This window comes from Cololabis saira, chromosome 10, assembly GCF_033807715.1.
Source record: "Cololabis saira isolate AMF1-May2022 chromosome 10, fColSai1.1, whole genome shotgun sequence".
Taxonomy (NCBI): domain Eukaryota; kingdom Metazoa; phylum Chordata; class Actinopteri; order Beloniformes; family Belonidae; genus Cololabis; species Cololabis saira.
In genome coordinates this window covers 32,221,412-32,365,590 of record NC_084596.1, presented here as the reverse complement: position 1 = coordinate 32,365,590, position 144,179 = coordinate 32,221,412, and the positions used below count along the sequence as shown (strand labels likewise).

At 39.9% G+C, this 144,179-nt stretch overlaps 3 protein-coding genes across 4 annotated transcripts; all 3 read left to right on the top strand.

Moving 5' to 3' along the window:
* The first annotated feature begins 23,379 nt into the window (after positions 1-23,379).
* Positions 23,380-104,291, top strand: LOC133452004 (RNA-binding Raly-like protein). Of its 2 annotated transcripts, none has more exons than XM_061731189.1 (9): positions 23,380-23,468; positions 53,150-53,427; positions 86,243-86,318; positions 87,414-87,461; positions 91,416-91,606; positions 97,570-97,683; positions 97,884-98,038; positions 102,871-102,904; positions 103,544-104,291. In XM_061731189.1, the coding sequence occupies exons 2-9, from the start codon at positions 53,172-53,174 to the stop codon at positions 103,585-103,587; spliced, it is 918 nt and encodes a 305-aa protein (XP_061587173.1). In that variant the 5' UTR covers positions 23,380-23,468; positions 53,150-53,171; the 3' UTR covers positions 103,588-104,291. The 2 variants fall into 2 exon arrangements, with proteins under 2 accessions (XP_061587173.1, XP_061587174.1); XM_061731190.1 differs by having other exon boundaries at positions 102,867-102,904.
* Positions 104,292-109,132: 4,841 nt separating this feature from the next.
* On the top strand, positions 109,133-132,160 carry lrrcc1 (leucine rich repeat and coiled-coil centrosomal protein 1). The gene is made up of 19 exons (XM_061731188.1): positions 109,133-109,445; positions 110,688-110,893; positions 114,859-114,924; positions 115,051-115,218; positions 118,281-118,447; positions 121,155-121,361; positions 121,894-122,093; positions 123,421-123,595; positions 124,149-124,297; positions 125,203-125,407; positions 126,475-126,614; positions 126,990-127,191; positions 128,164-128,349; positions 128,597-128,771; positions 129,229-129,392; positions 129,654-129,862; positions 130,223-130,360; positions 130,892-131,027; positions 131,971-132,160. Exons 1-19 carry the CDS (start codon positions 109,402-109,404, stop codon positions 132,085-132,087), a joined length of 3,054 nt encoding a protein of 1,017 aa, XP_061587172.1. The 5' UTR covers positions 109,133-109,401; the 3' UTR covers positions 132,088-132,160.
* Positions 132,161-134,898: 2,738 nt separating this feature from the next.
* e2f5 (E2F transcription factor 5) lies at positions 134,899-143,635 on the top strand. The gene is made up of 8 exons (XM_061731186.1): positions 134,899-135,027; positions 136,927-137,036; positions 137,731-137,892; positions 138,446-138,554; positions 138,988-139,312; positions 141,168-141,305; positions 141,522-141,560; positions 143,104-143,635. Exons 1-8 carry the CDS (start codon positions 134,899-134,901, stop codon positions 143,178-143,180), a joined length of 1,089 nt encoding a protein of 362 aa, XP_061587170.1. The 3' UTR covers positions 143,181-143,635.
* The last annotated feature ends 544 nt before the right edge of the window (positions 143,636-144,179 follow it).

The following is a 144,179-nucleotide window of genomic DNA, read 5'->3' as shown; positions in this document are numbered from 1 at the left end:
GGAGAGATCAAACCCGCAGGTAAACCCGGAGGTGCCTGCCGTTTGTCAGCGTTGACTCACATCAAGAAGATTATGGATGGAAAGAGGAGAAGGAGTGAGGATAAGGGAAAGCCGAGGTTTAGCTTGGATGTTTGCGCAAAAAGACACTAGAGGCACAAACATGTGGAAGTTAAAAGAGTGGCTGACAGAGGTAAAAAAAAAAATATATTGATGGATGAAAGCTGACAGACACGGACGAATAAACCACAAGAGTTGCAGATGAAGAAGTCACTTTGGGATACTACAGTGGTTAAAAAAAAGGCAAAAGAAAAAAAGATTGCACCCTCGAGCTGGTGTTGTTATTCAGCTGGCATTTGTGCAGAACCTGTAAGCAGCAATTTTAGCTGACTGACTATAAATACAGCTTTAATGCTAAGTCCTGGCTTGGAGAGCACGAGGAGCACCGAGGCACGGTGGGAGTTGTCTCCGCTGCTTGAATCAGCACAGTTGAGGATTGTGCTGACTGTGCCTCAGTGAGGCCTCATCGTACTCCACGCAGCAGCTGGAGAATATCGTTACCTCCAGTCAAACCTGCAGCCTGTGAGTTCAGAACAGTTTTTACAGTCTTTAGGTCATTTTCGACCACTAATGTTTGAAAATTACACCAAGATGGCAAACTTTTGAATAAATATATTGAATAAATAAATTAAAAGTCAACCAGAAATGTTTCCAGCCTCTGGAGTGTTGTCGGTTTTGTAGGAGTCTTTGAGGGAAATATTCCCTCAGCAGCAAAGACATCAAACCAGTCTTTTAAAGTTTTAAACAAAGTAAAAAGAAATAATACATGACAACTGCAAAACACTTTAATGGAAACATAGAATGCTTCTTTCAAGTCTGTGGAATACTTTCTTTTTATCATCCTGTGGATACAAATGTTTGTTTGTGTTCAAAGGCAGTGATGCTGTCAATGTGTCCCTCTGATAAAAGCTTTATTTATAATGCAATTTTTTTCCTCAGTTCTATACAGAGAACGCATTTGATTATCCTTTTCTAAACTTCACAAACCCAAAATACTCAGAGGCCAGTGATTGTTGAATTTTCAAGTATATTGGGTAAACATATGTACCGCTCTCTCTTTGTCTCTTGCATGGGAGCATTTATTTCTTCCTTTGAAAGCTTGCTTTATACATTTTTTTATTTTTTTTTGTTCCTTTGCATTTTTTATGGCCCCATATTGTGCGTTTTCCTGGCATTAGGTTGTTCAAAAATAATCAGCATCACCACGTATCCATCATTTAGGCCATCTTGTTGCAATTTAGTTGAGCGACCAAAAAAAAAACTAAAAAAGTAAATAAACCAAGCACATAACAACCCATATATGTACATCCTTATGAAACTGCAACTTTACTAGAAACAGATCTCCCACTAAAGAAAGTGAAACAAGGCACTGTTTCTGACTTCTGAGGTAAATTGAATGCTGAATTTGGTCCCCACAAGGATTACTGGTCCCAACAAGGTCAGTGAGTACACTTGGATGAGCTATCCTGTTCATTGGCTCTTTGCTCTTTACCACGTTCTCCTCCCTCTGTCTCTGTCCTTTTTTCTGTCTGGCTACTAACAGTAAATGCCATTGCAGCCACAAGATCTTGGAAAAAAATAGTAAAATCAAGGTAACACAAACGCATTTGAGACACAACATTTGAATTTCCTTTGAATTGTTTGACCAACATCCCACATTTCACACAACCTCTGAACATAAACCTTTGTAGAGCAACAACAAGGCTTCAAGTGGAGGGGAAATAACTGCTTATTGTCTTTGTCTTATTGCTTGCATTATAAATTTAAATAAAATGAAACATAAGAGGGAGAAATACAATGTGTTTAAATGTAAGATTAAAGCCAAAAAAATAGCCCTGTTTTCTTTTGTTCCCATGTTTTTTGTTTCCTGCTTTATGACTTAATAATATATTTACTGAAGGTCGGCATTTTCTGCAGCAGAGTGGAAAAAATAATAAAGCAAATGACGGATGGCCTTCCCTTGTCTGTGAAAACCATTGGCACCTTTGTGAGGAAGGAATAACTAGCCAGACTAAACCATTTGGCTTTTCTTTGGCAGTAACCTTGGAGAAACATCGTGTTTTTAGTCTCCCCCATCCTCTTTCACTTTCAGCTGGATACTCGATGTACAAATATCCCTGAAAAACATGCCCATCATGTATCTTGCACCCAGAGGGTTCCGACTATGGAGAGTTCTGGGTAGATTTTTTGGGGTTGCGCCGTTTGCAAGCGTTTCCATTACCAGGAACAGCCTTCAGGAACCTTTACGGCCAACAAATGTTCATTACGGATAATCAGTGGAACAGAAGTCCTACAACAGAATATCACTGGGATGGGGCCGTTCCTCCCAGTCACACCCTTCCATGTCTCACTGTCATTGCCCACGTGAGCACTGAAGGCCCCAGTAGAACGAGGGAGTCCCTGCAGGGACACTCTCCAGCACTTGATCCAAGGACTCCAAAAAGGGTGGGTTGTCTGAGCTGCCGTTTGGTGCACCTGACCCCCCACACACACACTCCTGACGGTGGAGAGTGGCTATCCTTTTGTAACGGTTTAAACCCCAATGTATAAGCGCAGAGCCAGGGGCAAAAATAATCCCCACCTCTACATGGCGTTTCTATCATGTGCAGGAGTGGAACAGAGTCCAACCCTTCTCAAGGAGACAAGTTCTGCAGCCCGAGCTTTGCATCGAGGGGAGCCTGACTATTTCTAGCTGGACCTTCTGAACTTTGTTCACCAGCTCAGGCTACTTCCCCACCAGAGAAGTTATGTTCCACATCCTTATAGGCAGATTCTGTAGCTGAGGATCGAACCACCAGGGTCACGCCTTCAGCCACAATGTACCTGACCCCTATGGCCCCTTCCAAGGGGGGCCCACATTGCCTTTTTTTAAGCCTGGCTGGTCCCCACGGGTGCAAACCCCAGCCACCGGGCACTCGCTAGTGAGCGCCGCCTCCAATGTCCATTTTGGCACAAGTATGCCAAAGTGTGCCAAAATGGACACTTTGAAAAGTCCCCCTAAACATTCCTCATAAAAAACATCTGTAATGTCAGCCTTGATTGCCTGGACAGTGGTAAGATGCTGTAGTTTGTATTTCCAGAGAGTTTTATTTATTTTATTACTTTAACACCAAAGAAATATGAACTCTAAAAGTGTAATATTTTGTTAGGAAGAAATTAAATGCATTATTTTTCCTGTGTATACTTAATCTAATTGGTTTGTCATTTTCTTTCAGGGATTTGTGTCACTGGGAACAGGTTTAGTGCACAAGCTCATTGCCACCTGAAGGAAACACGTGAGTGATTTTAACCTTTCCTTCTTACGTACTGCAAGTTTTTTCCCTTTTCCCTAGGTTGTTAAAACATCACCTCAAAAATCCAATCAGAGCCACAAGAAAAGGGAAGATGAAATGAAAGGCCTTTACTTTTACGCTCCATCATTCTCTTCTCAAGAGAAACACATAATGTATCTCTGTGTAGCTGCTCCAACACTTTCTTGTCGTTCTTGCACCCTGTTTTCCCATTTCTTATTGCAGTTTGCTTATTATTTACAGTTAAAACAAAAAGATCAATGTTTTGTGGCTCTTTTGGGTGCACACCTCAAAACTGCAGAAGTTATGATTATGACTGAAGCAGGACTTTAAATCTTGGGGTTTGTGTGCTGTTAATGTGCTCTGTCTGTGAAACACAGATCTGACCAGTTGTCAGAGGCAGCTCACCTGCAACAGATGTTCGGCAGATGTCAAGGTTAACATATGCATGGAGGAATTCCCTTTCTGTTTACAGTAACAAGCTGTTGGGAAAAAGTCTTGCAGCTGTAGCGTATTGGATATCTGTGCATTACCATGTACAGTACATACAAAAACCCTGACTCTTGACTTTTCTTTGGCTTTTTATGTTGGATGAAAATAGGAATAAAAACAAAACAAGGGAATGGTGACAAACATGGAATCATTAATCAAGATGACACTTGAAGATCATTTCAAGCTTTGGCTTGAGATGGAGACCATGCTGCAGTTTAGAGCTGGAAAAATACCAGCTTTTATCTTTTCAGAAGCAACATGTGGGTTGCGAAGAAAAGGAAAATGAAGGAGGAAAGGTACATCAGAACATTCTGTGTTATAGCATGGAAACTATGTCGTGTTTGGCATAAACATTCATTGGGAGCACCATATGAGATTTATGTGAGTCCTGTCTTGAGATTTATAGCAGCACGCACACTTTGACAATAACAACTTCTCCACAGCAGTCCTTCCGTTAGTGTTAGGCCTGCCATTACCTCTGAGCTATTCCTACGCAAATGTACAAATCCTCAGAGCTCATTCGGAGGAGAGGGAGCATTTTTGTTTGTAATATCACCTCAGGTCCTTGTTGATTTCTTTTCCCCTTTCTTTTTAGTTATAACCAATTGTCTGCTTCTTTTGTTGTTTGATTCTTGTGTGTACTGGAGACAGCACTCTGAAAGCCAACAAGGCTGTGTCTTTGTCATGAAGAGGCAGGAGTGGGCATGAAATTACTCACCTGATGATTGCTGAACCCCGCTCACAATCAGGGTTTGTTCTGTTGCATCCTTCTGTTTTGATAATCAGCTCCTGCAACAATAAGAATTGAAACAGGAAACCATAGAAACATGCCTCTTGAGTGGAGTGTGCATGAAATAAATACGCCTTCGCTCTCACTTCTTGTCCTCAGCCAATGCCACACTGTCACCAGTTGTAGCCGATGATTAAATTATATGTTCTCATTGTCGAGCGCTGTACTGCCTGGCCTGTCGGGAGACCAGTTCAGTCACACTGCATCAGTCTCCTGCTGGTTTGGGTCGTTGTCAGGTCAGTCCAACTGAACCTATTGAGTAATTCAAAGGAGGCTCAGGAGGTCTGACACGTCACACACAATAAAGAAGCAGATGACGCTAAACTCCAGCCAGACGCAAATCATCACAAATCCTCATCAGCTGCTGATGCGTTATGTACCTAAATGACCTGATATGAGCTGAGATAAATCAAGTCTGGTGAGAGCAAGCACAGGAGATATCATAGATGAACATTACACCTATAGTTGTTTCATATTTGATGCAGTCTTTCTTGAAAGTATTTAAAGGAGATCATTTACAGGAGGACTTTGGTATTTTGGGAAGTTGTTAGTTCGTCTGTAGTCTTACGGCAGTAGTTTGATGGAACAGTGATACCAGTGGTGTTCAGTTATAACCTGGGGGGAAATTACTGATGTTTGCAGTAGAGAAAAAATACACAATCGTCTAAACACTGTATTTCCTGCAAAATACTTTTCTGCTCATTATTTGGTTCAATACACACAGCAACTTACTTTATTTAATCATATTGCTGTGCAGTGTATGCAATCCTAGCACACAACAAACACTGCTGTTCAGCAAAAATCAGGATATAATTTATTTTGTCAGGATCTTCTATTTTTTTAATAAATCTATATATAAAAAAAATCAAAGCAAGGACCAACATACCATTGTTGCCAGTTTATCGTGATAAAAAAACTCTCAATAATAGTGAGGTGGATTTTTGAGGTTGTGACTGAATTAAAACTACTTCACCAGCATAAAAAGTTTTGTAATGAGCTATTTTGCCTAAAGGAATGGGGAAGATTTCTGGATTGTGTCTGATTCTTGTTGCAAGAGGCTCAGTAGAGCAAACAACAGAGGGCTCAGGGTGCAACCCTGTCAAACATCGGGGTACAAACTGAAAGGGCGAGATTTATCTGAGATGGCAGGGGCCGATGCAGTTAGGTGCGTGTGAAGAATTTTGACTCAGGAACTAAAATCTTCACCCAAGTTAAATTCTGTGATGGTGTACAGCGTACACCTCTCTCCCTCTCTCTCTGCCTCGTCCTCCTGTTGTCTTCCTTGATTATTGTCACCTGTATCTCTTTGTCTGCACTGCTTGTTTCACCTGCTCTTTTGTCTGTTGGATGTCTGTCTGATATGTATAAGTTAGAAAAATTTATTTACTTTTTCCATTTAAATTTTAATGTTTTCCTCACTCGCATGAAACCTAGTTAAGTCACTCTTCACTGGCTATAAAGGGGAAGAAAAAATAATAATTTTAAGGAAACTTATTTCTACAGTGAGTTCACAAGTACAATTTGTTTGCTGATTGAATTATTCAATTAGCATGTTTTCATTTTTACTGGATCAAAAAAAGTGCACACTCTTTCTGCCAACACAGCCGAGCAGCCTTTCACTCAACCACAGTTGAGTGCTGCTCGAAAAACAGGAACAATTATTTCAAAATGGGCAGTTTTTGCTTCAATAATTACAAGGGACTCTTCTGTTTGTTGCAGGTGTTAAAACAAGCACCTATGCTGTTTTGTTGTGGAGAAAACGTGGATTGGTATTTTATTTACATCGACTTTCAAATAAAATACAAAAAGAAGTTGACAATGACAGAGCGGTCAGTGTCCAAAAACATGGACTGGATGATCAATAATACAGAGATCTCTTAGTGTAAAACCTTAATCGGATGGTGCAGTTCAGGCTTGAAATTTATGATGAAGTAAATAAGTAATCCATTGGGTGAGGTGGCAACAATCTAACAATCTACACATCTTTGACCTGGACATGGAACAGATGATAAAGCATAAGGTTTAAATCCTGAGAGCAGAAAAAAGAGCCACAAACACGTCCTCCTGGTTCCCGTGATTATTGTAAATCCTCTGGTTAGTCAATGCAGGCTTACAGTAAATAAATAATCCCTTTTGCAAAAACGCTAATTGCAACTTCCAAACAAAAACATTCTGAATCATGCAGACAAAATGAATTCAACCAGGCAGTTTCAGCTGTTTGAAATTGTGCAAACAAACTGCCTTTTTGTACCTTCATTATAATGACACACAACCTTGAAATACACATACATTTTTTTCAAATATGACCTCAAAATATTGCCTTACCAATCAAGCCTATGGAATCCACAATTTGCCAAACGTTTTTAATTCTGCACAAAATCTTGATAAAACAATCAATTGTTTTTTTTAGTGAAGATGAATATTACATATTTCAATTATTGATCTTAAGAGGTATTGTCAGAATGATTGTTGTGCCTTGGCACAGAGCCAGATTAGCTGTTTCTCTCTTTTTTGTGTTAGACTAAGTTAAGTGCTCAGTGACCATTGTATATACACTCAAACAGTCATTATTTAAAATGTAATGTAGCATTGCTGCAAAAATATATTTTATTCCTTTAAAGGCATCAAATGTAGCAATACCACTCCAGAACAAATGGGGGCAGCATAACACAAGCAAGTTCATTTGTCATTCTGTGGTTGAGACCATAGACTGTACAAATAATGGACGGTCCAAATGTTTACAGCAGAGTATCAGCTGTAAAAGTCTGGTTTTCATTCTGGATAACCAAGGACAGACACCTGTTTTTTTTTTTTTTTAAACCAGGCTGTAAATATGTTTATGTCACCTTTAAAGTTGAGGATTTTAACAATGGAGTCAACAGTGTTGACACACTTTTGCAGCTAGCATCTAGTGGTCAGTTGAGAAACTGCAACTCCACATAAAAAATAATATGCACAGCTTAAATCCAAGCAGGTAAAATGCATCATTAATCCGACTGCAGCCGGTCTACGATGTTACGTTCAAAGAGCATGGTTATTTTTGGAACAGCGGGGTCTTGTTGTCTATAGAAGCTGCAGATCTACAAGACATCACTTTGCAACACTTTGCAGTGCTTTGCAACGCTTTGTTCACTTGTCGATAAGTTGTTCGTTTTGCGCACGGCGGTGACATCATGCCAAAGCACAACCCGAATTGACTAAAAAAAGAGACAAAAGATGAAAGAAAGAAGGAGAGAGAAAAATGGATGTCATGTCATGACGCCTAGTACCAAAAAAAAATATTTAAAAAAATAAAATACCGTCACCTTGAAAAACCGCGGTATACTGTACTAACGTCATACTGTAAAATCCCAAAACCTTACATCCGTAATATAACCACATGCAAAACATTTTAAACAGTTGTTTCTTTGGTAATGGACTGAAGGAAAAGCATTGCGCACTGTTTGTGCCATGAATATACACTATATGGGTCAAGGAATGTATCAGCACAAGGTTTCAGGGCCTGACAGCTACATATAACACTTGATTGAGTTCAAGCTCATTATAATAAAGTAGTTATTACTCATATTGTGGCATACTACCCTTTGTATTGTGTTTTGTTGAAACTTTTCGGCACCTTCCCTTTCCTTCATGTCATTCATTCCTAACAGTAATGTCAGCCTATTCTTTGCACACATTGGGCCTTAATCACTGAAATAAAAGCAGAATAAAGCTGTGCTGAAAGTGATTGCACAGTGATATTTATGCGTTTCCAACATTAGGTGAAATGTTAGTAGTTCTGAATGCTTTGTAGGTGCAAATAAGCTCTACTCCTGCCTCCAACCTAGCATAGAGCTTGTTTAAATAAAGAGTGCAACAAAAATATTGCTTGTCCTTATCAAATTAACAGGCTATACATTTCATTTCTACCTACTGTTCCTAAACTATGTGAAAGCAATACAAATTTGGCTGCACCAAAGTGATAAAACATGTAAGATAGCAAGTTCAAGATTACCTTCATAGTTTGCTGATGACTCCTCTGGAGACATGCTGCTGTCTCCATAACTCCTCTCGTAAAAGGAAAATAAAATATTTGATCACAAAGTCGGAATTTCTCTCTCTTTTTAACGTTTGCCATGTCCACAGGTAAACATGCATCTTTCCATCTCTTGACATGGTCCCTGGGTGAGCTTTTATGGTAATTAGTGAGCAGTTGCCATTCATAAACTTGCACACATTCTTACAATCAAATCTGAGCTTTACCCAATATTTGCTAGTATGGAGGGTGATTCATGTCAAAATCTACTCATAGATTAATGAAGATTTCATGAATGAGGAAAGGATCTTTTATTTGTTTTGGTCTTTCACACTTAATAGATTAGTTGGGACTCATTTGTTACGTGTGAAATGTGGAGATAGTACAGAGGGATTAACACCGTTCAATGGAAATACTGGACCTGCTACCTTTATTGCAAATTCAGAGATTTTCTTTTCTTTTGTACAAAAGTGTAATAGAAACGCGCCATATTCCCTGTAGTGGCACTAAGTGGTATACCAACGTTCGCTGCACTGGTTGAAGTCCTTGGCACAGTATTTTTGGCAGTTCTATGAGCTGAACATGGCATCAAAACGTTACAGTACTTTTTAAATATATACTTACATTTATTGGGTCAATTTGTAAAGATTCTAAAGTGTAAATCTTACATATGCCAGCTTTAATTCTGCTGCTTTTGTTGTTGTAGTTTGAGAAAATGCTTCAAATGTGTAATAAAGAAAAAAATTATGCATGACAATTTAACAATTTAATGTTCCAAAGGAAATTCAATGAAGTCAGAGGTTTTCAGTAAGAGCTTAAGAGCATACACGGAATCGTTTTTGACAACTTTTTGGCATTTTAAATCCAAGCAGAAAGCTTAAAAATCACCCATTGAGTCTGAACCAGCAGAGGAGGGGAATGAGCGACAGCATCACAGTTCTGCATCAGCTGAATTAATCAGCAACCTCAGAATGCTCTTCAGAGCGCAGGATAGCATCGCTATAATAACTCAGAGTCAGAACACACTGTCCCTGCTTGAACTTTTAACACCTGAGATAGACAAGGAGCGATAGGATAAAAATAACAATGAGTACTCATTACTTTTTAGTGGAAGTATAGCCTGAAGTCTCACAAGGAGGATAAAGAAGTCCGGTCACAGTTGCAAATATAGATTTCCACTGAAATGAAAGTGAAGATAAAACAACATTTGTAGATCATGTCATGTTTTTAAGAGCAAATTCAACTCTTTGTGGTTTATTCTTACAAAATGGAATTTTTCATTGTGCAGTTAGACCTTTTATTTGTGTTGCTGGCAACTATTCCCAAGCGTGCCACAATACATCACACAGTTTGCATAGCAGGCAAGTCTGTGGCTCACATTTGCAATTTAAAGCAGCTTCCCCTACACTCCTGCTTTGGAGTAATAGACTCCTGTCACTGGTGAGTCCCTGAGGGGTGCACAGTGAATCCTCTCTCACATCCGTATCGACCGGTCCAAGAGTCCTACCTGATTTACATCGACAGGAGCATCGGGACCCAAATGAAAGTAAGCATGTTTTTCAAATTGGAAACACAAAGGACACGTCACTCTGCAAACAGCAGGCTGGGATGGGAAACATTGTCGCATGGACTGAAACCTGGTGGAAATGGCTGACAGGGCTAGTTTTGTTGGTCACTTTGGACAAAGTAAGGACTCAGGTTTCAAGTTTACATGTTGAAGAGACTTCGTTTTTTTTTTTTTTTTCACGTGTTTTTTCAGAATTTTTTTTCTTCCCATAATTATTATTATTATTATTATATTAAAAAAAGAAAAGGGAAAAGTGGCAGCACTCTCTACATACTTAAACATATAGAACCGAACCTATTTGTCGTAACAACTCGTATTTGGATGAAGACAATTCTTTACATATCCAACAGGCACATACTAGCATTTTTATTTTTGTTTTGTGCTATAAGAAGTAGTAAGTAATATTTTATTTAATATTACTATTTTGATTAATATTTTTTTCCTGTGCATTTTGTAACTTTTTTATGCTGAGTGGGTGTGGTCATGCAGGAAAATGCAACCTGCTAACAGTGCAAACAACTCTATGGAGGACGGAAGAATCAATAAAAGCATTCCCCAAATGAAACAAGACTAAAGGAAAGGATTCAGATTTCATTTATTTCACGATGTAAGTATGGTTAATTTAGTTTAAAGTCATGCAGCAATACCATTTCTGACCACATAGGGGCAGTATATCACAAGAAAGCTCAGTCTCAGTCCCTGACGTAAGACAAAAAAGGCATGTATTCCTACAGGCTGTAAAAAACAATGGACAAATCATTAAGTAATGTGACCCATTGGTTTCCGAAGAGCTGTTTTGAAGCATCATTTTCTTTGTATGGATCTTATCCATGTTGATCAGGAAACCAACACTAACCACAATCAAAGTTAGCTTTGGTTACCAGCTCCTTCAGTGGATACCTGCTGAAATATATCCAGAGCTGCCGGCAGACGTTTACAGCAGAACATACTGTTTAACGTGATCTTGACGGCGAGATTGAAAATCACTGTCATGTTTAGCTGATGCTAGTTTACTACAAATGGCCAGTTGGTTCACTAAGCACGGCACCATGATGAAAGGAAGAGGAAGTGATAATTGTCCTGGTGTTGTACAAAAAAATTTAACCCCTTATGGCGCTTTTGCATTAGTCTCACTTCTCCTCAGTTCTACCCGCTATGGCCCCATTTTGCGCTTTCGCACTAGGGCTGAGGCGGGCAGAGCCGCTCCAAGTCGATACTTTTTTCTGTAACCATTTCAGTGAGGTTGTTTGCGGGCTGAGCAGGGACTATTTCTGAGGTCACCACCCTCCTCGCCACCGATTGGTCGGGGGGCAGGGACGTCACCACCCTCCGCGCCTCTGATTGGTCGGGGGGCGGGGGGGGCAGACGTTTGAATCAGGAAGCGGGAGTCAGCGCGAGGCGACTCGCGGCTCGCAGCGATTTTATTATAAAGCGCAAAACGTCTGTTTGGTGATCCAACTCTGAGGTGCAGATGTTCATAAACCTGGTGGCTGTCGAGAAAAAATTAAAAAAGCGATGTAGACGGGCTGTTTTACTCTCAGCCGCTCGCGGCTCCAGCTGATTTCTCATCAGCGCCGACATGAACAAAGCGGTTGCGCAATCGAGTACGTCACAGCAGCTTCACCCCAACCTGCCCGCTTCTCCCCTGGCAATGCGAAAACACACGTGTGGAACCGTGCCGTACCGCACCGAGCCGAGCCGGGCTCAGCCGATACTAGTGCAAAAGTGGCTTTAGAGTTGTCACGAATCTGAAATCAAATGACTTAGACCAAAAAAAGGGTTTTTTAAACAAGGCGGTAAATATGTCAATTTCTGCTTTAAATTTTGTCATTTTAACATGGGAGTCAATGGAAATTGACTCGCTTTTGAAGCTAGCTTCTAGCGACCAGTCAACGAACTGCAATGAAACTTAGTTCCGCATGAACCTCATCTCGGAAGTTTGATGGTGGCGCTTGGTCACCCATTCATTTGACCAGTATGGCCAGTGGCTCTTCTACAGATCTATATGCCTCCATGTGGTCACAGTTGGTATTGATACACTGATTGACTTTAATAATGTTTTTACATAACAGTCTGTTTCCCATGCATGTGCTGGGGCAGTTTGCGGCCGAGTGCGACGCGGCAGGGATGAGAATCAGCCCCTCCAAGGCTGAGGCTATGGTTCTCCACCGGGAAAGGGTGGCGTGCCTTCTCCGGGTGGGTGGAGAAGTCCTGCCTCAGGTGGAGGAGTTCAAGTATCTCGGGGTCTTGTTCACGAGTGAGGGAACGATGGAGCGTGAGATTGACAGACGGATCGGTGCAGCGTCCGCAGTTATGGGGTCGATGTACCGGACCGTCGTGGTGAAGAAGGAGCTGAGTCGAAAGGCGAAGCTCTCGATTTACCGGCCAATCTACACACCTACCCTCACCTGTGGTCATGAACTTTGGGTAGTGACCGAAAGGACAAGATCGCGGATACAAGCGGCCGAGATGAGTTTCCTCCGCAGGGTGGCTGGACGCTCCCTTAGAGATAGGGTGAGGAGTTCGGTCGGAGTCGAGCCACTGCTCTTCCACATTGAGAGGAGTCAGCTGAGGTGGCTTGGGCATCTGTACCGGATCCTCCTGGACGCCTACCTAGGGAGGTGTTCCAGGCATGTCCCTCCGGGAGGAGACTCCGGGGAAGACCCAGGACACGCTGGAGAGACTATGTCTCTCGGCTGGCCTGGGAACGCCTCGGACTCCCCTCGGAAGAGCTGGAGGAAGTGTCTGGGGTGAAGGAAGTCTGGGCATCTCTGCTGAGGCTGCTGCCCCTGCGACCCAGGAACGGATAAAGCGGCGGAAAATGGATGGATGGATGGTCTGTTTCCTGTGACCCTCAAGGAGATTAAACAGGGTATAGAAAATGGATGGATGGATAACAGGGTGTTTTAAGCACATTTTAAGCTTCATTTTAATGATAGAGGGCATCTTTATGTGATATTACACTAGTAGTCACACATTTGGACCTACAAAGAGACAGGTCATTGAGTGCAGACATGTAAAAGGCTCTTTCCCTTTGACAGCGGTAATGAAAAAGAAAAACTTCAACCAGAAACAATTTAGAGAAAATTTATAACTGTTCTGTGTCTCTGGCAGATTTTTTGCATCATTTTGCATCTCTCAGTGGTAATTTTATTTCCTTCCTTTCTGGGCATTTTGTGTCTCATTATGGTCCATTTATGTCTGTTCGTGGTTGTTTGCACATTGTTCAGTATCCCTTGGAAGCCATTAAGTGTTATTTTGTTTCACATTTGGGCTTTTCAACATTTTTTGTTGTTTTGAGAGATGGTGAAATATCTCTTGGGTTCAGCTTTGTCTATGTATTCTGATTAGTAATTCATAATCTTACACATTTATAATGTTCATCTTAAAAATTAATGTACCAGATAGTGATTAAGCCTGTGAAGTTTTGCATCTCTTTGTTGTCTTTGTGTGTCTCTGTGGTTATTTCACATCATGTCTGCATCTCATTTAGACGGTTTTGAGTCTGGCTTTCTGTCTAGAATACGGATGATCGTGGTCGTGGGGGCGGATGGGGGTGAGGGGTCCTCTCCTCTGATTCCTTAGCTCATTTTTAGTTTTATTTCATTCTTATCTTCACACAGAATAATTATATTCTAATGTAAATCATTGAGGTTCCCAGGTGTTATCATAACAGAGGAAGGTGTCATGTTTCTGGAAGAGTTGTACACAGACACTGAGAGGAACGCTTTGTCTTTAGCAAAAATATAAAAAAATACATTTGACAGTTTGCAGATGAGGAAATGGCACTGATGTAATTATGTTGTTGATGTCAGCTTTGCGTGACATGTGCTCTGACAGAGCTGTCAGCTTAGGGAAATGTGAGTTTGAAGAATGTCAAGGGTTTCTGTTTTTACAGTGAAACATCTTCGGAAATGTCAGTGTGCAAAATATTAAAAGGTTACGCTTCATCAGTCACATATGCCGCAATAGATGCACAAGGAGCATGACGCTCACATGAATATTACTCAACACAAACACACACTTGCAGACCACATCAATAAATGACCTTTTGTCTAATCATTGCTTTTGAGCTACAAGCGACAAATGCAGTTTTCATGAATCTCACAGACACTAGACAACTAAATCATTTTCCTCGCCTGGTAATGTCTCGGAGAAATGGCAACGTATTCACAGCAAGGTCTTAAAAGTGTAGAACAAGATAAAACTGGCCAACTACAGGAAAAAAAGGGAGAGGACAAGTATTCAAAATGTTTTCTCAAAGCTGTAATTTTAACTCCATTAAAATATTTTTCTTCCAAAGGACCCTGAATCATTCCAGCAGCATCACTCCAGAACAAAGCTTATGTGGTCTACACTGCTGCACCACTCAGCCGCCCGCTTCCACTTTCCTTTCTGCATATCCTAAATTGTATTTAATAGCTTCAATCAGAGCGAGGAAAGTGAATTCCTGCTGCTAATGCACTGTTCATGTCTGAAGTGGGGACACTGTAGGCGAAGCATCAGTCCCTTTGCCATTAATGTTGCATTACATGTTCTGTCCCTTGCTATAATTACAGCTGTGCTTCACCATAGCTCAGGCTTGCATACCTTGACTCGATGCTGGGAACAAATCCAATTTATCAGGTGTAGAAAAAAAAAAAAAGACCATCTGCCATACACATTCCTGCAATCCTGTCTTCCCTCTGCACACATAACTCTGTGCTGGGAGAGTCGGCCAGAGTATCAGCTGCAGAAGACGGGCTGCATGCCAGATATTGTTGAAGCGTCCAAACTTAGTTAAGGATCGCAGCCAGAGAATTATCGTGCATGTTGTGGTGGAGGAGTTTAGGGGTGAGATGAATGCATACGGAGCTCCTCAGTCAGACTGCTGGAGTGACATCTGCTCTGAGATTTGTGCGTGCTGCTGAACAGGAAGGAGTGTTTTTTTTTTCTTTAGTGCATTTAAGGTTTTTGCTCTCAGAACACTCAGATATGGTGCTCTGGATCCAGCATTTGATACATTTCTATAACCAGCTGATGATGACATCATATAATGCTCAAATTAGCCTCATCAGTTATTATTGTCCAACTCATTATTGAAAGCAAAGCATTGGGTTAGAGAAGGGTCATGAAACCAAACCAGTGATTCACTGAATCTAAATTATCTAACATTCAAGAAAATACTGAATTTATACTCTTAATAATAAGCAAAAGGCTAAGTAAACAACAAAATATTAATATCAGACGATAACTTATTCATTTTTGTTTTTCTATTCCAAATAAGTTTATTAAAGCTGCTCTGAACATCAGTTTTATGCTAAAATAATTATCAATTGCAACCAAGGCTGTATTTGGAAATCCACTCATTCACTATTTAGTCCACTTTGAAGTCTGTCATCCCTTTTTTAGTGTTGGTTGAAATTTCATCCTCAATCTCAATTTAGTATAAACTTGTAACAAGGCATGCTGAAACTAGCATAGACTGCACACTGCATTGGTCAAAATAGACCATCATGCAATGCAGGCTGACACTACGGCTATGGAGCAGAGGGCTGTTAACATGCACTGTGATATGGTTGAGAATGGTTGAAGATGTTGCAGCCGTGAAGCCTCCAGTCTCCTCTTCTTCCTGAACCATGGGATTTAAGGAATTAAGGATATAATATGCATCATCATCATCATCATCATCATCATCATCATCATCATCATCATCATCATCATCATCATCATCATCATCATCATCATCATCATCATCATCATCATCATCATCATATTTAAAGCTTTAGTTGCCAATATTTTACATATTTACATGTAAGCTGTAACATTTAGGCCAGTGCGAGGTTATACTGTATTATGAAGTGAAATAAGGGTTTACCACGATCCGCCGATTCCAAACTCATGCTTTCCAGTGACACAAAGATGACCTTTAACTTGCCATGATCACCACTGTAACTTATCCTGAACTGTAAACCTGCACCACAGCGGTGTATATTCACTTTATCTTAAATTGTCTGAAAGCCCTTTAGTTATTCTGACCATATCCTGATGAAATCATCCTGGAATAGTATTTAAATACCATCAGCTAAAAACACTGTATGTTGATGTCTAACATTTTAACTAAATTTCAATAATTCTATCGCTGTTGAACATATGTGTACGTATTGATATAAATATGGGCATGGATAATAGATGGATATTTCCTGAATTTCCTGTACCTCCATGTACCTTTCATGTGTAATATTAGTTCATAGCACTAAATTGGTGTTTATTACACTCTTACAGATGCTATAAAATAATTGTACAGGTGAATTTTAATCAAATCTGTAAGGTATGGACAGGTTTATGTCACCAGGTTATATGTTGTAACCCCCCCATCTTTGTATTGTGTTACATTGGAGTACTGATACATTCAATATTTATTTTAAAGTCATGTTTATGTATTTGTTTCCCGCTGATTCAAGCAACCCAGTCTTAATTGCTACCACTGATGTAGTGGGAAATGCTCTTCCTGCCATGTTTGTCACAGTGTATCGCACAATTAGTCTTTGACAAGGCGACAGCAAGGCATGGTGCTGCTCTGCTTCCGACTGCCTCTGTTTATCGGCCCGAGAAGAGTCGCTGATCCAGACAGACCTCCTCTCTCTTAACACTCAATTTTTCGTCAAAAATGAACAGAAACCCCTGGAGCTGTCAACCTTAGAGAGTGGGATCAAATGAAACATGATGAAACGCCGGGCTGAAGCTTTGCTTGTAAAATATACACAATGCCTTTCTTGCCCTGGAGTTACATTAATGATCCATAAAATACTCAATCATTATTGTTTCTCACCTGTAGGCTGAACACATTAAGTGTGTTTTAAAGTCAGTTGGAGAACGGCCGGTGCTGACATTCTCATTGATCAATATATCTCATGAGGCCCAATAGAAGCTTAGCTGATTAGTCCTTTAAGTAGTTTTTAATGAGGGCATACAGAGAAGTTTGAGTTGTTAAAGTAATGACATGTTGAAATTTTCTTTAGTAGACCACAATGCCTGCAGGGATGAAGTTAAGGAACTAAATTGGCATAAATGACATAGTTAATTACCAATGAGGCTCAGAGAAGAATGCAACGAGCAATGCTGATGAACATCAATTTAACTAATAATGACTTGTTATTTGGGGAACGTGGTACCAGACAGCTTTGCCTTTACATGTAGATCCACCTGTTTTATTTTGATGGGGCCCAACCAGTTGACTGGTTCAACAACAGCCTATGGTGCTTAACCTTTAAGGGACCTGAACAACCTCCCCCCTTCGTAGCTCCTGCTCATTTACTCTACTTGAATCCCTTATGGGCCTGTGTATTTGGCCCACATCGACTTTCCATATATGACACATGACATTTTCCCAGATAGGGCCCACATGAAAATGCTGACTGTGATGGCCTTGAAATGAAGTATTTGTTATTATGCGTGTAGATTAATTTGTCCAGTTTTGACCATCACATGAATCACATTGTCCACCACACCAATATCTTTGCCAGCCGGGTCTTTGATTCTGTCACTGAACTGGCTGAGTCGTTTGTCAACATCACATGAAACAGCAATGTCTTAGTTCAGTGAGCATGATTAGCCCATCCGCCCCGTCTTTACCGAGGCTGTCATCAATCTGTGCCCCTGTTGGTCGGCTTTGATTGTTTATGTAAAATCAAAATGTAATCAAATGCAGTTTACGGGCCATCTCTCTGGTTAGGTCGTTCAGCTTTGACCTATTGCTCTTGAAGATGCAATGATGAACTAGCATGCTCTGTGCAGACTGCAAACAAATAAGAATCGCTCTTCGGATCTTATGTTTAAGTCAGGTTGTTATCACTGTTATTTACACGTTATCTGGTCTGATATGTCTCCCCATGAATATTCTGTTAGTAGCCACCTAGAATGCAGTTGACACGACTACTTCAGCAACATACAGTAAATTGTCTTTCTTTTGTCGCAGCTTTGCATGTACAAAGTAATCTCTTTAAAATGTAAGGAAAAAAAATCAATTATAAGTCTCTCCCAGAGAATCATTCTTAGAAATCATTTAGAAAAACCAATGTTTGATCAGAATGTCCAGACACATCAGCTGAAATCTGATCTGATGATTTGATCAAATTTCAAATCCAGGCAGCATTTGGTCTCGTTTGGATCAGATTTTTGCATGATTGCATGTGAGTTGGTAAAAGTGAATAGTAAAATGGCAAAGTCAGTTGGTACAGTCAATCCAGAGATATTCTAGATTTATGCACCAGATGATTTGCTGAACATATGGACTGGACACAGTTTATAGTTACATGAAACCATCTGGTTAATCAGTGATGGGGATGCTTTCAGCAAGGGGCAAGTAAATACTTGGCAGAAGAATGGCTGTTATGTCTATATCAAGCAAATGTCAGGCTATCAGATAAAAAAAAAAAAATTCATTGGAAAACCTTGGTAAAATCAAACAAACAAAATTGAGTAAAAAAAAACACATCAGAATTTTAAAAAAGAAAGAAAAGGAAAAAAAGGCTGTTCAATGAAGCCAGTCTTGGTCTGCAGGGATCTCCAGTCTGTAGAAAAAATGTTTTGTATGTTTTCCAATAAATCCACCACATCTTTCTTTGATGGTGAGGTACTTTTTATTTTTTAATTGAACTGATCATTCTTTAGTTTTTACACCAACATTTTTAGGAGTTGCAATACTTGACTGACATCACACCAAAACTCACTCACAAGTGCCAGTAAACAATGATGTCCTATTGTCCTTGCACAGAGATCACTGACAGTGTGAACAGAACTGGATTAACTGTGGTGACTTCACCCATAGGCTTTCTAAAAAAAGTTGTTTTGAAGCCTATTTATTCTGTTTTGATCGACAGCATATTGGGAGAAGCTGACAACTCAGATTTGGTCATAAATTGTTCCACCAAAACACTCTTATAACCAATACTTTATAAAATCTGTTCTTAATGGATTTTATGCTTTTGTATACCCGGCTATTTTAAATCAAGTTCGGAAGCAGTAAGAAAGAAAAAAACTCTAAAAACGTCAGAGGAAATTTTAAAATACACTGTATCTTTATTACTTTACCACAAGTATAAACTTATAATAACTATATTATAGCATGAAAACATCTTAAAAACTACATTCTGTCAAACTAATAACAAATAAAATCATAACTTTATATTTACTCAGGGTACTCCAGCTGCAGATGATGATGTTTCACAAGAACGTGAGAACATAAGTACCCACAAGAACACATACTGAGAAATTTCCAAGGACTGCCAGAGCTTCCAGCAAAGCTAAAAGTCAGGCCAGCCAGCAAACAACAAGCTTTCCTACTATTAGTGACCTTCAGCTTCCCAGGCCCTGCAGGCAAACCCAGTCCTAGAACCCTTCATGGAGATCTGTTAGTATGATTAACAGCACAACAAAATGTACTTTCTTTAAAATAAGTTTTCTCATCCTGTCAGGGTGCCATGATGCTGCACATGGATGAAATGAGCAGGGCTGGAGTCTGGCTGGAATGTGCCCACCTTAGTTCAGTGACTGCAAATTGGCTATTTTAGCTTGGTTGGCTTGGCTTTTTGCTAAAGATACTAATTAATACTTCCCATTCAGTCTTATCAAATCTGTCCAAAAATCCTCCTTTCAAGTGTCACTAGAGAGGCAACATCCAAACCGAGTGCTGGCAGAGCTGAAACTAAGAGGTCCGCTGGGACCAGCCATCACTTAGCCTGCCGTTCATAGCGTTGTCCAGCTGCAGCCGTCTGCAGGTTAGACAAGCATTCAGACGTAATGATCCCAGAGGAACACTGTTACTTCTTGTTTCAGCTGTGGCAGCACTCGTTTCGGATGCTGTTGGCTCGTGGTGTGGTTAGACAACTGGGAAGGATCCTGAAGTGTGTCCATATTCTAAACCTACTTACTGGTCCTATTTATGAACAATGCTGTAGCAGATTTAAGCAGATAATGAAGTATGAATGCCTCATTATACGTGTTTTCTTTGTGTTCTGTTTTTTTTTTTTTTTTGGTTGGACTAACCACAGGTGAGGGATTTGTATTCATCACATAGAAAAAAGACAATGCAGAAAAAAATCAATGATATTGATCCATTGCTTCCCAAAATGTCAAACTTCTCCAGTAAAGTGGGAGGAGATCCCAAACCTTTTGACATATAGGGCCTCAGAAGAAAATGAAAAAAAAAACAAGAAAGAAAAAGGATGTTTTTATGAACTAAAGGGCTTTAGAGGAAATACTTGAATAAATATTGAAAAAAACTCTGACATATAACAGATAACTTTGCCCAGTAGGCCCTTTTCTATAGTTATCCCATCAATCATCTTGCATCCTTCAGAATCCTAAATACTGAGAGCTACTGTTTACTATCTGCAACCCAGCAGAAGTATAACAATTATTTTGTCCTTATTTATGTCAACTCAAACTGTAGTTTTGATCTTTCTCTTTGTTTTTAATATCCCCTCCTCACACTTTTGTTTACCTTTGTTTTTGTCTAACTATGTTAGAAAGACAGTTCACCCTCTTTGAATTCAAAGGTTTTACTTATCAGAATATGATAAAAAAGAAAAAATACAGCTGATTCAAACCTTGAAATTGGGTAAATACAACTGTATAACGGTTTCATTATTCATTTAACAAAAAACAAAGCCAAAATCCAGAAGCAGTATGTAAAAAACTAAGTATACCCCATGATTCATTAGTTTGTACAAACTTTAGCAGCAATAACTTGAAGATGTCATACTCTGTTTGATGTTATCAGTCTCTCACATCACTGTGGAGAAATGTTGGCCCACTCTCCTAGAAAACTTTGCTTCAGCTCAGGTTTTGGGTTTTGGCAACACCCTGATTCTTTTTCATCCATTTTGTTACATTTTTGCTGGTGTGCTTCGTCAGTGCCCTGCTTCATGATGGGATCACATTTCAGGATGAGATGGCTCACAGATGTGAGGTGGGTTATCATCCAATGGTTCAAAAAAACAACCCAGTCCTCGGCACCTCCAAAACGATAAAAGTAGATTATCACTGACGAGAACTGAAGTCAGATTACATGCTGCTCTCCAAATACATGAAGAGAGACTGTGAGAATCTGAAGCTCTTGAGAGTCGTACTGTCAAAGCCGCGGACATGGACCGACAACACCTCACAGTTAGTTAAAAAATGTATCCCCCCCATTGTGGAACATTGCCATGACAGTTCAGTATGCCAACTGCACATCCGCAGAACACCACAGCCCCCGCCGTGCAGTGAAGGCAGCTCCATGTGCAGTTTGGATGTCAGTCCCTGGACTGGATCCCAATTACACATAGACTCAGAAAGAATTCCTGTAAAGACATCACACACCACTTGTTTGTTCCTGTAGAAGGTTCAGGAGTATATAATCCAAAATAAACAGACTTCAAAACATCTACGGGGCCCATTTAGGGAGCCTACTTGCTCTCTCTCACCTGGAGCAGCTTCCTGGAGGGGGTGAAAGGGCAGCAGAGGGCGTGACTCACCTGTTAAATCTGACAGGTGAGTCACGCCTCCTTTTAACATCAGCTGATACATGGAGGGTCACACACACCATCTTGTGACTCTGATGAAGGTGAAAGGAATCACCAAAACATGTAAGGTACCGGTAATTAAAAAACCTAAAAATTATTGTCCGACAAAAAGAATCGGCAAATTAAAAAGACTGGAAAAATGGTTTCTAACTTGCCCCACTCCCTCCAGAACTACAGCCAGAATTGTATTTTCAGTATTATATTAGACTGGAGCTGCATGCATTATTTTAATTACAAGGACACTTCCTTGAGGTTTATTGATGTTTGCATTTATTTAGTTGTGTGTCTTTACTCCAACTCTAAGTTTCATGGCACATTTTGTACAATGACAACAAAGACATTCTTTGATAATGGCACTGTGACCAAACATCTCCACTTTGTAGCCTCATCTACGCAAAATTAAAGTTTATTAGACCTCTTGTCATTTGTTCAGATAATAGTTTGCAAACCAAAGCTATTCTCCTGTTTGCTTTTCAGAGAGAAGAGGCTTTCTCCTGGCAACGCTTCCAAAAAGGTCATACTTGTTCAGCTTCCCCTTGTTGGAAGCTTGCCATCTGTCTTGAAGGTTTTCCACCTGTAAATAATCTTTCTTACTGTAGACTCTACATTACTTTGAAGCAACCTTGTGGCCTTTCACGGGCAGACAGAGAGCAACAGGCAGTTCTCTGTGATCATTGTGGATGTCTTTCCTCTTTGGCATTGTGTTTTCACTGGTCTCAATAAATAATAAAAAATAAATAAATAAATAAATAAAACTCTTGCCGGTCACATAGATTCTATCGTCAGTTATGCGTTTCATCCCAAATCATTTAGACCAAATGCATATCAGTAGGCGTTTCTTTAAGTATTTCTGAGCCTGTATACAACAGTATAATAAAATCCTGTAATGATGGCTTTTAGTTAGAATTTAAGTGGCCCCATCTGGCCACCCCTATGAAAAATCTTTGGAGGCGCCCCTGCACCTGAGTGCTCCAGACCAGCAAACTGCCAAACCATCAGCATTCATAGATGTGCTCACAATTGCGGATGATCTCTAATATCAAGTCCTCTCTTACTTCCAGATGGAAATAAAAGGACATGCTTAGTTTCTTTGGACACTGCTTCTGTGTTTTTACTTTTAGTTACATAAATGATAATGCAGTGTATAAGGTGCTGCTGATCTGATGTGGCATTTGGCAAATTATTGATTGATTTCACTGGCTAAAGTAATTTGATTGTTTAAAGCTGGATTACACAGATACATTTTCAAAAATTCAGGGGTTTTGTATCAACGATTCCAAATAAACCGAGAATGTATGTGTGTCACCTTGTGTTTTCTGGAGCTGCATGATTTTCTGCAACTGTAAAATTAGTAATCATAATCTAAAATGTCTAATTTGAGAGAAAAAAAATAAAACCTGATAATCCGTGATAACCTCAGACACTGAGAGCACTTCTTGGGTGGTTTTTGGACTGGAAAGCCCTCAAAAGATTTGGAAACAACACAAATAACACTACAGGAAAAGCCTTCCATCCATCCCGGCGCTGAACAGCACGGTGTTTGGTCGGAAAGAAGAGCTGGGATTGAGGATGATTTAAAAACTCCGGCCAGCCCTGATCACGTGACTCCGCCAGCGGCAGCGAGCAGGAGCGCACTAGGCAGCAGAGCCTCGGTGTTCAGCTGCTCACCAGCCGCCGTTTCTTTTTCACTGAAACCCTTTATACCCGCCCGGTGAGTACATGCTCCTCTCAACATTTCCTTAACAACATTTTTTTTTTTTACCATCTTTTTCCTTCTTGCTTTTCTTGGTGTTACGACGCGGGGAATATGTTTCCTCGTTTTCTGCATGCAGTGATTGAAATCTCCGATGCTGAGTGTTGCTGCTCCGGCGACATCCGCTGAGAAATAAACCCTACGTGCTTGCAGACGCTCTTGATTTTTTTTTTCTTCCCCTCAACACTTCTCAGTCTTACTCTTATCTTCTTAACGAGTTTACTTGGCATATTCCGAACCTTTTGCTTATTTTCTGTCTTTTTCCCCTCCTAACCCAGGCTTGTTTCGGTGTGATTTGGGGGCTTTTCCCCGATCTTGCGGTGTTTCTCTGGTGGTGGAGGGTGTATGTCTCTCAGGGGCTCAAAAAACATCTGTTTTGATCTTTGAGAATTTTGCTTTTCTAATAGGCAAGAAATTAAACTTTGCCATAGTTTTGTTTTGGTATTTTCACCATACTTTGTCTCTCTTATGACAAAATTGGAACTTTTTGCTTTTTGACTGATTGTCTCTGGACAAAGCTGGATGTCTTGTGACTCAGAAACATTCAAACTTGTTTATAATAAAATTGATGATACAAACTACTTTCTACAATCCTGAACCCCATGACATTTGGAATTGAAAATGGCAGAGACGCTCTCAAACCTGAAATCATTGTGTCAGTGGTGCTGGGGAGAGATGGCTGGGATTGGAGGAGGGGTGGGGGTTTAAAACCCATGCAATTTATGCACAAGTTCATTATGCAAATAAAGCAGCTAAATTTCATTAATACTGCAGCCATAATTTAACCACAAGCCTGCAGGGAACAAGTCCAAAAACACACAAAATCTTCTTCAATTAAGAAACAAACAAACAACAAAAGTTTTAAATGATTTCCCAGCTCCTCTGGGGAGGGTTGTGAATCAGTGTGTGTAATAAAAGTGGTGTGATCCCCAGCCCCAACACTTGTCTTGCTCTCAGGGAAGATGCTGAAGCCCCACATTAGAGAACTAGAGGTCAGCAGGTATGGCTTTTTTCTATAATTATTGGCCAATAATCAACCAACCAATTTATCAGTATATCTTCAATATCATCACTGCAGTTTCCTTCATAAAAGGGCCTGATGAATAAATATGGATGGCCCTTGAAGCTTTGATTAAACAACAATGACAGTGGTGATGAAGGGTCATTTTACAAACACAGGCTTAGTCTGATTAAAACAAATTCCACTTTGCTTTCCTCCTTGATGCGGCTCATTTCATCTGGTGTTAACTTAGTAATCACACTCGGGTAGGGACCTAAACAATCAGACCTAGGATTTTCTTCCCATACAGACTCCCCAACTCGTGAATAGTCAAGAAGCAGACTTTCACTGATATAAATAAAGTGGTTCTCGACTTGTAATTTATTTGTCAGGTGGTGGCAGCATGATGCTGTTCGGTGTGACCATTTCATCTGTGAAGAGAAAAAAGGGTCACGATGACACAAAACCATTATGGGCATTAATCAATCATAATCTAATCCTCTGTCTGATGTTGATCATTTCAGCCACGTTAATGATTAAAAACCACAAAAAACACTGTATATGTCCAATTCTTGAGCTGTCTGAAACTTTAACTAGTATCCACGATACACTTACTTACTGATTGTATTTCTATGTGTGCGTGTGTGTGTGTGTGTGTGTATATATATATATATATATATATATATATATATATATATATATATATATATATATATATATATATATATATATATATATATATATATATATATATATATATATGTGTGTGTGAAAGAGAGAATGATTAGCACATAGAACCATGGCACAGTTAAAGAGGTGCTGTATGAATGTGTACTTTTCAACCATCTCTCTAAAACCCCTCACTAAAGTTTTGTTTCTGTACTTGCCAAAGGAAACACCTAAAGACAAACCCTTTCAATCATCCTCCAGAGATATGTGCAAGGGCATTTGACAGCAGCTCCAGCCTTCAGACTTTGCAGGTCAGGGAACAGGTGGGGTAAGCCGAGCATGAAATATGCTGCTACGCAAACAATACTTATCTCTCACTGGGGATGAAGTGGGAGGCTGGTTCTGGAGTCGCCAGTCTATATACACATGCACAGAATTACTATGAGCTCAGAGTGGGTAAGGGGTGAAGTTTAGCCAGCCATTTGTGGACTGGTCAGTAATGTGTCTGTGTCCGGTGGAGGCCTGTCTTTACATTTCTGCACCAGTGGGTTGGAATGATCATTGACCCTTAGCAGATGTACGATCCCCCTTCCTCAAAGTCATGTCCATGTCTTTTACAACACAGGCGAAAAATACTTTAGAATATTTTCATCTTTCAGACTATAGGTCAAAGAACAGATTAGGGAAGCTGCTTCCTCCTGTCTCTTTTAATATTCCTTTATTTGAGAGACCACCAAAGAGAAAAAAAGATGAGGGACTCCTCATCTATAACAAGAAAGAAAGATGATGGTAGGCTCTTGCGGATGAGTGTGTCTTACACAGAGATATGATATCCAGATGTGACAACACTCAATGGGTCGTCTTTCTCTTGTACGTGTATGCACATATTCACACCTGCATTAGTTGTATAGAGCATTTTTCTTAGGACAAGACATGTGTGTTACGCTATTGGAAAGGAGCAGATTAAGCCGCCGCATATGCCTATGCATGCACCTGATGCTTAGTTTTGTTTTGAGACGTGTCATTTGCCTCGCAGCATCAGTATTCTTTTATTCTCCATTCAGAGATGGGGGTTGATTTCAGCACCACGGACAGCTGCCAGCACTTCATTACTCTGACAGCTGGAGCGAGCCAATTCCTGCCTCGAAGTCTGGAGTGTTTCTACTCACTAACCCCATGCCCTCTTCACCGCACACGTCTTACTCTGAGCTATTCCAAGCTCTGAAAACCCCATTCAAAAGCGAAGAATGAGGTTTGACTGTAGATAAGAAACTAAATGATAATCCTCTTCCACAAGGGGTTCATATAAGATTTAAAATACTGTAAAAATTAAGTTTAGCAAACTCAGTTTTTTGAGACCAAACCAGAAATAAATGTTATATTCTAAAGATATACCAATTCAAGGATCGTATAAACTTAACCACTAATTAATTATCACAATGGATAGCCATATAGAGCTTCGCAATGCAAATAGAACAGTCTTTTGTTGTGGCAGCAGTTGGAAGGTCGAGAAAGTAACGTTTTTTGTTTAACACAATTCTTTCTGTGCCTGAAATATTTGTACAAAACTGAAATGCTTTTTTTTTGCAGCCATAAATATATTTTTCTTTTACATGCAGTCAAATCTGAGTTTTGGAATTTTAAAGCACACACACAAAAAAAGAAAATTAGTGTATTCAAGAACCCTTGAATTGAGTTCAATTGTGTCATTTACTCTTTCAAGTGGTACCAAAGTGCTACGTCTGACTTGCTATTCCATCACCAACACAGAAGTCCAAAAACCTTAATGTCTTTGCGTGAGCTGGCTCCAAAAATACGTCCATTTTCATTCAGCAGCAGAAATAAACATACTTACGGTATTTTATACTTATGCTATAAAAAATGGTTTTGGACTCCATAACTATATTTCCCATCCATAGCCACTCTATGGGGGCAGAATTTCTTGTCATAAATCTAAGTTACTTAGCACTTTCAGTAAACCTGACAACTGAATTGTGAAGAAAAATCACAAAACAATGGAAGAACAGTAAAAAACAATAAAACACTGCAAAATCTAATAAGATAAAATAAGAATGAGTGACTGGATGGCCTGTCGCTCACTGGGTGCTAGCTGTGCCAGCATTCTGCTCTTCCAGACAAACTTGCACTCTGGTGGATCCTAATGCAGGTGTTGGTGAAGCTCCGGCTCAGTTGGGACTCCAGCAGTCCTCCATTCAGCTTCAGTACTGCTCATTTTAGATGTTGCTCCATTAGTAACATTGAGAATGAGGATGGATGCACAGATTTGATCAGAATTAATGTGAGGTGACATGACTTATCCTCATGGGTTAATGTGTGAAAAGCTGAGCTTTTTGTTCCTAGTGACAGTTGTTGTCCATATGAATATTGAGATCAAACCTATGTCCTTCATTGTGGGTGTGACTCTTAAGTACACACACAATGCAATGCTCAACACAAAAACAATACAGCTACTTAAAGTATCTGATATCTGATACTTAAAAATGCTGCAATATCTTATACTGTGATCTGCATCTGTCTGAAAGAATATTTTAAACTTGATGAAAAATTTGAAGGAATTGTTAAGACAAAAAAACGGTGACACAAATTCACATGAATCTATTTTTGGACATTGTGGATAAAGCTATTACAGCTCAACAATATACACACCAACATAAGACAGAAGCTCTGCTATCAGAGAGTATGAAACTATTATCTGCTGCTGCTCTTTTATTAGGTTTTCTCAGCTTGTATTCAAGTCTGCAAACTTTTCAAATGAAGCATTTATTATATGAATCTTGGATTGGATTGTATAGTTAATCTATAAATTATTGAATTTTACACTGTTTGAGAGAGCATTTCACCTTAGATATGAAAGAAGAGAGCAATACCTTTTAAATGTGAAAGATGGACGAAAGGACAAATTAACTTAACGATCAGCATATAGGACCACATTGTATCCTCCTGACTAGTAAAACAGAATCCTTCACCTCCAAAAAATATTCGGAAGTTTATTTAGATGCTTGACCTTTTTCACTATTAAGCAGAATCTTGCATTCATCAACGTTGCGCTCGTTGGGCTCGGGCATGGTGCAGGAGGATCGGTGTCACGGCTGCCACACTCCGTGACACCGACGCCTTGCTCAGTCCGGTGCTGCCCCCCACCACCTCCAGGAAGCTCCCCACTCTGTAAAAACGCAGTGCAGCCAGCAGTGTTGTGCATGAACGCGTTCACGCATTCATTGAACACGTTCATTTCTGTGAGAACGTTGAACTGAACACAACATATTTGCAAGTAAAGAACTTGAACGTGAACTTGTTCATTCTGCAGATCTTGAACTGGAATTTGAACTGTTCAGATTATATGAGTTTCAGCTTCACTGTTTAGGTCCAATTATTACGGAATAATCCATCTCATTTCACCAGCGGGGGGCATGCACATTTAAAATACTCGACGAGCCCGTTACAGTCTTTACGAATTAAGCCTAAATTATGGTTCCGTGTTAAATCGACGCCATAGCCTACGCCGTAGGGTCTGCGTTGGTGTAACGCGGAACCATAAATCAGTCTTGACAGGTGAAGAGAGACGTTGCAGACGCAGCTTCAGCGAGCCGTCAGTTGATGATCCGTTTATCATTATCTGCAGGAATTTTACACATCGTCTCCCAAAGAGTCCGACGGTAGAAATTTAACTTTTCTGTGCTAATTATGTCCACCTGCGCTGAGAAAACAAGTCTGAACATCTGCCTCGTCAACTTCAAATTTGAAACGTCATGTGGAGTTAAAGCATCCGTCCAGTGGGAGAAAATATCTGCAAGTCCTTAACAATCAAAAAAGTTGCCGGAAAGACCAAGAGGACCCAACAGCCCCAAATGACCCCAGTGCCACAGCTGCACCTTCAGGGATCTGATTTCCCAGCAACAGGGAGACACATTGATAATGGACAACATTGTTGGAGATTTACAGCCTCTGAGTAAAGTTGAAAAGCCACTAGGACAATACATGATTGTTTACAGCAGTGTCTCCAACCCTGGTCCTCAGGACCCCCTGTCCTGCATATTTTAGATGTTTTCTTGCATGATCACACCTGATTCTAATTAATGGTCATCAGCTTGTCATCCAGGTCTGCACAAGTCTGTTAATGACAGTCATTTTTATCAGGGTTCTGAGGGGAAATATCTAAAACATGCAGGACAGGGTCATGAGGACCAGGGCTGAAGACCACTTTGATGTGCCCTGAAGCATTTTTGAGTGTGGTACATTATCTCATATGTGCACGCAGATGTGGGATGTGTGCAGACAAATTATGATAAATGATAGTCATGATGATCGTTTTATTTGTGCATAAAGCATATAGAGAAACACAGTTGTTATTCCTTATTTTTCTTTTTTTTCCCTTTGCTGTCACCAATGAATGCTAAACAATATAAATCTAAAGTATAGAATAGATCAAAATTTGTGCGGTGTGCATTATTTTAATATATCATTGCTTGGTGTGATATTGATTTGCCTGACGCGCCTGGATCTGAGTCTTTGTTCACTAAGAAGGGTGTAAAGAGTGGGTCAGCGGCATCTTTCATTTCCTTCTTAATGAAAGGGCTTCTTCAGCTAAGAGCGACTCTGGGAAACGCGTTTTTCTTTCACAGGCTCCTTAAGAAGGGTTGAAAGAAGCCTTCTGCTGTTAAGGGCTTCTAGAAACAACAGATGATTTTAGATCTGATGACAAAATATTTAGTGTTGAACTGAGGCCGTACTCATGCCGCTGGCTTTAGTCTTAGAGGGTTTTTTTCTGGTGCTAATTAAGAGGCCTGGAACGTGAAGGGGGTAAAGTTTTCAGTTCTTTGTACAAAGTTCCAAAAGTGTGTCAATCTCCATTAAACCACATGTTAAAATGTGCGATTTTGCAGCTGATATAAACCTGTTTACAATCTGGTACAAAAAATGGTTTTGTTCTGCGAAGCCAGATTGTCTCAGCTTGAGACAAATGGCCGAGGTGGCTCTGGCAAAGCTAAGCTGGAGGTCTGGGAGTCATTATTTCCACATGACTGTTGTGTGCTGCTGACGCCCCCCCCCCCCCCCACCTCTGGTCATCCCGCTGCTGCTTCCACCTGCCTGCTGTGTGCTGTCGACGTCCCTGACTCCCCCAGTCTGGCCCTCGGCAGGAGGGTCCCCCCTTATGAGCCTGGTCCTGCTCAAGGTTTCTTCCCTCCTAAAGGGGAGTTTTTCCTTGCCACTGTTTGGCTTAAGGCTTTTCTCCCACTAAGGGAGTTTTTACCTGCCATTGTTTATATAATAATTGCTCGGGGGTTTATGTTTATGTTTATGTTTATGTTTATGTTCATGTTCTGGATCTCTGGAAAGCGTCTAGAGACAACATCTGTTGTATTAGACGCTATATAAATAAAATTGAATTGAATTGAATTGAATTATTTCGGCCCTGGAAGTGACTGAAATGAGTTGGTTCAAATGAATGCAAGGTTACAATACCGTAGTTAGTATCATAGGTGAGCATGAGCTAAGCCTCCCCTTATAAGTCTGAAAAACAGGTATCAGAAATCTATGTGTGATGTCATAGAGAATTCATCCAGTTCTTTTTCTTATAGTCTGTTATTCTAGCAAAACCATAGAACAGTTATTTAACAAATAGTGTACATTTAAATGAGAGATATACATTGTAGACCAGACATTCTCACTCTTTATATTATACTTTGTCTTCAATTTACAGCTGATACACCTCCAGCACAAAAATAAACACGACAAACTGCACGAACGGAGTGTTTATTGCGTGATTCTTGTGTTGGAAGGCATTTTGTGAAGTGTTATGAAATGTCTGTGAACAATTGTAGAAACTAAGGAAGCAGTGCCTGATCAAGAGAGAAAACTGTCTGCCTTCCTTCAAATTTTGTTCTTTTTTTTTCTGCCTCTTACCTAGCTTAATTCCCATTTGCATTAAAATGAGCTTAATTTATTTCTCATCACATTGAATTTATTTACTCTGCTGTGACTGTGCCTTCAAAATCTGTTTTATGTAACAAACTGAGAACATTGTTGGCTTGTAATATTTAGCAGCAGACCATGATGCATTCTTCTATTTAAATTGCAAATTGTTCCTCAAATTAAATTATAATCAGCTCTTACTCATGTTATTTTTAGTATGCACAGTGAGGAGACTGCCTTTCACACACATCCAGCTCGGCCTCATGCAAATCTTTTTTTGATTCATTTGATCAAAACTGCACATGGCTTGAAAGCTCCTCCACACAATTACCTGCTGTCAACTCTGACCTTTCAAGCCCTTTTTAAGTCATTACGTCATTATGACCTCCTGATGTCATAACGCAAATGTAATTTGTTATCAGTTAAATACTCACAACTCTAGTGACCCAATTACTTTGGCATCATGGAGAAGAAGCGGTATTTGGCAGTCACACGAGAGGAGAATTAAGGAAATGGAGAAATATGCCAGAGCCAAGAGATATGGGAAAGCACAGCATATGTTCACATACCCTCAAGCTGTGGACTCCGCTGCTGCAGTAGCAGGTGGAGTCTTTTTTTTATGCTCCTTTCAAACAAATACACATAGAGATGTGGGAGTAATCCTTCATTTCAAGTGTTTTCCACTGTGAGAGAGTGGGAAAGTCTTCAGTAGAATAAGAAATAGAAAAATACTCAGAGGGCAACAGCATGATGCAACAGTGACTTTCTGGAGCCAAGCTGCTGAAAATAGGATACTACTCCAAAATCAGTGAAGAAGCTTTTTTTTTCTTTCTTTTTTTTTTCAGAAATAGAAGTTAAGAGTTCAAAAACCAAAAAACTTGATCTTGAGGCCTCTGGACTGCTTTAGTCTCAAAGATGACTGGTGGTGCTGCTAACTGAAAATGCAAGATAAAAAGTCCTCCAGAGATAAGATTTCACGCCGTTTTGCAGAACAGGTCACATTATGTCTTATCTCCCTGCTGTTGTCGTGGCAGGTCGAGGTTATAGGTGACTCCGATCCGATTATGGTACAGCTTATTTTAGGTGTGGCATCGTCTGGCCTCAGTCTTCATGCATCAGAGAGCCCCCATAAATTTTCCCAGGAAGAGGTGTGGGGTGGAGGGGAGCGATAGTTAATGGAAATTGAAGTGTATTTTCCTTACAGTATCTATGTGTAGTCATATAGCTGAGGGCTCCATCACGGTCAAAACTCTGAGTTCAAATAGTCACTTCATTAAATGTATGAAAAATATGTAAATGACAAGAGGCTGATGGAATAGTAATATAAAAGGATATAGTCACAGGAATAATTTATAAGCTACCTCTACTCACCTGCTGCATCATGTATGCTTGCATTTTCCATCTTTGATATTCCGGTCCAAGGCCCACTTCCAAGCTCCTTGAAGATGATTGGCATTGCAGATGTCTTTCACATTCATTCCTTCCTTTACACTTTCTCTTACTTCACTTTCCTTACCGCCACATCTCATTCTCTCCACTTTTTGTTGCCGTTTCCCAATCTCTTTCTTCAGTTTCCTCTCAGACAAGTATTATGCAGAAGGTAATGGGGTGGGAGAAGTGACACGAAAAATATGAAAATGGTGCGAGATGGTCATCCTTCCTTGTTAAGCTCTGCAGACGTTTCTTGATACAGAGTAAACACACCTTTAAAGACAGCAAGGCAACTTGCTCATTTTATGTGTGCAGTGGCAGGCTATTGTCTTTCTACTCTGCAGTGATAACCAGTATTTACTGTACAAGTCCCACAGGAGCTGGGATCAAAATGGCCCAGCAAGGACCTCTATTCATTAAATCCCTAATTGCTAATTGAGCTCTTTGAATGAATTAGCAATAGCTTCTGCTGTTGGATATTTATGAGTAATTTATGCCTGCAAGGATGCAAGATAAAAAATATTACAAGAGTAAGTGAGTGTTATTAAAAAAGAAAAGGTGACAACATTGCTATCTTAAAATAACTCAAAAATATTAAAAAAAAGTCTTTTTTCAATGCCTGAATTTCACTACGTGTCTTAGTTCATTATGTCATGTGATTATATTTCATCTACCGCTGATGAAACCTCTCTCTGCACTCAGCATTCCAGTTGAATCATTTCATATTACATTTTGGTTCTTGAGGCTATTGTATATTGATGATCATATTAATGATGATGTTTATCTCCTTGTATGTGAGTGACAGACAATCAAAACATTCATCTCAGACTGTGTCATTATTTGTGCTCAACCAGAGTGTAAGTGAGGGAACTGTTGCATCTCCAGCAGTGATTTGATAAATCCTCACACATTATGCTTTAGGTATTCTTGCATAAGAGCAGGAAGACAAAAAAAAAAGACTTATATGAAGCCTTTTTCATAAATGTAAATGATTTAATAGAGTGTTGGAAAAGAAAAAATGAAGTGTGACAGCACTAGCCCACTTGAGTCATTCGACATTAGAGGAAGGCTGCACACTTTGTACATAAATTAAAATTATATTGTTTCTCCTCTCAACAAAAGTCAACAAAATGTACAGAGAGAAGAAGAATATATTGTACTAACTCAAACCTAACTTCTGACTCTTTTTATGATCCATTTTTAAAGTTTAAAGGGGACCTATTATGGCATGTAATGTATATTTTAAACAGGCCTTGAATGTCTTAAAAACAATCAAAAGCTTGTTTTTTCTACATAAATTAGAAATTCAGCCTCTGGGGCCCTGGGCCATGTCTCTGTGTTTACCGCATCAAACCTCCTTCTCTATGAAGGATTCTGAGAGGCGGGCGAGGCTATGGTAATGAGGTACTGCGCTGATTGGCTGCCTGAATGACGTGTAGGAGGGGAGGGAACAAAGCCTCGCTCCGGGCAGAAGAGCAGTGTCTGCGTACACTATTAAACCGTGTCCCATGCGAGCGAGCCTCACCGACAAAATCAATTCCATTGCTTTATTTTTTTTGTATTGGACTGTCCTAACTGGCCGCGAGTTTAACGGTTTCAGTGTGGACAGAGAGTGTCCGATGTCACGCAGCTAGACGCGATAGTCGGACGCTCGCATGCATTTATGACACGTGTAAACGACTCCCTGGGATCTTAAGCCTGAATTACGGTTCTGCGTTAAATCGACGCGTACCCTACGCCGTAGGCTCTGTTGGTGAAAGGCGGAACCATAAATCAGCCTTTAGTCACCTGAAGGGGGGAACGTGTCACCTCGTCTTCACACTAATTCACACAGGAAGCTTTAATTGAATTCTAAACAGGTACACCACAGTTATTTACTCCGATTCCTCATCATTTAATTTCTTATGTTACAAGACAAATGAATCATGTTAACTGTAAAGAAATCACAACACTGAATTTTCACAAATGGCAACTTTATTGTTAAAAAAAATAAAATAACATTTGTACACATTATATACACCATACACTGTTTATACAAACCAAGTTGTATATAAATAACATTTATGCACTATTGCTGGCTCAAGGAAGGACCGTGCGTCTTCTGAAGGTGTCGTTGAACATCTTCAGGTGCATTGCTTGGAAGATCTGAAACCATTGACAGAAAAAAATGTATTACTAATAGAGCTCCCGTTAGGTAACACCGGAGGTCCGGTGAGTGGCTCCGGTGTTACCCATAGACAAATATAAATATCATAAAAAATTAACGTAACTTACCGCTGACTCGTGTGCAGTTGCCGGGTCCGTACTGTTGGTACTGATCCTTTTATGAGGGTAAGTGTCGATGCAAAACCTAATTTTTACTGTCTCTCGTTGTTGAAACAGCCACACGATACACACGCTTCGAGCAATGGCGGACGCTCCGGCCGGCGGAGTTAGTTGTGGTTTGTGGTTGTGGTTTCAGGCAGCGAGGCCGAACTATGGAAATCGCTGATTCTGAACTCGTAAAAGTCACATGACACTGGATGGCTCAGCCAGGCGGGCTGTACAGATACTGCAGAATTTGGTTGCTTTCCTCCTTCTCTGAGTTGGCAGCCTGAGGGGAGACCACTTTATATATGTTAAAGCAAGAAAAAACGTGTTTTTCATAATAGGTCCCCTTTAAACATTCAAGAAAAGTGTGAAAATTTTTTCTCACCTGACTTCAGTGTTCAAGATCAACTCTGTCTGTGTTCTTGTTAAATCTGCTTACTGAATATACTGTGTGTGTTTTGTGACTCCCACATGACACAAGCTCACTATGTGACACAAAGTAATAGTGTGTTGTTAAAGATCTAGAGTTAGCCTAGTATTAGCACAAGTAATAGAAACAAACAAAAAAAAGAAAAACAGTACTAAACCTATATCTATTTAGTAACACCAGACACATTTCTGTGTCTGCAGATTCAAGTAGATGCAGAAATAATTGGCGAGTTTCAGAGTTGCTTGTTGCTGAATTGAAAGTACAATAAATATTACATTTCTGTTTGTTGTTAGATTTGAACAAAGTATTTTTGTCCATATTAAAATCTTTTTCAAGTTCATTTGAAGGAATATTTGCTCATATCTTATGAAGCATCATGTAGTTAAGTGTTCTTCTGTCCCAATATCGGCAAAAACCAGCCAAAGTAACTTTGTAACAAAGTCAAAGCAACATCTGCACTTCGTCACAGATCATCAACGATGAAGCTCCTAGTGCTACAGTGGACATTCTGGCGGACGCGACTGACTCAAGCCTGTAAATCCAGAAGAAAGAAAAGACCAAACTAAAGTAAATCTTTAGTATTGATAAATTATTGACAAAGTGACTTAACCACCCCACCAAGAATGGGGAACCAAAGTGCAAAAGAAAGACATCAGTCTGCATGGCCCTGTAGGAGGCTCAATGTTCAAATGAATTTGCAGTGTGAGGTACATGTCTACTCTTGTTTTGAAACAAACAAACAAACTTTACTAAACCATACCTGTGTCGTCTTTTAGCAAACATCCAGGAGGTGGTGGTAGAAAGACGTTTTTTGTTAGCTTGATCTCAATTGCAGTTTGCTAACTTTGAGGTGCAGGTGTGGACAAAGGTGCAACGGGTTTGTGGGGGTCGTGTGACTTGTCTTACGACATTCATCACCGATTTACTGTAAACTCAAGCCTTAAAGGGGACCTATTATGAAAAACACGTTTTTTTCTTGTTTTAACATATATAAAGTGGTCTCCCCTCACCCTGCCAGCACAGGGGAGACAAAATCCCATGAATTTCTGCAAGGTCTCTGACCCCCGCCGGACAGAGTCCCCCAGTGTCACTTGTTTTTTTTTTGAGCCGATTAGAATCTGCGCCTAGGGTGACGTCACCCTAGGCGCAGAGGTTCGGCCTCCACTGCTGAAACCACGCCCACAACCAGCTCTCTCCGCTGCTGGAGCGGTGCTTCCTTCAGCCAGTCGGACGCGGCGCCGCGGCGGAGCAGATCCGGGTTAAATCATCCAGGTTCCCGGGTGGTTTGGGAGCTGGGTCCTCGGGGGTCCGTCCCAGGTCGGACCAGCTTCACCCTCCGAGATTTTCAGCCAAATCTGTCGGTTTGATCACCGGTAACGGGCGATGCGCATAGGATGCGCCCCGGAGCCGATCTGTGCGCCGGCCGCCCGCCGTGGGGTTGCGGTGCCAGCGCGCAGCATCCGCCAGGTAGATCCGGCTGAAATCCCGCTGGTCGGTCCCCGGGAGTCCCTGCTACCAGTCCAGGCGGGTTCCTGCGGTCCCGGCCGGTCGGAACCGGTCAGATTCCCCGGTTAAAGCCGCGGTGATGCGCGCTGCTCCAGCCTACTTCCTAAGCGGGGTTTCCGACTAAATTGTCCAGGTTCCCAGCCGCTTTGGGAGCAGGGATTTCTGGGGTACGTCCCAGGCTGGATCAGCTTCACCCTCCGAGATTTTCAGTGAAATCTGTCGGTTTGATCACCGGTAACGGGCGATGCGCCCCGCTGCCCCACGCCGGGCGCCCGACGTGGGGTTGCGAGGCCAGCGTTCAGCATCCACCGGGCAGATCCGGCTGAAATAGTGCATAAATGTTATTTATATACAACTCATATTTTATTTTTTTAACAATAAAGTTGCCATTTGTGAAAATTCAGTGTTGTGATTTATTTACAGGCTCGGGCTGCTCTGGCGGAGCGAGGTTTATTCTCCTCCCCTGCTACACGTCATTCAGGGAGCCAATCAGCACAGAGCCTCATTATCATACCCCCCCCTTCCCTTAGAATGGAGCACAGAAAAAGGAGTTAGAAAAGGTAAAACTAATGACATTGCCCACAGGCTGGATTTCTGATTTATGTAGAAAAAACAAGCTTTAGATTGTTTTTAAGACATTCAAGGCCTGTTTAAAATATACATTAAATGCCATAATATGTCCCCTTTAAGCTAAGCTAGCTACAATATAAATATTAAAAAAAGCCAACAGATTTTGAATGTCCAACCTGAAGATCTTGAATTCACAGCCATTAGGTATGGGTTTTCAGGTTTGAGCAACCATTTGTCCAGATTTTTAAAATTTTTTAAGCCTATAATGTACCGTTTTTGATTTTGAAATCTTCAGATTCTTTGCAGTTTTACTTTGAGAAATCTTACAATAAGTACAAAAAGTACAAAAAGTACAAAAAGGTACAATAAGTAATATCTGATACTCCTTTTCGGCTGACATGAAACTGTTGCAGGTGCAGAGCTGGTTCTAATTTGGAGCCTTTTTAAGAGCTGGTTTATTTTTCCACTTGCACACAACCACAACAAAGCCACGTCATTACATCGTGACTCATGCAACGTTGAACTTTACTGTTCCCTGAATGTCTGTAGAACACCACAGTTCACAAAGGACACAGATAAAAGTGCTTTCCTTAAAAGCCAGGGTCTTTATATTACCCGTCGGCCTTGTTATAGATGGTGATGTGAACATTGCTGTTCCAACCAGCACTTTCAAATGCAGACTGGTATCTTTGAACGCTACTAAAAGCAGGATTTGTACCTGTTGTTTTGAGTGGGATGCATTAACAGAAACAGGTTATATTAAAATATCAAAACTGTTCAAGAAACACTGCTATTAAATTCAATTAAAAACAGAAAAGCAACTGTGAATTTAACTTTGCGGCTAACTGAACGTCATTTGAACGCGACAACAAACATGATTTATACCTCGCTTCAGATGGCGTCAACAACACTGTTCTCCCAAATGATGACTGGTATTTATGAATGCCGTTACAAATATGATTTATTCCTAATGTTTGATTGGGATCCATAAAATCAAGCAACTGATACTGAAACACCTAACAACACTTCTTGAATATAGTTGAAAACAGTAGTTGTCGATTCCTGTTTTCTTCTGTTGCTGCCGTCACATACTACAAGGAGATGGCCTCCTCCAAAAAAACCACATGTAGATGCATGAATTTGGCGTCCATTCTTTGCTAATTCTATCCGCCTGATGTCACCGATTCTTGCATCTCGCCCAGCAAGGTTCTGGGGCCAGTTGGTTCTGGATCAGCGCTTTCTTCGGTGTCATAAAAGCAAAAAACTGGTTCCAAGTTTAGCTCTTAACTAACGCAGGCACCACTTTGATGGAGAACGATCAATAGATGATGAGGAGATTCACATAGAATTGCTTAACCCGCCTTTAAAGTAAAGCATCACTGTAATTCTTAAATTATTGAGTTACATATCAGTTTTACAGAGCTATCCAGCCCTCGCTTTGAAAACTGTCGTCCACATTTTAAAGTTGTCACATTTTCTTCTACTAACGACTGTTGAAGTTTTTTGTTTTTGCCTGTAGACTGTCAATGCAGTAAAGATGAAATGTACCATTTGTGAGTGCCGTCTGAACGCTTTTCTTTACATCCTGTATGTATTTTGTCATAGTACATGAGCAGTTCTCGTCTTTCTGTCATCAGACAGGATTGTGTGGCAGTGAGGAGAGATAAGAGGGAGAGAAGGTGCCAAAGATGATTATTTTTTACCGGCTCCTTGCTTTTTTATCATCTGAGAATACTCTGCAGCCTCTGACACTGGCTGTGAAAGAGCTAAAGAAGATCCATGAAATACTTAACGTGCAACCTTTGCAACACTGGAAGATGCTATAGAAGCGTCCCAGAAAAGGCATTGCTGTCAAGCGCTCATTTCTCCTTTTTAAGGGAGTCTTAAGAGATGAAACAAAGTGTGCACGAGGAAAAAACATGCTGAGCTGGGACGCACTCAAAGCTTCACCGATGCATGAAGATGTTATTTAGCATTAATTTCTGGAGCATTAAGCCTGCCAACATGAATCCACCCTCAACTCTCCCCTTCTGTTTTGCCTTTCAGGTTTCTTTGAATTTAGCGTGTTTTTTGACTTGGGAGGTTTCCACTTCGCGATTTTGCCGGCAGTTATGCCATGCTTTCTCTTAAAAGGCTTTGAGGGTCTTACAGATTCATGAATATTGTAGGAGAATCATTTTGAAGTCTCTTTTTTCCCATGTTGAATGACCTAGAGACATGATATAACTCTTTTTCATGTGATCATTTTTATTTAAATCATGTAATTGAGGGTAATTGACAAGAGAGTGAATTATTTCAGGAATGATGCGCTTAGGTATTGCCTGTGGCGATAAGAGGATTTAAAAACTATGAATGCTTTTGCGTTGCATGCCTCAGAAGCCCGGTTCTTTTGTTGAACCACATGCAGCCTGTGGCTGTCCAGAGCTCCGCTGTAGCCACAGGTTTGACGGGTTTGTGGACAAGTTTGTAGGAAACTACAAACAATTTCTTCATGTAATGCCCCCCATTCTAAGCAAGTTTACATTTGACTTGAAATTTAGGAACTTCAACCAAACATCTGTGAGGCAACTTTCTGTTTTGTACTGTTTCCTGTTCATGTGCAAAATTTCATCAAAAATAAATGAAAACCAACTAATACTTGTATAAAATGTACATGGCTAGTAAGGAAAATTAAAAATTTGTGTAACGGTACACTCACACAGCAGCTTTGTGTAACGCTCAACTGGACAGTGCCTTCATCATAGCATAAGCAACTTATCAAATGTCCTTGTTTTCAACAGACAAATAAGATGCGTGCTTCTGAAACTGTCCCGCCCCCATGTATGATTTCATTTTTTAGCAGTAGGTGTGTTGACAAAATTTGATTGGGTGATGCTGTCATGATTTGGGGTTTTCTGTAGGGTTTCATTTCTTGTCTTATACTTGGTTGTTTAGTTTTAGTATTGTGTTTCTAACCTGTTTCCTGTTTTATTTTGAAAATCTCTGACATTTTGTGTTTAGTTGTTTGACTTCCCTTGACCCTGATTGTTTGCACCTGAGTCTCGCCATCCTGTCTGAGCGTATGTTGTCTGGTCTTTCGCTTCTTCTATGCTGCTCCATCTGTTTGTATTCCTGGTTTGTTCAGGCTTCCCGTCTGTTTGTCTTTCTACCCAGTTGGTCTTTGAGGTTTCTCTATTTTTTTAGTGAAGGCCTTTTGCCTTTTCTTTGGATTTCTGCATGTGCAGTGTTTTTCATCAAATAAAGGACTTTATTTAAGACTTCCCCTGCAATTGTGTCCTGCGTTTCTTGAGCCGTGACACAGTTTTTTTTAATACTCTATCCAAATGTTTTCAGTGAGATTTCTAGTCTTATATGGCAAGTTTCAAACTGTTGCTCCAGTCCCGATACCAGCAGTGGAAATATTTGGCAATTTGTGGACCATCTGTAATTTAAATGTTTCTGTAATTTTATAAAAATAATCACTCATTTTTTTTGTTGCTCTATAAAACGGCACAGGAAGTACTGCAATACGTACAGCCATGAAACTTCCTGTTTTGAGGTGGAGAAGCATAGGCACATGAGTTGTTGGATAGATTTAGCTGTTTAGCCATAGCATTACTTTGGCAATATGGTGTTATTTGAGGCTGGAAAATCTCACCAGGAATAAAACAACATGCTTATTATAAAAATCTGCAGTTTCCAGAGGTGGCGGGAAGTTGGTAGGAAATAATATTAATAATCGTATTACACATTTAAGGATCCATCACGTGAAAGAAAACAAAGTTATCAAATCAAACGGAAAGAGGGATGTGCCGCAGTAGTAAACTCTGGAGTTTGCTCTTTAGAAATAAGAGAAGTTCTCAGAAGAAAGCCAGAAACCCAGAGTGATGTTGGACTGTACAATTCACTGTCCCAGAAGGCTCGTCCCTCTCAATCATCAAATGTCGGATTTTACTGCATAATTGAAAATCTGGAGCTGCAGTACAGTTTCCAAGGTTGGAAATACATCTCTGAAACTGCTCTCTCCAAATGGTACGAGGCGAAACATATTTCAAGAAGTCCAGACAGACATTCAGACCCACCGTGACCCACACTGCGTCCAAATACAGATGCTTTTTACTTACAAATTTGTGGCTGCACTTAAAATTTAATCCTTATATTCCTTCATTTAAAAGATTCTTCATTTGAAGCTTCTTTTTTTTTTTTAAATTGAATTTAAAATGGCGGCACGGTGGCTTAGTGGTTAGCACTGTTGCCTCACAGCAAGAAGGTTTGACTCCCTGGCCGGCTTCCTCCCACAGTCCAAAAACATGTGTAGGTTAATTGGTGATTTTAAATGGCCCGTAGCTGTGAGTGTGAGTGTGCCATGTTGTTTGTATATATGTGGCCCTGCGATACACTGGCATACCCCTGCCTCTCGCCTGTAATGAGCTGGGGTAGGCTCCAGCAGACCCTGTGACCCTGCGGGTATAGAACATGGATGGATGGAATTTAAAATGAATAAATAAAAATAACACCGGTACCAGAGTACTATTAAGTATCAGCCAATACCCAAAGCTCAGGTATTGGAATCAGAAATAAAAATATATAAAAAAAAAAAAGGCATCATAACGTCTCTGAAGTTAGACTGTGAAGCATCCTGGCTATGATTGGGGACGGACATTGAAATTACCTGGTTAAGAAAAGGACATGCTGCTATTGTTGCTCTAGAGCGAACCCATCAACAAGACAGTTCCTCATATGAAAACCTCCCTTAGAAGAAGAAGCACAGCACCTCCACCATGTACGTGGCGTTTCTTCTTTTTGTTCTCACTTTATTTTCTTCTGTCCAAATTTAAAGGCTTTTGGGGACCTTTATTTAAGTGCTTTATATCTTTCTATCTGCCTTTATTTTTAAAATAATTACTGATGCTGATCGCAAGAAGCTGAAGGCAATGGCTGTCTTTATAAGCCATATTTACTGATAAATTGAAGATGACATTGATATATGAAGGAAGAAGTCCACCTATTTGTTTAAGGAAATATTTGTATCCACTATTTATAGTGACATCATCCTGTTCAGGGTCACCAGAGGGATACAGCCTGTCCAATCTGTTAAGGAGCAAGACGTGGACTACATCCATGACTAGTGTTCAGTCCATCATAGTTACACAGAGGTGTGCAAAACAAACAATCACACAGACTTGCACCTACACACTACTGTCAGTCTAGAACAGGGATCGGCAACCCGCGGCTCTAGAGCCGCATGCGGCTCTTTAGCGCCACCCTAGTGGCTCCTGGAGCTTTTTCAAAAATGTTTCACCTTTTTTTCCCCTTTTTTTCCCCTTTTTCTTCTTTTTTTCTTCCTTTTTTCTTCCTTTTTTCTCTTTCTTTCTCTTTCTTTTCTCTTTTTTTTCTCTTTTTTTTCCTTTTTTTCTTTCTTTTCTTGTTTTTTTTTGCTTTTTTCTTCCTTTTTTCCTTTTTTTCCCTTTTTTCTTCTTTTTTTCTTCCTTTTTTTCTCTTTCTTTGTCTTTATTTTCTCTTTTTTTCTCTTTTTTCTCTGTTTTTCCTTTTTTTTCTTTCTTTTCTTGTTTTTTTTTTCTTTTTTCTTCTTTCTTTCCTTTTTTTCCTCTTTTTTTCTTCCTTTTTCCTTTCCTTTTTAATCTCGACATTTCGGCTTTTTTCTCGACATTTCGACTTTTTTATCAACATTTGAACTTTTTTCTCGAGATTGTACTTCAACATTAATCTCAACATTTTGACTTTTTTCTCTAAATTTTGACTTTTTTCTCCACATTTTGACTTTTTTTTTTCGACATTTCTCCTTTCACCATTTGTCTTCATTCTAAGGCTGATACAAGACCTTTCATTTTTTGCGGCTCCAGACATATTCGTTTTTTGTGTTTTTGGTCCAATATGGATCTTTCAACATTTTGGGTTGCCGACCCCTGGTCTAGAAGCACCAGCCAAGCTAACATGTATGGAGCCCCTCTGGTGACATTTGAACAAAAATAAAATAATGCGTGGCCACGAGTTATTAATGCGTGGTCACGCATTATTTTTTTTTTTCAAATGTCACATGTTATTACTACACTCGCCATGACAATACTCTTGCTCTTTAATATAGATAGACTATAATTACCGTTATTAATGATGAACAACCATCCCACCAAGGAAGTTGCATCCATGAAGTCCAGACAGTAGGTTATAATGGCATCCACGAGTAAAATAATGCGTGGGCACGAGATACATAATGCGTGGCCACGCATTAATAACTCGTGGCCACACATTGATTATCTCGTGGCCACGAGTTATTAATGCGTGACCACGCATTATTTTATTTTTTTCAAATATCACCAGAGGGGCTCCGTAAACATGTATGTTTTTGGACAGTGAAAGGACCCAGAGTACCCAGGGAAAACATGCACCAAACACACACTAACGCCAAAGCCAAGATTTATACAGAGAAACCATCACACATTTCACTACAATATTCTTGTTGCATAGAATTGGTTGATTTGCATTTATTCTGAAGGTTTTAGTATAATCTTGCTGACAGACAGACAAACAAACAAAGGCTGCGTTCACATAACGTATGTCTGCCGCGCCTCTCCTCTTGGCAGAGGAATAAATACAATTTCTGGAAAGCTTCACCTCTCAAATCACGTATAACCACACGCTGAAAAGTCTGTTAATGTGGCAGCTCAGAGCCTCTAAGAACCCAAGAAGCAGATCAAATAATTTATTCTAAGGTGAACTCATTGTGAGAGAACGGATGTCTGAACCTACGTTTATAAGTCAAAATGTGAAGTATACGGTATTCTAACGTCCATCATTCAGTCATTTCAATGAGATATTTCTGTCTAGGCCTTAGCAGTGGTATTTTAATAAACAATAAGAAAAATGTAGTTAAATGAATGACTGTCTCTTATCAGCTGCTGCTTTTACAGATGATTGATCTTGTGATCAATTGGGATTGATTCACTGCAAGAAAGAGAGGATCCATGATTGACCCATCTCCTTCTTTCTTTTCTCCAGAAAACCTTTCTAACTTTGTCTTTAAAGGCACTAAGGAAATTTGAGTGTCAGGATGTGTTGTAGCAGATGTAAGAGGCAACAATGGAAACAAAATGTTTACACGGTTTTGAATATTCTTTCAGAGCAAAGAAAAGCCTTCAATGACCATGTTGGATCTAATTTTTGATCTTGTGGAAATTTAGGGAAAAAGTAATTAGTGCTGGCCGGTATGACCAAAAATTTATATCACGGTATTTTTCAAAATTATATCGGTTTCACGGTATATCACAGTACTTTTTTTTTCATGCACAACTGGGTATTAACCACATTTTCTAATGATTTGGAAAGGAATTGCTGCAGTAAATTGGCTTAGAATGGCTTATTTTACTGTCATGAGGAGGAAATATTGTAGAAAAACATTAATGTCCACACTAGTATAAATACAGGTTTGCATGGCCTCACAAAATGATGCCGTTTACAATGAGGTAGCGGCACTTATGATTCTAATGAAGTGAGAGAATCAGTCAGACAACACTTAAAGACTTTAAGTGTTGTCTGACTGATCTTTTACAAAATTACAAGGTAGAAAATATTTATTAAACATAAAAAAACTGAAGATTTTTTTAATTTCCCAGCATTATGTTGTTTTGGTTCCACCTCCTGGTGAATGTTAGGTAAAATTCTTATGTGGTTACTTTTTGGTTGGCCAACGATTTATGTTTGTTGTGCGCAACCGGTACGGGAGCGGCCAGTTTATTTCCTTATATTACAACGCCGTTATTAATTGTTCGTTTTTTTTCCCACTTATTCCACCGAACACCGAAAGTGTTTTTTTGCCATTTTCGGCCGAACAATTTCGGTTACCGAACCGAATCGGTGCATCACTACTGCTAAACAGTCCCCTCACAAACAGTGTCCAGCGGCGCTACGTTCCCAACGTTGTGTACGCTACTGTACATACTCACCGGTATTACGGTATATGAAAAATTCATATCATAAGAAAAATAAACACCGGTATTCGGTATGAAGCGGTATACCGCCCTGCACTAAAAGTAAGGTCCAGTTAGATACAGGCGTAGTGAGCAGAGTCGGGTGACTTCCAACCAGAAGGTCGCTGGATCGATTCCCAGCCCTGTCATGTGTCAGTGGAGCACGTGCAGAACTTGAAGATTATTTCCAGTCCGGTTTGAAAGTCTACGTGCGTTAGCCCGGCTACAAGAAGCTCAGTCTAGGTTGATTTTAGTTGAACTGAGACGCTCAACTACAATTTCAGTTGGACTGATGCAGTATTTGTGATGCTTTCTTGTTTTTTTTTATTTTTTTAATGTCATGTTCATACACTCAGTGCTTCTTTTTGCATTTTAGCCAAACTCTGCATGAGTCAGAACTGGGGAACTGACATTATTTAATCTAGTTAATGTGCTGTCTGGCTTGCTTAATGAGCCATCTACCTAATGGCCTCGCCTGTGTACATTTGCCTTACAGAGGCTCTTCAGCGCACCTCATTCCCAGGTTAGGTCAGGTGTTGGGGCTCTTCAGGCAGTTCAAAGATACAGACGCAGTGAATAGCCATCTGGCTCCACTGGATTGACTCATATAGGCTTTTTGACTGATCGCGTCACACTCTGTTTTGCCACTAATTAAGGCAATTAACTCCTGGAAAATTCAATAACGGCATTTCCACATTATGGGACTCTTAGTGGCATTAATTTATCTTTTCTTTTTTTTTGTCTTGAAAAGGGAGATTTTTTTTAAAGAGCAGCATGGGGGATTTGGGATGGATTATGTGTGGGTGAGCAAAAAATGGAGTGAAAAGAGCTATAGGATGGTGAAAATTGTGAAGCAAATAGATCTGGGGAAGAGACCATTGGCATGTGTGTGTATTTGTGTGTTTAAGAGAGAACGATAGAGGCTCTTTGAGGTAACTGTCATCCTTCACACTTGTTCCTCCATCTGAGACAGAAACAATGTGGAGACGTATTTTTAGAAAAATGCTATTCAGCTTATTTGTATCCACACTTATGCATCAGGCTACTGCGCAAAAGAGGTGAGAACAATAAATATTTACACAAAACATAATCACTTAAGCTCAAAAATCACAAATGTTAATGCCATCCATCATAAATCAGAATCTGGTTTTGATTTCTGATGATGTTGTTAACCTTAAGCAGCATTAACTTCCAACAAACAATCTCTGGGATATCTTCAGCCTTCTTCCAAGGAGACCATTTTTGTGTCAATCAGCAAGTGGTGCGATCAGACAGTCACATACCGTGAATTTGGAAATCATCTTGTCTGCCATCTACACTGATCTCATGAGCTCGTCAGACAACACGACCTCTCCAACGAGACCAACCTACACAGTTGTAAGTTTTCTCCATTTAAATGGTATAAAAAAAAATCAGAGTATCACTGGTGTCTTCAATATGTTATCAGTTAGTTTAAACAAAGCAATAATACAATGGTTTATGAACAACAAATGTGCCCACACTAGTGTAGATTATCCTTGTCAAATAAACAATAAACCCTTTAATTTCATGAGTTTATTTGTTTACTCTATCACAGTCTAAAGGGAGACTGGTATACACAAGACATTGGCTTTTAATCTATGAAGTTTTGTTTCAAGGAGCTGTAGGTGTACCAGCAAATATGTCTCTACACCTAAAATTTAAAGTAAGCAATTCCAGCTGAGCTTAGTTTAACAAAAAGCCGACCACAATTTAAGAGTTGAGAGGCTGAAGCCAGTGTGTTTAGTGCAAAATGATTAGATTAGATTTATTAGATTGTCCTTTATTTCTCACTCAGTGGGGAAATTCACTTTGTGCAGCAGCAGTACACACAACACACACACATGCAGGGAAAGGGTTTAAAAAAAGAAAAACATATATTATTACAAAATATAAACAGTATATACATTGGAATGAAAAATAAAAAGTAGGGCAGTACGGGAAAGAAAGAAAAACAGTGCAAAAAAATTATTATTGTCCGTTACTACAGCGATCAGGCCTGGTTATGGAGTCTGATGGCAGCGGGGAGGAAGGACCTGCGATGCCTCTCAGTGACGCATCGCGGGTGACGAAGCCGGTCGCTGATGGAGCTCTCCAGGGATCTGACAGTCTCATGAAGGGGGTGGGAAGCATTATCCATGATGGTGGCTTGGCCACCATCCTCCTCTCCCCCACCACCTCCACAGGATGGAGACTGCAGCCCAGGACAGGGGCTAATGCGGCTAATGGAATTATGACAAGTTTATCCAAATGAGATGAATCAGACTTATAATTTCAGCTTTGTTCTCTGTTTCATCTCTTCTGTTGTTCCTTCATCTTCGAATGACGCTGGTGATGCTTCCTAGGTGCTTCTCTGGAGGCTAAGGCATGATGGGAAAAGACTGAGTGCTGAGTACGTATAGTAAAGAAACCTCATGAGTGGTTGCTGATGTCTAGAAACAAGATTGTTCTGGGTATCGATTGAGAGGATTTTCCAACCCTTTCGCTTTTCTGTCCCATAACACAGTCTTGCTCAGTCGGGGCCGCTTTGTGATTTTTACAACATGCTTCATACACCAACAATCTCTGACCTTCACTGAGACAGCTGAACGTTCTCTGCTGCCGTTGTCACTTTCAATGCCCGCATCACCATAGTAACTCATCAAATAGAGGATTTTGGTACAAAATAGCAATGTGAGATTTATTTTTTTCAACATTTGTATCTTAACTCAGTCCATGATAATAAATTCAGCTGAAATTCGAAAGAAGCAGGACAGAGTCTGTTAAAACACGACTCAAATGGCTCCCAAGCCAGTGTTATGTGTGTGCCGCGAGTGAAAATGTGTCGACTTGTCAGCTCCATGACTGTGGGCTAATCTGTTTGAAGAATCGTGTAGACACCAATTAAAGCCCCTCCATGAAAGGAGGGATTCATCTCTGATCAGCCAGGTGTTCCACCCTGAAGGTACGCACTTTGCTGTGTGAAACTGCCTGTAGCTTATATTGTTGGTTTAATTTAATCATTGTTGAAATGCTGTAGGGGGGCAGGATGGCCTCTCTTGAAGTCAAATCAAGAATAAATGAACAAAATGGGCAATTAAGGAAATTTTCTACAAATATGAGTCAGTCTCAGTTAGGTTCAACAGACGCAGAACATCTCAGAGGCTTCAGGTACTGGCTTCTGTGGATCCTCTCAAATATTCTTCCTGTCCGTTAATTTTCTCTGTGAAAGTAATAAAAATGTCCTTGGTAGAGGTGTCTGTGTGCGCGTGCGTGTGCGTGTGCGTGTGCGTGCGTGCGTGCGTGCGTGCGTGCGTGCGTGCGTGCGTGCGTGCGTGCGTGTGTTTTAAAGGCCCTCTACTTTGCCATACTACTTCTGACTGTGTTGCGTCCTAATGAGAGGAGACGGTCCGGCACGTCTTGCAAATCCATTTTGCCTCACTAGGGGTCAGGGCTGGCCTGAATACCACTTTATGCGATTTGGAGCTTTGGTATATTAAAACCAATATTAGAAGCTTTGTTTTCACACGTGTGACCAAGAAAGGGTTGTTTACATTTAACAAATAAAGTCAACATGCTCCTTTCCAAATGAGAATTATTCACACGTGCAGCATTGAATTTATGAAGTCCAGATGGATGTGACTAAACGAGTACAGCACACATATACAAGTGAAACAATTTGTATGTTTTTCTGGCATAAATCAGTTTATAATTGACCAACTTGTGTGTTTAACAGCTGAACTGAAGCATTACTCACAGGTGATGTTCACAGTGAGTGTGGCAGCTAGCTGTAACATTCAAATAAATATACCGTATGAAAATTAAAAAAAAAGGAACCAGACATCACAGACAATTTTAGTTTAAGATTTAGTTACAGGTTTTGCAGGTAGGAACGTAAATATTATGGAGTCAAAGGGGTAGAATTGTACTTTGAATTGTTGCAAGATAGAGCAAAGCTGCAGTATTTGGAAACACTCAAGTGAACTGCAAACACCACCACTGGCACTGCACGTGGAAGAAAGTCAAGCAGAAGGATTAAATGGTGAGAAAACAATGTGCCATCAGTGTGCTGTGCTATTTTCAAATGTGAGAACACTTCACATAAACTGCGAGATTTTACATTCACACATCTGAATTCGCATGTCAGAGGTCCTCTCACATCCTGCTGACAGTGATCTGACGCAGACATGAAGGCAGTCACAGGAAGAACTGTTCAAGCAGAGAAACGATTCTCCTGAAACAGTTACTTGATAAACTGATGATTTCACAACTGTCATTTTCAGTTTATTTAACAAAGAGCTGCCTGTTGAGTGTTTGTCAGCCCTCTTATTTTCCGACCAGTCAACTAAGAAAGAAAACTGAATTTGTCTGGATTGTTTTTTCAGCCGATAAGCAACAAGTAATTATTGGTAACTCACCGTTGGTTCACTAAATGAATAAATTGAAAAATCAGTTCTCACATACAGTACATGAAGCGTCCATCAATCTCTCGTAGATGTGCTACTTTTGGTAAATATGTTGGATTCATTGTTAAAGCACAAGCTCAGATTTTGTGGGATTTAAGCTTTTTTTCAGCATCAATCTCCATCCATTATGTAGATTTTGTGCTTTTCTATTTTGTGCACCTGCACAATTAACATCGTCCGACTTTTTTTTTTTTTCACTGGTGAGTGGGCAAACGCTGAACATTTTTATTTCTGCATTTCATTTTGGTTTTAAAGGGAACATTAGGAAAGAAAAAAAAAGTTGGGACCTTGTATTTAATTTTTTCTCTTCTGATTTTTGACTACTAAATCTCAAACTCAAACAGACCATAATATATTTCCATTCCTTGAGATCCTCTCAGTCTGAAAAGATGTCATTGAAGACACCATATTTGCAGTTTACTCTGACATCACAACTCGGAGTAGAATTACCCAGCATTTTACAGTGTCTGTTTCTGCCTGACTGTTCATCTGTATTTTCTCTACTTTGGATATATTCTGTGTAAAATCATAACTCAGACTTCAAAAGAAACAAAAAAGAGGGGGATAGAGTGGAGTGTGTGACTCATCCTGTAGAGGTGTGCTTGAAGAGGGATCTGTTGTATTTTAACCAAAGTAAGTCAAAAAGATTTCAAAATTAAAGATCTCCTGAAGATTTCACCCAGGGAGCATCCACTAGCCCAGGGGTTGGCAACCCAAAATGTTGAAAGAGCCATATTGGACCAAAAACACAAAAAACAAATGTCTGGAGCCGCAAAAAATGAAAGGTTTTGTATAAGCATTAGAATGAAGGCAAATGGCGAAAGGCAAAATGTTGAGAAAAAGTTGAAATGTTGAGAAAAAAGTCAAAATGTTGAGAAAAAAGTCGAAATGTCGAGAAAAAAGTCGAAATGTCGAGATTATTGTTGAAGTAAAATCTCGAGAAAAAAGTCAAAATGTTGAGAAAAAAGTCGAAATGTCGAGAAAAAAAAGTCAAAATGTTGAGAAAAAAGTCAAAATGTCGAGATTAAAAAGGAAAGGAAAAAGGAAGAAAAAAAGAGAGTCGAAATGTCGAGATTAATGTTGAAGTACAATTTCGAGAAAAAAGTCGAAATGTCGAGAAAAAAGTCGAAATGTTGAGATTAAAAAGGAAAGGAAAAAGGAAGAAAAAAAGAGAAAAAAAGGAAAAAAGAAAAGAAAAGAGAAAAAGAGAAGCAAAAAAGGAAAAAAAAGGTCAAACATTTTTGAAAAAGCTCCAGGGAGCACTAGGGCGGCGCTAAAGAGCTGCATGCGGCTCTAGAGCCGCGGGTTGCCGACCCCTGTACTAGCCAGATGCCTGAACTGGCCCTCCTCCATGTGAATGAGCAACCATCCTACTTTGAGTCCCTCTCAGATGACGCAGCCTCTGAGGCCACCACTGAGGCTCTCCAGCCACGCTGAGGAGGAAATGCACTTCAGCTGCTTGTCTTCTTCAGCTAATATTTTTGGTCACTGTCCACAGTTTCAGCTGGTTCATGGCTTCAGTAGCTATGCACCCCTTATGGGGCTTCCTGGAAGTGGTGAACCCACCTGCAGGAACGACTATGGGCCCGATTTACTAAGATCCTAAATAAAGAGTACTAAATTGCGTGTGCACTGAAAAAGTTTGCACGTGCTGTTGTTGTGTGTTTTGCGGGTGATCAACTAAGATTGCGTGCGCAATTGATAACAGGTGCAAACCGCAGTATTTAAATGAGGTGTTGCGCGTCTTACGGTTTGCGAGCGCAAAATGAAATTTGACGAGTTGGAGTTAGAGATATTAGTGGAAGAGGCAAATTGTTGTGCCGTATTCAGCACCCCTGCCGTGAAAAGCACCCCCTCGTATATTCAATGATAAGTAGACCAAGAAAAAAAACAACACACTGACACTTCAATATATTTATATATACACACTCACACAAACACATACTTAGGAGTTTATATTATATATATTTACAAATATTATGGAAGACAACACAGTAAGCAGGCTATTAATTAATGACATCAATAACCATTTACCCGATTTTTGTTATCTGTGACTGTGATTGTGGGAAAGTATGACTATTGTGGAATCCATGAGCGCATTTAAACATGAATCATTAACACAAAACTGGACGCTAAACAGAACGTGACACGGAATGAGAATATCATTTTTGTCAGACGAGGGGGTGCTTTTCACGGCAGGGGTGCTGAATACGGCACAAGACCGGGGTATGACTGCAGAACAAGTATAGGCGCACAATAAGAAACACTTTTTTCTCCATGAAAACACGTGATTTATTTATTATCACAAATAAAAAAATGAATGTGCCTCCTGTGGCAACCTTTTGCTGAATAATACTCGATTTAACATTCAAATAAAATATTTCTCCTTTTGCATGTGGAGAATCCCCACCCCAGTCCTCAAATCAGGCACCAACAAGCATCCCTGCGTAATGCTGAGCAGATTAGCACCTTCCTTTCGAACGTATTAAATACAGACGCAATCACAATCCCCGCAAAAACTTTCAGGCTTGGTAAATCTCATTGCGCGTGGTAAATGGACATATTTGCATTTTCCCCTCCCAGTATTTAGCGATGTCGGGTACGCCCCATATTGATTATTCATCAGGGCAAAAGTACTAAATGAATAGCGTGTGCTATTTTGCTCATTTGAGAGACGCAGTCCTCTTTGCACGCTGTTAGTAGATCAGCTTGCACATTGGTTTGCAGGTGATGTCAAGTTTGCACACGTTTTTATGCATGCAAACCTTTAGTAAATCAGGCCCTATATGTTTTATTCTGGCCTGTCCCTCTGTACCACTTTGCCTTGAGGCTCCCAAGAGAAGTCACCATTGACAACATACAGTAGCTCCAAGCATCATTTGGCACATAAACCCCACCATCATGATTAGGTGGTGATTCAAGAAGTAGCTCCTTTTTTTCAATGTGAATAACAAAGACATTTTTTTTTTTGCATTTTATATAATCAAATAGATCAATATATAGTATTTATGTATGTTATCTATATAAGTATAAAAAATTTATATTTATTCACAGTTTTGTGGGCAAAATTCTCACTTGGCCATTGATACCATAGACTTTGATTAGTAATTAAAATCCAGCTTCATCCCCAAATGTTTCTACGTAACTTCTGCTTTTTGTTTTGCTGCTTATCTCATATATGGAGTATGAACTTGTATTTTACCTTAAACCTATTATTCCTTTGATCATTCAGAAGGGTTTTACAGCATATAATACACACGCAACCCTTTGCAGTGTTTATAAAATCCCACTGCTCGGCGTGCTTGCTTTCGGCGTGTGACCTTTGCAGTCTCTCTCAACAGTGTTCATCTGTTTTCTCCCAGCAGGCAGTGCTGCAGGTCTAGAATGACTGGGAAAACCCAGACCAGCAACGTGACCAACAAGAATGACGCGCGTTCCCTCAATTCCCGCGTCTTCATCGGCAACCTCAACACAGCTGTGGTGACCAAGGCCGACATTGAGGCCATCTTTGCGAAGTATGGCAAGATAGTGGGCTGTTCGGTTCACAAGGGCTACGCCTTCGTTCAGTACGTCAGCGAGAGGAACGCCCGGGCCGCAGTGGCCAGCGAGAACACCAGAGTCATCGCTGGACAATCATTAGGTAAGACAATACATGTGCATTGGCAACAGCTTATGTTACAGTGAGGCTAAGTGCTGCCGAACTGAGGATGCTTTATTTACAGTTCACACCCCCAAACCTGCTCTTTACGAGGGGAAGTTTCCCCACACTGTCAGAGCACCTGGTCCACCGGGAGTGTAATTACACAGCTGGACGTGAAAGCCGTTCCGCATTGTTGTTGGACATGAGTTTTATTGTCATATTGAATCCCAAAAGTACAGTAAACGACATAAAATAGGTGCATTTACTCGAGTCCTGTAGAGCGATAATGAGACGAAGGGCCCGGGGCACACTTACACTAAAAGGCCCTTAAATCCTCCCACAAATTAACAAGGTGCACAGACAGAAAAAAAAGTTGCACACCACTTTGTTTTCCTTGGTCCTTCTTTGGCATTGCTTTCCTCTGCATTTTGAGTCACAGTATGCTGGGGTGTCTACTTTTTTTTTTTTAAACCAACATATATGATCTCAACAAGTGGAATAATCCTGAAAAGCAGCATTGCTTTGCAATTTCTGTCATCAAAGCGTACAACAGAGAAGATGTCTAATTAGAGTGAGACTTTACCTATTAGTCTCTTATCAGACATCTCTTGGTGCGATATTGAAAATAAATAAAAAGTGTGAATGGTAAAGCAATCCAGGAGTAAAGTTCTTCTTTGGCCCACATCAGAAAAGCAGTCTGTGATCACACTCCTGGTAGCAGTTCTTTGTCTTTCCTCTTTGTCGGCCTCTGTGGATCATATTTGTCTTTCCAGTTGATTTGTGTCTATTCATGACGCCATTGTATTTCATATGTACCTCCATAGTTGTCCATGTTTTTCCACTCATGATCATTTTTGTGACTTTTAGCTATGTTGTCTCTTTTTAGATAGTTTTTCCTCTTTCAGTTTATAGTTATTTAAAAAAAAATTAATGCCCCAATTTAAAACTGACCCTTAGATAGCAGACTCAAAGAAGACGGAGCAGATCAGTACCATCCTCTGGTGGATGAACATACAGTATGGCCCGGTTAGCGCTTTTGTAGATCCCCATTCACTGAATGAGCAGGGATGACTCAGTGGTGCACACTGGAATTCTTGGAGCTGTGCAACATCAGCAGGACAGTGTGGTCTATCAGCCAGATCATTGCAAAGAGTGGCTATCAATGCCAGTTCCAAAGTGAACCAATCATGAGCCGCCTCCTCAACACGGATGAAATCAAGCTGTATGCCAGGGGTGGGGCACGCATGTTCTAGATCAGTGGTTCTCAAATGGGGGTACGCGTACCCCTGGGGGTACGTGAAGGCACTACAGGGGGGACGTGAGATTTTAAAATATAAATATATTTAAAAAGTAGCATCCATGCAAAAATCCTTTAAAAATAAATATTTCATAAATAATTGAGGAAAATATAAGTCTAAATTCATAAAATGAATTTTATCTTCAGGAGTAGGCTATTCAACTTATTATCCTAAAACCGCAGAGTATCCCCCACACCAGGATGGTTCCACCTAACCTGTCAATCACCTGCATTCACCTGTCAATCACTTGGACCAACGATGGAGTCGTGGTTGAAGCATAGCAGCAATATTTTTATGTTTAATAAATCAGTTACTGATGGCACAGTGCTCTGTTTTAGGTCTTTTTTTTACAACCAAAAGTGCTTTGCGCTGGTTAGGGGGTACTTGGCTGAAAAAATATTTCACAGGGGGTACATCACTGAAAAAAGGTTGAGGACCACTGCTCTATACCAAGGAGATGGGTTTTCCCCACCGCTGTTCTGCATAGGCCGATCACTCAGCCAGATCATTGCAAAGAGTGGCTATCGATGCCAGTTCCAAAGTGAACCAATCATGAGCCGCCTCCTCAACACGGATGAAATCAAGCTGTATGCCAGGGGTGGGGCACACAAGTTCTAGATATTTCCCTTCTTCAACACACCAGATTTAAAGGAATGGTCATCAACAGACTTGAGTACACTTTGGTGATAAGCTGATGATGAGCAGTAATTTGAATCAGGTGTGTTGAAGCAGGGAAACATCTAAAACGTACAGGACACTGGTCCTCCAGCCCCAGGGTTCTCCACCTCTGCTGTATGCCAAGAACCTGCGTGACGCATCGACTCACTGATCAACCTTTGTAGGATTTACAGTTGTGACAGTCAGTCTGGATAAATGCACCCGAGGGGCATGAAAGAGGGCCAAAATGATCACAATTGATGGGGTCAAGCCACCAGAAGGAAATATATCAGGAGTTCAGAGCAGCTACAAATAGCTGGGGATCCTGCGAGTAAATTGCAACTACGGTATGAGGATTCTGCGAGGAAGTCCTCTATCAGCTCTCTCAGGGGAATACCGAGGTGTTCCCGAGCCCCCAGGAGGTGTAATCTCTCCAGTGTGTGCTGCATCTGCCCCAGGGCAGACATAGGTCCCTAAGGACCAACTCAACTGGCTCTTCTTAATGCGTACAACTCTACTCCTCCTATAATCACTATTGTTTGATATTTTAATTTACAGCTTGCTATTTATCACATACTTCTCCTCTGGAAATATACTCAAAACAAATGTAGTGTAGTTTGTCTGTAGCATTTTTACTCTTTACGCTAAATTAAATAAAAACAATTAAAAAAACGAAATAATGAAAAGCAACCAACGGCTGTCAGTTTTGCAGTAAAAACATGTTTTTACAAGGTATTATTAGCAATTCTGCAACCATCTTGGTTGTTTTGTTTTGTTAGTGGTTCTTCGATGCTCCTTCCCCCTTAAGATTGGTTTGATATTTTCTGTAATGGTGGAAATAGCTGTAACTGGCAGCGGTGCCTGACCCATGTCACAAGAGAGAATTCTTCTGAAGCAAATGGGTATGGCTGGCCAGGCTATTAGAAATACTCATCTCCTGTTTTTATTATTTACTGAAGACCTCAAGCTATTGTAGTCCATGCTGTTTGAACATTTTGTGATATATCTTTCTGGCTATCAAGTTTAATGCTTAAAAGTCATTGTACAGCGGCTGTGGAGCTGTAGACAAATAGGAATTACAGAACACATAAACTGAGAATATGACAAGAGAGTGTGTGGGGTGAAGTAGTGGGACTGCTGCATAAAAAGTAGCATTCAGAGCCCAATTTCAGGGGATCCTGGTAAATCTTACCTATATTACTTATTGATTGGCTCACAGCCTCTGCCTTGGAAAATAAAAGTCTTACCCAATCCACCCTCTCTCATTAAATATGAATAAGAGTGCTCCAGGGTCACGTCTGAAATTCTGCTGTATATTTTCCCATTTTCATGCATTTTTAGGCATGAAATTACATGTGGCATTGGCAAAACTGCAAAACGGAGTTGCATTCACAGTGACTATCTACAGTATAAATACTGGCATCAAGAATCATGAATATTTAAGCCGAAGAATATATCAGTCATCCTGAAGTGAAACCGTTATCACTAAACTGATCAGTCAAGGCGAGTTGGAAGATTTTACAGAAAATTTCAAGTTTTGTCCCCCCCCTGCTGTGCTGTGGACTTTAGTGCCACTGTCTAAATATAAATCATGTCTAAATATAAATCAAGACAGTGGATGAACAATGGAAAAGTTCACTTATCAATAAATGAATAGAAATAAGGATTATTGGCTTCATGCCGTTGCCACGAATTAGATGTGAAAATTTTTTGATTACATTTCAGGTGAATGTTGATGGCATTTTTTTAGAGTAATTTTAAGTTCATGAAAATGTGCTGTTTGTTGATAACCTTGGATGATCGTCAGACTTCACTGTCTTCAAAGATCTCATTCTTCATTAAGACGAGTGCAGTCTTCTGATTGATATCAGGAAAAGAAAGATAGACTGTTAAAACTATGTTTTTCTAATTAATGTTCAAGGTTGTGGTATGATCTACTTTGTTGAGCACACAGACTGGTAGCAGCCAGAATCTGCAAACATGTAGTTAAATATATTTGTGCTGTTCCTCTTAAGCTCACAAATAGAAATGTCGTGTTGGTGCCGTGTTTCTATTTCTTGATAAGAGGCTGTGGAGTTACCAGGCAGCTGTCTCCAGGGAGTCAATTTGCCTCACAGCTATGTGGAAAGAAAGCGGAAGCTGGCGGTGTTAACACCTTTCTTTGCGTTCGAAATAGTAGAATGACATACAACATGTTAATGAGTGAGCTCCAGAGGCAGCAGATTTAGTCTTCTTCAACCAAAGCATGGCTAACTCTTTTCCTCTGCGTCTAATCTTCATGCTAGATAACTGTCAGGTTAACCAAAAGTTAGAGATGACAACTTCTTTTGCTGATTCTGATTTATACATTTTTCTGGAAGGTTTGACCTGCAGACTCTGGTTTTATCTCAGTCTGTTTTTCTTTCTTTGAACTATAATCCATCGTATCAACAATGAAAGATCACAAAGGCTGCAAGCTGTGCGCTCTACTGGTTGAGTTTTTAGCCCGGGGTGATGCTTTCTTGGGTGTTGGATGGATCAAATACTTTGGTTGTTATTCCTCCAAGTGGTACGTTCTGCTAGATAAATGTATTTCGCAATATTCAAAATTTCTAAACTGATACATTTACCACCCCTTGCCTCAAAAATAAACAGATAACCAAAATAAATAAAAAATGTCGCCTGTGCATTTGACGCCTGTGCTGAAGCGGTCAGGTCTGATCAGTGTACTGCAGTGTAGCTGTCACTCAAAACAGTCACGCCCCTGATGTACGCCTGAATTCACCCGCTGTACAGCTCTTATGGATGTGAAATCAGTCCATATAGAACACTCTATTCTATGCTCGGCTATTAAATATATTCATTTCTGCTGAAAGATTGGACACTTTGCATTTAGATCCAGCACCTAGTGGTCGTTTAATGAAATGCAACTTTTCCATACTTCTACAATGTCTTTCAGATGTTGACTCTTCCTCTAGTCTTTTCTAAGCAAACATCAGACTGGTGTCAGTCAGCTCATCTATCTGCCTTTAAAGTTGCATTTTAGGGCTTAATTCTACCATACATACGTACATTAATGTTTCAGCTATACGGGGCTAGGGAGTGGCGAAACAGAGCCACTCGGTATCACTTCGGCTGTTTACTAGCAAGACTGAATTAGTGAGAAGAAGAAAACTTAGACATAAACACCTACGTATTTTATGCAGACGCATCAGATAAACATTAACACTGGTATCAGCACAAATTCAGTCTCTCCCCTGATCCGTATGCATGCTGATGAACCGCAAGGTTGTAAAAGTGGTTGTTGAAAACATCTCATTTGAGCTCAGATGCCCTCATACACCAGCTAAAGATAAAGTGGTGTATTGCAGCTTTTTGTAAACACATAGCATCTGCGAGCGCACATGCACATGCACATGCACATGCACATGCACATGCACATGCACATGCACATGCACATGCACACAGACACACACAATAAATCTTGTATAATAACAATGCGCCCTAAGTGTCAGAGGTGCGTTGCACATGCCTACAGTAAAGCCTCCCTCTGCTCTGGAAATAATCTCATGTGACTTTTTTTTTCTGCTGCCTCTGTGAAATTCAACCCTTAACGCCTTATCTTTTAAACATGAACCTGATATTTCATTGGGCTCTTGCGACGTGTGCAACCTGCCGCAAATATGATTTCTTGATAATTTCTCCAAAACTTAAATTACAGCCAGTGAGGGTAGACGGGAGGGGATGGTTGTGTGATGGTATGACACACCGCAGGGAGATCAGCATCAACCCTATGAGGTCCTGAACACGGGGAGCAGGTCGGCTGGCCGAGGTGCCACAACGCCCCACGCTCGAGTGGATTTAATAGCTGCGAGATATTGAACCTCTGGTGACTGCTTTACTCACTTTAATTTCTTCTGACATGACTGGATAGCTGAACAGATGACTTTAAGTAGTCCAAGCAAATAAAATTGACATTCAGTCATGGTTGTAGTGGCTGTAGTGGCTCAGGCGGTAGCTAACTCCTGATGGAGACGCATGCTGGTGATGAGGACCTCAGAGGAGGTCCTATTTCACCAACTCAGCATTCCTCTTTTTAATGCTTTGCCTCTGGAGATACAATCTTGAAATAGATGTATTGATATTTACACATTTATTGTTTATAATCAGATCTGGTTTTGATCATATCTGCTGTGGGGTGGTGAGTGTTTGAGGGGTCTCTGTCTGGTCTCTGGTAATATTTGAGCACCTCTCTGTGGTAAAAATAAATTACTACAGAACTTTATGAAACCAGACATTATTGGTTTATGTTATTTTCTTGCAATATAAGGCTTATAGGCCCCATATTACACTTTCCCCGACTTTAAAAGACAAAAAAATGAGTTTAAGGATCACATATTCGTCTCAATATATAATTCTATCTGTGTTGGATTTTAAAGGGTAAATGACTGACAAACAGTCAAAAAATGTGTTTCAGATTGCTCAAAATGCTAGTCTTTAGACCTCTTTTTCACAATGTTATCGCCATGATGACGTCAAAACAAATATGAGCTTACTTACTGGACTCCAAGGACAAAATAACCCCCGTATTTGGACACCAGGAATGCTCTGCCCTGCTCCTATGAATGTGTAACGCATCTAGAGAGAACCCACCTTCTGAAGACAGTTAAAGACATTTTATTGTATTTTGATTCAGAAAAAATAACAATGAATTGGCTAGCAAAAGGCAAAAATTATTTAGATATAGGTACAGCGTATGCACATTAGTTGGTGTGAAGTTGAGCTTTGCTGTTACCTACTGTATTTTTTTTGAGAAAAATGCCCTGAACTTCATTGTGGTTGTTTTAAAGTACTTTATAAATTAAGTTGGTGTAGTATGGTTTGGTATCATCATTGTTGTACTACACTACATTTTTAACATGTGAATATATTGTGAAGTTAGCAAAAGCAGGTGAAACAACGATGTAATCACTCAAACGCTCAAACGTGTTAATCCATGTACAGTATATTTGTAATTTTAAAGGGAAGTAGTAACTGTACACAAACACAAATGTCCAGAGCTGTTTGTTGCTATATGCAGACCCTAAAGATGCATATGGCCCCAAGCTACAGGTCAGCCTCAATATTTAGTTTTTGGGGAGAAATAAAATCACATGATCACTGCATGTAAGTACTTCAGTTCCTTCAAAGTTATGTCTCAGATCTGTAATATCTGTATTAAATTCATAAAGGGTTTTCTTGAAAATGTGCTTGTTTATGAAGTCAGAATTTCAGATATCCTTCTTTTCTTGAGCCTTTGCTGCCCACTGTTCATATTCTTTTTTTTCTTCAAATGAGTGAACTGTAATCGTTCAGTTGGCCTCAGAAAAATGGATGTTAGCTAGCATTTGTTAGCTATGTTTATTTTGCTTTCTCAACTCAAATTTTTATTTTCAGTTTACAATTTTAGCCTGTTTTTTTGTTAAAGTAGGACGAATGGATGCATCTCCATGGATCATCTTGCAGTGTTTGGACTCCCCCATTGCACTGGAGTTTTACTAAATAGAGGCCAGAAAAAATAATATTGTCCAGGGCCTCAAATAGCTACGTTTGGCCCCATCTGTCAAAAGCTGTTCAGTATGTGTTCCGTGTGAAAAGTGAGGGAAAAAACTTGAGTTTGGTGTCACCATTACTGTGGACTCATTTCTTCTACTTTCCTCAAGTGACTCACACTTTCACAACTAAAGTTGCCACTAAACTTCGCCTTTCTTTTATTAGCTGCTATCTCTGCAGACACAGACACAACTGAGCAGTTGGCTCGTTTAATTGTTGGACTTAAGTGCTAAATTGGCAGTTTCTGTGTTGGAAGTGGTGACTTGAGTAGAAAAAATGTGATTTTTATCCTTTGTGTACCTCAACATTGAGAGTATATCTAAGAAAGGCTTTTTGTTCTTTTCATAACCTAAATTATTTGTAGGGATGGTTTAATTTAGCAATTTCTGGATACTGCTGGAGACGCATCTCTGGCTTAGCACCTGTAAATTAAATGGGATCTTTAAATTATATACAATGTTTTATATATTCGTCGGTATGAAAAAAGTATGAATACAACAGAACAGAAACACATCTGTCAACGCCGGACCTTAACATCTGACCGTTCAGAACTGCAGAACTTTGAGACTGCTTTGCTTCAGCTTCATTTATTGGCATGGCAGTGAATCACATTTATCCTTCAAGGCAGCTTTAGGACTTCTTTGCTTGTGCACTCAAGCGTTGCCGTCTGCATGAACACTAGATGGCACTGAGAGAACACAGAGTCCAATACTGTCCCTCAGCTTGTACAGGAGTCATCTCCATCCTCAGGGACACCCTGCATGCATCGCCACACAGAATATCCACAATTTTTACTCTAATAAACCATTATATGCTTGAAAAGTGATCTTGGGTTTTCTCTAAAAGTTTTGAATAATTAATAAACATATTTTGCTGCCGGCATAGTGGTGGTTAAGACTCAAATTTATTTTTAAAATTAGCCTTGAATAAATTACTTGACAGATTTCCAAATGCACTGAGGTAATATTTTTGTTACTTTGTTGCAACTTTTTCACTTTTTCTATAAAAATGTCGCTGATGCATTTTATTATTTCTGCAAAGATGTCAAATTGAGACGATAGATGATGACATTTGCCTTTTGATTTTAGTGATTTGCTTCCAATCCATTGACTGTGTTACATTCAGCCTTAATTAGATTTCAGTTCGAGAGAAAAGAAGCTGGTTGATTATTAGAATATAAGGCTGAGTACAAGACAGCTGCAAACCCTGTGTCAACGTAATTGGATATAACACTTGCAAGGCTTTGTCTTCCACTGGGCCTAAACTCTGCAACAGCTGGGAATCAGAGGGCTGCTTCGCCCCTGTACGCTCCGCTTTTCTAATCTGTCCCTTCAGTCCACAACCCATCCAGTTTAAATGAAATGGAAAAAAAAGCTGGCGGAGTAACGGGAGACGGTGGCAAGAGAGAGATTAATTGCTTTTCCAGTGTTTGAAAGCCTACAGAGCAATTAGGGCCACAAAAAAAAAAAAAAAGGCTCTGAAGGCTTGAAGGTTAGAAATGGAACCCCCTCCCCCTTTTTTCAATTAATTTGGCCATTTTTTACTTTATTTGTTATCACACACAACAAGTATATATTTCATTACATGCAATGGTCAATGCAAATTATGTTATTTATATTTATTTATGCTGTTTGTGCATGTTTTTTTATTTAAATCAGACCATCAGTGTGGAAAAAAAAGAAATTGTACGTTGAATATGTGAAACATCTCTGAATAAATTAGATTTATTTTGAAATAAATAAACGTGATTAAAATATATTAATAAACAATAAATACGTGTACGCTAATCCCCAGCTGCATAGTTATGTAAACACGAGGATTAAAGGATTTTATGCAAGATAAAAAGCACAAATACAAGACAACTTCAAATTCCAAAATATACTATGTATGCAAATGTAGGTGTCCGTTTGTATTTCTTATCATAAATGAATGTCTCTGAGTTCCTATACTGAACAAAAGCTCTACTGTTACCAATGGGCTAATCTTTACAGACAGACCAAGCACCTACATTATAATAGATAGCATTTACAGGATAAACATTCTTTGTTTGTCAGACACTGGTTCAAATTTTTCTTTTTTACCTGTGCTATGAGATCTCCTTTTATGGGGCTTGTGAACAGTAAAAAATGAGGGAGGTGGCTCAAATTAAATCTTCGCAAAATCTTCAAACTTACCTGTGCTTATGTACGACTGCACCGAAAGTCTGGCTATCCCTTTATCTGGATACATTAAACGGTATAAACAATGAGCTGGCAGGGTCAACGACCAAGTTCCTAAAAAGCTACATTACCTTTACATAGGCATACATTAAAGTTGCAGTATCACAAGTTATGAGAATATATTGCATAGAGCTTTCAACCATCAGTACTTTATATTTGTTTGCATTGCAATGTTTTACAGAGTAACTTAGACCACATTTACAGTCATCATGGTGTATTTTATACAACCTTGAGGAGCTAAATTGTTTAATACAACTGAGAAATCTAATTGAAGTTCAGGTACAGACAGGGTAGGCAGTTTTAGGATACATCATATCTGTTGACATTTGAAACGAACATCAAGCTCTTAGACAGCAAGCTCTTATTAGCCCTGAAATAAGTATCATCCATTATCCATTACCATATGCACTTGTTTATTCTAATTCAATGTAGAATGACCAGTTAACCTGACGTGTTTTTTGGACCGTTGGAGTTAGCCGGGTACCCGGAGAAAACCAACGCAAGCATGGGAGAACATGCAAACTCCACACTGAAAGGCCCTTGCTGGGACTTTCTTGATGTGAGACAGGTTCTCACAGTAAGAGAGTTGCTGGATGTAAATCCCACTATAGACACCAAATACATTTTTTTAAACAGGCTGTAAATATGGTTATTTCTGCTGCAAAATTGGCCAAGCTATCGTGCTGCCAAGATGTTTTGCAAAGATATTTCACAAGATGATGATAACAAGATGAGTCTGAGGAGGAGAAGGATGTAAAAAAAACCAGATGAATTCTAAAACATAAGCTTAAAAAGCAGAAAATTCAGCCTTGAATATGCCGTGGAGGGATATGTACGAAACCAAAATATAGATATGGTTGGTAATAGGGTTCGGTTGGAGGCGGGGGGTTGCAGATCACAGTGCAGGCGAAACACGCCTTATCTTCCTGTTCTCACAGTCTTGGATGACAACATTCATATCCATACTTTTTATTCTCTGCATAGTAAAATTGAATTAATTTACTTTAAATTAGTTTAATTTGGAGAAGCATGATTTCAGTTTACTGTGCTAAAGAACGTTGGTTGTTTGACTGTATGTGGGCCCGTGTTGGACTGGTGCCCAAACAGAGCTGGAACAGGCTCCGCTAGGTCCCTGTGACCCAGTCAAGACATGTTGTTTCCAATGCAGAGATGGATTATGTGATTCATGTTTTTATTTAGACTACTGTAGTTCTCTTTTTTACCTGCCTGACCAAAACATCCCTAAATCGGCCGTTCAAAATACAGCACAGCTCCAGAAAGAGAGACCACATTACCCTGATTTTAAAAACTCTTCACAGGCTTCCAATCAGTCTTAGTATCATATTTTAAGATTTTTGTTTTAACTTTTAAAGCTGTCATCAGTAAAGCACTCCAGTACATCCATGGCTCTCACGCTCATACTCTACAGTCGGCCTTTGAAGTCAGAATCTTCTGACGCTGCCTCGTTCTCATCTTAAGATATGTGGTGATGAGACACTGGATGTTTTCAAAAAAAAACACTGAAAGCATTTTTATTCAGGGTTGCAAGTGATGTTTTATGTTTGTTTTTTTAAAGTTGCTGCTGTTTCTTATCCACCCAGTTTGCTTTTAACTGCTTTTCATTTTACTATTTTATTTTTATTGTATAGCACTTTGTAGCTGTTGTGTGTGAAAGGTGCTCTGTAAATGAAACTCCCTATATGAATAAGCAGGTATTGCAGCATAATGGCCATTGACATATTAACCCATAGAGCTAGCAGGCCGCTTCAGAATAGTTATTTTAAGCATTTAATGAGACTCAAAAGTGATAGTGTGGGTAGGATCCCTACAGACAAACATTTTTTTTTCAGAAAATGTGTAAAAAGAGCTGTTAAATTACTGGACAGACTATCTTTGACATCACCCAGATGTTTTCTGAAGAGCAAGCCTCAAAGATCCGACCCACATTTAGAAAGATGTAGGGTCTGAAAACAGTCCATACGGCCTCCCCATCCAAGGGGCAGAAGCAACGGCTGCTAATCAAACTACCCTTGCATGCAGTTGGTTCGTCCCTGACCAATCAGAGCAACGGACACTGACTCAGAGTGACAACAACAAGTCAACGGGAGTGTGTTGTGTAGAAGAGTAAATTAAACGTTTGCTGCAGCCTGTCAGCAAAACAGCAAAAGTGTCTTTTGGTCAAAGAAGTCTCAACTATCAACGGCAAAGCCAATTCAAACAAGCCTTAATCTTCAGATGCACTCATCTACAATTTTACATTCATATTACAACATCACCACTCTGTCTTCAGATGTACCTGCAAAGAGAATTGGAAGTTGCTTGTGGTACAACTAGACTTCTAGGCCACTGATAAGTGGATTTGAAGGGTCTTTTTCCTCATACTTTAAAGGAGACCTATTATGGCATTTAATGTATATTTTAAACAGGCCTTGAATGTCTTAAAAACAATTTAAAGCTTGTTTTTTCTACATAAATCATAAATCCAGCCTGTGGGCCCTGTCACTAGTTTTACCGCTTCTAACCCCTTTTTCTGTGCTCCATTCTGAGGGAAGGGGGGGTATGATAATGAGGCTCTGTGCTGATTGGCTCCCTGAATGACGTGTAGCAGGGGAGGAGAATAAACCTCGCTCCGCCAGAGCAGCCCGAGCCTGTAAATTATCACAACACTGAATTTTCACAAATGGAAACTTTATTGTTAAAAAAATAAAATATGAGTTGTATATAAATAACATTTATGCACTATTTAAGCCGGATCTGCCCGGCGGATGCTGAACGCTGGCCCCGGAGCCACGCCGGGCGCCCGGCGTGGCTCCGGGGCGCATCGCCCGTTACCGGGGATCAAACCGACAGATTTGGCTGAAAATCTCGGAGGGTGAAGCTGATCCAGCCTGGGACGTACCCCAGAAATCCCTGCTCCCAAAGCGGCTGGGAACCTGGACAATTTAGTCGGACGGACCGCGCTTTGGGAACCAGGAAGTAGGATGGAGCAGCGGGCATCACCGCGGCTTTAACCAGGGAATCTGACCGGTTCCGACCGGCCGGGACCGCAGGAACCCGCCTGGACTGGTAGCAGGGACTCCCGGGGACTGACCAGCGGAATTTCAGCCGGATCTGCCCGGCGGATTCTGTGCGACGGGTGCCGCAACCCCACGGCGCGCGCATAGATCGGCTCTGGGGCGCATCCGCGGCGCATCGCCCGTTATCGGGGATCAAACCAACAGATTTGGCTGAAAATCTCGGAGGGTGAAGCTGGTCCGACCTGGGACAGACCCCCGAGGACCCAGCTCCCAAACCACCCGGGAACCTGGATGATTTAACCCGGATCCGCTCCGCTGCGGCGCCGCGTCCGACTGGCTGAAGGAAGCACCGCTCCAGCCGGCGGAGAGAGCTGGTTGTGGGCGTGGTTTCAGCATCTTTATATATGTTAAAACAAGAAAAAACGTGTTTTTCATAATAGGTCCCCTTTAAGGCGCCACAATCGGCAGAACATACATGTCCTGTAAGCCGACCAGAACACACCCACCTTTTGTCAATCAAAGTTAGCCATAGCCACCAGTTTCTTCAGCTGAGGAGCTGTGGAGATACTGTTGAATGTTTGCAGTGAAATATCCTGTTTCAGATGTTGTTTAGGTGGCTAAGAAATCATCCCTGCATTTAGCTGACGCTGGGTTAGTAGAAACTGGCCATCGCTGCACTAAGCTTGATGGCAATGACAAATGTGGAAGTGATTATGACTAGACATTGACTGAACCAACTGCCAATATCATAAATAGTATAAACAAATGTATTGCTCTATATGAATTCACCTTATGTGGTAAAGTAAAAAAATAACAACAACAAAACACCCCACCCTCCCAACATGGGAATCAGTGGAGATTAACTCAGTGTTGTAGCCACTAGCCTGCAGTGGTCAGTTTTTATCACTTCCAGGGCGGCTTCAACCAAAGTAGGTTGTTGGAGCCTGACAGGTTTCTGCCATCTTGATGCAGATTAATCGACTGCTGGATGTCAGATATATTGCTGTCACTACCCGTTACATGAGGAGGAGAGTTTGTGTTCACTTCTTCCCCAACCATACAAAATGCATAGTAAATGAAACATATGTTAGGATTTTATGAAATTGTTGAAAGGTCTGAAGGGTTTTTCTATAAGATTCTACACTGGTGGTTTTTCTCTATTTGCAGGGTCACCCCCTGTTTTATGACTAGGCTGTTAAAATAGTTCAGATATTTACTCTTCGTTAGGTGAAGACAATGAAGAGAAACATATTTTTTAACACTAATGGGTCTCATCCGTTATCTGGGTTGACATTTCAAGTAGGAAGCAATAAACAGGGATATACGGCTGAAAGTCTGATATGTTTGGCAGATGGGGTTCACGTATAAAGAACACCTCCCTTTTTAGTATAAATACAACTGGATCGATGGCCACTGGGTGCATTTTCTCTCCTACCTTTGTGGTTTGAGAAAGGTGTAGCTCCGGCTGGAAAACATTGTGCATGATATAATAAAGCTAATAAAGCTTGTAATAACTTTGATTCTGTTCACTGGTTTTCTTATGGTGCACCAGACAAACAAACATGTTCTTTCTTTTCAATGGAAAAATACTTTAATTGACAAACCACATGTCAAATAAAGTCTACAAAAACGTAAAAGTACGTTTTTATTTATTTGTTGGAACAGGAATGGTGTCTTGTATTCTCACTTCCGTCATGGATTCTCTTATGGCGCTTTTCCACTAGTACCTACTCAGCCCGACTCGACTCGCATCGCCTCGGTTTTGAGCTTTTCCACTAGGGGTCTAGCCGTGCAGAGTAGATACTTTTTATGTAACTACTCTGCCGAGGTTCTAAGTGGTTGAGTCGGGCTGTATCTGACATCATCACAATACAGGCCACCGATTGGTCGGGGGGTTGGAGTCAGACGTCTGAGTCAGGATGTGACATCATCGAAAGAGTGACTCTGACGGCGGCTTCTTGTTCATTTTATTCGACAGGCAATGGCAGTGCAGAAGTCTGTTCCGTGATCCAACTCTGAGGTGCAGAAGTTCATAAACCTGGTGCTGAGGACAGAATTAAAAAGGGATTTAGACGGGCGATAAGGAACGACCAGATCTACCAGGACCGACTTTTCAGCAGCGCCGAGACAAACTAAAAAATAAAAAGCTTGAAGCTTCTCTCACTCCCATTTTTTAACTTGATCTCGAACACAAGCCACAGACCCAGCAGCACATATATCACCTCCTCCAGGTTCTACATATTTAGTGTTGTTGTCTTCTTCATTTAGATCACACAATCATATAATTAAAGGGGACCTATTATCAAAAACACGTTTTCTCTTGCTTTAACATATATAAAGTGGTTTCCCGGCCTTCAGCCTGTCAATTCAGAGAAGGAGGAAAGCAACCAAATTCTGCAGTGTCTGTACAGCCGCCCGGATGAGCCATCCAGTCTGATGTGGCTTCTATGAGCCGTTCAGATTCTGCTCCCGTCATTTACATCGGTTGGCCTCCGATGCATGAAACCACGCCCACAACTAACTCCGCCGGCCGGAGCTTCTGCCATTTATTCGTAGCGGTGTATCGCGTCATTCAGGCAGCCAATCAGCACAGAGCCTCGTTATCATAGCCCCGCCCACTCAGAATCCCTCATAGAGAATGAGATGATAAAGACATGGCTCAGAGGCTGAATTTCTCATTTATTTAGCAAAAACAACCAAAAGCTTGTTTTTAAGACATTCAAGGCCTGTTTAAAATAGGTATTAGATGCCATAATAGGTCCCCTTTAACAGCAGCTTCGCTCCAACCCTCCTACTCCAGGTGCTGAATTGTTATGGAAAAGAAAACAGGCCAAGTTGAGTCGAGCCGAGCTGAGATGATTAGAGCCGAGTAGGTGCTAGTGGAAAAGTGGCATTATTACTGAACAAAAACTATTGAGAAAAAAAGTAACCAATCCGGTGGTTTCACCTTTTTTTCATTTTTAACATCAGAATTTTCACATTGCATTTATTCATTCTATCTTCTTTTTAAAGAATGTTACGGTAAAAAAAAAAGAAAAGAGGAAAAAAAAACAATTTATTTATGAAGACTTTTATATCAAATGTTGTACTTCAAAAACTGGGGAAGTGAGTTTGTGAGCCGAGTCTCCCCCCCGAGCCCCGGGTAGATGGTACGGTCCTCCGGCTGGAGGTCCGGAGACTCCGCAGCCTGCGGAGGAAGAGCAGCTCACTCAGCTCACTCCGTCTGGTCGCTGCTTCCTGATCCTCAGCACCATGTACAAAGGCAGGCGTCGCAACCAAAGATGTGAGTAGGATTATAAGGCAGTTAATGCTGCGTAACTTACTCTTGACACATTTGCCTTGCATGTACTGTATGTCCATATGTTGTTTGAGTTTGGGACGAAATATATTTTTTATTATCTCCAAGAATCCTGTTAATTAAAAAAAAAAAAAAAAATTGGATACTTTGTTTTCTCTGTCTTTTAAGCCCATTTTACCTTAAATTGCACTGGAAACTCTTTCACTGGGTCTCAAATCTTTCTGGGTAAATGTGTGATTGCATCCTGCAAGATAATCATGAGTATAAAAGTGATGTTCGGCATGTTTAAAAAGATTAAATGTCTGTCTGTGGTTACAGACAGAAAAGCTATGCCTGAAGGCTTTAAGATTATTTTAATCTTTTTGGCCACTACAGTCAGACAGGTTAGTTTTGTGTATAACAAATGAGTATTTAGCAAGTAGGGCACATGTCTTTGAGAAGGGATTTCTTTTTGCAGGAGTAAAGAAGGTCACTGGACTTCTATTTAAACATTTAGGAGCAATTTAGAGGTTGAATGCACATGTCAGCTCCAGGTGCGTGTACCTGAGTTCATATAAGAGCTGAAGGACCGGTTTTTGCACGGATAATAAAGTCAGAGAGTAAATGACTAGAATCTGATATGTGAATGTCTCCTTTACACATCCTGATGCAAAATCTTTTCTTAATTCATCTTAATCTGCTCTTTAAATGTTTGTTTTTTTGTTTGTTTGTTTTTACCAAACACAAAATACCACCTTTACAATTGATATTACATAACTGTTGTTTGTTGTACTAAAGGATGCAAGTCCTTGACGGCATCATTTACTTTAGTTACATGTCTGGTTTTTCTGTTTCAAATGTAAAAGCTCCTGATGGTTTAAAAGAAATTTTCTCTTCAAAACAGTGAAAAGAAATCCATCACCTGCCAAAGTTATTATGTAATTGCCAGTTGTTGTTTTTTCCAGCGATAATTGGATTATAATTTCCATTTACCTGCATAAAACTACTCATTTCCATATTTCCTCCTCATCTTGCTTTGGATTGATGAAGCCAGCTTTTATATAAAGGACTTTAAAGCAGCACAATGTAATTTTCAGCTTTTGTTGAGTTTGGCGGCTCCTTTGGACAAAAGCGGTAGTGCTTTACCAGAAATAACCCTACATTTCCCATGAGCACCAGCGCGTACTTTCCCGGAAAACTCCTGTCCCCGTCGCGTGCATTTGTTTTGATAGTGAATGAAATAAGACGGGACGGACTTTCAAAACTACTTTTCTGTTTTCAGCGGTCGTTTGCAGGATGGATAGTGAAGAGGTAATGTTTCTATTTTTGGCTAAACAATACAATATGACGAAGTTGAAAATCACTAAGTTCAACTTGGTTTTATTAGTGAAGTCACCCCCGCCCCCTGTCCTGTTTCAGCGAGATAATGCACCTCAAATTACAAGCTCTGTTCTACTGCACCTTTTTCCTGTCACGTTTTTTAAAGGGACTTCGTCATAAATTAGTAATCCAACATACTTACTGACAAAATAAAAAAATACTTTATAACCTGTGAATAACTGAATGCCCATTCCTTATATTTTGCAGATCAGCCCTGCACAATTTTACAGCTCTCAGGAAAAATACTAGAAATGTTCTATACATTTTCTTTGCATTGCATTCTTTCCTCTAGTGCTGTAATTCTATTCAATTGTATTATTATTTTATAAAGCTTCCTCATTGCCAATTACACAATTTTATGATCACTATTATTCTATGTGTCTGTTGTTGATATTGTCAGTAAATTCAGAATTACCAAAACCCAAGACGAATGTGAAAACATTCTAATTTTGATTCTTATTGAACATAGAACTCACATTTAGAAATCACATTTACATTTGTATCATAACAATTCTGTCTCTCTTGTCGGACATCCCTTCTCGTCTTTCATCTCACGCCAGCGAGTGAACGCCGGGCCAATGTTTATTGATATGATACCAGCTTCTCCTGAGCTCTGCGCTCCACGCCCCGCCCAGCTTTCGTCTCGACTACGAATCGGGAAGGAGGGGGAAGTGACGTATGCCGTAAAGCAGTCAAAGCCGTAAAAAATTTGTCGTTTTTTAGTGTGGCAGGGTTCCTACCATGCTCCTCAAAGTTACATAGTGCCAGTGAAGGCGACACAGACCCCTCAGACCATGACAGAGGTGTCATTAAACCTGTTGGAAGTTGATGTACCATCACAATGACTCTGGAAATATGATATTAAGGTGGAAAAGTTACGTAGTGCTGCTTTAAAGGACCTTAACTTATGTTATTTGACTGTTGTTGTTTTTTTTGTTTTCCATTAATGAGACAGATTTAGTCCTATTATCTTATGTAATCAACCTTGTTGTAGACACAAAAACATTTTTGAGACAATTTCTAAAAGAGATGCCTAAAATCTGGAGTCATTTAATCAGATTCACAGCAGACGTTGATCTTCGTAGATGATGTTAGTATCCTCAGTGTAAAACTGCAAGATAAATAAAGTGATGACATGGGGCAATTAAATCATCCTTTTCATCTAAAAGCTTGACAGTTCGCTGTCATCCAAAATTTCACCATCAAAACAAATTCCAAAAATGATTTCACAACATTGTGTTTTGTCCAACAGAGAAAAACTCTTTCAGTTTACTGTCTCATAAATCCAAGAAATGCGACAAACATGTTTGTAAAGAATATGTCAGTTTTTCAGAAATGGCTTTAAACATGGTTTCTGGCCTTGCAATGGTTTAGTAATGTCTGCTTGTAAGACTCCACCACTTATTGCATTTTTTAAAAAGCTTTTGAGTTCAACTAAAGGTTGAGTGGGGGATATTTTGCTGAAAATTTTCCACCACGTTACCAGAAGTTCTTTTCGCACACTGAACGCAATTAAATTAAATTAAATTAAATGCTCTCTCAGGTCAAAACAAAGAAATATGAATCATATGGAAGTAACGGAGCTCTATGAGGTATGTGAGGTAATTGAACGTTTATTCTCTTTGTCTTCATTGGACAGGCGTTGCCCCTGCTTGTGCTTTAGAGGTGTGGCTTCTAGGGCTTTTCTTGCTCCGGAGCTTCTACAGAAGATTACGAGTATTTGAAGCGTGATCACATCTAAGCGGTGATCAGTTATGCACTCAGTTTGGGGAACAACAGGAGAGCTACCAATTTACAAAGTTACAAATGTGTGAGCGACCAACTAAAGGAAGGCACAGCAGAAACGTGTTGGATGAAAGATAACTTAAAAACAAAAGTCTTTTCTGGGGAATACATTTGATGGTGAAGGAGTTTATTTGTCAACTTGTCACTCAGTTGAAAGTGTGCAACACTTTCTCAGGTCTCGGTTTTGCTTTCATCCTTTTAAAAAGCTGAACTGAAGCCCTACTTAAGCTGATGTTTTAGGCCACCAGTGAGAGAGAGCACTGGAACTGGCTCTCTGTGGGGAGAAAAAAACCTTACAAAACCTTATTAAAGAATTATCTGGATATCTGAGTTTTCAGGTCCAGCTGTCAAAGCTTCAAAGACTGAAGGATGGGGGTTATACCTTTTAAGTCTTTGTTTTCTAAATTCCACTGACTCTTCTCACGTCTCACACCTAATCTTTACATTTTGTTTTAATAAACTGTAAATGGTCTTAAACAGTTACAGACTACAAGATAAAATCAAACAGAAGAATTTCTTAAATGTGTGTGATGTTTTGAAGCATTTTTTTTTTTGTTTGGTAAAATTCTTACTACTTGCTAGTCAGTTTGAACTTTTTTTGGGGGGTTAAAGTCCACATTTTGCTTACTACAGACTTAAATCTAAATATTTTTTCATTTCATGGTAGAAGCTAAATGATACGCATCCTTGCTTCTTCATAAAGAGTGGGACCAGTGATGCATGCTTCAGGAATGATGTGTTGTTTGGCTTCTGGGCTTGACATCCCAGCTGCACATCACAGAACATGAACGAGGCAGCCGCGATGCAGAGCAGATGTTTTTGTAGTTTCAAGCAGGTGGCAGCTACCAGTCTGCTGCTTGCACGGGTTAATGAACATGTGGCCTGGCGGACGTGATGGACCGGCTCCAAGTCAACACTTTTTCACAACATTCCCCACTAGAGATACATCACGATCAAAAATGCCAAAATGTCGAAGGAGGAAAGTCCATTAACAGATTAAGACACATGGAACACTACATTGTCATTACCTCAGGCTATGTATGCTCATTAATAGTGAATACACAAATTAACATATACCTATGTTGAGAGGTAATACATCAGGAGCAAAAATGTGCATTCTGTACTGCCAGTTCGTATCTTAAGATCTGAGAACAGTCCCCTGTCAAAAGCTGGATTCCCAATGCGGTTTATTAAGTCTATTCACCCTGGGAATTTAGCATTCAATCACCTTATTATTTCTGAATGCGCTGTAGCTCACCAGGACTAATGAAAATAATTGTATTAGCCGCTCAGGAGCTTCAAAGACGGGCTGCCAAAATTCTGCTCTGCCAAGTAACCATTTTTCTTAATAGGAAACAAAACAGTAAAGTGCAAGGAATTCATTAAGGGGGACCGGGCTGACTAATGAATCAATATGTTGCCACAACAACTACTGTTAAATACCCATGACAGTGATGTGAATTTACAAGAAGTTTTAACCGATAATATTTTATATGTTTATATGTGACTCTTTAAAAGCCAGATTCACAATAAACCAATTATATTCTTAATGCTACAAACTATATATATACAGTATATATATCAAATGAAATTGTCGCTATTTATTTACCATCTTTGAGATTTCTCTTTAAGGCAAAACTATTTACTGATCTGTTTTTAGCTTTTATAGGAAATTTGGTTGATAATGAAAATACCAGAAAATACTAAAAACTATCACAATCTTTCTGTCTACATTGTTCCAACTGTCCATCATCCAAAATGACATAATTAGATATTTATAAAATCTATGTCTAAGAAACAAAATTGAAAGCTACTGTAGGCAGGAAAGGTTTCCCTCCTCACTTATATGCCCTGTTGCATCTTCACGTTAGTGCTTCAGTAACCATAGTTTCAAGGTAGGCAGGGAATAATCAATTAGTTGTGGTGAGTGTCACTAGATATTACTAATTCCCTCACATCTGACCTTTAAAGCAGCACAAAGTGCATCATATAGCTCAGTGGGTCCCCCACAGAAAGTTAAGTCACTTTTACGACAGTGTTTAGATTTACTCCTGTTTGGTCCTCCGTAAGTCTCTTGTTGTTTTTCTGTCATTATTTTCCTGAGTCTGCTATTCGCTTCTGCCAAAACATCCCCTGTAGTTCTGTGAATTGGTTTAATTATAGTTGATGTGTAACATAGAGCCATAAACAAATGGGCAGGTGGCGCTAGACGACAGGGACGGGAGACTTTGGCAGTGTTGTCTGCTAATAGAGAAGGGAGACCGCACGAGCTAGAAAGTAAACAGATATTCTTTTAAATTAAGATGAAACCAATATTTTAACTTAAAAACACCCTCCTTTATTGCTGCTTTAAATTGGATAGTATTCATTTACAAATGAGAAATAAGAATGAAGGGAACAAAAGTGAACAAAATCCTCACCATGAAGTATTGCCAAAAAACAAACAAATGAGACGGCCTTTCTTGAAGACCCGGTGCCACATTCCCTCCAACAAAAAAGGAACTCACCCCAGTCCACTGTACTAAGAATAAAAGGAGAAACTGTAAATAAAAAGACGCAGTGTACCCCCGACCACTACATACATATCCACATAAAACAGAGACTGGGGATTGAGAGGAAGCTGCCGTCAGGGATGGTGAAAGATTTAACGCTGAGACCAGTTTATTGCAGATACCAAATACAAGACAGAGGCCAATCAGTGGGGAAAGTGGAAGGACAACATGAAAGAAAGAAATAAAAACACAAGGGGCTGCATGAAACAAGCATTTACTCTCCAATCTTTAGTACACCAAAATACTCCCAGCAGGGCTGTAACACTTTTGCTGTCCTAACTTGGCATTCTTAAAGTCTTAACTTTGTGTAAATAGATGAAGGACCAGTGTGTGAATATAACATTTACGTTTCAAGGTTACACTTGTGTAATGTAATTGCATTTTTCCTGTTAAGAGATATCGCAGTCGCCAGATCCGTCAAGGGACATGTAACTGCCTTGAAGAGTCATTTTTTTTCTTCTTGTTTTGCCTCTAAAAGAATACCAGTTTTATATTAATTCTTTAAAAGAGCTATTGCTCACGGAAAATGGGTCAAATTTTTCCTTAGTTAAGATAAACGACAGAATTGAACAGAATGCTTACACCGAATACTCCCATTGGAGTAAAGGCTCGGGAAGGGTGGAGGTTGGTGGGGCAAATCTCATGACATGGATGTAGGAGATGACTTTTCAATCAGAAATCATATACTGTGGTCTTGCCCTAACGTTATTAGGTCTAGACCTGAATACTTGGATATCTGGACGTCTGTGCATTAGCCGGACATTAGGTTTATAATGTGGACATCTGCTCAGTGCTGTCACTCACAGGCATCCTGAAAGTCACCTGCAGTAATGCTGCAATGCTGCAGTTAATTTTAGCTGTTGGAGGGTGATAGCATGCCAGAGACCTCAGCTGTAAGCCATACTTTAAATTGAGTGATCACAAGTTGGCAAATAAACTCCTTTCTTATCAGAAAATCCTTTTTTTTTACCGCAGGTATACAAATTATTTTCAATCTAGCACACTGCTGCTGTGCACTCCATCAGTCTACCTCACACACATTAACTCCTTCATGCTTACACTCCTTCCAGTTCTAGCTGTGTGTGCTACTCTCTTTGGTGGTGTGAGTGGGAGTGTTCAGAGACTTGCGTATGGGCCACAGTCTTACATTTAGGATGGGATATAATAAATACCCCAGCCGCAAAACACGAAGCTTGAAATACTCATCGCAATCTTTTGGAAAAAGTTGTGCAGCCTGTAAAAAGGGGTTTGGGACAGCCCTACACTTTATACTGCACCCCTCCATGGTCACTGTGCACTATGTAGGGGACTATGAAATAAACTCATCATTACTTGCATTATTTTTGTCAGCACTGTTCATTACGTAATTGCTGTTGCAGCAATAAAAAACGCCACGGATCACCATCAGCTAACGTAAGTTATAGAATACTATTTATGATGCATTGTGGGATACATTAAATGCATTATATAAGGTGTAACCAGAGCTGAAAACATATTTTGACAGCGCTAGAAAAACGGTGAACACACTGTGTAGTGCACTATGTAGGATGCACACTAACTTCGCAGCTAGCGGGGATCTTCAAAGACAAAAATGTTCTCAGCTTGAGTTGTCATTTGTACTTTAACCCAGAACTGCGATGTTTGGCCCCATGAAAACAGCAAACAGTCAACAAAATAACACATAAAAGCAATACCACTGTTTAAAAAAATTAAAAATGTTTAAGATTACATGCAGAGAGAGGAACGTTAAGAAAAAAATCATGAGAGGCTACAGTGTTGTTGTTGAAGACATCACGAATGAGTAACAGCAGTGAGCCCTGCCACATTAAGAAACCTCAACTTCAGAGCCCTGCAGTGCACTCACGTTTCATTTTGCTATATTTTATGCCGAATGTAATATTTTCATTAATGTTAATAGAGCTGGGCATTGGCACATGACTTGCATTTGTATCTGAATATTTTTTTAAAAGATGGAAAACTCAAATAAATAAGCCCCTTAAGGTCCCCGGTGCAGGCGAGGTCCTGTCATCAGACACACGCTAACAACTCAGGCATCCTAATACCCAATAAAACCCTCTGATCAATCCGCTAGCCCTCCTCCATCCCAGGTAAGTACAGTATATCTAATTTCTCTAATTTTAAGTTAGTGTGTGTTCATTTTGGAACGTGTGTGTTTCGGAAAAAGAAAGATGTGGTGTGTAGGGTGATAGGTCCCAACATAGCTGTCCCTGTGGCTGGAATGTTGTTTTTTGTTTTAATTAATTTTATTTGGGATGGAGGAGGGAGTCAGGTCAGGGGGTAAAAGAGCCCCCCTCTCCAGGGGCCTCATTTATAAAAGAGTGTGTAGGATTCATACTAAAAGTGTACGTGCGCTCAAAAGCCGAAAATGGCCTGCGCACAAAAAAATCCTGATTTATAAAACGGTGTGCACGCGCATCTGCACGCAATGTTCTCTTTATATCTCTTTAATCACAGTCCACCTGGAAGGTTTCGCACGTGAATTCGCATCATATCCCGCCCTCTACAAGCCCACCTTCTACCATGAATGGTCAATGCAAACTACTTGATGACTGTATTTGCATATGAATGAGCCTGCTGATCATGCAGCGCCTGCCTGCAATCTGTTTCTGCTGTGCGTCAGGATGAATTAGTCATGTGTCGAGCCACTGTGCCACTAAATTTCATGGAGACCGAGATGGAGATGTTGTGGATGAGGTGAAGGCCAGGAAAACCACATTATTCGGTGGTCACAGTAGTGGCATCACTAACATTGACAACGTCGTTGCTGCGCTGTAAACGCTGTGAGTGCCACGGACAGATCTGTGGCAGAAATAGAAAAGAAGTGGTGTGATTTGAAGGTGGATGCCAAGAGGAGAGTGGCCCGGCACTTATTTGTTATGTCCTCAGTCACTCTACAGTTGGAAGTGGTGGGTGACGAGGAGGTTTCCGGCACGGCTTGTCCTGCACCGCGGCTGCAGCACCAGCAACACCAGAGCCATCCAAGCGCATGGTGGACCTGGAAGTGGCCGTGTCCTGACTGACGCTGTGCTTCAAACACAGAGGGACACGATCAGCGCTATTATAAGTCGGATATGTGATGACATTAAAAGTATGACATGAATCTGGCTTCATTTCACCACCTCACCGCCTGCGTCGCCAGTTCCCCATATCTTCAAAATGTTTGTGCGCTAGGATCAAAGTTTGCGTAAAGATACGCACATTTTCCCATTAAGTTTTTTTTTTTAAATCCCAACTTTTGCGCATCTTTCAAGCCCTGTTTTGTGCACACACAAGCTTTATTTATTTTATTATTTTTTTTTTTTTTACCTTGTCTGCACACATATTATTGATTGATACCATGACGGTAGAAACCAAAAGTGTATATATGTGCATTATTACTATATGTAATATATACATATATATACGCACACATATGCGTACACATACATAAATATACACATACAAACCCAGTGGTTTTTTTTTTTTTTTTTTTTTTTTTTTTGGGGGGGGAGGGGGTGGGGGGGGTGGTGACGACATCCACTGCCAATCCAGGAAGCAGGAACACACGGAGACACACGTCAAGCACTGGAAATCTGCAACAAAAAAACCACAAACAAAGCACGAAACCGGCACGGAGCCATCCAAAACACGAACAGCAATCGACCTAAATCTTGAGATCTGATCGCAGTCTGAGCTAAGCTATCGCTACCGCTACCTAAACCCAAAAACTAGAGAGCCAGCATGCAGGTGAACAAGCCAGTGTGTATGTCTATGTGTGTGTGTGTGTATGTATATGATCATGCATGTGTGTGTGTGTGTGTGTGTGTGTGTGTGTGTGTGTGTGTGTGTGTGTGTGTGTGTATGCATGTGACTAAATGACTATATGTGTGTGTGTGTGTGTGTGTGTGTGTGTGTGTGTGTGTGTGTGTGTGTGTGTGTGTGTGTGTGTGTGTGTGTGTGTGTGTGTGTGTGTGTGTGTGTGTAATAAACCAAACAAAGCTCCACCTGAAGTGTATCTATAGTGGGGGAGGGGGGGGAGCAACCCCGCCACCCGTGAGACCAGAGGCCGACAAGGAAGAGCCCGGAACCCAGGCCACCGGCAACCCCACAGAGGGGAGAAGTAGGAGGGAGGCAACCCACCGCCTGCGAGGCCCCCCCCCCACCCGGCGGCGGCCGAGGGGGCCCGCGGGCGGGGCCCCCACGGCGCGGAAAGAAGCAGCCAGGGATCCCGCGGCGGCGGACCGCGACCCAGGCAATCCCCGGCCACCCGGTCCGGGCCGGACACGCGGCCAGGAGGCCCTCACCCTTCAGGCCAACGACCCCCACCCGGCAGGGGGCCAGCCTGCCCGGAGAGACAGAGCCGCCCCGGCCGCCGACGCGGGCAGGCGCACCCGTCCCCCACGAAAGTGGCCCTCCAAGACCAGAGGGGCGCCCCGCCGTAGAGGCAGCGGGGGGGACACACAAGCTTTATAAATGAGGCCCCAGGAGAGTTCGGGGCAATCATAGGAGCCTGTGTATAATTCTAATGTGTCTTGTTAAATTCATGTTCCCAGCTGTGTATTCATTCTGACTGATGAAAACATCAGCTCGTTCTGATTTTTAAACCAAGGTTGTCATACTCTCATGTTCATGCACTTACGTGGGTACACATGTAAAAATGCAGCACTCACTCTGACAGTGCTGACTTCTTTAAGCTCGTCTGTCTCTGTTTGAAGAAATAAACCCTCAGATGTAATAAAAAGGAGCCTGTGCCCTTGAGCCGAGATGGGAGATTATTCAAGTCCTGCCTGTGAGATTTACAGGGGGTGCAGACGGGGTGTAGATTGAATCTCTAGACTGCTGTCATGCAGGATGTCTCGCAGCTGCACATCTGTATTCATACTGGTACCTGGATGATCTCTTCATCAAGCATAGCTCACCTGCGCTCAATGTGTGTGACCACAAAGATGGAGTATACTCAATGGAAGAAGATTTATGTCATGTACCACACCTGCTAAAAGATTGTATTTTTACCCAATGAAGAAAACAAATGTCCTCCCCTTTCCAAATGCTCTATACCACAACTGTTGCTGTACCTCATACGTAGTTATTGTATCATACAGTCTGTTCTCTAGGAGCCTCAGATGAAGGAAGATGGTGTAAGACATGTGGTGAAAGACATGGTGAAAGACATGTCATTAATGTCTTACATATGATAGTAACTGCACTTGTGAGGAAAATTGCAAGAACTTCAATTCAACTCCAACTTAGCATAGTAGAAGCAGCAGAAAAGGTACAGACAACTGGCTGTTTTTTATGCTTTTTTTTGTTGTTTGTCCCCTCATGTTCATGATTGCTTTCTTTACTCTGCACATTTTGCAACTAAGAAAATGACACCACTGTATATCAGGAACGGCTCGTGCAGGAAAGTATGTCTTTCATACAAGGACATTAGCTGTGCTCCGAGATCACATCGTCCTGCGTTTGCAACAAAGACTGTGTGGCGTCGTCTGAATATGTGGTAAAAAACTTTCTGCTCTGTATGTCGATCTTAATGCATTCCACAATGCGTCATGAAAAGTGGAGTGCATCTGCCTGCAGCTGTGATCCATTAGAGAGGAATAATGCTAGCAGTGTCCAAAAGTTCATTTCATTTATGATGTAGAACTTCACCATAGTAGTAGTAGTGCTCCATTTTGTAATTATTCAGTGATTCAGTGAGTTTAGATTGCTAGTAAAGCAGTTTTTTATTCTTATGTTACAGGCTGCAGTGGTTGTATTTTTTTAAAATGTAGCAGTCAAAATGTGCAAAGACTGGTTGGATTCTTTTCTTTTTTTTTTTTTTGCATTTTAGTGGACCACAGTGAGATACTGTATGAAAGTGCGAAGTTGGAAAAAAACTTCCAAGTTCTATATCAGTTCTATATCATAGCACGTATACTTACATCATATAATTATGATGCAAAAATATATGCATTGTGATTATGATATACATTTATTGCGTGGTAGTGGAAATACCATTTTAATTATGAATGCTAATCTTTTCAGAAGTAAAAGTGTCAACATTGAAGATTTAGTTCATATCCAACACCATATTTCAAATTTAATTTGAAATATGGTATGAGTATGTTATTTGCTCAAGATGGAAAACATCTGACTATGTTGTGATGGATAAAAGATACAAGCATAAACATAACTGTTCATTTATTTTCATCAGACTACCTACTACTCTGGTTTCAAACTTAATTCTGCCTTTTTTTTATGTAGCAGACTTGACCAGATTTAGAAATTAAAAGTGTAATCTATGATGATTGATCTCGAATCAAATTGTAATCCCTAGAATGATCGATCGGACTCACTAGAAAGATATAGGATCTGAAAGCGATCCATAGGGCCTCCCAGTCCAGGGGGCGGCACCCATAAATGATTGCTTCTCAAACTGCCTTTGCACGCAGTTGGTTATCGCTATGAACAATCAGAGCAACGAAAGCGAGGCCGGGAGTGTCTTGTGTAGAGTAAATTAAACGTTTTTTTCTCGGTCCACCAGAATAAAACCAAAAACATCTACCTTGCAAAGGAATTATTTGAGGACCGTCTTTTGAAATTTTCAATTTTGAAATTGAAATTTGCTAGCAGTATGTCTAGATTTGTAGACTATGGAATGCAAAGAACTGGAATCAAAATCTAGTTAAAATTGACAGCACTAATAATCAATCTTAATGACAGGTGCAAACACATTATGCATGTTTGGTCATATTGGGTCATCCAATGTTGATTTACTGCGTTGGCTGAACAGTTGCTCATGTTGTTTTACTTACTTTCAGCTCATATAGGAACAGAAAATAACATGATAATTGGTCAATTATTATTAAATAAATGCGAAGATAATTAGAAAAAATAGAATTTTATTAAAGCCAGTGTTCCCAAGCCTGGATAAATGAGGATGATTGTTGCAGGAAGGCCTTTTGACGTAAAACCTACGTCAAATCAAATGCACAGAACAGGAAACTGATTTTCATACCAGGGCCCACCTGTTTCAAAACATCTAATTTTCCTTTCTCTGTCCAGCTGACACAGCTGACAACCTCCTACCTGTCTCTCAACAGGATGTCAGCACAAACCGCCCTGAAGGGGGGGAGGGGTTAGGCATATCAGGAGACTTCAAGAGATGAAGAAAGGCAATAGTGTAGGGCAAAAAGAAGGAACTTTAAATATTGGTGCTATGACAGGAAAAAGTAGAGCAGGAATATGTGATTTGAAGAATGAAGGTGGATATACTGTATGTATGTTTAGTAAACCAGGCAGAAAGGCAACAAGGTTAGAAGGACTGGAGGAGGACGGAAACAGCTTCACCATGCAGATGGGAGGAGAAATAATGTTGGGTGTGGTGATTCTGAAGGTGGTTGATGTGAAGAGTGACCCATGAGTAGGTTGTGAGTTGGAAAAGAGAGATTATGGAATGATTGAGAGAAGTTCTGAGGGAAAGAGAGCTGTGATTGGATGAGACTTAAATTGCGATTTTGGGGATGGGCACAGAGGAGAAGAGGAGGTGATGAGCAAGTATGGTCTTAAGGAAAGGAGCAAAGCTGAACAGATGGTGGTAGATTTTGGGCTTAAGCTGCGGAGATTGCATGTTTAAAGAAGAGGGAGGAGCCAGATGATATAAGAGTGCTGGACTATGTTCTTTCCAGAAGACGCACTCTGAAAGAGATTGGAGACTAGTTGTATACACGAGAAAAAAAACACCAAAAGGAGAAGTTGAAGAAGGACAACTGCTGTGTGAAATTGAGGGATGAGTTGTGACAGGCTGTAGGTGATAGAGAAGAACTGCCAGATGGCAAATGTGATAACGATGTCTCTCTGCTTTGCAGCAGTCCATGTAGTGACGATGTCATCTAGGTTGTGGTGTCCCAGTCGACCATCTGTCCACTAGCTGTGGGCTGCCTATGTTGGCTTTAATAAACATCTGTCAGCAGCAATAAAGTGAAGCAGGTGGGGTGCAAAACTGAAATAACTTGTTAAAAAAGAAACTGATTACTTGACTATGAAAATAATAGTTAGTTGCAGCTCTAATAATGGAGAGAGATAGGAAACTGCTTGGTGTGTCGACTGGACAGAGAAATTGTTAAGGCTGTGATTCAGCTGGAACTCGGTTAATTTTCTGGCTCCTTTATCTCAATTTGCTTTCCTTTTTTGGAGGTTGCTAACCTTTACTTCTTCTGCCATGGCCAGGGAATTGGCCAAACACACTGATTATTTGTTTTAAAGGCGCTTTGTTATGTTTTAGTGGATAGTAATTTTGAGGCGAGACATTGTAACTGGGCTCCATGCTTCTTTCTATTACAAACTATTTTTTGATGCGTTTCAGTATCCATTATGAGATATGAGAAAGAAATAACCAAAATGTAAACAAATACTGATTTATATTTAGCTGTTTTACATGCATTTCTGTGGGAAGTTTTTTTCAGCTTCTTTTAAAGCACCCTCAGACAGCTACACATTTAACATCATACCAAATAAGAATAGCTCCAGGAGCAGGGTTTTTTTTTTTTTTACTTTTACATTTTTAGACTTTCTTGCACTATTTTCTTGTACTTTGAGTTTGCCACGTTGTGCTTTTACTGCAGCTAGTCTTCTCATAATGGCTTCAGCATAAAGTTACTTTTTATATTCCCCATCAATGTGATGCTGCACACGGTTTATAGTATCAATCAAGTCCTAAGTGGCTATTGCTTAGCAACACAAGGCCAGTCTCCAGCGTCAACTTTTTATGGACACTCACAAACAAGCCTTTCCGAAAGCGCACACACACCCTCACTACCACTTTTGGATATGATTAGCATAATGACAGCAATTAATCAGAGGCTCAGGCTGTTTCTCTCTGAGATGTGGAGGGGTGGTGGTGTCGAGGGGTGACGGCGTTAATTTTAGAGTGCTTTTGAGTTGCCGCTCCCGCTTTAATGACCCTTGCAGAGGACCAGAGGAGAGTACGCTTTACGATGTGAACAATTTCTCATGGCTTCGTGTTACTTGACAATAAGGATACAGCTGTCCCTGTGCACCTGAGAGCCACACAGACTCATCCATCCCCACTCCATTAGTCCATTAAGGGCCGGAAGGAAAATGAAGACAGAGAGAAGATAAAAAAAAAGAAAAGGAGAAAGAACCTGGGCTGGAAGCACGGTGTGTTGGAAGATCCAGACATGGATGTAGCAGTGATGTGTGTGGGGATGAAAGATAGCCAGAGTAAATCAGAATCATGTATGATGTGATGCTCTTGAATTTATAATATTTCAGATGGGGACATCATGGAACTCTCTTACTTTAAAAAACCCATGGAAGCAACAACAAAGAATTGCAATAACAATACTCTATGCATAACATCTTGAGTTTCCACTCCTTTCAAGATATTTGCCATCATAAGATCCCCAAAGTTGGTGTTTTTTTCTGTGCAACTCAAAGGGGACTTGACTAGAGACGGATCTCTCCTACGCTGTCAGTGTTTGCATGATATCTTGTTTTTGTGTATGACCTTGAGCTTTATCCAAGGCTTGTTAAAGCAGAGACGAAATGCTGACAAGCTAAACGTCATGGTAAAAGTTTGACACCCCAGAGTTGTTGCAGGTAGAGGGAGCTGTCAGTCAAGATGGGAGCCGTGAGGTGTTTTCAGATGAGTTGCTCAAGCTTGGTTAATGAATTTCAAGTTGTTGTTTGCTGTCTTGTGGCATTTTTAATGAGTTTCCTGACATTAACCCTGTTTTTTTTTTTTTTTTTTTTTGCATAATATAAGGGTATGAGTTATCGCAATGCCATTAAAACACAAGGTTTTCCAACAATGGTCTGAAATAATCCTTAAAGATCATTGATTTTTTTTTTTTTTTTTTACCTCATTTCCCCTGTTTGTTCTAACAACACATCAACCTACTGGGGCTTTTGAAGTGCTATTACAATCTGGTTTTGATTAAATTATGGGTTCTGATTTCAACTTTTAATTTACTTCCTGCTATCCTGTTGTGGTCATTTATCCACTTTACATCTTTGCAAATCATAACTGATTGACTTTTGGATTGTTAGTTACATGAGTGAAAATTGTAAAATGGTTGAATCACTTTCTTGATATGTTATAAAACAATAGTTTTAGATCTTATTTAACCCTTGCAAGACGCTAAAGATAGGCAAGCCCTCTGAGGATATATACAACCGAGTGAAAATATTTCTATGAAGGTATTGCCTTCTTTGCCTTTTGCTGCCTTTTGCATTAACACAAATTTTATTTGCATAAAAAAATGATTACATCCTCTACATTGTTAAGCTTGTATCCAAGCAAATTATGGTACTATAGTTATAAATTAAGATAAATATGATATGAAATAGAAATACATCTGTCCTTTTCATTCAGATGCAACTAGTACAAATTGACAATTTAAACCCAAACCTGAAGGGTCTGGTTATGAGATATGAAACATTATGTTTATAAATATGTCAAGGTTTCATTCATCAGAAATAATACAAATCTAATTGTCTGTAATTAGGTATTAAAGTTATGGAAGAGACTTTTAGATAACCAAAAGAACAGGATAAACTACAATGCAGGTTTAAGTCTGGACTGTAACTGGACTTTTACAGGAGCTTGATGTTTTTCTCTCTCTTTTTTCTCCATTGTGTGATGAATATGCTGATATTCTTAGCATCTTTATCCTGTTGCATGAACATGTTTTGGCTTTAGCTCTGAAACAGTTATCCACACATTTGACTCTACAATACAGACGAGTTCATCATGCTCAAGTCTTCTGACAGCAAGACAACCCCTAACCATCAGCTCTCCACCACCGTGCTTGAAAGTTGCTTTACTATTATCATTATAGTAATTTTTCACTGTAGTATTATTGACTCTTAATCATTTTGAAATGGTCTAATAATCCTTCCCAGACTGATGGCCGGCTATAATATTTCTCTAAGATCGTTGCTGTTGTCTTTTGCTTTTAGCATTGTGTCAAAACACCTGCATGACTTAAAGTTTTACTGCATAGTTTTAAGTGAATAATTAACCTTTTGTCTTGAATCTCTGTTTTGTTTGCAGATATCAACATGGCAGGTGAACCAAAACCATACAGGCCTAAGATAGCCTCCAAGAGACCCCTCTCATCTCTCTACAGGTGTGTGATATGCGAGCCAGCTGCATATTCCCTTGTTGCATTAGCACCAATTACTAAGCTTTACCTACTGTATCTCAGGTTGGTGTAACTTGATAGAAAAAACGAGACTGAGACTGAGGACCGTCACTTTTTATCCAATATTCAAACATTTGTGTTAAAAATAGTATTCATAATTCATAATTGAGCCATTTAAATGTCTCCATAATCTCATGTTAAAAGCGCATTTGCTACTGTATAAATGATGTTGTTCATAGCTAAATGATGTTGTGGTACTTTTTTGTACCTTTTTGAAGATATTTAGAAACAACTGCTCTGAACTTTTTATGTCACTGGTGTGTTCTTTTGGAACAACGCTCAAACATGGAGCTAGGACAGTCTCATAATTCGCAAATGCACACACCGTTTCACAAATGCACAGGACAAAATTCACAAACGCACACACCGATTCGCAAATGCACAGGACTAAATTCACAAATGCACACACAGTTTCACAAATGCACAGGACAAGTTTCACAAATGCACAGAACAATTCACACGTGTGTAGGACAAGATACACAAATGTATTTTTGATGCACACACAAATATAACCTGATTTGCGTGTGACTTTTAAGACTCCGCTGACGTGACTTTTGTGAGGATTTATCACGTCAAGTGGAGAACTTTGTCACATGACAACCATGCTAATGCAACTTGTCATTTTGCTGTTGAGTTTTATCAACATTCTGAAATATCCCTCAAGTTTTGCAGTAGAAATGTATGGGGGGTGGGGCGAGGTGGGGATAATTCAAATATATTTGAACTTGTTACACAACTGCATGGTTGAAGAAAATAAAAAAAAGACAGCCTTACCAGGGATCTTTAGAGATTCTTAGCTTTTGAACCCTTTATCCCCCTGCATGCTTCAGTATCACTGAGCATCACTGAGCAGTGAAACTAAAGCAGCTAAAGCTTTAAAGCTAAAAAAAAACCTTTTAACACAAAGACATATATGACAGAGTCTTCTTCTCATCTAACTCATCTTTTAAGATACCACATATATACAGTATAGATTGAGATAACTCAGCTTTTAATATTCCACATTTTGCTTTTTTACAGTGGCTACGAGTTTGATTATGACTACTACAGAGACGATTTCTACAGCAGGTATGTAGAAGTCTTCATGCTTTTTTTTCCCTTTGCACATCTTTTGTCAACAAGTCCCCTTTTTTTTCTCATCATTTACCCTTAAGTGCACAATTTCAGTCCATCCATTTACAATCTTGGAAAAAGGCGATTTTCAGGATACAAAAATGTCCAAATCTCCCTTTCAGGATAAAGTAACTGCATTATGACTGGTGTAATGAATGTCCTATTGAGGGGGTGTTTTTCCTCTCCATTGAGCTTACTAATGATGCTTCTATCCGCTGAAAGTCAGATCGTCCCCCAGCTGGTCATTTGTGCAAGCGAGGCTGAGGATGTATCTGGTGCTGACATTTTCATTGGTTTGTTTACCGCCCCTACTCTACAATCTCAGAGAAAGTTGGGTCTTTCAGCTTTGAGATACAGTATTATTGCTAATTTGACATGTTTTGGACAACTGGGAACTGGATTTTTGGAACTGCTGTGTAAGTGGTCAGTGTACCAATTTCATTCAGATATATTTTGTCCCCACAACTAACCCCTTACATTCCATTTATAGTCCACTTTTTTACGTTTATACATCCGTCTGTTCTAAACTTTGTTTCTGTCACTGTCCTTCATACTTCTGTACTGTACGTCAATAGCGTCCATATGGTTGTTTAGCAGCACATCCACCAGGGGGCTGTCATGAGTCGATCACACAGCAAGTCTGCTGTTAATTTAAAGGAGCTGTATGTAAGAGCAATAATAAAACGAATCATAAAATGACCCCGATATGTCAACAGACATTTAAAAATCATGTTCATTTCAAATACTTATGTCACTGACAACAGCACTCAAGCCAGGATATTCCAGTTTAAAAAGAGGAGTTGCAGCCCTCAACTGATGTTTATGTTGTCATTTTTTGTTTTGGCCTGAAGCTCCACCCTCCACCTATCTCCCAATCACGAAATCAGTAATGTTTCGGCATCCGGGTTGCCAGCTCGGCTCTAATTATGGCAGCCATGGCAGCCTACGTTCCTGCTGCATTCTGCAGCCTACCTGGCAACCTCTGGTCGGGGGGAGGAGGGGGAGGGTACACGCCGCTCAACAATATTTTGAAAGTGACTGCAGTACCAGTTTTGGCCATTTCTTACAGACGGCTCCTTTAAGCAAAAAACGTTTCGATAAACAAATAATAAATATATAGATAGCCATATATAGAGATGAGTTGACTGTGGAGGTCATTGGAAAATATGGAAGTCATTCATGTTCAATGTTTAAATGCGCTCCGTTGGGGGAACGAAAAATGGGAACGACCACTGAATAAATGTCAAATTGTTTTCCTTAATTTTACCCAAATTGATGACAAAACGTCTCACTATTTGCGGATACCCGCTGCAACGACATTCTGGACTGCATATAACACCTGGGAAATGGTTCTTGTTCAGAACTGGTTCCCAGTGTTTCAATTCCTTGGAATCGTTTGCAAGATTTTCAAACGATTCCCTTTTTGATTCCAGTGGGCATCAATGACGTCATCATGCATATTTTCGTAGCGTACATTCAATAGCTTACGTTGCATAGCTTATATTGCATAGCAGTCAATAGTAAACATGGCCATCCTCCAGGATGGCAATGCCCAGGACTGTTAGGTAGGAGCACTGGGTGATAAAATGGGGAAAAAACCGGGATAAAAATATAAAAAAAAAAAAAAATAGTAAACATGGCACCCAAGCAATACAAATGCTCGAAAGCCTGGTTACCTTTTAGTAAAAAAATCGACAACAGGGCAACTTGCAATACTTTTGCGCACACAGCATGCAACCTAACCATTTTTCCAAATCAGAATCGATAATGGAATCAATAAAGAACCGAATTGTAATTGTAATTGTAAAAATCGTATCAATTCTGGTCCCAACCTGTGAGTGAGGCTGAGCGGCTTTATTATTTTTTTCTGTTTCGTTTTCCTCACGTTTGATTGACAATTAAAGGGGACCTATTATGGCATTTAATGGCATTTATATTTTAAACAGGCCTTGAATGTCTTAAAAACAATCAAAAGCTTGTTTTTTCTACACAAATTAGAAATTCAGCCTCTGGGCCATGTCTTTATTTTTACCGCTTCTAACCTCCTTCTCTATGTTGGATTCTGAGGTGAGGGGAGGCTATGGTAATGAGGCTCTGCGCTGATTGGCTGCCTGAATGACGTGTAGCAGGGGAGGGCACAAAGCCTCCCTCCGGGCAGAAGAGCAGCGGCTGCGTACACTATTAAACCGTGTCCCATGCGAGCGAGCTTCAGCGACAAAATCAATTCCATTGCTTTATTTTCTATTGGACTGTCCTAACTGGCGTGAGTTTAACGGTTTCCGTGTGGACAGAGAGCGTCCGATGTCACGCAGCTCGACGCAATAGTCGGACGCTCGAATGCAGTTATGACACGGTGTAAACGACTCCCTGGGATCTTAAGCCTGAATTACGGTTCTGCATTAAATCGACGCGTACCCTACGCCGTAGGCTCTGTTGGTGTAACGCGAAACCATAAATCAGTCTTTAGTTCCCTGAAGGGGGGAACGTGTCACCTCGTCTTCACACTAAGTCACACAGGAAGATTTAATTTAATTCTTAACAGGTACACCGCAGTTATTTACTCCGATTCCTCATCATTTAATTTCTTATGACAAGACAAATGAATCATGTTAACTGTAAAGAAATCACAACACTGAATTTTCACAAATGGCAACTTTATTGTTAAAAAAAATAAAATAACATTTGTACACATTATATACACCATACACTGTTTATACACACCAAGTTGTACATAAATAACATTTATGCACTTCAGTTCTTACTCGTACTCCGATTCCTCATCATTTCATTTCTTATGCTACAAGACAAATGAATTATGTTAACTGTAAGGAAATCACAACACTGAATGTTCACAAATGGCAACATTATTGTTAAAAAAACATTTATGCACTATTGCTGGCTCAAGGAAGGACCGTGCATTTCTTCTGAAGGTGTCGTTGAACAGCTTCAGGTGCATTGCTTGGAAGATCTGAAAGCATAAACAGAAATAAATGCTAAGTATTTAGCTAAGCTATGCATGGGCTAAGCTAATACTTAGCTCATGCAAAGATCATACTTGTAGACAAATAGACAAAAACGTCACTTACCGCTGACTCGTGTGCAGTTCCTTGGTCCATACTGTAGGTACTGATTCTTTTATGAGGGTAAGTGTCAATGCAAAACCTAATTTTTACTGTCCATCGTTGTTGAAACAGCCACACGATACATTTATACACTTCGAAACAATGGCAGACTTCTTGTCCCGGCGGAGTTAGTTGTGGGCGTGGTTTCAGGCAGCGGAGGCAGACCAAGGCGTGGTTTGCATTTTGCTTACGTAACGAAAATGCGCAAATCTGAACGGCTCATAAAAGTCACATGACACTGGACGGCTCATCTGGGCTGCTGTACAGACCCTGCAGAATTTGGTTGCTTTACTCCTTCTCTGTGTTGGCAGGCTCAGGGCAGACCACTTTATATATGTTAAAGCAAGAAAAAACGTGTTTTCCATAATAGGTCCCCTTTAAGTCACTGTGCTCAATACTGCCCCCATTACTTCTGGTGGTATTGCTCTGTTTCATCCGTAATATCAAACATCGAAAGACCGATGGAATCGACCCATTGTATGGACAGAAGGCTCCATCTGTCTCCGTATGAAACGGAGAGTATTAATGGACTTTAAGACTACTGGACAAAATTATTGATTCGTGAAATTTCTAAAGTGTATCCAGCTTCTTTGCCTGATGGCAGCTGAGACAGGCAAAAAAAAACAAACTGAAAATGTGTGTGTGGATGGAGATAAAGAATAAAAGCACTTTTTTTTTTTACCAGGTTTGCATGTTCACCCCTTTTTCAGGAAATGTGATTGTTAATGTAGTAATCTACCTTTGCAGCATTTCTGCAGCTCAACTTCATTTTTTCATGTGTCTTCAGACTCTTTGAGTATCATGGCCGCGTTGCACCCCCAACCCGAGCTGTTATCCCCATCAAACGTACACGGCTGGTCGCTCCATCCACTCGCAGAGCCAAATCCTGTTTTCCAGCCAGGGCCTGTTCGTCGTCTTCATCATCCTCTTCATCCTCCCGACCGTTCAACGCTGGCTCCTCCATCACTGGTCCTAAAAGTATGTTTACTTTTATAATAGCTTTGGTGATGTTCTTTTAGTTTTCATTACCGGTATATCAAAAATGTACCCACTCTGGTAAATGTTGTGATTTAGAAAAAAAATGCTTTTAAAAATCGAAAAAAAAGCTGTAAAATCATTTGTGTTTTAACTGCAATTGATAGTTGGTAATATGAGTTAACTTTTTGCAAGTAGACATTTTCTAAACAGTAATATCCTGGGAAGTCCAAACTTGCTCTACTTGATATTGAACGGCTCATGTGTCAGCACCTGGTGCACAACAACATACATGTCTATTAGTTTTACAAGGAGTGCTGGACAGTTACCTTTCTTAAACAGGGTATTTTCAGTATTTCTTTTGTCAATACATCATATCTTTACGTCCCAGTGTGGTCCCGTTTCTTAACGCAGCTGGTTGTCTGCGAACAACGCAAACAGAAAATATATTCCAGCATTAACAGTCCCGGGGAAGCTGCTCTGCCCTGTACCTGGAAGTAATCCTGTAGTTCTGTAGCTTCTGCACTGGTTTCTCAGGCGGCCGTTTCGGCATGTTTGTTTTGTTCTTGAGGGCAGTGGGGGCGGGAGGGGCAGAGAAGCGCGCAGTGTCCCCAGCTTTCAGTGATCCATCTTGGAGCATTTTCTAGAAAGAAAAGTTCATTTAGTTCAGGAGTTTTCAAAACAAGCGCTTTTTAACGCTGCCGCTACTTTTCGACGCCATGTTCATTGTTTGATAGTTTCACACCATGCAAATGTGTGAATTAAATGACGTGACTACTGGGATTAAAGCTCACCGGGCGAAAATATAATAATGAAAAAAATGATCTTTAGACATACGAATTGATTTTTAGGAATTAATATGAGAATCGATTTAGAATCGGAAAATCGGAAATTGTACAGCACAGTGGTAGCAAAAGTAGCAGCGTTGACATGTTTCTTACAAGTTAGCAAGCTAACTAAAGGTTAGCTTATTGGGGTCACATGTACTTCAGTAAAAGTTAACGATGTGTCTTTGTACCTGCAGATGCTTTTTTAAGTTGGACGTTGATCCCCTGGATGTTGACAGCACACTGCTGGAAGGCATAGTTTGCATTGTACTGTGATGTTGATAGACTTCTCTGATTTAGATACAAAATGATGCCGGAGTTTCCTGCCGGCGAAGGCGTCTCTCTCTTCGCAAGCGGTCGTAGTTATCTACAGCAGTGATTCTTAACCATAGGGCCGCGGCCCACACTTGGGCCGCGAGCGCCATCTAGTGGGCCGCAAAAAGAATTCAGTTTTGTACGTGTGGGCCGCGTGGGCCGCGGGACTGCATAGCAACTCCCGACCAAATGAGGAGAAGACACTCAGCTAGCTGTATGCGTAATAGTAAGAGAAATGGTGTGTATTTACAGAGTAAATCCTTCATTTTGCACAGAGTACGTTTATATCCGCCAGGATCAGGGATCGATTACTTGGGTCTGCGCCCACCAACGGGGAGCGAGCGCGGCGTGATCATTTATCCCGACGCGTCCCCATGGCCGGGGAGGTCGGCTGCCGCTCGGGCGGCTCCGGTGGGCTCCGTCGTTACTTCTGAAGGATGGATGCGTGGGCTGACGTGTGTGCTGGGCTGGACTGTTGTTCGGGCTTTTGAAAAAGCATCGGAAAATGACTAGGCTGCAGCGGCCAGAGCTGCGGGCTCTGGCCGTCGCAGCTGATCAGGCTCGGATGAAACCCGACACGCGCAGTCCTGACAACTTATTAATGTAAATAACTTAAAGTAAAATCAAACTAAGTTTTGTCCCCGCTCTATTTTTAAATATGCACACTTGTATGCTTGTGTGTGTGTGTTGTTGTAAGGCGGCGCTCCGTGTGTGTTGACGGCGCCTTTCCACACGGCGCGCTGTGTGTGTGTTTTACATACAGAAATGACACACAAAACTGAGGGTGCGCTTTTCCACACGGCGCCCAAATGGTCGTCAAAATACGGTAATTAGCTTGGCTCTATATACAGAGATGAGAAGCGTAACAGGTGGAAAGGGAAGTTCAACCCTGAATGGACAGATTCATCCTGGTTCAGTCTTCACACTGGGACAAAACCAGTGTCTCATACGTTCAGAGACCATGTCGTTCAAAGTGCGAAAGTGAAACGCCACTGAAACAAAACAGTTTTTCATCAAACATATCCACTCAAGTCTGAACTGAAGTCACAGAAAATAAACTGACCATCTTAAAACATCCTGCCCATGTTTGGGTCCAGATACAGCTGTGAAGCAGCTTTCTCCACAATGAACATAATTAAAACTAAATATTGTTCCAGGCTCAACAATGAACATAATTAAAACTAAATATCGTTCCAGGGTCATCAATGAGCACCTTTACATGCATATGAGAACCTGACACCATCCAGCCCAGATTTAAAGTCCTGACAGGAGAAATTAGAGCTCAGTTCTCTCACTGAACGACAGAAAGTGGGGACATACGATTATAAGAGGGGAAGAAAGAGAAACTGCAAAACTGTTCAATTGTTAATCAAATCAAATCAAATCAAATCAAACTTTATTTATAAAGCACCTTTCATACAAAAAAAAATGTAACACAAAGTGCTTTCCATAAAACATAAACATAAAATGTATTAATGACCCCCCCCCTCCCCCCTCCCCGCACACACACAGACACACACACAGACACACGGTGCAGACATGGCTAGGCACAGAGGATCCAGGTGAGGAAACGGTAACGGGGAGCCGTCCAGGCCAGGAGGTCTCATAGCCCGCAGCTACAAGGGGGGGGGGGGCACAGAGACCATCCCGGCCCGGATGGATAGAGGAGTCCACACCACAGCGGTGAAGCCGTGGTGCAGAGCTCTACAACCATCCAGGCCAGAACGACCCCCAGGACGACCCCCCTGCAGGCCAGAGTCACTCCCAGCATGGAGGCTCCCCATGAGGAAACACTGGAGATAAAAGCTACAAGAAAGCAGGATAAGATACACTAAAAGCGTTTAAAAAGTATAACATAACATAAAATCCTAAAAGTATGTCTAAAAAGCAAGACATTAAAAACTAAAGGAATAAGACAGTAAAATGTATAAAATAGACCATAAATAATGACTAAAATATTTAGATAGAACATTAAGATAAAACAATGAAAATAAAATATGATAAAAAAAAAAGGATAAACTAAATATAAAACAGAGCAGTAAGATCCAATAAAAATAAGGGTGAGCATAAGAAATGTAAAAGAGTTAAATGAGTCAGTTAAAAGCCTTATTAAAGAGATGGGTCTTGAGCCTCTTTTCAAAAACATGAACAGTCTCTGCGGCCCTGAGGTTCTCCAGGAGGTTGTTCCACAATCGGGGACCATAAAAACTGAATGCCGCCTCCCCGTGTGTCCTGGTTCTAACTTTTGGTATGGTTAAAAGGCCAGCACCGGAGGACCTCAGGGTCCGTGAGGGTTGATAGGGTAAAAGTAGTGCAGACAAATAAGAAGGCCCAAGACCATTAAGACACTTAAAAACCAGTAAAAGAACCTTAAAATCAACCCTGAAGCGCACGGGGAGCCAATGCAGCGATTTTAAAACAGGTGTAATGTGCTCCCGCCCTCTGGTCCTCGTCAGCACGCGTGCGGCTGAATTCTGTAATAATTGTAGATGTACATGTTCTTTTTGGGAAGACCAGAGAGCAGGGCGTTACAATAATCTAAACGACATGAGATAAAAACATGCATCAGCACCTCCGTACTAGCCTGAGAGAGAAACGGGCGGACTCTGGCTATGTTCTTAAGATGGTAAAAACCTATCTTTGTTATGTTTTTAATATGTGGAATAAAAGTGAGCTCAGAGTCAAAAATCACGCCCAGATTTTTAACTGATTTTGAGGGTTTAAAATTCTGTAACTTTGGTAAAAGTTTCTCTCTCTGGCCTTCAGGACCGATGAGTAAAATCTCTGTTTTGCCCTGGTTGAGCTGTAGGAAGTTTGCTGCCATCCATGACTTGATGTCTAAAATACAGTTAAAAAGGGCATCAATTGGCCCAGTGTCATCAGGAGACACGGCGATGTACAGTTGCGTATCGTCAGCGTAGCTGTGGAAGCTGATGCCGTGTCTCCTGATGACGTCCCCAAGAGGCAGCATGTACAGATTAAAAAGAGTTGGACCTAAAATTGACCCTTGGGGAACCCCACACCTTATTTTATAGATTCCTGAGGAACATGTATCCAAACTTACAAAGAAACTTCGATCAGTGAGGTAGGACGTGAACCATTTAAGAACAGTACCAGAGAGGCCGACCAGGTGCTTCAGTCTGTTTAATAAAATGTGATGGTCTACTGTATCGAAGGCGGCGGTTAGATCCAGCAGAACCAAGACTGTGAGTTTTTGGTTATCTAAATTGCACCTGATGTAATTTAAAATCTTTAAAAGTGCTGTCTCTGTACTGTGGTTCATCCTAAAACCGGACTGATGAGCCTCTAAAATGTGTGTTGAGTTTAAAAATTCATTCACTTGGTTAAAAACAAGTTTTTCTAAAATTTTACTTAAAAACGGTAAGTTGGATACAGGCCGGTAGTTATTTAAAACATTGGGGTCCAACCCACTCTTCTTCAGAAGGGGCTTCACCACCGCCGTTTTAAAGGCGGTGGGGAAGACACCCGTCTGAAGAGAACAGTTGACCAAGTACAAAAGCTGTTCCTCAAAGAATTCATAGAGTGTTTTAAAAAACGGTGTGGGAATGGGGTCTAAAAGGCAGGTTGTGGGCTTTACCTTGGAGAAAACTCTACAAAGTGTCCCCGCATCAACCAAGGCAAAACTCTCCAGTGTTTCCTCAGGTAAAAGCACTGATCCAGGTGTGTTAAGAGTTAAAATCGGTTGAGATAAAAGACTGGATCTAATGTCATCAATTTTACCCCTGAAGTGGTCTGCAAAATCCTCACAGTAACGGTCTGTTGCTGTTTTATGGGATCTGTCAGGGTTTCCATTTGTTAAAAAATCTATTGTGGAGAATAGGAATTTGGAATTGTTTTTGTTATTTAAAATTAAGTTTTTGAAATGTGAAGTTCTTGCTTTTTTAATAGTATTATTGTAGTTTTTAAGGAGTTGGCATAAAATTTCATAGTGTATAGTGTATGTTAAGATGTGTTTATATTCATTTATTATAAAAATGTGTTGAGACAATTAACAAAGAAAAGGGGAAATTCAAACTGCTGGTAGAGAAATAAAATAAAATAGCATTTGAAAAATAAAATAAAATCTATTTTATTTTTAAGAGAAAAAAATGTTCTGGACCTTCGCTTGAGTAAATTTTCTCTAAATGGACCTCTTAAAGTTTTAGTTGAATACCCCTGCTATACAGTGTTAATATTTAATGGGCCCCGGGCCACTCTGTACTGAAAAAATTGGGCCCCAAGGTCATGAACCTTAAGAACCCCTGATCTACAGTCTATGGTCATAACTATAAGCAGTGGTTGGTGGGATCCAAGACAACGCAGGGTCCTTTCACAAGTTAGTTTGTTGTGGTGTCGTGCCATAAAGTGCTGTAAAGTGTCACAATGCGTGTGCACGGTGCCTAGGTCAACTGCATTGTACTATTTCCCATTTGATTTTCAAATGTAATCGCACTCAGTTATCACATTTTTTTATCAAATATACCAGTACCGGGGTTACTTAATTTTTTCTATACTGTAATGGATTACAGTTACCCATTTTTTGTATCCGGATTACGCAACGCGTTACATTCAATCCCCAGCCCTGGTCATGTATCAGGTTTGATATGTTGGATCTCAATGCAGGGGAACATTAAACACTGCCATGGGATGATACCAAAACCAAAAATCCAAACATACAGAGTCAGAGAGACATGATGTTGGCGTTTTGCCCTTTGGCCCTTTTCTTTCTCAACATGCCTTTACACCATAGAGAATCCAAATGTGATGACGCAGATGTATCTTACTGTAATTATATGTTTTAACTCTGCTAATATGTATGAACAGTGAAGACAGATCAGCTGTTTACAATCAAGAAGGAGCTGTCGCAGATCAAGACAAAAATTGACTCACTGCTGGGGAGGTTGGAGAAGATTGAGAGGCAATATCGCTCTGATGCAGGTATGCTATAACAGAGGTGGAGCGGTGAATAAAATAAAAAGACACCATGTGTTTAAGTAGAAAGTGCAATGTTACAGAATGCAATAAAGGTTTATTGAGTTGCTTGCTTGAAGATTCATCTGTTGTTTAAAAATGTGCAACAAATGTCATGTTGTGATTTAAAGTGCAAGTCTCTCTCCATCTGCTTTGTCTTTTGCCAGAGATGCAAAGGAAGCAGGAAGAGACGTGTGAGTGTCTCCATGGCGACGCAAACGACCGTTCTGGGGAAGAGGAAGCGGGGACGGTCGAGGTGGAGGCGGGGGAAATGACGGATGGCGGCGAAGATGACTTTGAAGATGAAGGCACCGGTGACATGGTAAGCAAGGAATGGACATATCCGCAGTCTCAAGTAGAAGTGAGGGTTGGTCCTGTCTCTGAATTAAAGACAAAGTAACGTGTTGGCTCTCTTGCTACAAGCATCCATGTCCCTTAATGCAGCGGTGGACGCTCCTCTATGCACAAACGATTTGTGTCCGTTTGCATCGGCCAGACATTCTTTCTTCATTATTTATTTTAGATTTTATTATTTCTTTGTTTTTGCAATTATTATCTTGGTTTTCAGTTAGTTTGGCCAAACTGTAATCTCAATATGTTTTGGGGAAAAAAAATTATTTTAAAGACGTTATACGAAGTGCCAAGTGCTGGAAAATCTACAAACGTTTGTCGTGGAAATCCGAACGATGGTACAATGTTGACTAAATGTTGAAGATTAAGACTCTACTCTGCTGCATCATGCAGCCCTGATTTTGTACCAGTTCTAAAAATATTGAACATAAAAATCAATGAAAAATTGCCTAACAGTATGTATAGTGTGTATTTTGAATTTTTGGGACCAGTATAGTTTTTCTCTGAACCATTAAAAGGAGAAAGATAGCTGACGAGGTTGGATCAGTCTGCTCAACCTACCAGCCACTGGGGTGGATACATAATATAACTAATAAAGTAAATAATAACCAAAGGAAATTTTGACATGTCCCAACAACCAACCAACTTTATAAGAGACACAGTAGGTCACTATGGGGTCACCACGGTACACCAGAACTTCTTTTGCATTAATAAAAAAAAAAATAACTCAAAGAGCCTTCAACTTTTGTTTACATCTCTGTATAAAAATAATATGGTAATACCTAGCAAAAAGATCCAGGAGAAGACGTGGCAAGAAAGCAAAACCTGAAAAGTATTTTTTTTAATTTTTTTATGAAGAGCAGAATGTATCTGACAATAGTGAATATTTCATCTGTTGTCATATGACAAGACAACCCTGTTCTGTTCAATTCAATTCAATTCAATTCAATTCAATTCAATGTTATTTATATAGCGTCTAATACAACAAAAGTTGTCTCTAGACGCTTTCCAGAGACCCATACCCAGAACATGACCCCCGAGCAATTATTACATAAACAATGGCAGGTAAAAACTCCCCTAGTGGGAGAAAAACCTTAAGCCAAACAGTGGCAAGGAAAAACTCCCCTTTAGGAGGGAAGAAACCTTGAGCAGGACCAGGCTCATAAGGGGGGACCCTCCTGCCGAAGGCCAGACTGGTGGGTCAGGGACGGCAGCAGCACAGCAGGCAGGTGGAAGCAGCAACGGGATGACCAGGGGTGGGGACCGCAGGCCAATCATCAAGTCCCAGGTTGGGGTGCAGGGTCGGGGAAAGTTTGAGAAGGGGCAGGGCCAGGGAAAGGAGTCTTGACGGACAAACCTCTCCCCCGCCTCCCCGGGCCGTTACCCTTCCCCTCTCAATCCCACGCTGCAGGTTCCGGTGTCCGGCAAAGGATGCTGCAACATGGACAAAAGAGAGAAAAGGGAGGAGAAGGGGGGGCCAGCACAAGAAACTACAGGAACGACTCTGGCACACTAGAGTTTACACTACCTAGAGATTTACCAACACCAGCTAGCGGTTTACTAAACACTAACTATAGGCTTCACTAAACAGAAATGTTTTAAGTTTAGTTTTAAAGGTGGAGGTGGTGTCAGCCTCCTTAACCCAGATTGGAAGTTGGTTCCATAGTAATGGTGCCTGATAGCAGAACGCCCGCCCTCCAAATCTACATTTGGATACTCTAGGAACTACGAGTAAACCTGCACTCTGAGAACGGAGAGCTCTGACAGGAACATAAGGCACTATCAGGTCTTGCAAATAATGCGGAGCTAAGCCGTTTTGGGCTTTATACGCAAGTAATAAAATTTTAAATTGGATTCTGAATTTTACGGGTAAACAATGGAGCGACGCTAACACTCGAGAGACGTGGTCTCTCCTGCTGATTCCTGTCAGTGCTCGTGCTGCTGCATTCTGGATCAGCTGGAGCCTATTCAGCAAATTACTTGGACATCCTGCTAACAACACATTACAGTAATCCAGTCTAGAAGATACAAACGCATGAACTAGTTTTTCTGCATCACTCTGCGAGAGGATTTTCCTAATATTTGCAAGATTACGGAGATGGAAAAATGCTATTTTACAAACCTGATTAACATATGGTTTAAACAACAAATCCTGATCGAAAACAACACCAAGGTTTCTCACAGTTGCACTGGAAGCCATTGCAACACCAAGAATGATAACCTCTGTTTTATCTGAATTTAGAAGCAAGAAATTTCTGGACGTCCTTGATGTCCCTAAGACATGCCTGAAGTTTAACTAACGGTTCTGTTTCATCCGGCTTCATAGACAAGTAGAGCTGCGTATCATCAGCATAACAATGAAAGTGTATGCCGTGATTCTGGATTATACTTCCCAATGGCTGCATGTATAAACTGAACAAGATTGGCCCTAGCACTGAACCCTGCGGAACACCATAACAGACCCTTGACTGTTCTGAAGAAACCTCATGTACATGAACAAACTGGAACCTGTCAGATAGATATGATTTAAACCAACGTAGAGCTGTCCCTTTAATCCCAACAACATGCTCTAACCTGTGCAGTAAAATGCCATGATCTATAGTGTTCAGTCAGTTGGAAGTGCACTTTATTATTTGAAGAAAACAAGCAACTAAAATTGGAAGCAATTAAAGACCATGAGTCATCCAAGTGCTATGTCCATGTACACAAAATCATTTAATGAAAGTCAGCAGCAGTGGAACGGCTGCCATGGAGGAGTGGCATTCTGAAGACACAGATGGAAAAGATGGCCATTAACTCCTGGTGTGAAAAATATTGTGAAAGAAAATGCAGCAGCACCTCAAAGTGGATTCAGAGACTGACTGTCATTTGAGGTGTGGGAATGCTTTTGCCTGCTAGTCATTTGAGTTCCTGGTTTCTGCAACTTAATGATCCATCTATGACCATGGCCATATATTTTTGCAGGTATAATATCCACCTCTTTCTGTCCACCAAACCCACTTCCATCCTCCTATCCAGATTCCTCTGTGATTGTCTACAGAAAATCAGATACTGGTTCTCCCTATATTTCCTACAGTAAGCTGTATCAGTAACAAAACAGAAATTTTACTTTGTGGTACCAAATCCACCCTCGCAAAAATTAGTAGTTTCCCCCTCCCCATATAAAGAGTCTGGGTCTAGATTATTGCTTATTTCAACCCCATAATAATAATAATAATAATAATAATAATAATAATAATAATAATAATATCACCTGTTCAGCCTATTTCCATCTACACAACATCTCCCGACTCTGATGACCCCTTTCACCCTTTCAAAGTTCTGCTGTTCTGGTTCACAGCCTGATCATGTCCCATCTTGATTGCTGCAACTTCTCTCTGTTTGGTCTACCTGTGAAGTTGATCCATCAAGAAACTGGTCCAAAACTCTGCCGGGGTTTGACACTTCCCCCCAGTTTTTGAGTTTCAGTTCTGTCCCTCCTGTGTCCCATCTGCCCTGATTGTCTGCACCTGTGTCTCGTTATCCCCTGTGTATCTGGTCTTGTCATTCCCCTTCTTTTTCTCCTGCACTTGGGTCAACAACCACACCCTGACAGAAGGGGTCGGTCTGTTCTGTCAGGGTGTGGTTGTTGAGGGCCCAAGCGCAGGAGAGCAGGAGGCAGGAGTTCGTAACAAAAACAGGATTTATTTAGTAAAACAAAAATCAAAAGCGCTGCAGAGCAGGATCAAAGGCTGAACAAAAACAGGAATCCAAAAAACCAGAGGAGACATGGAGGGAACAAACAGTACGGACCGACCGGAAGAAGGGGAATGACAAAACCAGATATACACAGGGGATAATGAGACACAGGTGCAGACAATCAGGGCAGATGGGACACAGGAGGGACAGAACTGAAACTCAAAAACTGGGGGGAAGTGTCAAACCCTGACAGCCGCGCTCATCGGTACCATAATCCCCTCTGTTAATCGTATAACGCCTGTCTTGCAGCAACTCCACTTGCTTCCTATCAAAATCCACATCATGTCGAAGATCCTGTTCATTGCCTTCAAGGTCATCGACAACCTTCAGTAGCTCCTCCATCTCAACACACCCAGCTGCACTCTCAGGTCTTCCTAATCCATCCCATCACCCAACCACCTGCTCGTTTGAGCACCATTGGGTGCATAGCTTTCTGCCACTCAGACCCTGAAACACCTTCACACAGCACATGAAATCTCCCGTTCTTTGTCTGTTTTCAAATACCAGCCCCAAACTCATTTAATCAGACAGCCACACTCTTTTTATTTCTGTTGTCATGGTTTATGTTTTTAGTATTCTTTGTGTTGTGTTTTTGTTTCTTTTACTGCCGGTACGGAGACCTTGAGTATCTTCAAAGGTTATTAAAAAATAAAAAACAGCATTATTATTATTTTAATCTAACGAGTTTACGTTGTGTGTGGCTATGCATAAGAGAGAATGTGGTGAATGTGTTTACCTTTTAATTACATTTATATTGGTTGAAGTTTTTAATGTAATTGCAAAAGAAATATCATTTTATCTTAACGTGTAACATTATCTTAAACAACAGATTTTATTTTTAATGAATAAATGAATGTAAGAGAGAGTCTAGTTAATTAGCAGATAATCAGTCCATTCCTTGTCTGCATGTGTATAGCTTCAAAAGCAGCAGTAAATAAAAAATTTTTTTACTGTAAAATGATAACACACGTAGTTATTGCAGATATATGATAGAAGATTGGGTACAGATTGCAACCATACAAACCATAAATCTTATGTTCCATTTCTTTCTTTTATTGCAGATAGAGAACCACATATCAGACATTGACAACTGAACAAGGTCAGTATTGAACCTTTATGCAGTATGAACTTAGTCTAACACCCTTTTTTGTTTTGCAAAAACAGTTTGGAAAGCACTGGTGCAGAAACTATTTTAACGCCTGACAACCTCAGCAGCAGCAAAAGCAGTTCAAAATGGTTGGAGGCTTAATTTTTTTTCCACCGTTACAGAGACAGAGAATTTGAGAGACACAGCTCATTGTCCTCTGGTTTAATCCACCATCTTGTTCTTTTTAAATGAGCCGTCATTCTTTCCCTCTGGGAGCAAAAGAAAAAGGAGCCTTGCTGTAGTTATCTGTGATGGCTGTCAAAGATTTGCAAGTTCCACCAAATAGCATTAACCTTCTCCCCAGATGTTTTGTGGTTAAAGGTTGAATGATGGAATGTGCCTTTTGCCTGAAATATCCTCACAGCTGTCCTCAAGTTCAGATCTGAACAGATCTGAAGGTGGTAGACAAGCCAGTGGCACAGTGAAACATTGTTCAGATCAATATGAGGTGCTTTTGTTTGGTTCCACTTTATCTGTCTCTTTCCACCCTAAACAGGGATACCTAGAAACATGCTTTTCTAATTTTTGTTTGCTTTCAAAATCAGAATGAAAAAAAGTAATTGATTTCTCTGTTTTCTTTTTTTTTCCAAGTTGGGAGACAAAAAGAAGCAAAAACAAGAACAAGAACTTGCTAGAACCAGCAATACCTCACTGATCGAGGAGGTATATTTTACATTAAAGGCAACAGAAAGTGAGTGGCGACAGAGGGGGGCGTTTTCAGACGTGTTTATATCTCATTTCCCTCATAAAGACTTATCTGTGCTTCATCACAATGCTGGGTAAGAAAGTACAACAAGATCAGTTGCAAAGAGCAATCAATCCCCTCTAAGAAGGGTTGCTTTTCTGGAAAATATGGACTATACATGTACATTATTTTATGTGCTTAATCTATTCTGTTCTGTATTGTGAATAAAAATACAGGGATCTGACCAGATGAAACTGAGATGGTCTCTTTCGTTGTATATTTCTGTTCCTGTACATTGAAAACTGTGACATGCTGCGATACAGGCAGAGAGCTAAAGATGAATGTAAGAGGAACATATTTTATTTGGCGCCTGATGAAACTGCAATGGTTTATTTGTACACTTGAAGTAAATGTGCACTCTAGATTATTCATAATGTCTCCACACTGTATTGTATTTATATCATGTTTGTTATTTGTTGTATTGAATAAGAAGCATTTTTAGTTCATTATGTTCTCTTTATGGTAATCACAAGATGATTTGGGGTTTTTTTTTCCTGTCAGCATGACAGAGATTTGACTATTATGGATCATCTGTATTCATTATATCTGTTGTACAGTCACTGATGATACGTTTTTGACATAAACCCCCACTCTGAAAACTGTGTTGTGAGTCCTCTGTTTTTCATTTCGATATTTTACAGAAATGTATTCTTTAACTTAACTGGCCTCATTAGGTTGGTATTCAGTGTGGTCACAGCAAAACTGTGAAAGTGGTGTACTGTGGTTAGCACTTGGGTCTATCTACCGGTATGTGGAGATCGCATGTTGTATGAGAAGCTTTGTGAATACATTTGACATTACAACTGTTTCACATGACCAATAACCTCTTTAAATGCTAGATAAGTAATATGCCCAGTACTAAATGACATAAAAGAATACTAATCTCAATTCATCTTCATATTTTTCTTGCATATATGACCAGCTTCTGTAACTACGAATGCATACAATTGTTGTCACACTATGAATCAAAGAGTAGTGGAAACTCAGTGGTTACAGTCTCTGTGCACCAATATGGTTTTGTTCCAAGAAAGAAAACTACAGCTACATACAGTATGTACTGCTGATGAAGAAGTAGGGTCAAAATGATTTAGTGGAGTACTTGTGGATTTAGAGAGAGTTTACGTGTATGTGGAGGGATGACTTAGTTCGGAAGTCTGGACTGGCAGAAGGTGTGTTAGTGTAGTCCAGGTTAAGTATGAAACAGCATGACCGTGGTGAGGCGTGTAATAGGAGTAACGGTGGAAGTTGGACAAAATCAAGATGGCCCTGAGCCCTTTCTTGTCGCCATTGTGATGGATAAGTTGTCAGTTGAGGTCAGCCACGAGTCTCCATGGACTAAGATGTTTGCAAATGACATTATGATCTGAGGGTAAGGAGCAGGTGGAATTTAATCTGAAGAGGTGGAGATATGTGCTAGAGGAATAATGGTCAGTTGCGGCCAAATAGATGTGTGAAAATGATGGGAAGCAGTCAGGAGGGTAAGAGTGCTACTAGTAGATGTGAAGAAGGAATACTTGCCTCGACTGCTGAGCAGTTGGGAGGAAACTGTTGGATGTGTTGACTTTTATATTTGATAACATTGAGCTTGTGGGTGGGACTTGTCATATTAATCTTATGTCCATTCACTAAGGTAAACGCAATAATAATGTGTGTTATGTGCAGGCCATAAAGGCAACTGCCTCCAGGAATACAAACTGATTGGGACTGTGAACGAGCATGCAGCACTACTCACACTATCATCTGGGTCAGCTACAAGGGAAGCCATGCATGCACATTTGAAGCGACAAAACCTTTTGCCGTTTTCAAACCAGAGGATCCCTTGTAGCTGACTGAGATTTTCTCTTGTTCGATCCCTTTCTCTGCCACTCTTGTTTTTTCTTGAGTTTCTTAGTGGCCTCTGTCATGTTGTCCACTGTAGCCCTGTTAGTTCTATCATTTTTGCCAAACGAATGGATGGGGGTCTGCAAGAGTTCAGTAACGCTCCCTCAAAATAATTAAATATTCCTTGAGATGAATGTAAAACTGCAATTTTAACATAAAAAAAAAATAAAAATAAAAATAAAATATATATATATATATATATATATATATATATATATATATATATAGTAGCCTCAGAGTGGGGCCTGGGGCAGATGATGGATTTGCTTCACAGAGATAGGCAGTGGAAGATGCAGAGACCATGAAATTGGCTCAGAGCGAAGAGGTGAACATCTCCAGCCAGGTTAGTGATTGAGATGTGGGGCTAATTTACATTTCCACATCTGCATTAGTTCCATGCAAGACCTTTTAGAGCATGAAGTTTGTTATAAAGAGTAATCATCCATTCTTTTTCTATGTCTGCTTCATCCTGTCCAGTGTCACGGGTTGTTGGAGCTTGCCCCAGCTGTCAGTGATCGAGAGGTGAGCTCCAACATTGGCAGGTCGCTGGTCCAGCACAAGACGAACATGCAAGACCAGCAACCACTCGTGCTCACTTAGAAATATCTGAAGGGTGTCAGAGAATTCTGGTTCCACCAGTCAAACATCTCGTACCGGCAGGAAACTGCAGGAAAGAAGCTGCAACTCTACACAGAAAACAACAAAACAAAACAAAATGCCCAGGATTCAGTCGTGGACTCTTTCTGAGAGGCAGCACTTCTAACCACTATGTAGCATGACACTATGTAGCACTTTATATTCTAAAGCTAAAATCATTATTTGTTATATGATAGAAATAAATTCATCATTTGGTTCATGTTTCAATTCAGTTCCTGTTTAAAACTTATCAATTTGCGCTTTGAAGCTCTGATCGATACTCATTTAACAATGTTATCAAGCAGTGGGATGGTTTTGTTCTGGTGGGTACATTATCTTAGTTATATGAATACTATAAAATCATAATGAGTGGATTAGTACATAAATAATATTATAATAATAATAAAAGATGAAAAATAGTCTTTTTTTTTACACTAAAGCCAATTTATTACTTTGCCTGTGTTACGGGTCCCAAGGGTGAGGACCGTGGTAACAAATATGTGTACCTGTAAAAAGCAGGTGGAGTGCGGAGTGATTAAAGCATGATACGTCTCTGTTCTCCACCAGGTCATTTCTTTATTATATACAATAATAAAACACACAAAATAACTGTCACATTACGCATGGGCTTCATTTTACAACATTGCATTGTCACATTCCCTTTTACTCTTCAGTTATTTGTAACTTAAATTCCTCAGTACATTACTGGTCAAAATCCACTATACATAGTGTTAACAGCACTTCTAAAGGGGTCTAAATATCCCTTTAAATAACTCTGTGGTACACACAGGATTACCCAACGCATTTGTGTCAATATACAATATTCAAATAAAATACTACAGAAGTCACCTTAATCGGTACCTTAATGAGCGTTCGACTTGACCGTGCACTACACGTGCTCATCGTGTAATGGCGGCTGTTCGGGAATTTACCCGTTTCTTACACCATTTCGTACAAAAACCAATTAAACAGTTTAACCTTTCTTCCCTCGTTCTTATAACAAGAAAACAACAATATAAAACCCACACTCTCCGGTCTTAAACCGTATACTGACCTGTAAAAAGCAGGTGGAGTGCGGAGTGATTAAAGCACGATGCGTCTCTCTTCTCCGCCAGGTCATTTCTGAAGTGGCCGAGGCAGGTGCACCACTTTTACCGAACCCCGGAACCCCTGGAGCGATTATTAGACATAAAATAAAATACATGAAAATAAAATACACTTCTTAATGAAGGTGTCCCATTTGTACACATAAAATAAAAATCACATTATTGTGACCACTCCCTCACAGGGGTGTCACACCTGCACCCTCAAACCATTGTAAATAAACAACTGGGAGTTGCAATATTGAAAATAAACAGATATAATGATTCCAGTTGTGTAAATTCTGTAATGGAGATACATTTATGATAGCATTTCTGTACATAAGACCTGTTTCCTATTGGCTCTGGGAGTTTTTTTTCTTACTACTTTTTTGTAAAGCAATGCCCTTGAAAGCTGCAATTTCTGAGAGATGTGGGTCCTGGCAGCCACAGATGGCATTTCAAATCCCAGCACTTCATTAGCATCACCAGATCATCATTTTCATAGGTTAAGAAGGGCAATTTTCTTGGTTGCAGGTATAATTGGTTCTAACACGCCTGGCCAGAAGCCACTGAGTACAACAATCACTCTTGTAGCTTAGATGGACAATGTCCAGTGAGTGATCAATCACTGGCATGTGCAGCTGCTGGAAGAATTATGAGTATAATTGGGGTCAGGATCTTTATGATCCATTTGTGATTAGTTGCATTTGAGTGAAGATGCAAAGCTCCCACTATTTCACCGGCCTGTACGTTAAAGACAATGTTAACGGTGGAAGCTATGATTTATGCCTCAAGAAAAACAAACCTAAAATATCTCAAAAATCCATCACTATTTGATTTAGTGATCTATGAGAAATTCCAAAACTGAAAAGTGGGTCTTGTTTTTTGTTAACATTTTTTTTTATTAATTAAAAAGGGCAGACAGTCACAGGCACAGCTCTATACATTTTGTTGTAGCAGCATGTCCACTATACATTTGAAAAGAACAAACGCAAAAAACAGGAAAAAATGTATTACAACAGTTAGAACGAAACAAAAACATTTCATATGTACATATTTACGCTTGTCTGTCTCCTCCTTGACCCACATACACGCTCTCACGCAGACACACATTCACATCCAAACACACACCCTCGCATACACATCCCAATACTAGCAATTAATCAACAAAAAGAAAAAGAAAAACCCTCCCACCCCAGTGAGTGGGTCTTGTTGAATCAGCTTCACGTTCTTCTTTGTTGTAGGCCTGTACAGCAAGGGCTGATGTTTCAGTCTGACTCATTTATCCCTGTCAAGGGACTGGTATCCACATGTAACTCGTTTCCCTGACATTTTCTAAACAGGATAATTGGTTATTGTATATTCTGATGTGGTTTCATTGAAATAACTGTTAAATGTCTAAAAATATAAGTTATTGTTATTTTATGAAGAAAAGCCGCAATAATATCATATTTAGGACTTACTGCAGTAATAGTCTCAAAAACAATCAGATTTATTTTTTAAATAATTTGAGGAGAGGACTGGGAATCAAAAGGATACAACTTTCTAGTGCTTAAAAGTAAATGCAGCCGGATGTGCCACAATAAATTCCTTTGGGATTTCTTTATTTGGCTTAAGGGATTATACAATTTTTTTAGTTTTAGATTAGTTTTTTATCACACAGGAAAAGTAATGCCGTGCATTCTTTTATATTTATGATCACTTTTACGATGTGCATGTGTTGTGAGAACACGTGATCTTCAGTGGGCGGGGCAAGTGAAACGTCACCGGAAGTTGTCGATAATAACGTCATGTAAACAGGAAGAGTTTTGTCGGACGCGGCCAGTTTAACTTTTCTTAACAGCAAAATCCAAGTATCATCCCTTGCTCTCAACAAAATGGTTTAGAAGTTTGGAGACGAAGTCTTAGCCACTAAGTGGTTGTTTCAGTAGTCACAATTGCTCTTAGTGGACTGCTTGTAATGGTTTTGCCTCATTCGAGCAGGACTTGGGCTAAGCTGCTAGTGACTGAGCTGCAGACTTCTGGGATGTCGCTGGTTTCTGCAGATAAACTCATTTAACAGCGATGATTTGGTACGACAGTACAGTCAGCTAGAAATCATCGTAATGGGAGAGAAGGAACTCATCCTTGTTGACAAGAGCATTAAAAGGTACTGTCTGGTCAGTTTCTCCTACACTTTGACACTCCTGTTGATAAAAATATCATCTGAGGTCCACTCAGTCAGGCCACTTTTAAAATAAATGAATACAAATGATATCCATGATTACATTAATCAACATCTTTACTAGAAGATCTATCTATCTATCTATCTATCTATCTATCTATCTATCTATCTATCTATCTATCTATCTATCTATCTATCTATCTATCTATCTATCTATCTATCTATCTATCTATCTATCTATCTATCTATCTATCTATACATCCATACATCCATACATCTATACAACGGATTGTTGTATTTACATAAGTTATACAATATGTCAACTTAAATGTGAATGGAAAAGTTACAATATTTTCCTCCCTTCTCTGGTTGAACTTGAAGGAATTTCTAAAGTAACTTAAAAAAAGATTAGTAAAAAGTTAGAATAACAACATTAAAAAAATATTTTTATTTAAAAAAATGAATAGGATTGTTTTTCTGTGTGTATTATTTAATATACATATCATAAGTATGTATATATATATATCTCATAAGTATATTATCATATCATAAGTTATACAATGTGTCAACTTAAATTGGCATTTAAAAAGAAAAGTTACAATATTTTCCTCCCTTGTATTTCTAAAGTAACTTAAAAAAAGCTAAAATTAGAATAACAACATTAAAAACACATTTTTTTTAAATGTTATTTTATTCTTAATTCAATAAGTAATTAACAGCTAAAAAACGAATACATAAACTGTGTGTATTAGTTCATATAGGAGGCTTTAAAATTAAAGTGTTCAAGTGCTTAAATCTCCAAGCTAACTAACTGAGAGTCTTAAAAACCCATTATTATTTAGATTTCTTTATTCAACTCATAGGCCATCTTTTAGTAATTTACTCTTTTTGGGGTCTTAAAAAAACAAAACTGACTGAAGTTCAGCTGAATGTCATGAACATTAAGGCTTTTACAAATGTTTGAGGGGAGGTGGCGACTCTAAAAGGTTATGAGCATGTTATTCAGAGTGGAAGCAGCTGTTCAGTCAGATGCTAGACATTTAAACTACTGTAATTTTTAAACCAGATTATTCTTGATTGATAATTTCTTATTTTTAGTCAGTGACCATAGGCTGCTGTTCAGAGAAGAATATTTTGGGTGGATTCGGACAAGCTATTTTATGAGTATGCCATGAGGAAGAGTAAGTTATAACCTCTGCTGTTAATTTGACTCTTTTGTCTTTATAGTTTGCTAGATATTCCCTTGAGTCCCACTGTTACTTCCCTTAATCTGCGCTGCAATCGCATCACAAGGATCGAGGGGCTGACCTCAGCTTGGCACTTGCAACACTTGGATCTCTCCTCTAATCGCATTTTAAAGATCGAGGGTCTCAGTTCCCTCACTTCCTTAAGGACTTTGAATTTATCCTGCAACTTAATTACTAAACTTGAAGGTGAGTTGTTTATCGTCTACTTGGGCAAACTCAACCCAAACCCCCAAAAAGTTGAGACGAGAGTAAAATGTAATTAAAAACAGAAAACAAGAATGTACAAATCTTATAAATTCCTTTTTCATAAAAAATAGACCATAGTAAACACTTCAGATGTTGGAGAAGAGACATTTTACAATGTCACGAAAAATATCAGCTTATTCTGAATTTGATGACAGCAACACATTACAGAAATGGGACATGGGCAGCATAAGGATGGAAGAGTAAGTGGTCCTGAAAAGAAACACCTGGAAGAATATTTTGCAGTTAATTAAGTTGACGGTCAACCGTGTATAAAACGAGCATCTTACAGATGCAAAAATCTCTCATAATAGTGGGGCAGCATAGCTAAGCTATTGTGCATTTTGTGATACAAGCAACAAATTTGGCACAAATGTACATTGACATATGGCGAACATTTTCAGATATTGAGCCACTCGGAATTCTCTCTTCATGTCCGCCATATTGGAATTAAAAATGGCCGCCATTTAAAATCTGCATTTGCGCTTATCTGTGGATCTAAAATTGCTATTGACTCGATTCTGGTGCCAAAATGTATGTTTTGGGGGACAAGGAATCCAATGGTAACAATATGCATTGCATATTTTTTACCACTGAGCCGCCATCTTGGATTTCAATATGGCCGCCATTTGAAATCTTCATTTTTGTTTATCAGCGGGTCTAATGCTGCTATTGACTTGATTCTGGTGTCTAAATGTATGTTTTTGGGGGCAAGGAATCCAATGGTAACATTATGCATTGCGTATATTTTACCACTGAGCCGCCATGCTGGATTTCAAAATGGCCGCCTTTTAAAATCTACATTTGCGATAACCTTTGGGTTCAGTCTAAATGTATGATTTGGGGGGTTGGGGGCAAGGAACCCAATTGTAACAAGCTGCATGCATATCTTTATTAATTTTGCTGCCATATTGTTTTTCAAATTGGCCGCCACTTGAAATCTACATGTGTGATTATCTCTAAAAAGTCAAATGCATTTATTGACTCGATTCATATATGTTATGGGGGACAAAATTCTAATAATAACAGAATACATTGCATATTTTTACCTATGGACCGCCACGTTGGATTTCAAAATAGGTGCTTCTCAATCTTTCTATATCTGAGGATCTAATGATTTGATTCTGGTGGTGGGGTGGTGGTAATGGTACACTCTTAAAAATTCTGTGTAAGATGACCCGGAAAATAATCAGGTGGGGCCAAACTCCATTTCGGGTAAAAATTACACAGAATAAGGTATAATAAATATGACCATTTCTGGGTCAGATCTGACCTGTTCTGTGTAAAAATCTAACTCTATTCCGAGTCATTTTTTATCCAGAATGGAGTTTGGCCCCAACTGATCCTTTTCGGAGTCTGACACGGAACCTTTAAGAGTGTAGTGATACAGAACTGCTTGGCCGTCTCAGTGGTGGTGACATGGTTGCGTTGGACGCCCAGTATCACCTGCAGTGCTTGATAGGACTTTACAACCGCGCGAGATCTCACCAATCAACAGGACCACAGGACTCAGACCAAGAGAGATCAATGTCGGCAGTAATCTTCGCTGAACTCGTCCTCTACATTGAAGAAACAAGACAAGATGAGGAGACAGCACCAGTATTTAGATTGGCCGATCTTGTCCACCTATATCAGTCGAGAATGGAGCAGCTTGGAGTGCAGCTCGATACAAGAGTCCACTCCACACGACTAAAACAGAGACTGCTATCTCAGTTTCCTGACATGCGAGCACACACCAAGGGGAGAGACATATTGATGGCATTTGAAGAAGATCTGGGTGCTGCTCTTTACAAAGCTTGCGAACTGGACAGTGATAGTGATGCAGTCCATCTTGCACGTGCTGCACACATTGTTCGCCGTCATATATTCGGAGAAGCCAAGCCCTTTACAGGATTCCCTGAAGGGTGTCAAGAAGAATCTGTGCCACCGTTGCTGCTTGCACTAGTCAACATGATTCTCGAGGGACCCAGCATCAAGGACCAGACAAAAGACACTAACCCTGCAGCAATTACCGCAGCCCAGATACTGAAGTTCAACAGCGTCAAACACAAGCAAACTCGTGGCACGTCATCGTCCACCTGTGTCAGACACAGTGTTGCACAAGAGACCCCAATTCCAACATACATAGGGATGATGTTGCATGCACATACACGCAAGAAAGAATTAGTCGACAGACTTTCACACCTTGGCTTAAGCATCTTGTATGACAGAGTGCTCCAGCTCTCAGCACAGATGGGCAACCGTGTCTGCAAACAGTTTTATAGAGAACAAGTGGTCTGCCCTCTAAATTTGCGTGGCGAAGTGTTTACAACTGCCGCTGTAGACAACATAGACCATAACCCCAGTGCAACAACATCAAAAGACTCCTTCCATGGTACCGGTATTTCTTTAATACAACATCCTTCTTACACTGGTGAAGGAGTGAATCGGAGTATCGTCGTTGCCGGAGAATCTGGAGATGCACGGTCCAAGACTGTCGTCCCCTTGCCGCACTATTATACTGACGTACCCCCCGTCACTAGCAGCATCAAGGGGTCGCCTGTCACAGCTGCTAGAGTAGAGTCATTGGCCAGAGGAAACTTCCAACAGCAGACTCATGAAGAATACCAATGGCTAGACAATGTAAAAAAGGTCCTAGAAGATAAAACTGGTACAGTAGACAATGAAAACACATCTTGGGCTGCTATCACACATATAACTCAGGTGTCAGCCGTTTTGAAATTCAATATGTTGGCTGATTTATAAAGATACACAATGCAGATTGTAACCATCGGATTCCTTTCCTCCCAAAACATACATTTGGACACCAGAATCGAGTCAATAGCAGTATTACACCCAAAGATAATGGAAAATGTAAATTTCAATCAACGGCCATTTTGAAATCCAATATGGCGGCTCATTGGTACAAAATATGCGATGCAGATTGTTTCCATTAGATTTCTTGCCCCCAAAAACATACATTTAGACACAAGAATCGAGTCAATAGCAGCATTAGACCCAAAGATAATTGAAAATATAGATTTCAGATGGCGGCCATTTTGAATTCCAATATGGCGGACATGAAGGGAGAATTCCGAGTGGCTCAATATCTGAAAATGTTTGCCATATATCAATGTACATTTGTGCCAAATTTTATGCTTGTATCACAAAATGCACAATCCTTTTGAAATTTTTAGCTAAACCGCCCCACTATAAGTAAATATGGGCACAAATTCACCAACGTGCAGAATAATGTTCCTCAGCATTAATAAGCAAAGACTGAATACTTCATCTGCTCTCATAGTAAATGTAAACAAAGGATTCCAAGAATATGGTGAAATCTGTGTGCAAGGGGCAAAACTGAAAGTAATAATTGGATGCGCGGGATTTCCAGCTCCTCAGGCAGCTCTGCATTCAAAACAACAATGATTGTAGGTTGGCAGAAAGCTCAACTGGTAGCCCACGTATGGAGGTCACAGCCCTGTTGCAGATAGTCCATGTTGTAGTCCCGTCCTTTACGCCTTCGCATGCATGTCTTTCATGTCTTTTCGTGCCCACATTTCCCTCTCTAATTACTATCAATTAAAGCCTCTGGAGTCAAGAAAAAAATAAATAAATAAAGGCATGATTCTGTAATGGAAATCACTGCACAGCCTTAAGAACCCTTCCTGAAATCACAGAGGACACATTTCCTCACTTCTCGTCTTTTGTTAACAGAATATGATGTTTGAAAGATATGAATCATTGCATTTCGTTTTTATTTACAGTTTACACAGTGTCCCAGCTTTTTGGAATGGGGGTTGTAAATGTTTCATTTCTGCTCAACTTTTGCAAGTAACAGTTCTTTGTTAGTTTGTCTTGTGCTTATTATCACTGCCCTGCGAGCTGCGAAATCACTCAGGCGTTGCTGTCCTCCTCCTTTATATTAGGACTCAATGGCCTTGTGAACCTAACAAGATTAGATTTGTCCTACAACCAGATAAATAACCTCACTGGTGAGTCAAATACATTCTAACGAATAAATGTAGTAATTCATAAATACAGATTTATTATTCTGCACTGAATGTGGTCTTTCAACTTTGTAACATTTCTGCGCTGTTGATTCCTCGTCTCGTTATTAGGTCTGCTGTATCTCCACGGCACAGAGTACAAGCTGAAGCTCCTCAGTCTCCATGGCAACCAGCTAGACAGCATTGATCATCTCATACAGTGTCTGCTGGGATTACAAACTTTACGAGACGTCACTTTAAGTCAGGATGGCAGAGACAACCCTGTCTGTAGTTTGCCAGGTATGAGTGAAAACACAACCTTTGGTGTATATAGTTACAAAACCTGCGATATGTATACTGTATGTTAAGGAAATGAATGGTCAGCGGTAAAGCTGATAAACATGTTGATCTTCAAAACGATAAATGTATTCAGTGTGGTCATTAAATTCTGTCTGGCAGTAGTTTACCAAGGACAGCTGCTTTGGTGTCAGTTGTTCTAACCTTTCTCTTGCAGGATACCTGTCTAAGACAAATTTTTGTTTTTTGTATTTAACTGATGGTTAAAAGAGATATACCTACACAAAATGCAAGGAAAAACCACAAACAGGTGCAGATGTTTGGAGTGTCTCATGTCAACGTCAAGGATGCCAAACACCTCATTGGCAGCACAAACCAAATGTTACTGGTGCCATTGATGTGGATCGTCCAGGCCAGGCTTGAAGACCGAGTTTTGGACCAGTAGTTGACTGTGTCAGGTGCTGTTTTGGAGTCTCTCGTCATCGCTCAATTCTTTTTGACTGAGAAAAGTAATGCCCATCGTCGCAGGATTGAGACGCACATTTTGATGTATAACACACCTGGGTGCACGTTACGGTTCGGGCTGCATTAACGGCCGAAGAAATGGCATAAATTGCGGCAAAATACGATTAATTCAAAATGGCCGACTTCCTGTTGGGTTTCGGCCATGGCGCTAAGAGACTTTTCTTTAAGTTGCGACATGATACAGGTGTGTACCGATTTTTGTGCATGTACGTCAAACCGTATTGTGGGGCTTGAGGCACAAAGTTTTCTAGGGGGCGCTGTTGAGCCATTAGGCCACGCCCATTAATGCAAACCATTAAATATCAAATTTTTCACCAAGCCTGGCTTGCGTGCAAAATTTGGTGAATTTTGGGGCACGTTTAGGGGGACAAAAAGGCCCTCATTTCATTCGAAAAATAAAAACGAGAACGAGAACAATTCCTACAGATACAACAGGTTCTTCGCACTGTCAGTGCTCGGGCCCTAATTACAGTGTTGGAGAGTCATCCTTTATACACCTTTCCTGCGTATCTAAGCAGTTTCGGTCGAGCCACACTGGTGTCTGAAACCCCCAGTCTCAGAGCCTCGGTGCGATGGCCTGGAAGGAGCGATCTCTCCGCGTCTTAAAACGGGTACGAGGTACCATTAACAAGATGACCTCAGCCTCTGAGATGGAGGGTAGGGGCATAATAGGTCACTAATATAGGACGGGAGCCTGACCATGCAGAGCTGTAAATGTCAGCACCAAAGTTAAAAGGAAAAGGGGCCGGGAGCCAATGAAGAGTCTTTTAAGGTCGTCGTGACTTTTGGACCTGCTGCAGATGAGACAGTTCCTTTTTTTTACTGGAGTCCAAGTCTTTTGTGAATCTTTTTAAGAAAATGCCATCCAGTTTATCCCTACCGGTGCTACGCGGCACCTTTACCAGTGTCTAACTTGTGTTATCATATTCTTCCTGTTTCCAGCCGCTCCTGCAGCAGTCTCTATTCTCCCCCACTTTTCTTATCAAGTTTCTGTACCATGACCTTTACTCTACTTCTGCCTCCAGCGTATGTATGGCAGCAGCCTTTGTGTTAGTAAAAGCAAGATAGTTTATATTATAATACACATATGCCTTTTTAGGAGGAAAATTATACTACACCATCTTGCACCTCTGAGTACTGTTATCTAATCAGTGTATTACCAGCAAATATTGATGTAACAGGTGCATGAATGCTTGTGAATTGATGTGGGGAAAATAAAAGCTTATCTGTAGGTGGAACACACAAAACATGGTGCAGACTGAAAGTATGACATACACTTTAAGTGGTGCCTTCATTCAGCAGTGGAACTGGTTTCCTCTGAACTCTGTTCCAGATTCTTTCTTTTTTTCCCCCAATTTTTGTAGAAAAGGCTCAATTTTGTCATTTTGCCATTTTAAATACAGGCACAGTATTGAGGAATATACAGTCGGCTTCTATTTACAATTTCAATGAATAATATTACTCACTGAAGAAATGATGCTGTAATGGTATTGCATGTGGGAAGCAACAAACGGATGATTACAGGATGGGAAAGTACATTTTATACAAAGAAGTGAGTTGGAAAGGAACTGTAAATGAGAGGTTAGTATGTGAGGCTATTTGGATTTACTATAGAATCACAGTAACCCAGTCCCATGAGAGGTTCAGCTTGTGCAAAATGAGCACAGGAAATATAAAAATACAAACACCGGGACATTAATGAGTTCATGGATATTTATCTCTGTGGTGTGAAGTGTCATACAGTCTTAGTGAGGAAGCTTTTCCATGGCCTGATGGATAATCAATTAACATCAGCTGCATGTGACTAGAGGGAAATGTCCAGTGTTAGAGATTCAGCCTGTTATGATGCCCCCTGTGTTTCTGGTAAAAGGTCTCATGAACAAACATTTTTTATTTAATTTGTGCAATTACAAAAGAAAAAATCTAAATAATAAGTGACGACCAAAAATAAAATTCTCTGATAACGGATTGCATTTTCATCCCCCGTCCATGTGTTATATCTTCTATGAACTGCAGGGCATTTCTTCCTCTCTTTCCTTTTGGTGAATGCTAAAAAAGTGAATACCAATCTTCTCTGTACGTCACTGTATAATTAGAGCGAAGTGAAGGAGGTTGATAGCAGTATAGTAATTATAGAGATGACCACAGTTACTATATAGTATTTCGCAGTCATTACTTCATTACTCCATTCATCTTACTGTCCTTTATTTCTGTGTTTGGATTGAAAGCTGTATTCATAGAAAAAATCCTTATGGCTTTGCTCTGCACTATTATTTCTCTGTTCATAATGGACTCCCAGCAGCAGTCCTTTAAAAGGACAAGAAGTTGTACTTAACCTTCTCTGTCAACCCTTGCTGTTTGTAATTGCATAAATATTTGCAGAAGCTGTTCTGAGGACACGTTGCATAAGATGCATTAGTTTTGCATTTAGGCATAGCACACAGAGCTTTATCGTGGCGTAGACACCAGAACAGCTGGTTTTCCATGAGGACTGCTGTTCATTGTTTGTCTAATGTACTTGCTTCCCCATCTTACTGCAGGTTATTGGGAGATTGTTATGGAGTCGCTACCACAGATTTCAATCCTGGATGGCCTAGACCGGTTAAGGCATCCATCGTCTCCGGGTGTTAGCAGCTTCTGTGATATTCCCAGCCTCGAGGACTATGTGGACCAGCTGCTGTCCTCTGATACAAGTCACAGTGAAGTGGTAATTTTGTTGCCATTCTTTTATTCCCTTCAGCTTCCACACTTTTATTATATTTCAGAACATTTTTATTTTTCAGTTGGCATCCTTTTGATCAGGCAATAACAACTTGCAAACATCTCTTGAAAGAAATATGAAATATTATGACCTTTACTCAGAAGTTGGTGCAATTTTCAGTGGTTTTAAAGTTATACAAAAGGGATCTTCATAGCAGTTGATTTAAGGGGGTGATGTCAACTGGACCACCTCTCTCTTTACCTTCTGCTTCTGTGGGATTTGCCTCTTGAAATCAGTGTTACAGCTTTGCCCTACATGCTTCTAAAGTATATCAAATCCTGCATGATATGGAGCTAGATGAAGACAAAGATTAAGAAGCAAGATCTTTTTCCTCTCATCTGCCTCTGTGATGTGACAGTAAATCTCAAGGGCTCACTGAGTGACAGGCTTGTTTTATGTCTTTTGATGGGTGTTTGACAGTTACATCAAATATGCTTTCATTTACTATTTCTTTTATTTATATCAAAATATGCTCCTCCTTTAAGCAACCCCACGTATGTAGAAATACCACTTCTGATAACATGGATGCACATAAATCACAAAGCATAAGGTCACATGACCATTGATTTATGAAGAGCAGTTTGAAGCCCATTTTTCTTTGTGACTGTGGAAGCCGATGAGAACATACCCACCGATGTCAGTCAAAGTTAGTTTTGCTCCCAGCTCCTTCAGACGAATGCCACCAAAATATCTGCAGAGCTGCCGTCACACATTGAAAAAAACCCAAAAAACAAACTTACACCTCACAGTTGTCATTGGTGTGAAATCAACAGAGTGAGACTAAAACAGTTGTTTTGAACCTGGCTTTAAATCTGTTTATTTTGGCTCTAAAGTTTGTAATTTTAACATGGGAGTCAATGGAGATTGACTCACTTTTGGAGCCAGCCTCTAGCGGTCAGTCAGGGAACTGCAACAAACCTTGGTTCCGCATGAGCCTCAACCTGGAAGATAGACGTTTGGCATCCATCATTATTTGTTCATTGTTTAACACCAATGGAGTTTGATTCTTAATGGGAACCCTAAATTAATATGTTGTTACAAAAACGTTATTATCTGCATTTACCAGCAGATAATTTGGCCAGCGGCTGCTCTGACTGTCTCAGGTTTGAAGGCTGCCCTCTTCACACTAGATTTTAAAATAAATCTTTCAATAGGCAGTAAAAGTGTCCTCGTCTTCAGGGCCTTTTGTTGTCAAAAATGTGATGGATGGTCGACCAAGCAGTAAAGTATTTTGAACATGAAGTTCATTTTCAATGTTTTTCTTTGCACTTTGTCATCTATCAACACAATCCTTCTGATGAGCCTGGGGTTGTATTTCCTCCTGCAGCCATGTCCTGTGAGCTTGGTTGCTGTCCCATGGCCCTCGTACTTTTTATCAATATTTGCAGCTTTAGTCACAGAAACATGATGCTGGTAGGACTTGGTCTTGTAGCCTTTACTTTCTCCATGTTGATCTATAATTTTCTCTGTGAGATGTTCCTTTGCTTATTCTGATCATTGTTTAGTAATGCGCTCACCAGAGCTGGCCCTACTCTAGGCGAGATTATATATGGCACACCCCTCCATTGGCGATTTAGATATACTTACAAAAAAAATAAAAAAGCATTGTTTTTAAGACTTTCTTTAATTTATTAGATAACATGCCTCCCAATTTACATCCTTAACAAATAACGAATGCATACGAAAAATACCCTTACCACAAAATAAAAACACTGTAAATAAGTTAATAAATAGTAATAATAGTAACAAATTATAAATACAACAATCAACATAATGCATCACATTTAAATAACCACTCTAACTCACACATGTACATAAGCTTCATCTACAGTGTAGATCAAGCTTATGTACAGAGGAAAGATGGATAGTTATTGGATTGTGTAGAATCTACACAATCCAATAACTATCCATCCATCCTTCTTCACCATGACAGATTGTTGCAGGGTCTGCATCACTGCGGACGCTGCACCAATCCACCTATCAATCCGATCCATTCTTCCTTCTCTTTTGAACAAGACCCAGAGATACTTGAACTCCTCCACTTGGTGCAGTATCTGATTCCTGACCTGGTCAGGACACTCCACCCTTTTCCAACTGAAGGCCATGGTCTCGGATTTGGAGGTGCTGATTCTCATCCCAGCCGCTTCACATTTGGCTGCGAACCGCTCCAGCGAGAGTTGAAGGTCTCGGCCTGATAAAGCCAACAGAACCATGTCATCTGCAAGAAGCACAGACCCAATTCTGAGTATTAGCTGATGCCCACAGATCACACAATAATTTGCCAATTCCAGTCACCAGCTGTTCAGTTGGTGCATGTTTAATTTCTAGGGGTATCAATAAATCTGTCTAAGCTGTATGATAATATTCTAAAGACTAAAGGCATGCAGGAATACATTAAAAACCTCCTTCTACAGGAGTAAATAACTGTTTCAATGAACTATAAGGATACAGATTTGTTCACATCTGTATTTTAAATGAGTTTTGATGTATAACTCTGCTAGATACGACAGCAGAGCAGCACCTCTCGTATCCTAAGTACGGCCAACTACAGTTAAAGCAAAAACTGCTCGTGACTTTACTTGACTCCTCAGACTTTATGAAATGTCTTGAAAAGCTATTGCTTTTGAGAATGAAAATGGAGTTTTCATTTCAGGTTAAAGGTGCTCTCACCACGCCCCGTATCGACCAGGTCCTTACCCAACTCCGTCAACAGATTGCAGATGCTGTCACAGATCCAGCTACAAAACCAGCCGGTCCGAGCTCCCGGCCGGTTCCTTCCACTATTACTGACTCGGCATTCCCCATTAATGAGGAACGCATCAGGAAACTGGAGCACCAGGTGTCCCAGCTTATTCTGAAGGTAAATATTTAATACTGTCAAATGCCATGAGGTTAACTAATGACGTTTGGTGTTAATTTGTGCTGACTTATCACATCACATCTGCTGTAAATAGTGTGCAGCGGGTGACTGACTAATCATGTTAAGGCTGTATCTTAGCGTTATACCTGATGGATTACTCAACAGCGGTCAGTTTTGTGTGGTCAACAAAGCCCTGCACCTGATGGTACAGCCCTCACAGAGCTCTGATAACACCATTGATTCACTCTGAGGAACAACTGAGGTACAGGAACAACTGAGACAGCTGATGTCCAAGGAAGAGATGTGAACAATTTACAACAGCCTGCCGATAATTAATTTAAATAAATAAAACTGTGTTTAGCCTTCTTTTCGAAAAGATTTTCATTTTATTTGTAGGGGCTAAAACTGTTGCATAGCATTGTGAATCAGTCAAACAAGTCGGTTTGTTCAACTGTTGCTGATCCAGCAACAGTTGAACAGTGTTTCCGTTTGTTTTCTCATATGCTGTAAGTATTTTTCAATATTTACTCAGGTACCTGCAGCTGAGAAATCAAGTGTGTCTGCTCCTTCTGTCGTGAAGTCACATAAAGCAAAGAGGGACACAGACCTTACATCAGAAAGTGAGTGTGACAGCGGAAAGGAAAACAAAAGGCAGTCAAGGATTCCTCGACACTCCATCGTGCTAACATCAAGCACAAGCACCCAAGAGACCAGAAACACAAGATCAGAGAGGTGAGTCTGTAAAACCACGACGTCCCAGCTGCAGGTATCGTTTACGTCAAAAGCATTTCTTGTAGCTAACTGTAACCTCAATGAATCCATAAACTCTTCAGAAATTTGTTCACCTTACAAACACTGCACTTTTAAATCAAATGCAGCAAATGGTCCAACTGCTTAGTTCACCCTCAAGTTTGTTAAAGAATGAAAAAAAAACATTTTTCATCTCAGTTGAATTGGATGACACACTTTGAGCAATTCTTTTCTTTTGAAATTACATCTGTCACCTGACTCCCATCATTAACTACCAGACTCCTTCATTCTAGCCCATCATCTTATTCCATAAGCCACTGATGTCTTGTGCTTAGGATTTGGTGATTTAACTTAAGCAATTAAGTTTAAATCACATTTTAAAAAGCAAGAAGGGCTTGCTATTTACTTTAATGTTTTTAAGACTTGGTTAATCTGTAAATGTAAGTAAGTAGCATTTGTTTTTTTGAGCACCTTTCACACCAGTCACCCAATCCAATAAAAATGGATGAAAAAGCAATCGAAAAAAAGAGACATTCTAGGGTGCCATTCCATAGAAAACTTTGAACATTGAAACAAGAATCTTAAAATTTATCCTCAAACTGACTGGAAGCCAGGGAAGAGTTTTTGAAAATCAGAGTAATGTGGTCTGCAATACATTTTGAATAGGCCGCAGCTGATTCAGGGACCTTTTGTTCAGACCGGTAAGAAGAAAATTAAAGTAATTCAGGTGTGAATAGATAAAAGCATGAATAATAATTTCCATTTCTGTCTCAGAAACAATGTCTTAATTTTGCAATATTTCTTTGATGGAAAAGGGTGAATGAGTCAGCTGCTGAACATGAGCATGACAGAGAACTGAGGAGGAAACTAGATTTCTACAAATGCTCCAACAAACCCAAGCTTCTGTTTTATTATTGGGATGCAACTATCGGGAGAAAATATAAAAATCTTAATTTTACTTGAGTTTAATTGTAGACAGTGTGCGGCCAAATTAGGACTTGATGACAGTTTAACAACAATTTAACTCAGTGAGACTAAAGGGGTCTTTTGGATGGAAAGAGCAAAGTAGCTGAATATTGTCAGCATAAAGATGATAGGAAACGTTGATTGACTTTGTAATTGAATGACCAAGAGGTGCAATGTACAAAGTAAACAAAATGGGCCCAGGAACAGATCCCTGAGGTACACCAGGGGACAGAGGAACTTTAAAACTGTGAAAGTTTTCTGCTGTCAGATACTTGATGGAGGGCTGTTCAGTTCAGAATCAATTTCTGAGCAGGTTCAATTCCTCTTTTTGTTTTATTTGCAGCGACCGGGAGAGTCATAAAGTGAGAATGTCAAAATCCGCTGTGGGGCCCAGAAGGAAGATTGGCGGAACAGGAGGTGTGGAGGCAACAAGGCAGACGAAGAAGGGACCTTTGAGAGCAACTAAGACTGCAGAAGATGTGAAAGTCAAGTCTGCTCTGGAGGAAGAGACATACAGGGTACAAATAGATAGCTAAACTAGAGGATTCACTGAGTAGAGTTATTATGAAAAAGCTTGTGATCCCATACAAGAAGAAATATAATGACACGTTCCGCCTTCAGATGTAGCCATGGGAAAATGCAGAGCTTGAATTTGTACTTTAAAACTGATTCTCTTCGACACCGGCAGCTGCAAAAGTTACCTGCAGATGCTGTAATCAAGGTATTCAGGAACAAAAAAGAAACGACAATATTAATAATACATTCTTAAAATCTAAACAAAGAGCTGGGATTCTGTTGCTACATTTTTACAGACCATATTGTGAGGATTCTGCTTGTATTAAGGTTGTGTTTTGGGATAGGATAGTGGATCATACTTTTATTTACTCACTATAGGATTTACCTATTAACCGTGTGTCAGTCAATTTCCACTCCAGAAACTGTCCACCACAAGTTACAGGATTATACCGGTAGTCGATCTTTATCTCCTGTATTCCTCTTTTGTAGGTCGCTTTGGATAAAAGCATCTGCTAAATGTAATATATTCACAATTTTTTGGTCTGTGCTGCACAGACTATTGTGGAGGAACGTGATCAGGAGAGGGAGAGACGTTGGAAGGCAGAACAAGCTGCGCGGAGGCTGACAGAGGAGCTAAAGTGCGTACAGACAAGGGTCAGCGAGGAAAAAGACCTTCAGAGCATGGCCCTGCACACCACAGACAGGTACAGGAGTGAAACATGCTCACAAACCTCTCAATGTATCTGTCCAGGTTCTCTAAATCCAATTTATGCTGAAATGTAAAATGTAACTTGTCTCTGTGGATTTTAGTTGCCAACTTCCTAATGGATCCTCATCCATTTCTGCTCTGATAATCTTTTGTACTGACTCTCTTTAGACCGCAGCTTTCTGCCAGTTTCAGTCTCTTATAATTAGTATCCACACCACCATTTATATCTATAACTATCCATGTACTGTAGCTCCTAATGAAATGAAGCACACAATCTGGCTCCATTACCACACAATCTCAAGTAAGCATGTGATTTAAAAAAAAGACTAATTAGTATGAAGATCATTAACCGCATTAGATACATTTTAAATCCTCACGCTATAATTACTCACGATGAAATATTCCTATCTCTATTGCTGCACACAGGGCTGTGTTGTGTGTGCAGTGTCCTTGTTTGCATCACATTCCTGCACAGATAAATCTGAATTATGGTGTAATTAATGTCCTGGTGACACGCGTATGTCTGCAATATTACACGAATCAATCTCAGCTGTCATTTTTTAATGACAGCGAGCCCGGCTGATCCCTGTCAGCGTCTACGCTCATCAGGAGACGGATTACATGGAGGTGACTCATCAAGGCAGATTTCATACGAGGACTGTTTCTTAGTTGTACTCCGTGGAGCCGTTTAAAATGTCTCCTACATTACAGATTAAAAAAATGCAACTATGTTAGGCATTTTATTTCACATATTCAACACAAACCCAAGAGAGAACACACAAGGGCATCACAAAGTTAGTATTGGTTTTTCATTACTGTGTGTTGATACAGTCAAAGTAGAAATCCAGGGTATAAAATGCTGTGTTTTTTTTTTTTTTCGTAATTTCCCTCCTCATCCAGGCTGAAAGAGTTGTTGCTGAAAGAACGTTCAGGATGCTGTGAGCTGCGGGCTCGCGTGGAGGAGCTGGAGGGGAGGTGTCAGTCACTAACCCAGCAGCTGGAACAGGCCCGAAGCGGTGGAGAACAGCACAGAGCTGCACTGCGTAAGCTGGAAGAGAGCGTCTCTCATGGAGACACCCTCAGGGCTCGCCAGCAGGCTGAAGAGGTACCTACGCTGGCTTGTTTCCTATGAACACATCAGTTTGAAAGTTAGTTTAGAGCATATTTGGTCCGGTGTATGCGCTTTAGTTCTTTATATACTGTTGGTACCACCGAAACAGGTTCATTTAGAGTCATATAAATATACGACATAAGACTTCAGCCTTGTCATCTACCCCCGACATTCACTCTTGGCTGTAGTTTCTGATTATACCTAATCAATACATTTTTGAGTCATCCCACAGAGAGAATTCATTAAAATCAGTTAAAACAACCCCCTTCAAATCTGACTGGCTGTTACAATACATGTTGAACCAGCGTGCTTTATATATTTTGTATTGTACTATGTTTATTCCCTACATTACATACTGGTTAGAAATATGGGGGAGTGCATATTTTAGCCATACTAAACCGATCTTTATTCTTCAAAAAAGAGCGGTAAGGATTATCACAAAATCAAGTTATAGAGAACCATCAAATGAACTATTTATTAAATTAAGGACATTTAAATTCATGGATTTAGTGGAATACAAAATAGCATTGATAATGTACAAAGTGTTCAACAGATTGTTACCTAGTAAAATTGTAAGCATGTTTAAAAGTAAGTAGATATGAGCTTCAAGGGAAACGTATGATTGAAAAACCAAAGTCTAGGACTAAAATTAAAGATCAATGTATTACTGTAAGGGGTGTAAATAAATGGAATGCACTTGATGAAAAATTGAAGATGTGCCAGTCGATTCATGCATTCAAACGTTTGTTTAAGTATAATGTGTTTGAAAAATATGAGGGATCCAGTAGATGATACTATTACGGAATTATGTTCGGGATTGTGTAAACAATATGATTTATTTTTTTGTACTATGTTTTGTATGTTTGATCTGAATAAGTTGATCATGTGAGAAGGGTAGGCGTAAATAAGCAATAGCTTCAGCCTATTCCTTTTCGGTTAGGTCTCTCTTTTTTTTATGTGAACTAATGCTTTCAGTTGGTGTCTACATTAAGAATGACCTGACCGAAATAAATATATTTTCTTTCATTCATTCATTCAAAACATGTGCTGACATTCCTCAGATGAAGCGGCACCAGGAGATGGAGAACAAGGCAACGGCTCTGAAGAGAGAGCTTGATATCCAGAGAGCCTCAGTGCGCCAGCAAAAAGACAAACTGCAGCAGCTGCACGAGCTGCTGGCATCCAGAGAACAAGAGCACAGGTACACAGCTCATCCCCTTTCTGAAGGCCCCTGATATCTGTTTTCTTGTGCGTCTTTTTTTCTTAATGTGATCAAGATGCCTTTTTTTATTAATGGAGGGATGTTTTTGCCTCCCCGGCACAATTTGATATTCAAACATGACTTATGTACAAATTTAAAAGCCAATCACTGTTTATTGTCAGCAAAAGAAAACCCTGAACTTCCAGTAGTAAGAATTTGTATTACCTGAATGTTATCCACTAACAATTACAAGTCACTGGTAGTTACAGGCTCAGTCACATAAGAGATGACTTTTACATTAAAGAGTCTTTACTTGTTTTTTTAACAAAGTTATAGCAAAATGTACAGGTCATTGTTTTTACATTTTTCCAACAGAAAACAGCTGGAGTTGCGGTTACAACCTGGCAGTGCTGATTTCCGTGAGGCTGTGGCGGAGGAGGTGGCAGCAGCAGAACAGAGACACGACCTGAAGCAGGCGGAGCTGCAGGAGAAACTGTCAGAGGGCATGAAGCAATACGCTGCTCTGGAGGACGAGTTCCGCATGGCGTTGACCATCGAGGCTGTTCGCTTCTCTGAGGTCTGCTAAAAAAAAGTGAATGTTTCCCAACCACACCTGCCTGTTATCATGATAATATCCTGGCTTTTAGCCCCTTTCAGACATTTACTGTTTTGCATTAATAAGATAGCAGCTGAATGTTTTGGAGTTGTGTCTCAAAGACCTCTCCGGAGCAACAGCAGTCTGACCTGGTCAGACCTGGTGATATTTACTCATCACTCTCAACCCATTACACAGGTCTTAACTGCTGCAGTTGCCTTCACGGACAAACATGGACAAACTCACGCAGCAGCAGTGGATGTCTGTTTTCTGATCAGTGATGAAGAGAAATCTGATTAGTCATGGTTGATCATTTATAACTAAAAGAGCTTTTCAAACTTTAATTCTCCAAAGTTTTGGATGAAATAATGCACATTAAAAAAGGAATAAACTACAAAACTTTACTTTACTAACTTTGCAGACTCCAGGTCAGAAACCACTGCTTTAAAATAAAATTTTCTGTGAAGGCCAGCTGATTAAAAATATTTTCCACAGCAAAAAGGGAAATGACCAAACTGGAACTGACACCCAGCTTTAAAGACTTTTTGAATTCTTTGTCCCTCTGATGGCGACAACTGAGACTGAATTGAGATCATTTGACAAGTAGACTCTGATTGCTTTAGAAAAACGATTGTATTTGAATCAGTTCACTCTATCATCTAGCATCGCCACAAACTGTGATGCTACTCTTGATTGCCACTGCTTGCATAGATTTCTTTTTGATGTCACTCAGACATTTCAACTCTGAAGAAAGTATGAATAAGGAACCGATTGCCAGACCTGTATGGAAATGATTACTTAGTGAAAATCCTTTGGCTCGAGGGCCTCTTATGGTCAGCATAAGTCCACACTGATTGATGGAATTCAGTTCAGGCAAAATCTTGGACTAAAGTTCAAAACTCTGCAACTCTTTCTCATAGACACTAATTTCCATACGCTTGCCGTTTTGTTTAGGCCAAGGAGGCGTGTGATCACATTACTGCAGAACTAATGGACCTCAAAGCGGCCCACGCTCAGTCCCAGCAGAGGGAGAAGAAATCCGGCTCTCTGGTGCAGGAGCTCACAGATATGGTCAAAGAACAGAAGAGCCGCATCTCTGAGCTCATCAAAGCCAAGAGAGATGCAGTCGCTGATCTCAAGGTGAAACACTGTACAGAAACAAGCTTTTTTGATTTCCTTTTTTCATTTGCCTGATAAGATTTAAAACAACATTTGTCAGACACGCAAAGAAGCATCACCCGTTACTTTCTCAAAACTTGTTTGCCCTGAGCAAGTGGGGCTACTTTCTGCCAGCATGAGTCCTGAAAGGTCCAGCTGCTCTCCCATCTGCCTCCCATGACAGATGGCTGTTGATCATTAATATTGCCTGCGTCTGTATCGCTGCCAGAGCCGTCTTCATTCCTTGGAAGGGGAGGTGGAACAGGACCGGCGTCTCGCCCTGCACCTGGAGATGCTCAAGAAAGAAAAGTCGCGACTGTTGTCTCAACTAACAGTCCAGGAGTCGGTGATAGACGGCCTGAGGGCTGAGAGGAGGATCTGGGGCCAGGAGCTGGCTCAGCAAGGTGGGACAGGTCCAGGAGGACGCTTGCTTTCTGCTTTGTGTCAACATTATAGTGCGAGGGAGATGCCTAAAGGCAGTTTTAATTGTTTATTGAGATTATATGTGTAATAGGTTAGTTTATGAGCCTCTTATAAATGTAGGTATGAGGAAAGTTAAAAGCTATTATGCTTTGCATTATTTGCATGCAGTGACTCCTGCCATCTAGTGGTCAATTGTGGGACAGTTTCTGACATGCCTAAGAGAAAAGCTGGGCTCACTTGTTTTTGAGGGTCTCTTTCAAAATATTACTAATGTAAAATGAGTTATCATGATGATTGCATTTCACAGAAATGATTATATCCTTAGTAATTTACATTCACACACTGATTTTATTAACTCGAAAAAAAGAGAAACACTGGAAATTTTAAAAATAGACCAAAGATTAAAATAAGTGGGTTATTTTTATGTTTCTTGGCCAGGTGCGTCATTGTCTCAGGATCGTGGACGTCTGGAGGCGAGGATCGAGGTGCTCACGACTGAGCTGGAGGCTCAGAGGAAACAGAGAGACAGAGACCACGATGCCCTTAAAATCAAAGCCAAAATCGTAGATGACCAGACGGAGACTATCCGCAAACTCAAAGAGGTGCTATAATCTCTTCCTTTTTCCTGCAATGATGATACTTGAAATTTCTTAATAACCCAGAGCCTGAAACCGAGGATGAAACAGCATTTAAATCTGCAGTTTAATACAGTCAGTTGAGCTAATTCATCAGATTAAAGATATACATTTATAGACATTTAGTCAGTTTTCAGCTTTTATAAATTGGCATTATTTCTTTGTTTGATAAATGTTTATACTTGTTTGTATATATTGATCTTGCACTGAGCGCAGTTCATTGTTCAGTCCACTCAGGAGCGGGACAATCAGATCCGTAGACTGAAGGAAGATGCGGTCCAGACTGAGAGGAGGCTCCAGCAGCAGCTGGAGGAGGAGAAACACCAGCGGGCAGAGCTGAAGGAGAGGTTGGAACATGTGAGCCTACGCAAGGAGGAGCTGAAACAGGAGGTGGAAGATAAGGAAGCAGAGCTCCAGGACGTCAGAAGATCCTACAGGCAAGTGTTCATTCACAAACCCAAATATGCCACATAGAAAAAAGATGCTTTATTTGTCATTGAGCCAACGTCCCAAAATACATTTCAGCGCAGCCCGTCCAAGAGAACAAAAAAAAAGATGCCCTCTGTGTATGTAATAATCAAAGATGAAGTAAGATAATGACAAACAGGTTATGTGTGATTCTCAGCACATCATTGCATTTCACCAAAAATATCACGTAATTGGTCATTTGTATTTTATATTAGTGAGACTTGACCCAAACTTTAAATTTGGGCCATTTTGAAAACAGTTTTGTTCATGTTGTAAGTTGTATCTGAGGCAGTCTTTTTATTCGGATGTTTGTGTCTCTCCCCTGTTAGTGATTCCAGTAAGAAGTGGCAGGACAAGGCAGAGCTGCTCACTCGGCTGGAGAGCCAAGTGAAGCGTATGAAGGAGAGTTTTGATTCCAAGGAGCGCCAGCTGCTGGAAGAGAGAGATAAAGCAACGGAAGCGCACAAGTAATATCAGCAAAGTCACGTCCTGTCCTTCTGAGCCTGCACTTATCAGGCACTTTAATACAGTTTCATATAGTTTATCTGTTTTTGGCCTCACAGTGGTGATTTTGGTCTTATCTCGTCGATAGGTATGTGAGTTTCAAACATGCAAAGATTTCTATCTAGTCTTCATCTGCTTTCTGTGATTTAGGAGATCAGTACCTTTTTCCAAAACAAGAGAGATGAAACGTTTTCCTCCTTATCGCTAGTACAACTTTCTCTGACAGTTTTCAATAAATGTTGATTTTTTTTTTTTATTCAACAGCCTGCTCAAATTTTTATTATTTTTTACTGAACAACACACAGGCTTAACTTTAAGATCAGTTTAAGCTGGATTTCTAATATTTCTTCTAAACCAATGTAGGAAATGTCATTTTTAAAGAAAGCACTTCATAATCTAGATCTATATTTATGTGACTGACCTGACCTGAAACTCAATTGCGCCATAAATCATTTAGGCATCTCAAATGTTTTATGTCTGTTTGCCTCTTGCAGAGCTGCAGTGGAGAGGTTACACTCAGTGGATGATGCCTTTCGCCGACAGCTAGAGTCTGTCCAGGCTGCACATCAAGCTGAGCTGCTCCGGGCGGCTAACGAAAGACAAAAAAAGATAGAAGAAGCCAATCGGAAGGTAAAATGTATACATAAGTACTTGCATTTAGAAAAAGTGCTGCTGTGTGTCAGTGTTCAAGTGTAAGAAATGTAAACATAACCAATGTTTGAATATTCACAAAAGAGGAGTTCATGAATTCTGGAAATACCTCACAGAGTGGCTCGTCTTACACCAATTATATTCAAATTTTGACTGCATTTCATTCATATAAATGTATGACACAGTCACTCTAAAGACCTAAAACGAATGATAAGATCGTATTTGTGGACTTTTTAAAAAAAAATCATTTTAGCAGGTTTACTGGACACAGAAGTCTCACTTCCTCCTTTTTTTTTTTTTTTTTTTTCTTGGACTGTGGACTTCCCTAGCTGGATAACACAGCAGTTCAGAGTAGGAACATCACAGATAAACTGACCACATCTACAAACTTCCCCCAAGGTTGTGGTTTATCTCCGTTATTATTTATATTTTTTACATTAAATCCTGCACACAGAGTTCTCCAACAGGTGTATTACTAAGTATATAGATTCTACATGATATACTGGAAAAGCACGGACTAGTTCTCGGCCACTTCGCCATGACATTTTGAAAAATGTTTGTTTTAACTTAGTAATGCAGTTCAACTCCATGTGGCTCTTGTGTGTTCACATGTTGGAGTCTGAAAGGCTTGAAGCTAGGCAGCTGGACGTCCTTTTTCCTTTTCCTCGAGGGTCCAGCTGCCTAGTTTGAAACCTTTGAGAATTGCCATGATCTGGATGACTTGGAATATACATCAGAGTCATTGTTGGAGTGGAGAAATGTCAAGTGATGTCTGCTGCAAACCAAATTTCCCCACAGGAACAGATAACCTTATCGAATAAATAGACATCTGTGAGGGTGAAAATTGTTCCCGCTACAGTTTAATTAAATTGTTTAGTATGTTGTCTGCAGCTGAAGTTGTAGTTTTGTCCTTGTTCTTTAGGTACTTGAAGTAGAAGAGGAGATGCGTCAGCTCCTGGAGGAGACAGAAGCTAACAAGAGAGACACGGAGGAGAAAATGAGACGTCTCACCAGCGTACTGAAAGACTTCAACGTGTGAAATCTGGATAACCTTAACATTGTGCAGTTGTACTTTTAGGTATATTTTTTATATACAGATGTATTTTTATATAGTTTAGGTTAACACGTTGTTGTAATGTGATTTTGTCCAATAAATTCACTTTTTAGTACATATTTATCTTGTCAATAACAAAATAGAAGACCCAGGATTGGGTTAGCATACATTGTTTGTGGTTATATAACCAGTAATAACTTTGATTTTATCTGCAGAGTGAATGTTTTTCATTGATTTCATACACATTTAAAATGTAAAGCATGACAAAATATTGATATTTATTTTGTTAGGGATCTTGCATAATAGTCTTGTGAGCATCCGTTTGACAGCTTTGTCATAGTACTCTCAAAGCAATGATGTGTTTAAAAAAAAAAAGGATCACTTTAATTTATATACCCTCAATAGGATGAAGCAGGTATAGAAAATGAATGGATGAATTATAAAACAAAAATGAAGTGGAAGAAAGGTTGATTCCAAATTGTGGTTGAGGTGTAACAATATTGAAATAGAATAGAATAGAATAAGCTTTATTGGCCAAGTATGAACATGCCAGACAGGGAATTTGTTTTCGTTTTTTTTTTTTCGCTCCCTGAACCCAGATTTAAATAGTTACAAACAATAATAGACAAATGGGTTTTATTAACATATATACAATTTATGAGGTAGACATGGTTATTGAAAGGTGCATTGTTACAGCATATGATTGTGGTTATTATTATTATTGCACAGTGATTGATTACTCTGAGACTCTATGAGTGGTGAGAGTTCATCAGAGCAGCAGCTTGGGGGAAGAAACTGTCTGAGTCTGGACGTTTTAGCGTACAGTGCTCTGTAGCGCCGTCCAGAGGGGAGGAGTTCAAACAGAGTGTGTCCTGGGTGTGAGGGGTCTGCAGAGATGTTACCTGGAATTAGTGGAATTAGTTAAGTGGTACATCTTTCACTATAACGAGGTGTACTGCTTTTATGCCGCTGAGATATAGTTTTAAGTTAATTTTGATATAGACTTTGTTGCAGTGTTGTGCATGAACGCGTTCATTGAACACGTTCATTTCTGTGAGAACATTGAAGTGAACGCAACATATTTGCAAATAGAGAACTTGAATGTGAATTTGTTCAGATCTGCAGATCACAAACTCATGTGGAGTGAAAGCATTAGTCCAGTGTGAGAAAATATCTGCAAGTCCTTGACAATAAAAAAAGTCATCAGGAAAGACCAAGAGGACCCAACGGCCCCAAACAACCCCAGTCCCACTGCTGCACCTTCAGGGGGTTGATTTCCCAGCAACAGGTAGACACACTGATAATGGACTACATTGTTGGAGATTTACAGCCTCTGAGTAAAGTTGAAAAGCCACTAGGACAAAACATGATTGTATACAGTGAACAGTTTTAGGATAGGGTGGCGTTTCATTCGTACTTCTCACCTAAAAATATTGAAATGAACTGAATTTGAACTAGTTCAAAATGAAAATGGTGAACTATGAACGTGAACTGTTAATTTTTAAACTGTGTGAACTGAACTTTGAACTAGTTCATGAGAAGTATGAACTTGCACAACACTGCCAATTAAATTAACAAATATTATATGATTTTGCTTTGTTGCATGAACGCATTGGCTTTGGGCGGGGCTTCTTTTAGTCCATGGGCCAGAGCCCAACATTTCACTTGTCAGTACCACTCAAGGTGCATATCCTGGTTTAGACTCATGTACAGGATATCGGTCAATGTTTCACAATATTGTCTTTGTATCATTTTAAAGGGGACCTTTTAAGCATTCATTCAAGCTAGGATGTGAATCATTCTGACCAACATAGAGGTCACTGCAGCTCTTTAAACTATAAACAATACACATTTTTACACAATGTTTTTAAATTATATACTATCTTTTAGCCCTGTGTCATCTAGGAACAACAGAGACACAAAATACGAAAAGCTGGAATACTCACAGGACCATAAGTATTCAGAAAATGTAAAATATACCCACACATCTTAGCTTGAATGAATGGTATTTTAAAGGGGACCTTTTAAACAAAGACAATATTGTGAAACATTGACAGATATCCGTTCGTGAGTCTAGACCAGGATATGCACCAGCATCTAAAATGTCATTTTCTGAACTTCATGAGCTGATAACGATAGATAGATAGATAGATAGATAGAACTTATTCATCCCCGAAGGGAAATTCAACTGTCCAGCAGCTCATCAAAACATAAAATTCAACCACACTTCCACTCAGACAATAAAAGCACATTAATATTAAAATAAACATGAAATATAAGGTTTAAAAATATAATGTAAAGTGTAAACTAAAATTTAGTCCAGTTGTGGCAGAGGTGAGTGTGTGAGACTGAGTTCAGGAGGCGTTAAACAGTCTTATTGCTGTGGGGACAAAGGATCTCCTGAATCGATATGAAAACTATGATACAGCTGCCACTCAGGAAGGGTTATCATACCAAAATATCATCAACAGACATAGATATTTTCAAAAATTATAAGCAAGCTTTGTCACCTTGAGTGGTACTGACATCTGGTCTGGCACATGGACTATTTGGGGGGCGTGGTTACAAGGAGGGGGCGTGGTTACGAGGAGGGGCGTGGTTACGCGGAGGGGGGCGCGACCGGCGCGACGCGAGCAGTCAACGCAAATGTTGCCCTGGCAACTGTAAGCTAACGTAACGTAAAACAAAAAAAAGAGACGTGTCTTATTAATCCCGTATAGGCACCAGAAAAAAACATTTTTTTGAGAAACATTTTTCTTTTTTTGTTGGGTAAAGGCGTCTTTTTTGTAGAAGAAGATGGAATCCAAGACGAGGGAGACCGTGCGGTCGACGCCGAGTCGGCACGAAAAAAGTTTGGGGCTCCTGACGATGAAGTTCGTCAGTCTGCTGCAAGAAGCTGAGAATGGCGTCCTAGATCTGAAAGTGGTCAGTGAAACACGAAGAACAAGCTCAGTCTGTCTGTCCTGGGCCTGGCAGATGTTAACAAAGGCTGCCAGGCAGGTGCACTGAGCTCCTCATTTGTTGCTACAAACAAAAAAACGTAAAATGGCAAAACGAGATCAACAAAAATTAATGTTTGTGGAGCATTCTGTGCTTCTTTACTTTTATATCAACGTGACAAGAGGCAAGGCAAGTTTATTTATATAGCACAATTCAACACAAGGTAATTCAAAGTGCTTTACATTGACATCAAAAGCGGCATGACGTAATTAGACAGTAAATAACAAATAAAATGAAATAAAATGATGAGAAAAGAAGGTAAAATAATAAAAAGCACAAGTTGCTGATTTAAGAGTACGCTTAAATGACAAATAAATGAAATAAAATTATAAGAAAAGAGGTAAAATAATAAAAAGCACAAGTTGCTGATTTAAGAGTACGCTTAAATAACAAATAAATGAAATAACATGATAAGGAAAGAGGTAAAATAATAAAAAGCACAAGTTGCTGATTTAAGAGTACGCTTAAATAACAAATAAATGAAATAAAATGATAAGAAAAGAGGTAAAATAATAAAAAGCACAAGTTTCTGATTTAAGAGTACGCTTAAATAACAAATAAATGAAATAAAATGATGAGAAAAGAGGTAAAATAATAAAAAGCACAAGTTTCTGATTTAAGAGTAAGCTTAAATGACCAATAAATGAAATAAAATGATAAGAAAAGAGGTAAAATAATAAAAAGCACAAGTTGCTGATTTAAGAGTACGCTTAAATAACAAATAAATGAAATAAAATGATAAGGAAAGAGCTAAAATAATAAAAAGCACAAGTTGCTGATTTGAGAGTACGCTTAAATAACAAATAAATGAAATAAGATGATAAGAAAAGAGGTAAAATAATAAAAAGCACAAGTTGCTGATTTAAGAGTACGCTTAAATAACAAATAAATGAGATAAAATGATAAGAAAAGAGGTAAAATAATAAAAAGCACAAGTTGTTAAAAAGTAAGGGCAGTAGAGTACAGCATGTAAGTATTTAATTTAGGCGTACGCTTCAGTAAACAGTAATGTTTTAGGCCTGATTTAAAGGAGCTGACAGTTGGAGCAGACCTCAGGTCTACAGGAAGTTTGTGTGTACGATAATACGATAAAACTGGTTACTCGATACCACTAGTTATATGTTGGGTTGGACATGAGAGTGAACACACGGATTAATGTTGTTTTCTGTTCTGGGTTTAGAGGCCATGAAAGCTGGGAGAAGTTAAAATGAGCCCCTGCCTTGGTGTGTTTTTGTTTTCTCACCTGTCAACACGTCTTTGATCCTTCAAATTTATGTTGAGACTCCAAAAATCCAATAAGGGAACTCTTTTTTTTTATGAACACATATTTTCTTCTTGAGCTGTCTTTGTTTGCTGTCAGTATCTACAAAGAAATGGAAATAGTGATACGAATATAAAAAGGTTTTGTTTATTCCCCTCTAATCCCCTCTGTTTTATTACACAGCATGAACCTCAACTGCAGTGCTCATATGTGAATATTATTTCTGTTGTAATTTTTTCAGGATAAGGACTTTTCCCTCTCCTCTTGTGTACCAAAGTTGGATGTTTACACAGCAAGCTCTTTCCCTCCTCCTCTGTGATTGTATAAATGTCCTTCTCTGCCAAATATTTTAATTTGCAGTTTGGCAGTTTAATTTGTTTAATCCTTAAAGTCTTGGCAATATTATTATTATTATTATTATTATTAATATTATTATTATTAATATTATTATTATTAATATTATTAATTTTTCCATTTGATCCAGAGTTTGACAGAATTTTGACTGTCATATTAAGCTGATGACCTTTTAGACCTTTCATGGAGATGTTTGTCTGAATTAATAGGCTGCAGACAGCTTGGCAGTGAAACAGAAGAGGAGGATTTACGACATCACAAACGTGCTTGAAGGTGTTGGACTGATTGAAAAGAAAAACAAGAATATAATCCAGTGGAGGTTTGATGATTATTATTATTATTATTATTATTAATAATAATGTATTTTTTATATTTGTGCAGCTTCAGTACCGTAAAAGTGCATGTAATGTAATAATATTTTACTGCTTTTAGCAGTTGAGTGATTATAGCCACTCTGTAAAGAAACACTTCGATTACATAAAAGCATATATACATACGACAGTTTTATATGGACAGTTTAGTCACGCTCAGGCTATTGCTCAACTATGCTTATTAATTGGAGTTCTTTCTTTCAAAAAATAATATTTGAATGATCCTTTGAATTAAATGTTTGCATTGCAGTATTATAGTTTACAAATGTGCACATATGTTACCTTCACGTGCATTCATAAATGCACAGAGGATACATTTTGTTGTGCTGTTAATTGTGCTTATAGAGCATCTTCACTGGCTGTGTCATGCCCTGGGAGCGTCGCACGACAAGCTTAGCTTAGAGTAGGCAGCTTGTGCTAACTGTTTCAAATGTTCACCAGCTGCTTTGCACTTCTAGAGCATTGACGAACACTCGTCTTTGGGCTAGAACAAGAACTCTTGTTATATGGTTCCCCCATGTGGTTATAAGTGGTATTGTTGCATAGAGTGGCTTTAATGACTTTTGACTATTGTAGAACAAAAATTGACCAGAAGAGTGCACCATAAATGCATTTTTTAAAATCTTGTATCATGATGTCCAGGGGGCAAAACACAAGCAGCCAAACACAGGACATACAGGAGCAGGTCAGAGTTTTAAAGGCTCACATCTCCGAGCTCAAAGCCCAAGAGAAAGCACTAGATGACCAGAAGGCCAGGCTGGAGGAGAATATTAAACACCTCAGGCATGATCCAATCACCAATGCATATCCTTTGATTGACATTATCATTGTTTTTACTTACTTTAGGACAATTCATGCCACTTCCTCTTGTCTGCAATGTTGAGTAGACCTGCAACTTTTTGTAACCTTTATTGCAAAAACAATTTAGCATGGTAGAACTTAATGTGTAGTTTGTAAAATGACAAAATAACAATTTTGCAACTTTCAATTGTGTGTATAAATCTGCAGTAGAGACTAATTGAAAATGATTTGCATTTGATGTTTTTTTGTCAGTAAAATGTAACTCAATTCTTTAATTTATTTATTTATTCACTTTTTCAGGTTTGTGATTCTAGTCCTCTCCTTTAGCTTGTCTCAGAGGGGGAAAAACTCCCCGTTTGATCCTTTCAACATTGTTTATTTCTTGAACAGAGAAAAAGCTTTAAAGTGAGGATTACGAATATAATCACTATTGTCAGCTAGTGAAACAGCAGCCAGGCTAATCCTGAATTGCACAATACTCACAGCCTTGCTTTTCCAGTTTATTTTTCTCTATTTTCCTCCTAAAGTTAATCCTGTTTCCTTAATACCCATCCACCTACAAATTTGTGACACATGAGGACATCTGCAGTGCTTTCAGTGGAGATACTCTTCTAGCTGTTGTGGCTCCAGCCGGAACCCAAGTGGAGGTGCCGATCCCTGAAATGGTAGTTTGCTTTACAGATGTGGATGTGTATAGTTTTATACTACATGCAGTCAAAAACCAAGTATTTATTATATTTATTAGATATTTGCAAAGTTGAACTATAACCTAAGTACAAACCTTTCATTATGGTACAGGGGCCCCAACAAATATCTTCATATCGGACAGTACATAATGCAATATTTATGTACCAATGCCGTTTTTCTACAATTTCTAGTGCAAAGTTCAACGTGACGTAATAAATGCTCTGGGTTCATTGAGACATTTTTCTGGCAAAATCACTACTTGCTATCACTGACGTATAAGCCATGTGGGTAGTGAAATAGAGCATGGGAGGAAGCTACGTACTTGTAGTGATATGATCAGCTCTGTTTAGAAACCTGTTGATAAAAGCTGCTTTAATAAACCAAGCTTTTCGACATGTTGCTGTTTTTAAGGGTAAAAGTGGTGAGTGGAAGTACCAGGTGAACCTGCGTAGCAACTCTGCGCCCATCCAGGTCTTGCTCATCAGCAGGGATTCAAGCTCCATAGTTCCTGTGGTCTTCCCCGTGCCACCAACCGGCGAGATCTGTGTGATGCCGAGTTCACCCAGCACCCCTCCCAGTCTGCAGAGGCTCCCCCTCATGATGACTGCATGCACTGCCTCCAGTGCCACTTCCCTCTGCTGCAGCCAGGACTTGATCTGCTCAGACCACATGATGGTGCTAGTCGACCACGAGGACATGCTGACACCGTCATCCACACCGGAGGAAAGTCAGATGGGTAAGGAAAGGCACTGTTGGATTTTCAAATGTTAAACATTTCAAAGTATAGTAACGCTAGAAAACCACCACAGAGGGAAATGTTTGGCTTTATATTAAGAAACCCTGCTCAATTTTAGTATCTTATACAAAATATGTATATACATACATAAACAACACCATACAGTGTTACAGTATTCCTTAGGCAGAGGCCAAGACTGATTAGCTTTTACTAATTGCCATACGGGTGATTTACTCTCATCCTACATACTATAACACTGCATTCATGTAATATAGTATTGAGAGGTAACATGGGCAAGAAGAGGTCATCTAATATGTTTTTTTTTTCTGTGTTTTTTCCTTGTTTTCTGACACATATTCACTGTTATAACAATTAGTTATCATATCACATATGATCAGAAGCTGCAAAAATTAGTTTTGCACACTTTATAGCAGAACCTGTTTATGGAATGGGATTGATATTTGTGTAGTCTTGCAGATCCTGGGTTAAAAAAGTTTCCAAGATCACTGACTGTCTTACATAAGAGAGCAGGATTTTCTTCTAACAGGATGGTCCCCAGGCAGTAATAAGTATTCCTACATGATTGTGACTAAGCAGAAGACACATTAAGACACTAAAAGAAGGAGACTGAGCTCAGTCTGTGGCAGATTCCTGTGGTAGTCTGAAATAATCACAGTTTTATGGGGTTACACTGAGGGCGGCGCTACTCCAGAGGTACCAGGAATATAAATGGCTGAGTTAATGCTCAGATCTTTGACTCTGAAACTACAGTATGCACCCAAGGCTGATTGGATTTTCTAAAAGAGACATGAAGTGAAAACATAGTTTAAGAAATGATTCTTGCTCCATACATGTTTTACAATCATCTACGGTTATACTTTGAGGAAAGCTTAGACCTGTTTTGGTCTCTTAAAAGACTATATTGATGATGACTGAACACAAACTAAAGTGACACCCAATTTGGCTGCATTCTTTTGATTTCATCAAGGAAATGCATTTGCAAATACAGTTAAATGCAACATTCCCCCAGAAGGGATATTAATTCCCCAACAGACGCTGGTTGTATGACAGAGAACATGATGGATTATTCCTTGGGAAGGGTTGGTGTTCATTATCTGACTCAAGAATATCAGGTCTTCTCGACATGCAAGAACATGAGGCTTTTACCATAAATCACTGCTTTTCATGCTCTTTCCAGACACTGCACAATGAAACCAAACTAAAAGGTCTTTGTCCGACATAATGGTGCCATTCAGCATGTTAGATCCTGCTCGACCCAGTGAGCCAGACCATTAAAGGCCTTTGCAGAGAAGATCCTCCTGCAATAACAATAAATAAAAATAATAAAATGAATAAAATAAATAAAATCGGTTTAACAAGAAGCTAGGTCAGTTTGATAAACTTGGATTACGCTGGGTAACAAGAACTATCATTGCATCACACACTATCATAGCGAAACTCAGACACTCCTTTTGGGAGAAAAAGGATATGAGTTGGTTTTACAGTCCAGGAAAGGTCTTGTTTTACATTCTAACTTGTTTTTACTGTTATGCAATTATTAGAAACAATGACTAATAGCACGTTGTGTAAGAGACTATTTTTCAAACGGGTAGTGGTGGGACTTTCTTTTTGACTAAATCCAAATTAGTCATGAAAAAAACAACAATCTAGATTTACTAGATTAGACATGCTGACCTCTTTGAAGACACATACCTAGACCGGTTACCAAGCGACTTTTGCAATCTATTTACTTATTCCATGCAAACATAAGGGCGGTGCACTGCTGTCGTTGAGAAACTAAACAAGTGATAGTCAACACAGATAGCTGATCCCTGCTGATATTGTGTCACTGCAGAGTGTCACAGCCAGTCATCAGAATCGTTGGAGCAGAGTCAGCTGGACCTGGCAGACTCGGAGTTTCACTCTTACCTGGTGGACGGCAGCATGCTGAAACTCAGCACTGCTGAAGAGCTGGTGAAGGAAGACAGGGACGGTGAGACGCGTGAACCCAGTTAGATTGAACAGTACATTTTGTAATAGTGAACCTGAGATGGATAAATGTCTGCTTAATGTTTGTTTCAGTCGTTATTCTGATCAGGTCTCTAGTTTTGGAGGGTGAAAAGTACAGAATAAGACACAAATACTGGTGTATAGATTGATGTAGCACTTTACCATTTAATAAAAATATATATTTTAAATTTTCTCATAGGAGCAGTTGACCTCATGGATGTGCTAATGTCTGTTGATGGTAAGCATCATAACATCTGCATAAATTAATTCATGATTACCCGCTAATTGAAACTTTTGTTTTTGGACAAAATTCAAAACTTGTGTATTTTTTTTCTTTATCTAAATAGAAGAATCAAGTAAGTGCAGTAATATATAGTGTAAGAGTGTGTTGAGGCCACTGTTGAATTTACAGGATGTATTCACCTGCTTAGATGGATAAGGTGAGGAGTGTATGGTTTAACCAGGGGTTCCCCATCCTTTCTAACTACACACACACCCATCAGCTAAAGCAGCCTGAATGGGGAGCGTATTTATTAGTCCAGATTCCAGGTCCTTCCATTCAGCTACACACACTTCGTGTAGACAGATTAGGTGACCGTTTCTCAGGCAGGGGAGAGCCCTCCCTCCACTGTCCTCGTCCAAAATATGAGATGGTAAATTTAATTCTCAGTTTTCTTTCCTTTTAAATAAACTCGATACCCATTTATGCCATCCCCTAAACTGACTCCCAGCTAACTGCTGAAAGATCCCTGAAGAAGTATTGTCGCCAAGGAAGAGTAAGATCCAGCCTCTCTTAAGAAGATTGGTGCCAGAACCCACGCGTTTGGTCAGCAGCCGTCCTGTACCTGTCACTACCTGCAACACTGATGATGCTGGTACTAGATTACACCTGTCCATAAACCACTGGAGTTCAGATAACACAAGATTCTCAGGGGCATTAACTTACTTATTAGATAGATGACAATAATATAAAGTCTCTCTCTCTCTCTCTCCCTCAACTTTTTGTTTTTCTCTCCACGTGTAAAACATTGCCTTGCAAAATCTGATAGAAATCTGAAAAAAAACAACAAAGGAGGTGATTTAAACTGAGCATGCTGTCCCTTCCCAGCTCGTCACGGGGGAGAAGAAGCGTCAGGACGCCTCCCAGTCCTTTGGCATTTCATTTTTTTACTTATACAAATTAAAAGTGCTTTTTTTTTAACGCTATACAAAGTAGTCACTACCAAATAACATATTTAGATGTTATTTAGTTTAGTTTTTTGGGGCTCTGTATTGTACTGTATAATGAAGCAGGTTTTTGTCAGTTTTAGTAAATTTATCACATTTATCTCTCCTTTTTCCTTCAGTGTATATGTGTTTATACGTGCGTACGAGTCTCCAACCATTTTCACAGATGGACATCAGGCTTTTTCAGGAGACCACAATCACTGTGGCCTCTCTTGTGTGTACAAAAGATGCCAGAAAAATGACACTGTGGAAATCACTGGGTTATGATTTTTATATAACATGTCAAGAATGGAAAATGGTGCTCCGCTTATATCAGTTGGAACAATACGTCCCTGAACGTCCCTCACATTTGCAATAAATGTTCCTCAAGATTAGCTGCAACAGTCAGATGTCTTACATCTGTTAGAGGTGTTACTTGGAAGCTATCTAGTAAATGAGTAAATGGTGCAGAAATTTGCCTCAAGGAAAGCTAAAGAAAATGTCTTCACTGCAGCTTGAGAGCAACAATCAATGTTTTTTTCACTCTTCTCGTGTGTTTGCGTCTCCACTCACAGATAAAGACTACAGCTTCAACCTGGACGTCACCGAGGGGATGTGTGACCTGTTTGATGTCCAGGTTCTCAATTACTGATGACCCACAGTGATCTGCTGGGTACTTGTACAAAGTTGAGAAGTACTTTTTTTTTGTATTTCACTTTAAAGACCCTTTACGTATATTTTTCCTTCTTGTCATGACTTAAGCAATTCCATAACTTCAGATCGAACTGCTGTGTACCAGACCACCTATCCCTTCAGTTTCCTATTCTGGCCTCCTGCCAGAAGAACCAAGTACCTGAATGCATTTCCCATAAAGCTTTCACATGGCCATGGGCCAACAGGGCCACGGTTTTAATCATTTCCTGGGTAAATGTCTACAGGATTCCAGACAAAGGGGATGTCCAGGTAGAAGTAAGCGGAGACTTATGGCTCATTCCTGTGCTACACTTTTGTCTCTTTGTGTTTTTTATATCCAGGTAAAATTCTGACATTTAAAAAAAAAAAAGACTGATACTTTATTTATACTTCTGGGATTGTGACAGTATTCTGTATTAGATGACTAACTTTCTGTATTGGCCTTATTTTATTTTAATTTATTTCCAATACATTACTAAGTTACATTACTAAGTTTTTTTCAGGGTGCATGTTCTCATTCTTCAAAATCGTATTTGCTGGTTTCGTAGTTAAATTTCACAAGAGTTTAGTATTTAAAGAGCAAATGTTTTGACTATGTTTTGTTACCTCGTTATTGTGAAAAAGCCAGAATGTTTTGTTTTCTAAATTATTGCGACTGCCATTTAAGGCCTTTTTCTTTATGCTTTTAATCATTGCAACTGTGTTTTTGAGTAGCTAGTTTTTTTTCTTTATTTTATCCTAATTTAAAAACTTTCATTTGTTCTGTTTTAGTTTGATGACAGTAAAGCTACATTGACAGTTTGGTGATTTAAATTTGCCATATTTTTGCAGGCCTGTCTTCATTTTTATATGTTTAATTACTTCGTCCCTAAATACAAGAAGTATCTTTTGTTGTACAGTATAAACACATTGTTCTCAATCATTTGAAAATGTATGTTATTTCTTTTCATACTAATGT

Coding starts and splice junctions, on each gene's coding strand:
- LOC133452004 (XM_061731189.1), top strand. CDS start 53,172: ATGACTGGGAAAACCCAGACCAGCAACGTGACCAACAAGAATGACGCG. Junction 87,462..91,415: donor AGAGACGATTTCTACAGCAG/GTATGTAGAAGT, acceptor ATGTGTCTTCAG/ACTCTTTGAGTATCATGGCC. Junction 98,039..102,870: donor ATGAAGGCACCGGTGACATG/GTAAGCAAGGAA, acceptor TATTGCAGATAG/AGAACCACATATCAGACATT.
- lrrcc1 (XM_061731188.1), top strand. CDS start 109,402: ATGGGAGAGAAGGAACTCATCCTTGTTGACAAGAGCATTAAAAG. Junction 118,448..121,154: donor ATACAAGTCACAGTGAAGTG/GTAATTTTGTTG, acceptor TTTTCATTTCAG/GTTAAAGGTGCTCTCACCAC. Junction 128,772..129,228: donor CCAGGAGCTGGCTCAGCAAG/GTGGGACAGGTC, acceptor TTTCTTGGCCAG/GTGCGTCATTGTCTCAGGAT.
- e2f5 (XM_061731186.1), top strand. CDS start 134,899: ATGGAATCCAAGACGAGGGAGACCGTGCGGTCGACGCCGAGTCGGCAC. Junction 137,037..137,730: donor AAGAATATAATCCAGTGGAG/GTTTGATGATTA, acceptor CATGATGTCCAG/GGGGCAAAACACAAGCAGCC. Junction 138,555..138,987: donor AGGTGCCGATCCCTGAAATG/GTAGTTTGCTTT, acceptor GCTGTTTTTAAG/GGTAAAAGTGGTGAGTGGAA.